The 117,676-nt window shown below is 39.8% G+C and overlaps 6 protein-coding genes and 1 long non-coding RNA gene across 11 annotated transcripts; 2 read left to right on the top strand and 5 right to left on the bottom strand.

Moving 5' to 3' along the window:
• Positions 1 to 2,319: 2,319 nt before the first annotated feature.
• LOC109639873 (rap1 GTPase-GDP dissociation stimulator 1-B) lies at positions 2,320 to 25,561 on the bottom strand. 2 transcript variants are annotated; one of them, XM_020103561.2, is made up of 14 exons: positions 25,402 to 25,561; positions 22,223 to 22,327; positions 18,730 to 18,852; positions 16,549 to 16,674; positions 16,167 to 16,295; positions 15,567 to 15,692; positions 14,946 to 15,089; positions 14,609 to 14,740; positions 12,198 to 12,332; positions 8,204 to 8,329; positions 7,439 to 7,578; positions 7,178 to 7,304; positions 3,987 to 4,115; positions 2,320 to 3,714 (listed from the first exon to the last, which is right to left on the bottom strand). In XM_020103561.2, exons 1-14 carry the CDS (start codon positions 25,412 to 25,414, stop codon positions 3,587 to 3,589), a joined length of 1,683 nt encoding a protein of 560 aa, XP_019959120.2. In that variant the 5' UTR covers positions 25,415 to 25,561; the 3' UTR covers positions 2,320 to 3,586. The 2 variants fall into 2 exon arrangements, with proteins under 2 accessions (XP_019959120.2, XP_069394956.1); XM_069538855.1 differs by lacking the exon at positions 18,730 to 18,852.
• Positions 25,562 to 27,491: 1,930 nt separating this feature from the next.
• ctu2 (cytosolic thiouridylase subunit 2 homolog (S. pombe)) lies at positions 27,492 to 40,921 on the bottom strand. The gene is made up of 16 exons (XM_020103562.2): positions 40,610 to 40,921; positions 39,395 to 39,469; positions 38,342 to 38,420; positions 36,393 to 36,452; positions 35,227 to 35,287; positions 35,011 to 35,120; positions 34,494 to 34,744; positions 33,930 to 34,065; positions 33,670 to 33,801; positions 31,100 to 31,191; positions 30,796 to 30,893; positions 29,831 to 29,923; positions 29,513 to 29,618; positions 29,091 to 29,157; positions 28,051 to 28,109; positions 27,492 to 27,660 (listed from the first exon to the last, which is right to left on the bottom strand). The coding sequence occupies exons 1-16, from the start codon at positions 40,663 to 40,665 to the stop codon at positions 27,600 to 27,602; spliced, it is 1,536 nt and encodes a 511-aa protein (XP_019959121.1). The 5' UTR covers positions 40,666 to 40,921; the 3' UTR covers positions 27,492 to 27,599.
• A 513-nt stretch (positions 40,922 to 41,434) lies between these two features.
• On the bottom strand, positions 41,435 to 43,230 carry LOC138413654 (uncharacterized). The gene is made up of 2 exons (XR_011246064.1): positions 43,089 to 43,230; positions 41,435 to 41,603 (listed from the first exon to the last, which is right to left on the bottom strand). It is a non-coding gene; the product is annotated as an uncharacterized lncRNA (long non-coding RNA).
• On the top strand, positions 42,763 to 65,084 carry LOC109639875 (E3 ubiquitin-protein ligase RNF166). 2 transcript variants are annotated; one of them, XM_020103563.2, is made up of 6 exons: positions 42,763 to 43,357; positions 45,248 to 45,404; positions 46,263 to 46,375; positions 46,655 to 46,769; positions 49,256 to 49,363; positions 53,913 to 55,843. In XM_020103563.2, exons 1-6 carry the CDS (start codon positions 43,167 to 43,169, stop codon positions 53,976 to 53,978), a joined length of 750 nt encoding a protein of 249 aa, XP_019959122.2. In that variant the 5' UTR covers positions 42,763 to 43,166; the 3' UTR covers positions 53,979 to 55,843. The 2 variants fall into 2 exon arrangements, with proteins under 2 accessions (XP_019959122.2, XP_069394961.1); XM_069538860.1 differs by lacking the exon at positions 53,913 to 55,843 and adding an exon at positions 64,945 to 65,084 and having other exon boundaries at positions 42,952 to 43,357.
• On the bottom strand, positions 64,697 to 70,932 carry cyp17a1 (cytochrome P450, family 17, subfamily A, polypeptide 1). Its single transcript, XM_069538856.1, has 8 exons — positions 70,479 to 70,932; positions 70,245 to 70,383; positions 69,138 to 69,373; positions 68,634 to 68,720; positions 67,691 to 67,909; positions 66,755 to 66,924; positions 65,912 to 66,015; positions 64,697 to 65,184 (listed from the first exon to the last, which is right to left on the bottom strand). The coding sequence occupies exons 1-8, from the start codon at positions 70,785 to 70,787 to the stop codon at positions 64,904 to 64,906; spliced, it is 1,545 nt and encodes a 514-aa protein (XP_069394957.1). The 5' UTR covers positions 70,788 to 70,932; the 3' UTR covers positions 64,697 to 64,903.
• Positions 70,933 to 72,390: 1,458 nt separating this feature from the next.
• Positions 72,391 to 73,743, top strand: borcs7 (BLOC-1 related complex subunit 7). 2 transcript variants are annotated; one of them, XM_020103572.2, is made up of 5 exons: positions 72,395 to 72,563; positions 72,986 to 73,048; positions 73,185 to 73,228; positions 73,329 to 73,349; positions 73,478 to 73,743. In XM_020103572.2, exons 1-5 carry the CDS (start codon positions 72,432 to 72,434, stop codon positions 73,527 to 73,529), a joined length of 312 nt encoding a protein of 103 aa, XP_019959131.1. In that variant the 5' UTR covers positions 72,395 to 72,431; the 3' UTR covers positions 73,530 to 73,743. The 2 variants fall into 2 exon arrangements, with proteins under 2 accessions (XP_019959132.1, XP_019959131.1); XM_020103573.2 differs by lacking the exon at positions 73,329 to 73,349 and having other exon boundaries at positions 72,391 to 72,563.
• Positions 73,744 to 76,798: 3,055 nt separating this feature from the next.
• On the bottom strand, positions 76,799 to 101,857 carry nt5c2a (5'-nucleotidase, cytosolic IIa). Of its 2 annotated transcripts, XM_069538859.1 has the most exons (18): positions 101,741 to 101,857; positions 99,906 to 100,020; positions 90,579 to 90,652; positions 86,322 to 86,439; positions 86,105 to 86,200; positions 85,236 to 85,327; positions 84,538 to 84,595; positions 84,266 to 84,359; positions 84,107 to 84,160; positions 83,862 to 83,945; positions 83,629 to 83,670; positions 82,576 to 82,683; positions 82,214 to 82,280; positions 81,318 to 81,488; positions 80,950 to 81,001; positions 79,387 to 79,447; positions 77,994 to 78,170; positions 76,799 to 77,881 (listed from the first exon to the last, which is right to left on the bottom strand). In XM_069538859.1, the coding sequence occupies exons 2-18, from the start codon at positions 100,004 to 100,006 to the stop codon at positions 77,666 to 77,668; spliced, it is 1,665 nt and encodes a 554-aa protein (XP_069394960.1). In that variant the 5' UTR covers positions 100,007 to 100,020; positions 101,741 to 101,857; the 3' UTR covers positions 76,799 to 77,665. The 2 variants fall into 2 exon arrangements, with proteins under 2 accessions (XP_069394960.1, XP_069394958.1); XM_069538857.1 differs by lacking the exons at positions 85,236 to 85,327; positions 86,105 to 86,200; positions 86,322 to 86,439 and having other exon boundaries at positions 101,741 to 101,848.
• Between the last annotated feature and the right edge of the window lie 15,819 nt (positions 101,858 to 117,676).

The raw sequence follows: 117,676 nt of genomic DNA, 5'->3' as shown, positions 1-117,676 counted from the left end.
TGTTTTATACATTTCTACACATGAACAAACTTTCAACAAACTTTACCCCGATTGCTGGAATAAAATTAGGGTAGGAAAATCATTCTGGTAATTTTACTTTATTAAGAAAACAGAGCAGGCCTATGAATCATGATCAGTAAAATTCTCCCATTCAGATTCCTAAACCTTCAAAACTCCCCCTGAAAATACTGAGGACATGAAATCATTGTTCACATAAAATAATGGCAGTGTTTGATTTTCAAAAATGCTTCCGCTGTTTCAAATAAAATGTTCACCAAAAGAATACAATTAGAATATTGAGAAACACCTCTGCATAGCCCCGGAGATTTTTAAAATTCTGTTTAAACTAACAAATTAATTCACATACAATGCTTTAACATCCATAAGTAAGAAATCTGTGTTACTTTGGAGTAATGTTCTCATTGTGTGACTCAATGGTCATCCTCCTTTAAAGGTGACTGTTTTCAAATCAGAGGGAAAGTTATTTAAATATGTAAATATGATTTTAGAATAGAATAAAACACACCATTTTGGGGAAGGCATTGCTTAACTTTATTCCGCTTTCTCAAAAACAAAGCTCTGAAACTGACAAAATGCCCTTCCTGAAAAAAATACAAATTTGTTCTCAAATATATGACATCTACTTATGTATACAGAATACATCTCAATAAACATATTACACAAAACATTACAGTGAACCTCTTACCTTATATGTGAATTGACAGAATTTTCACTTTGTACTTTATAGAACACATGCTTAGCCATTCTTTATGAGTAAACGAACAATACGCACTGAAATTATTGGGGCACTGTTGTACAGATATTGTACTATTATTATTCTATATTCTATATACAATAATATTCGGGTGTGGTTTCTTCACATTGTGCTTCTGTAGGATTCCCTTAACAAATGTAAAACCTTTCTCCATTATATTTGCTGTGGGCCATAACATGTAACACTACTGCAGCTTACCACTGTTTGAGTGTAATCACTTTATCCGTGTTCAGCTTCTCCATTATTGCATCTGTGGCGTTTTTTTCCTGTTGACTGTGCAGCGGACACTTCATACTTGTTGATTTTAACCTTGAGCTGCACTGACATATATGAGTGGAGCCAGTGGCTCAAGGCTATTATTTGTTTTGAGATTGTAGATACAAGATACAGCATCTGTAACCAGAACCAAACATTTATCATAGTCATCATTTTTTCATAGTCAAGTATTTTGACTGTTTATCTGTTCAGTCAAACCAGAAACACTAGATAAACCTTATTGTTGTAGTCTATGGGCTACAAACAGCACTTAAATCATAAAGATTTAAAAACAGACCTGTCCTGGATGAGACGTGAAATATCCATTTTACCTGTCTGCATGGCAGCAAGTTAAATTTTTTTGTTCGGTGTGTAGTTGAGTGGGGAGGTGTAGTTGTGGTATATTTTGAGGAATGACGCATTTACTTTGGATCATTGGTTGGTTCTACTGGGACATCTAGTAGCAGTGAATACCATGTATAGCCTTTAACCAAAGAAATGTATAAATCAAAATAAAACCCATGGAAATAGCGATACCAATTTGAGTGTATCCATTCATTGCAATGCATTCTAACATATTATATTCCTACATTCTGGTGGGATAAAACATTTTAATTGGTATTGTTCTCATTACACAGATACTGCAAAACACTGTTGCAGCATGTAGATATAATTCCCATCATCAACATAATTACATCCAGCATAGTGGATTTTCCTATGTGACTTCTCACTTAATAAATACTCAAGGGCCTGAGAGGGCAGATAACTTTAGACTTCTCATGTCATGATGTTTACAGTAACATGATTCAAGCATTCATATAGAAATGCCCAACTTATGTTCAGTACAAGTGTACTGGATGAGCTCAGGACACTTTGAGAAAACATCCATTTCATTTTACATATTTGGCTGACGTTTGTATCTAAAGAGACTGTAAAGTGGGAGATGACACTAAAACCTTGTAATAGATGAAGAGCTTGAATTGAGTAATAAATCTGTTCAATAAGACAAAGTGTGGAATATACCATAAAGGTTCAAGGACTACAGAAGAACATACCATGTCAATTTATTGCTTGTTAATGAGTTGCGTTTGACTCCACTCCTCAGGATGTCAGAAGTGATTTACCTCCTGGTGCGTGTTGTAGTGCTTCGATGGTAGTTGGCGAGCTGGTAATGTGTATAAGATTCTGGTATTGCAAGTCTTTGGTAATCTTTTTTAGCCTGGCCTGTCAAAATTGCCTCTTGTGAAAGCAAGCCCACAGCACTGTACGAGCACTTTTATACAAACAAGCTTTTTAAGTGACTTTATTGGTAACTGGAGTCAATAAAATTAAAAACTCAAAATATGTCAAGTCAAACAATTTTGTTGGACTTGTTCATTCCAGTATTGAAACCTGAATGTTCCTTCTGTGTTGTAAAAACCAAACACCTGCCTTCACAATATTTCAACTCCATCCATTGCTGTAGGCCTTGAGATGAAGTTCTGAATGAACAGTTAAATACAGAACAATAAAATATGTGGCTTTCTGTTTATTTTTTCACATTTTTAACATAATTTATTTAGTAAATTACTGAATCTTGTAAGAGATATTTTTCTGTGATATAATTCAGCCAAGTGGCATTTTCCCCAGCGCATCTTTGTTTTTTGAATCTATAAGCAACCATATTTAGAGGAACAAGGGGTGGAGCCTGATTGAGAGCAGAAAGACTTCCCCACTGGGTTCACTCTGCAGACCCAGAGTCTTCATCCATTGTTATACGTAGTCTATGAGCTAAACCCTTACTAAAAGAATATATACCACAATTCAATATTTGATAAATGCTTTGAAGTTTTATATCATTGCAAACTTCAATATACGCCAAAGTGTTAGTATTGTATTGTTATTATAAGTATTATTGACCTATACCGACAAAGCCAAAGTAGGTGATCAGTAGGTCAATCCATCCAGTCCCGTTCCTCCACCACATTGGTTCAAATCAAGGTATCATGACAACTGCAGGCCAAATTACCAGAATGATGCAAATACCAGATTTTGTTTGTTTCTTTAACCTTCCTGTTGAGTTCCATCATAATTTTCTTTTGATCATCTTTTAGTTCTATGACACGAAAAACTTTCTACTAATAGCCTGCACAGTGTGAATCTCTGCAGACTACCTGACCCTTTGTCTAATGCCACCACCGATGCAATATTTACTGTACATTTGTACAGAAGAAATGGTGATGATGAGGAATAGGTTACTGTGAAATTCACAGAGTACATTTATGCTCCTGATTGAATTAACAACTTGGGTATTAATTACCTCATTGAGCCATGCTTTTGTGTAGAGTTTAAGAACTATAAATGTATCTGTATGTTGTTTATTCCTCCTATGAACAGGGTAGCCTCAGAGAGCTACTAGTGAGGACACGTGATCTTATTGCCATAAAGCCAAAGCCAAAGCCAAACAAATAGTTAGCAAAACTTCTGCAAAAAGCTAATTTGAATTACAGTATGTCATTGAATAACAGGATAAATCCAGACAACAGATGAAATCCTTTGTTGCTGCAATGTGCTGGTTTAGCTGGTGTCACTGAGAACTGCCACTAGGGAACTGGCTTGTGAGGCAAGTTTACTGCTGCTATGATTTGTCAGTTTAGTTAGGCTTTCCTTCATATTCACAGAGTTCAACTCCTCCTTCATCACACCTAGAGCAGACAGAGATTGAAAGAAGAAGAAAGACAAGCATGAGATAGGTTGACTGAGCAGGGGAAAAATATGCAGATAGGCTCTGTTTAGACCCATAGTACTATCTGAACCATTGTGTTAGTATGGATATGTTGAGTACATGTTCAGATGTGCCAGTTGTTTTAGGATGTGGTCTTATTCCAGTAGCTTTCTCATTTACAATTTTCTAAAACATCTTGATAGTTGCAGTGCAAAATAATTTATGTGAATGTGTGTTGTAAATCAAACATACTGGAGTCAGCCAGGCTGCAGATGAGACCTAAAGCACTGAACTTGACTTCGACCGCCCCTTCAGGATCCTCCAACATCTTCTTTAGCATGGGCAACAGCTTTGCCTCCCATAATGGATCCTTCATAGACTCTGCAAATCCACACACACACACACATATGGGCTAACACACATGCAAATGCATTTCTAAATTTAGAATTATGCATTCCAGATTTGAATGTCATACATCCTAACTAATTTGTCACCTATGAATGGACAGAAAAATCAAGTCAGTTGATTGCTTCAGGCAGCACATGTATGTTATTGTCACTTAGCTGTATTTTTTAGTCTCTAGAGTGGCTCCAATGAGTCGTGTGTGTATTAGCTTTATTTAGGTTAGCTTTTGCATTCCCTTACACTTGTGTTTGTTTGTATGCTTCCTTTGTTCCTTGCAGGGTGGTGTATATATATAAGCAGGTTACTACCTCATGAAGCTGATTGAAAGAATGCCAAGAGTGTACAAAACTGTCATCAAAGCAAAAGGTGGCTACTTTGAAGAATCTAAAATATAAAACATATTCTGGTTTGTTTAACACTTTCTTGTTTACCACATAATTCCATATGTGTTCCTTCATAGTTTTGATGTATTCAATATTAATCTGCAATGTAGACAAAAATAAAAATAAAGAAAAAACCATTGAATTAGAAGGTGTGTCCAAACGTTTGACTGGTACTGTGTATATATATATATCTATATATATGTAAAGATATATATATAAATCTATACATATATAGATATATTTATATAATTTGAAGTCATGAGCTCTTAATAAATTCTGGTTAGACTGAAGCGGACCTGCCCAGTCACTGTGGTGATGGTGACTACTCAAACATAGAGGCAGCTTTTCCCCCCTTGTTGTGGTTTTAATTTGAAAAGAATGTATATTAGCAACAGCAGGTTCTTTTGAACTGTCATGTTTAAACTTTTAGGAATTGATGTATTCTCTATTAGCAATAAGGTTTACGTTTCGTGAAGGTTTACATTTTTAATTTGTGTTGAAACTGTGTTAATGAGTTATTATTCCCTGTTTACTATTTGTTAATTTTTTTGTTGGTTGGTTGCTTTGATTGTCAGCAGGATACACAAACACTGAATGGATTTTCCAAATAATGGAAGGATGGGACATTAATACAAAAAATCTGTAACATTTGGGGTGGATCCAGGAATTTTCCTGACTTTCTTAAACACATTCTTAGCATCTTTACTGATTTCCCAGGATATAATGCATGAATATTGGGAAAAGGCATGTTTAGGGGACTGATATCTTTGAATCTGTCCAATTTGATGGGGCTTGATTGAATTTGGGACTGTTAGGCTTTGGGGGAGATATGCGCCATTTCAGTTTTCGAGGCTGTACTTATAAGCATTAAACAAAAAGGTGGGTCTGTTAGCCTCCCATCATTAACTTGAATTGGTTTGTGAGGGATCTGGAAGGCATTCCCCTCTCTGAGGTGAAAAACACTCACATATACATTGACTGTAAAGTCTGACAACACTAACTTTATATTGTGCTTTTATTTTGTAACCCCTACTAACCACTCTCTCTTTGAGGTTTACTTACGGAGGGTGTTTTCATGGAGCATACATGAGGACACAGCCACCGGAGCCCAGCAGATGCTTATTACCTTGTTAGGTTAGTCAAGGCAGAGAGAGAGGTGGGGGTAGCGGGGACTTTTTTGCTTAGTTTGGTTATTGTTATGTATTTCTTCAGTTAATTATGCATTTTCTTTAATATGTATCAGTCAGGGGTAATTTACAATGTGTATAAACAACATTAAACTGTAAATATATATTTTAAAGTCATTATGGGAGTGTCACTTTGTGGGGGAGGGCCGAGTCCATGGTAGAAAAAGCCAAGGGAGAGGTCAGTGAGGGAGAGAAGGAGACGGTCAGGTTGAATGACTACTCTTCTCTGCTTTGCTCTGCTCTAATGCTAAGTAATTCTGCTGCACGTATGTGACCTCTTTGTTGTCCAGCGGTCTTTTGTCCTTGTGGAGAACATGTGGTTCTTTTTTGCACACTTTTATTCACATTAGTTAAATTCAGAGCTCTGGAATCAAAGATCCTGGCTTGTCTGATGCTCCCCATTTTCACCACCATGCTTTACACCTCAAGGTCATTTGCTTCATCCTGTTGTAGAGTTTAACCACCATCCAAATCCTACATGTTTGAAAAATAATAATAATAATAATTATATTAAAATCAGCCAGCAAAAAGGGAAAGTGTACACCTGAGGATTTTCCCGTCAACGGTACAGCAAAAAGGCTTGGCTAGCAGGATGTATAGAGTATGAGTCAGAAGATATCCAGCAGTATATGGCACCTCCTTTTATTTTGTCTTAACAGTGTTTTTTAATAGCACTGTATATGTTTCAGGAATGTGTACTTAGTAAACACTAGTAATCAGACTCAGTCTGTAGTCTAATGATGCACTAATTACTATCTGAGCACAAGGGCAACAACTATTAATAATCTACATTATTTATCAATCGGCTGATCATTATTATTTTTGTATATATTATTTTGATTTAGTTCACTACGTTTAGTTTTGTAAGTTAGTTTGTGTAGTATGCAGTAAACTGTTAGCTTTCTGTTTTTGTGTAAAAATGACTTACACATTATTGTTGATGATAAAATAATTACCTACTACTTCACAAAGAACTGGTATCCTGCAGTTTGTGTTATATCATAGTGGGATGGTTACTGAAAACTGAGTATGGCATGGCACAGCCCCACCAAGAATATTTTTCACCAACCACCACTGCTGAGGTCTACAACCCTGTCCGTTTATTTCAATCATCTAAAAGGTTCAGTGTGTAGAATTTAGTGACATCTATTGGTGAAGATGCATTTTCCAGCTGAATACCCCTCACCCTCCCCTTCTGGAAAGTGTGTTTGTGCTGGTGTATCAGCTACAAAAAGTGCTGTCCATAGATGCTCTATATAAATGTGTGTGTGAATGGCGAAACAAAACTGTGCTGTAAAGCATTTTGATTGGTCATCAAGACTAGAAAAGCTCTATATAAATACAGATCATTTACCATTTACATATGCTAGACCTTCAAGGCAACTATGAAAGCACAGACATGCTCACGCTCCTCTGTGATTCTGACATGCCAAAGCTTTTGACTGCATAGTCACTAAAATTGCCTTACCAAGGTCAATGGCAGACGCTATTGCCAGAGCAACCAGGGCCTCATTCTGCATGATGACATGCTCACTCGTAGCCATGGAGGTAAGGTGCCGAACCCCATCTGCTTTGGTTACAGCAAGAACAACTTCCTGTCAGAGAGAGGAAATCAGCCCATACAGAAAGTGAGTGTGTGTTGTGTTTGTGTAAATACATATTCTGCCATCATATTTTCAAATCAGTCATGAGTTCAACATTTTGCTAACTTTCCAATAACACAACTTACAGGACTGCGGCTGTGTCTGATGAGGGCAGCCAATAGGCGGCTGGCTTCTCCTCGGACTCCTGCATGATCTTTGGCTTCACACCATTCCATGACCCGGGCCAGCAGTACAGCATCTCTCCCCAGCACCAAAGCTGCCTCATCTGACACATGTAGCACAGCAGAGAAATGGAAAACATTTTGAAAGAGAACCAAAAAAAATTAGGAAATATCACCACACGTTGCCTCTGAGTTGTTCAGGGCAAACAATCACAAAGATTAAGTTCTCAAGTCAAACAAACAGCCCCCTGATGTTCCAATACTATGTACATTACAATGAGAATATGAGAGAGGTGCATGAAATCATTTATCCTTAATAGAACCATATTTTGAGAATGGTGCTCGAGAAGATGATAATAAGTCAGATTGTTCTTCCTGGGAACATGCTCAACAAAAAGGACACCCGGAAGGGACACCAGCTACTTGATAATAATTAATACATCATTTGATTCATAGTCTAATCAAAATTACATAAAATAACACTCTATGTGTTTGATGGCAACTGTGACTGGAACAGATGACGTGCTTTTTAGTTTGGGGGTGCAGATGCTTTGGACATTCCTGGCCTGGCTTCAGGCCTCACTGAGCCAAGATGTGGAAAGCCAGCCTATGACCTGCAGGTTGACCTCCACCTTTATCTCTATACCATAAAACCGCCATTTCGGAAAAGAAACCAAGAACAAGGGTTGCTGTTCATTCAAACAAACTGGTCAATAGAAACAAACTCACCTTGTCCATCCACCATCATGCGTAGTGTACCCAACAGTTTGAACTGAACAGGTGGCATGTCTGAGCGTAGCAGGGTCTTTATCCTCTCAGTCACCCCATCTTCAAGCATTCTCACTTTGTTTGTGGCTGAAAGACACAGACGATATACTGACACACTTGTTTGTGTGCATGGCTTGTATAGTTTATAAGGCCAAAAGGGAAATTTTAGTATCCATGTCATTTTAAATATAATTTCACTGTGAGAATAAATTAACACTCAGACCCAAGCTCAACATGACACGACTAAAATTAATAGTGTTTACCTCTGCAACCACAGAGTTCAAGTGAATAATGTTGGTATTAATCAGTGTTCCTCTGGGTTCTGTGCTCTGCAAAATGTTATTTATGCTCCATTAGGAAACATTATCAGGACATACCTAAATTTTCACTGTTATGCGGACGACATCCAGTTATACTTGCCAATAAAACCAGAACAATTAAATCATTTAACTAGACTTCAAGCATGTTTCAAGGATATAAAAACCTGGATGACCCGTCATTTTCTATCCTATTAAACTCAGATAAAAGGTTGGCCCAAGCATCTTAGAGATACATTATCTAATGATATAGCCATTCTAGATGAAATTGCCCTTGCTTCTAGTGAAACCATCAGGAATTTGGGAATCATCTTTGATCCTCAATTTGTCCTTTGAGTCTCATTTACAACAAATCTCATACATTCTTTCACTTACATCAGGGACGTCCTGTCTCAAACAGATGCATAAAACTTAGTCCACATCTATTACATCCAGTCTTGATTATAGTAATTCCTTATTATCAGGCTCTAGCAGTAAGACTTTAAAGACTCTGCAGCTTGTCCAAAATGCTGCAGCACATGTTCCAACAAGAACCAGGTAAAGAGACATATCTCCTGTCTTAGCTTCACTAGGCTTGCTGTTAAAATTCTCCTCCTCACCTACCAAGCTCTTCATGATATGGCACCATCAGAGCTTAAAGAGCTCATAGTACCATATCAACCTACTAGCGCACTGCACTCCCAGAATTCAGGCTTACTTGTTGTCCCTAAAATATCGAAAAGTAGAGTAGGAGCCACAGCTTGTCAAGTTCCTCTCTAGTGTGATCATCTCCCAGTTTCAGTACGAGAGGAAGACACCCTCTCTACGTTTAAGAGTAGGCTTAAAACCTTCCATGATAAAGCTTATAGTTAGAGCTGGTCCTGGACTGTCTTTGGCCAGCTCTAAGTTATGCTATAGACCTAGATTGTAGGGGGACACATGACAAATGGAGCATAGACCATGATCAGGGCCAATAATCATGATGGTGGATCACGAATTAGAGATTGTGGTGGTGGATTGTGATTGTGGTGGCAGCTGATCATGGACTATGATTACAAGTCTGCTTGATATACAATAAGTGTACTCACAGGGATGTGCATAGACATTTGGTGGGGGGGGGGGGGGGGGGGGCTTCAAATGAGAATAAGGACACTTCTCATAATTATTTATAAAAAAAACTTTTTTAAAACCAAAGTTAAATAATAATATCCTCACACTCACACAATTGTTACATTACCAACAGTAGTACAATGAATAGTTATTAGATGAGGAGCCTACAATCAAAAGTATACAGTTCAAGACAGGACACTACAGGCAAAAACATTGCTAATGGTCAATTTTGAGATTTTGGTCTATTTTTCTTCCATCTCTTCTTTCACTGTAATGTAAATAAAACTTCCAAAAATACACATTTACATGGTGTTTGTTTTACACTCTGTCTGTTTGCTAGCAAGACACAAGTTAACTATATTTGTTCTTGTCTTTAGGCTTATTAGCTGTAAACGGGAGGCACTGGTAGCTTATCACCACTCACCTCCACACAAGCAAAGAAAAACCACCACAACTGGAACAGGAGTTGGGAGGTGCTTCCTGTCTGACATGACTGTGATGACTGTGTGCTCAGTCAATAGAGGTGTGCACCTTCACTCGCCTCATGATTCGATTACGATTCAGCAGTCAACGATTCGAATGCACAACAATGCATCTTGATGCATTTCAATGTATGTATATTACTGACATGGCTGCTTTTTCATCAGTTAACATTAGTTAATAAAATCAGTCGGACAAATATGAACTTCCTTTTTATTTAGAAAGTGCTTTAAAAGGAACTATAGACTGTTACTGTTATTAAGTGTGTTGTAATTTACAAATGAGGTTCAATTCAACAATCCGACTACAACAGAAAGTCTCTGACAGTGGTCAGTGCTCTCCACAGTTTTAACATGTATGCTACACCTAAGGCTTTAAAGGACAAACTCTGATTAGTGTATCAAGGTGGCCCCGCCTGGCCCTCCCTTGGCAGCACCACTGCACTGAGGCGCATTACTCCATCAAGTGACTCTGCTCCTCTGATGTTTTCTTATCATTGCACTTAGAACTGATCTTTATTAAACCTGCTGAATTCATAATTATGTTGCGCTGCGTCTTAACCCTGATGTCCTGACTGTGCATGTCATCGCGTTGTGTAGCAGGTTTAAACATGTGTCTGGAGCGAATCAAACAAACACAAAGTTAATGTCAATACTGTGTGTGTCCTAATAACTTGTGATCAGTAATGGTGTTTATTGTTAAAGTGTAAAGTGAACGCATGTCAGAGGAGGAGTGAGGAGGAAACACAGGTCTCTGACAGAGACTCTGACACAGGAAGACCGGAACTTTAATGAGCGCCTGTCCTGAAGCAGTGCTGGTTATAATTATTCAGCGGCTGGACATGAATTGATTACGTTCTGTCTCTGCATCGATGCAGAGTTGTCCATGTCGCAATGGATGTCCACAGCTCTAGTGCAGGAGACGTGGAGGGAGGGAGGGTAGAGAGTAGTTTAATCTCCTGACCTGATATTTTTATCATTTATTCAATCAATATATTTGTTTGACAGTGCACAAACAGGAAGATATTGTAATGCTTTTTTTTTTTTTTTTTAAAAGCACCCCAGAAAAAGGGCACTTTCTCTCAAGGAAGAAAAAGGGCACGGGCTCAAGCCCCCTTTGATGTCTATGTGTGCACGTGCAAGCCTACTCACATATTCTAACATTACTGGCAATAACTCCACTAAAATTCTCATAGCTTCTCCCTTCATTTCTGTCCAACATTTTTTTATGTATAAATACTGAAAGTAATAGTTCACTGAAAAATTTAAATTCAGGGAAAACAGTGTTGCATCCAAATCAATGCAATTGAAGTAACTGGGGACGATTACCATTATGTTAAAAACTGTTTCTGCTAATCAATGTTGTACATATTGTAATTTTGTTAATGTGCTCAGCTACACGCAGCACCTATTGCACTGGGGATCCCAGAGAGGGATCCCTCCTCACATGAAAGGGATCCCTCCTCACATGTGTCTCTCTCTGAGTTTTCTATGTTTTTTCCCCTGTTAATAGGTTTTTTGGTAGTTTTTCCTTACTCTTGTTGAGGGTTAAGGACAGAGGATGTCACACCTTGCCATCCCCATGAGACAAATTGTGATTTGTGAATGTGGGTTATACAAATAAAATGTGATTGAGTGATTAACTGATCTATAAAAGGGTAAGAGTAATGAGATTTCTGCAGAGGCGAAAGCATCAGCATACACTTTACTGGGTCAAAGTAAATGCCTACACAATTTCACATCGTGCAGTTGTAAGTTATTAGTAATTGTGTTTGGTGTAGTTTTAAAATGTTTCGTATGTGCAACATGACTATGTTGCTTTACTTTAGCATATATTATAAGTAGGAAAGAGGATACTGTGCTGCACCTAGTACCAGGGGGACTCAGGTGTAGCCTCAAACAAGTTGAAGTAATTTTGAAGATGGCAGCATGTGTATCTTGTGTTCATATTAACGCTGTCCTTTAAAAGATAGGTGACAGTGTTTAAGTAAGTAAACTAATACCAGCAGTGGTAGATAGTAATATTTAGTTATTGGAACCATATCTCTACTGTTTTAGTTTGATCCATACCAGGAATAGCCAGATTCCTGAGCGCACTCAGTCCAGCATGTTGAACAGACACGTCTCCCTCGTCAACATGTTGCTCCAACAAGGTCAGGATGTGGGGAACCACCCCAAGGTCCAGCATCTTCACACAGTTACTGTCTGGAAGAAACACAACAGGCAAAAAGACACTCAGTTCTTTGCATTAATTGTCAGTCCAAGGCATGTGTGTTCATGTTAAACAGAAACATTCTCAGAGCATTTCCTGGAGGGAACACCAAAGGGGACCATCAGCATCAACTTTGACACCATCCGGTTACCCCTCTCTACTGTCTACCCCAACCCTCCACCACTCCTGCTCTCACCTCCCACCCTCCCTCCACTCCTACCCCACCTTCTCTCACCTTCCCTCTCACCCTCACCCTCCATAACACCCAATCCCCTCCTCTCCTCGCTGGAGGCCCTCTACAGGAAGGGACAGAGCAGGATGTTCTTTCTGAGAAGGCTCAGGTCTTTCAATGTAAGCACAAGAGTGCCACAAATGTTTTACCAGTCTGTAATGGCCAGTGTCATCTTCTTTACTGTGGTGTGCTTGAAAGGTGACATAGTGAGCTGTGGCACCAACAAACTGAACAAGCTGGAGAGGAAAACCCGCTCTGTGGTGGGGATGGAAATGGACTGTGTGGAGGCAGTGACTGAGTAGAGAATTAGTGGAAAACTAAAAGCCATCATAGACAACCCCTCTTATCCCCTCTCTGCTGACTGAGGCAGCTCAGGAGCACATTCAGCCACAGAATCATCCAGCCACGTGCCTCAAAGCGCTTGGGGGGCTTCTTTGTGCCATCAGCCATTAGACTGCACAACACCACAGCACCTATGGTCAAATACTAAAATCTATATCTCAGGGCAGAATGTTGCCTTGTGTATATATAGCATGATCTTTACTTTTGTATAAATTGTTTCTATTTTTATTCATATTTCTTTCTCTTGCTACTGCTGTGTCATTTGTGAATCTCCCTTATGGAGGATAAATAAAGTTGTCTCTTATCTTATCTTAACTTATTGTCATGACTCTGAGCTCTGTTATCAAGACTTAGGGGATTTTGTTGGATACTTTTTGATACTTTTGAGTTGATATTTGGTTGTTTTTCGCCTGAGTTTTCCACTTCATGTTTTATTTTGAAATTATGTTCCTTGTGTATCTGTAGCTTAATTTCCTGCCTTTGTCCTGTTTCCCACCCTTACGCTCATCTGCACCTGTTCTGAATTGACTCATATGAGTCAATTCGTCATCTTTCACTCATCACTGTCTTTCCCTGTACATCATGTTTCCTTTGTTGATCTTGTCATCCTGTCACCTTGTTCATTCAGTTTCCGATGTTTTTCTGTTTTTTGGACTTGTTTGGGGCTGTTTTTGAACCCTGTTGTGTTTGTTGTAGTACCTTTGCCGTAATTAAAGGACACCTTTTGTTAACCTTGCTTCTACATTTTGGGTCCAGCTGCACACCTCACCCTGACACTTATTGATCTTATCCTTGTGCCAGCAGTGTGTAGGTGATGTATAAAAGAGATGAATTGTATGAATATGTTTGTGAATGGGTGCATGGGAAAAACAAAAATTGTACTGTGAAGCACTTTGAGTGCTCATCAAGACTAGAAAGGCGCACATAAATACAGACCATTTCCAATTGTACCATTTCCATGATAATATCTTTTATAGACACCAAAAATTCAACACACACGTCAGATGACAAACACAGTGCTAGTAAGCCAGAAACAGTGGCTACACCTAACTTTTAGTTTATGTGCTACATACAGTAAAACAATACAAGCCATATGCTACCTAGCTGCAAGCTGCACTTCAGCTGCTGGACTGTCCTGTGCTGTAGTCAGCAAGAGTGAATGCATCCCAACAATCCTATTTAAAACAGACATTTATCAGCTAAAGCTTCTCACTCTATCAAAACATTTTATTTGTATATTGCCCAATTCAATTCAGTTTTATTTGTTTTGCGCATAATCTTAATATACATTATCTCAAGGCACTTTACATAGAAAATACTTAAAAGTTGTAGAGAAACCAACTGGTCCCACAATGAGCAGCACTTTGGCAACTGTGGAGGGGAAAAACTCCCTCAATAACTGTAAGAAACCTCTAGCAGAACCAGGCTCAATGTGGGCGGCCAAATCATAAGGTCGACCCTTAAAATACAAGATCCAGATGCTCCAGCTCTGACAGGAGCACCAACCAGTGGATGCAGACAAGATAGATCCATTTTATAAAACTGCATGGCAGCTAGATGGAGGGGATTTCTTGGCCCTCCTGTACAAAGAATAACTTTACACAGTTTTGCTTCTGACTACATTAAGGGGGCCTTTTTGCTGGGTTTCACCACACATAGACTGTAGAGGCGACACCTTGCTGAGAAATATCTCACCATTTCTGGCAAAGTTGGCGATGGCCAAGGCTCCAGACAGCTGCAGCTGAGTGTTGGAGCTCTGTAGCCAGGACAGAACATCCTGATATACCAGACCTGATCCCTCACCAAAGCACTTCTGCATGGACTCATCTAAACAACAAAAAGAACAAGATTGTAGTCTTAGTCAACTTTCATTTAATGTGCATTCAGACAGATTATATAAATGCAGTGATAAAGGACAAGACAGGATAGCCAGTGTTATTTACAGTAAATTACATGTCCCATAGCTCATTCTGCAGATTAAGTGTCAGGAGCAGAGCAATTTCTTTGGCTGTCTACTGTGTACATCACTTACCTCCCAAAAGCAGAGACACTATGAGGTTGGAGGCAATCTTGATGCTGCAGAGGTCATGGGGGTCAGAACCTCCTTGCAGGCACTGAATCATCTCTGATAGAGCCTCTGGTACTCCTGACTCTGCAAACTGTAGTTTCAGTGTATCTGTTGGTACAACACAACCAGGTATGTTTTACTCCTGTCATTAAATGTTGTCTTCATATATATATATATATATATATATATATGAAAAAAAAAGAAAAAAAAAAGTTTTTACTTCTCTCAGACTGTATTAATTGTTCCCAATTGGGGCAGCACAGTTGTGCCGTGGTTAGCACCTGGTTAGCAAAACAAGGTTCCATTTGCTCCCTGTGTCTGCGTGGGTATTCTCTGGGTACTCTGGCTTCCTCTCACAGTCCAAAAACATGCAGAATGGGGTGAGGTTGATTGGAGCTCTATACTGATCATAGGAGTGACAGTAAATTGTTGTTTTTTTCTTTATGTTGGCCCAGCAATACACTGGTGACCTGTCCTGGGTGTGGCCTGCCTCTTACTCGTTGTCAGCTGGGATTGGCTCCCATAACCCCCACCGCAACCCTTGCAGGATAAGTATATATAATGAATGGATGGATGGGTTCTTACCACTCTCGCCCAGTGCACCCAGTATTTCCAGGATGACATGTCTGCGTTCGGCATCAGGTGCCCGTTTCAACTGAAATGTCAGTACATCTGCCACATCCAGCTCTGCCAGGGCTTCCCTCGCGGAGTCTGCAAGCACAAGGGTCTGTAACTATAGACAGTATTGGAGATGACTAATGATCATGACTGCCATCTGACATCTACTGTTAGTTTAACACATAACTTTTTGACACTTTTGAAAAAACTACAATAAATCATTGTTACAGTGTATGCTGTAAATTGAGCTCATAGACATTCTCCATTACGAATTGAGTTGGGGAAGTATTGAAGAATGGATTTGTCCATTTTGTCTCCCCACTGATTTCTCTTGGCACTGTACATAAAGATAGGCATGGTGGAATTGCTACAATAGTGAGTGTTACAGTATGTTCCAGTACTTGCTGTATCTTTGTACCTGTGAGCGATTTAGAGTCTAAAACTTGTGAGAGTAAATGTAGAACACTTAAACATAACACAGATTACCAAGAGCAGCTGTGAATGTGGCCCAAATTACATTGAATTAATAATCAATGACTATAATAAATACAACTGCTAAATAATCACCCATGTCAGCCAGGTTACAAAGGGCCAGTAGGCAAACGTTAACCAGTGGGTCGTTGTCTGAATACTCCTTCATTATGGACACCAGTCTGGGTATTACGCCACTCTGGACTAGCATGTCCTGTTGGTATGCTGGTTGGGAGGACAGAGAGGGACAATGGAAGTGATCAAAGTGAGAGAAAAATCAACTTTTAATTATTGGTTATTTTAATTATGAATGCTTTTGTTTCATTGCTTTGCTTGTTTACAGTGATTTTGTATTTGAAAAATATAAACCATTAACATTGCACCTATTTACACCTGAAGACTGACTTCTCTGTAAGCTCAATAGAACAGACTCTACCTCAGCAGCACACATCTCATCATCAGCAATTTGCCAACTCACAGTTGTCAAAGCAGATGCGTCCAATGGCTCTGCCAGTGTTCAGCAGCATCTCCTGGTTGTTGCTGTTCAGATGAGGAAGCAGTACCTTCACCAGGCCTGCCTCAATGCACGACTCCCTGACTGCAGCTAAAACACACAAACGGATACGATTTTACTTCTTTCATATCCTCTTCTGTTTCTGTGACAGTAAATTAACTTCTCTTTTCAATTCAATTCAGTTCCATTTTATTTGTATTTTATTACCACATGCAATGTAATGTGCCATGATTCTACAATACTTATCAGTAATTAATTATAATATAAATTGTTACTTTTATCAATAATAATCAATAACTTCTTTACACTGTTATTTTTTTCATTTTAACTAGTCAGAGCTGATACCTGATGGTGCTCCTCCCCCACTATCTCTCTTTCTTCTCTCCCCTCTTTTCCACCCATCTCCCCTCTCCTCCCCATTTTTCTATGCTCACCCCAACCGGTCGAGGCAGATGACCGTCCACATTGAGTCGGGTTCTAGAGGTTCTCCACAGTCGCCAAAGTGCTGCTCATTGTGGGAACTGTTGGGTTTCTCTATATTAATAAGATTTTAAGGTCTGGACCTTCTATGTAAAGTGCCTTGAGATAATGTATATTTTGATTTGGGGCTATATAAATAAAATTGAATTGAATAGAACTTCCCATATCAGTGTGTGGAAATGTACAACCCCAACTCAGAAAAAGTTGGTAGCATGGAAAATACAAACAAAAAAAGACAGCAGTGATTTCTAAATTTAATTTGACTTTATGTTTTGTCTGCTCAACTTCATTTTATCTGTGGATATACATCCATCCCTGCCAGTCAGACCTGCAACACATTTCAAAAAAAGTTGGGACAGGGGCAATTTAGGGCTAGCGATGAAGTTATTTGAATAGGAGATGTCAACAGATGACTGTAATCATGCCTTGGTACAAAAGCAGCATCCAGGAAAGGTCTAGTCCTTTAGGAGCAAAGATGGGCCAAGGATCGCCAGTTTGCCAACAATGTGTGAGAAAATTATTGAAATGTTTAAAAACAGTGTTCCTCAAAGAAAGACAGGAAGGGATTTGGATGTTTCATCCTCTGTGGTGAATAACATTATTAAAAGATTCAAGGAACCTGGAGGAATTTCAGTGCGTAAAGGGCTCAAACCTTTTTCAAGCACTACAATACGTAGTTACAACCACAAATCCCAGTTAAAACTTTACTGTGCCAAAAGGAAACCTTATGTTAACCGTGTCCAGAAGCACTGTCGACTTCTCTGGACTTGGAGGCATCTGGGATGAACCATAACACAGTGGAAACGTGTATTGTGGTCAGACGAGTCAGTATTTCACATTGTTTTTAGAAGAAATGAACACCATGTGCTCCAGATCAAAAATGAATAGGACCATCCAGACTGTTACCAGCAACAAGTCCAAAAGTCAGGGTCTGTCATGGGCCAGGGTTGTGTCAGTGTCTTTGGCAAAGGTAACTTACACTTCTGTGATGGCACCATAAATGCAGAAAAGTACATAGAGATTTTGAAGCAGCATGTGCTGCCTTCAAGACGACATCCAAGCATATTTCAAGAAGACAATGCAAAACCACATTCTGCACACATTACAAAGGTATGGCTGTGGAAGAAGAGGGTGGGAGTGCTGGACTGGCCTGTGTACATTCCCGACTTGGCCACAGAAGCGTAAAATGTGACAACAGAGACCCTGTACTGTTGCACACCTTAAGATTTAAATAACATAGACAAAATGACACCTGAAACCTTTAGCTATCAAAATGATCTGGCAGGATGGATACTAATGCTGGAGAGGCAGTTTTGGCCCTTCTGGCTGCCAGTTGGAGATTATCTGAGAACAGAAAAGAAGACATGTTCAAATTGGTCCACAGACTTCCTGTCAAGATATGATTCCCCTCCCATGACTGCCGGGTGCAGTTTGCCTGGTTTTTCGAGTCCAAATCGCACCAAATTGGACATTGCATTTTCTTGGGCCCTAAAATAATACACATGACAAGTGTGACACCGCTCAGATGAGCAGTTCTCAAGGTACGCATTCCACATACACATAGACAGACAGAGGTTTCTGGAACTAGTAGAGACATTTATGAATAATATGATCTGGGAATAAAATATTAAAACTGATAACAAGTGTGGCAGTATACTACTGTACCTTCACGGGCCATCTCTGCCACCACCAGAGCCACCTGGCAGCTCAGGCTGCTTTTACTTTGTAAAGCCTGAGCCAATGTGGGTAGAATCCCACTATTCACAATCGCAACAGCAGCATCTTTCTCTGCGGACACACAAATACATTTTTTTAGAATAAAATTGCGTCAGGATATTCAACCACAAATGACTACTGCCACCATTGTTTGGCATGTTTGGTATGTGTGAGTGTGTGTGTGATTGATATGGCAGGTTTGGCATGGGCATGGTTTCCCTCTGCAGGTTCCTGGCATGCCTGCAGTTGATTTCCACTAATCACCTGATGCAGTATAAGATCCTTGGTCTTCTTTCCACTGGTTGCTAGATTCCACAGTTAGACTATGCTCTAGTCAATGTCTGAGTCATGCAATTGGGTCCAGTTTCCGCTCCAACCATAACACCCACAAACGTTTTCATTACCACCCAAGTAGTGTTGGGCACAGGTCTTTCTTCAGACCTTGCAAGAAAGCAAAGGATGTCGTACCTTGTTAAGCCCTCTGTGAAAAATTATACAAATCCTAGAGAGTCCCTCTTAATGTGTTACTTTATACCTGTAATATAGAAGCCAGTGTCTGCTAAGCCCTTCTTGTTGTTCCAAGAGTCTGTAAGAGTAGAACAGGGTCCTCTCCTGTGGAACCAGCTCCCACTCTGGGTTCAGGAGGCAGACACCATCACTACATTTAAGGTTAAAGGTCCAGTGTGTAAGATTTAGGTGAAAGGGAACAATTAGCAGAAATTTAATGTCGAATAATCCTCATGATGTTTTCATTTGTTTATTTCATCTAAATTCATCATCTCATATTTCATATGAACTGTAGTTTACTTTACCCGAGAAAAGGCCCTTTATATTTAAATACTTTATATTTACATCAAGGGGGTCCTCTCTACAGAGGCTACCATGTTTTTTACATTAGTCCAGACTGGACAAACTAAACACCTTTGAGTTTTTATGACAATTAAAGACTACCAAAGTTTCTTTTTCATGTTTGGAAGGAGAGGGTGAGGTGAGGGGTGTTCAGCTGCAACATGCAGTTTCAGCACTAGATATCACAAAATTCTACACACTGTACCTTTAAGTACCTTGAGATAATGCAAATTATGATTTGGCACTATACAAATAAAACATTTTGTTGAATAAAGTGTAACATGCATTTCCTTATCTAAGGGTGTATATGAAGCTCTGGTTAGACCTTAATGTGCCCATAGACCTAAATACATGGATGCCTCATTAACATATTTGGTCCATTGCTGTGATACATCAATGTGGCTGCCATATTGAACCAGGCAGGACTAACCTGAAAACACATACTGCTAAACAGTGGAGCTGTGGTTTTTCACAACACTTTATTTCTAATTTCTTGACCAACTGCAATGAGATGTTTTTTCAGGGTTTGTGATCTACATGGTGTGCAAAAACTTTTGTAGGCATTAATTAGTGCAGTAGAACATACAAGGGATATTCTCCATCTTGTCCTATGTTCTAAAATGGGACAGTGTTTAGTTTAAAAGGCATAGAGGTAATGATGTCTGATCTACTGAATGGGCCAAATGGCTTTGATAGTACTGCCATACAAGCAGTCACCAGTCAGATTTACCTTTAGCCTCAGCGTACCCTTAAGTTTGGCTAACCCTTACCCTAACACTTGATGACGTTAAGGTGCACAACTGAAGTTATGTCCCTAACATCCGCTGGTGGCCACTAGCACTTGCTAACATCTACTGGTAGTTGGTAACTTAAATTTTGCAGAAGACCTTTAAAGGTACAAGGGACATATACCATCTTGTCCTATGTTCTGAAACGAAAGAGACATCACCCCTGTATGAGTGTGTGTGAATGTGTGTGAGGGTTTAAAATGTAACCCCAGGATCCACGTCTTTTTTCAAAAATCAAAGTCAACAAGAGGAGTGTTAACCAATAAATTAATTAATTAATTAAAATACACCAATTAATTGAACTAAATCAAGTAATGATATATAATAAAATTCGACAAAAAAATATATACAAAAATACGACAACTATTTAATTCAGAGAAAATTGAGACTTAAAAATGTATGATTTATCATTAGCACTATGTGAAAAAACTTCATAATGAAGAAAAAATTTAATTCAAGCAACAAAATAATTAAAAAAGTGCAGTTTCCACAGACTTATTTCACCTCAAAAGTTGACCACCTCAGATGACATGATGTCAGAGGGCAGTAAGTTACTGCGCTGCCTACTTGTTTACTAATCTGGTAATCATTACATCAACAAATAGGGTTAGCATACAAAATTAGAGGTCTGGTGCTTTGCATGAAAAGGGTGGCCTGGAAAGGAGTCAAATCTCGACCTGAATTATTGTCCCAGTCCACCCCTGGGCATTAGTATGCGTGAAATGCCACTAAATGCTTTATTATGAACTGGTTATGCTAACAATGGCTGGCTGGCCATAAACACTGTTCCTTTGCAACTGGAATGCCATCAACTCTGATTATTCGGGTGTGATGTCATCTCGTACTGTGTGTAATGGAATGGAGCATAAGATCCCTACTAAATGTGTTTATCACACTGTTGTAACCTCCCAAGCTTAGCAGCACCACCGGCGCCTGTGGGCAATGGACAACAAAATGATCAGCAACCTTCTGGTGAAGGGTACCGCTCCTCACCGCAACCAGCTCCACACACATTACCTTATGTCACTGCTGCCGTAAACGATAATGAGTATGTCCTGCCAGTTCTTCCCTCTAGGCCTGGTAGAAGAAGTGATGCAAAGTGCACCATGTCAAGCCCCAATAGCTAAACTACTGCTCGCTGCGATAAGGGCTGAAGTTGGAGCCATAGATACTAAAGCTCTGTCCTCCCCATGTCAGACAAAGCTAGCAAATACATACACACAAAATGTGAATAAATGTGACGCAATATATCATTATATCTTGTGAAAATCTAAGTGAAAAAAAAGAAGCTTGCCTTCATTTATTAAATTTTCACATCTCATAGAGAGATAGCTTTTACCTTGCAAAGTGCTTCATACATGAGACACACGATGAGCACACATAGAGTGCTCCAACAAGGTGTCTGTGCTAACATCCACTAGCTTCCAATGGACTTTTAGGCCTAAAACACAGTCTAAGTGACCTTGTTTTGAGTTGAATATGAATGTCGGGGCTTGCGGACACTTGAATGACACCCTATGAGCAGTATGGAGGCATGTGATGATTTTTGTTGTTGTTTTATTATGTCTGAAGCTTTGGTCACCAGTTATTTGTATTGGATTCTGCTCTACCACTGTTTACCCTTGAAACTCCTAAAGTCTTTGGTGGACTCAAACACTTTACCCACCCCTCCATCGGCATAGTGGTGATTAGATAATGAGTACATTTTCTATTCTTGGTGAACTATCCCTTTGAGTCTATGTTATGTCCCTTAAAGTGACCCATGACAACATAGGTGTGTGCTGTGTGCGTGTGACATTACTTACTCTTTTCCAGCAAAGAAGACAGCACTGTGTCCAAATGAGGCTTGAGCTCATCCTCAATTAGCTCTGTACTCACACTGATAGCTTTTAGTGCTTCACTTAGAGAATCTGAAACAAACACAAACATACAACACCACAAAACATTGACAACAAAGGTTAGCAACAAGTCAGCTTTAAAGGATTTCAACACTAGACATCACAAAATTCTACACACTGTACCTTTAACAATAGATGGATGTACACTGGGTAAAGTAAATGGCCAGAGTTTCTGCAGAGTAATACCTAAAAGCATAAGGTCCTTATTGGCTGTGTGACGCATCTGTGCATGATGGGGCATGGCTAGTCGCACACAGAGCTGTGAATCAGCCAGTGATTGTGATAGAAGAATCAAACAGGTGATGACATTCAGCAACTACCTTGTGCTCTTTATAAACTAATGCTCGGTTTACCTTAAAATGAGTTTCATAGTTTATAGTAGTAAATTACTATGACTATTGATTAAACTGATGATTTTGCGTGACTTTAAATGTAACATTTGTTATTACTTCCTTACTTCTGCTCCCCCTCCCTGCAGTTGGCTGCCTACCAGAGCATCTATAAGCTTATTAATTCACATTATATACACCTCTCTGCACTTTCCTGCCTTGGTTTTGAGTTGACATCACGCCCTGATCAATTATATATATATATATAATAATATAATAATATATATATTATATTATAGGGAAGAAAATGTTGTTATATGTTCCTCCCATAGGACCACAAAGATATAGTTTACTCAAATACTGTCAAAACTCTGGCTGCTGAGGTGGTTCTCAGACCTGGCAGGATTTATTGCCACTTCATCTTCAGACCCTCTTTTCATCCTGAATCTGCTATCACTACACTTAGTCACATTGTCCAATCATCTTACTAAGACCATCAAATGCTAAAGGTCCTCTTGTTGGGGTAGTCACTTTGCTATCGCTCATGAAATAACAGGTTTGGACCCCTCTAATGGAAGCATAGCTCATATAGACGTAGATCTTGCAAGCTACCAAACAACACTGAGACTTAAATTCCCATTGGCCCTGAGCCTCTGTTTCCCACTTCCAGCCTGAACCAAATTACTCAGGTTCCCAGCAGTTAACCCAAACTTCAGCCCCTGGATCACAGAAGCCAGACTAAGGTAAACCTTGAAGGTACCTGGGGTGATCCCCAGGTACCTTCAAGGTAGCCCAAGCCTCAGCTGCCAATCTAGTCAAGGTAATGCTGCCCAGCTATCCAGTGTGTCAGTTTCTCAGGCATACTACGCTTCAGCTGCCCAGCGTGGCGAATGACATCCAGCCAGACCCTGAGTTGGTCATCCCCACCCGCATTACTTCTCATCCTGCATTGGGGGTCCTGAAAGACGACCACTCTGTTCCTACATCAGAGGTCCCAGTTAACATTGCATTTGGGTTCTAAAGCCAATTTCCAATCTGCTCCTGTGTTTGGGGTCTTTGCAGAAGTCACATCACATGTGTCAACCAACACTAAGCCTGCTCTGTGTGTGATGGCTGCACCAGCAGCAGCCACACACTGAACCTCAGCAACATGGTGGGAGCCTTTCTTTAATCTATTTAATTCACTACGTTTCTTTTTGCACACTCTTAAAATGCACACACCCACGTAGCGGTTTAGATAACTGGAATGGACAATCCTCAATCAATGATCTAACCAACATCTGCTCCTAATCTACAAATTTCTAGTCAGTGGTTCAGCTGACTTCAACTGCTGGTCTTCAGTCAGTGATCGCATCTGCTCCTTATCATGTACCATTTAAGTACAGAACCTCTAAAATTAATGAAATATAACCAGAAGAAAATTCCTAAAAGTAATGACTATTGAAATGTAATAGATAAGGCCAAATGTATCAAGGCCATAAGAAGTGTAAAGTATTGTGGGTAGGAGAAAGTGGGAACATTATTTAAGGGGTAAACTGGGGAGAACAGAGGTCTTTACTTTCTCTGCAGCCAAGCTGACTGGCGAAGGCCCTTCACAGTCACAGACAAGAGATAGAGAATCCTTTCTTTGAGAGAAAGCATCCATGGATTATATCTACAGCTTGGATTTAACAATTCTGGGAAGTCATATATCTCAACATCGAGACAAGCTGACAGAGCTGTGGATACTTTTGCCTGCTCTTCCATTTGAGTCTTGGATTTCAAAAGGATTATTGGACTTTGTACTGAGTCAGGAGTATTCAACAGAATTTAGACTTTTGGTAGGAAATGGGAAGTGGCTTTGGCCAAGGTGGCACCGACTCTCTCTCTTCAAATTGAATCAATTTTATTACAGTATGCTAAAGTTTTTATCTTTTATATTTTTACTCTGCTAGAATTAGACTATTTCAGTGGAAGCAGGGTAGACGTCTGGATGAAGGTAGCTAGGAGCTCAGCGTGTCTCCTCGCCACCAGTTTAAATTAGTTTTAGTGAATCTCTAAAATCTTTTTGGGTAAATCTCATGAAAGCCAGAGACTCGGATCCTTCAAACGGAGAGCTGGTCAGGAACTGCTTTAGAGGGGTACAGTGGGATCTAATAATACAAACAAACACACAGTGAGGTGAGACCTGCAGTTTGTAATCACCTCAGCTAATCCACTGTAAGTCGAATGAAAATAGCCTGAGTGTAAAGGGCTATCAGGCTAATACAGCTAATACACAGCCTGTGAGGACAGGATCAAACCCCCATGTCTTGTGTCTGTGTGTTTGTCTTTCTGTAGTTTGGAGGGCCAAATTATGTGTGTCTATGTAAAATGTAGGATATTTCAAGCAGGATGCATTCCTCATATCAGCAGCAGTGGCTTCTGATGAGACTGGGTGTGTCTTCAGCGTGTAATGCATGACGACCACTGGCTGCTGAGTTTCTGTCACTCCACTCTCATGCTACATAGTGCACTCTTACTGGCCACTGTGACTAACAGCTCGGTCTTGCAGGGTTGTTCTGGACAGAGCATGACACTGGAGTATGGTGCAATGCCTTAAACCATACAAGATGAAGCTATTTACATATTTTCCAATGTTATCTATTTATCTCATATCCTCAGTTAAACATCCACATTCCATGGTGCGATGCCTTACATAACTACAGCTCGTATTATATCCCATCATGCTAAAATAAAACACGCAAAGAGAAGGATGTCTCATATGAAGCTACTCACCGGTGTCCGACATGGCTGGTCGACGCTCTCTCTGTCAGCTGGCTCCCTGCCTCTGTCTGCTGGCACTGATTCTGTGTGTGTACAGCGGAGCTCCCTCCCTTCTCAAAGTCAGGTGTACCCTCTTTATACACAGTCTATGGGTGTACCCCAGCTCTGTCTCTCACTCCGGCTCTCTTCTCCTCACTCGTTCCCTCAATCCCATTATCCAGCGTCTTTTTCTTTCCCTGCCCCCATCTCTCTCTCTATCTCTCTCTCTCTCTCACTCTATCACAAACACACTAACAGAGTATCATGAGCAATCCTCATATATCTTCCTCTGCTTGTCACCCATTCTAACAGCACATCAATGATCTGATCAACAAGGTGTCTTTATGTCTTGCCACTGGTGAAATATGCAAGAGTTGAAGTTGGTGCCTCCCTGTCTCTGTCTGGATGAAAGTCCCTAAGCAAAGACACTAGAATGCACTCAACAATCACAAATATTCCTATGTAAACTTTATTAACTGTTATTCACTTAGTGCTAAAGAGAGTACAGTGCCTTATAACTTCCAGGTTGCATGCAGTGTGCATTAATGATTCAATTTAAGACTTAGATGAAGGTAAACACAGTTCTGAGTGCTAGCTTACTGAAAGTTCAAGTCTTTAGTCAGTCAACTTTAAATATTTAATTTCACCCTTTGATAGATGCTAATTTTATTTCCCTCAAGCCGTTTGCAGTTGTTGGGCTTTTGTTCTCTCTCCTCTTTTTGTGATTGCAGGCATACAGTGGGTGTTATATACATTTATTTCATAACTTTATTTGTTTTATGTGAATGTTATGTGGCCAGTTGTGAGCAGCCTGTTTATTATTTACCCTTTATCAGCCACTGTTTATTTACTGTTGACCTGACATTTCTGTCATTTTTGATGGGCTATCATGGAGCCCCATGATGGCCATCGTGAATTCCCTACTTGTTTGGGCATGGCACATTTGATGAATGATATTGTGAACCCCTGTGTGGCAGAATGAAGCCCAGTACCTTGCCACAACAGCCAAGGCATCGGGGCATGAGCACTCAAAGGAATCCTCTCCTGACAGGTTACCCTCCTATCGGGAGGAGAATGTTGTTCAGCCTGATGTTCTCTCTCTCTATGTTCAAAATTCCTTTTATGGATGATGAGCAGTCTGATGGTGCTACTGGGCTAGAGTGACCTAAATACACACAATTTGAGGGGGCGTCCAACCTCACCAACATGGGTGGCAGTGAGCCTTCACCCACGGATGTCATCTCAAAGGTTACAAGTGGGATTTGGGCAGGCATCACTCAGTCCCCCCATCAATCAGTAGCTGTACGTGTGGCTGGTGACTACTTGCACATGCCCAGGAAGGCATGGAACACTCCTAGTGGCGTACCTTGGTTCAATACAGGTTGCAGGAGACTGGCTAAGATCCAGTATGCTCCCGGAACAGAAATGGGGGATATGCCTCCAGTTGATGGCAGCTGTAATGTCTCTGGTTTCAAGTTTCCTATTTAATACATAATGGAGCATTTTCTGTGTCTAATGCCCAGGTCCAGTACGTCAACAAAGGGGGCTATATATAGATTCAAGATGATGATATAACCCACTGTTTTGGATGGTGCATAGCTCTGCCTGCTAAAGGTTTAATCAACATTTCAATTTAATGTCTTGACAGAACATCTTGATTGATAATAGATGTGGCATTGATGCATGTCGTAGTTTTAGATTCTATTTATCTCTACAGATAGTTTTGAATGAGAATAGCTGGGGCATGGCCTGGCCAGTGTTAGCTTCTGTTTTTTCTGTAAGGCTCTACCAAAATGTCTTCAATCCTATATCGCCACACACTTTCTTTCAAAGTAGCAGTTCTGGATTTGCAAGGGAAACTCAACAACCTATGTCAGTTTTGTCAACAAGCTCCTGACTTTCTGTCTTTATTTTTAAAGCCAAAGGCAAAATCATCACAGATCTGCTGCCACACATAATCTGTACATGACACCATAAAGATCAATGAGGCAGATGATATTACAACAACTAGAGCTACCACTGAAGAAGCTGCTTTTTTATGAATGGGCGAATAAGACTTAACATCATGGGAAAAAAGAGGTACTTTAATATGTTCTGCATCTAAAATGTCAAACCAAAAGTTGGAAATTTAAATGTGTATATAGAACATTCAGCATTAGATCCTCCTCCTGCTAATTGCCTCCTTCACCGTCATCCAGCAGGAACTCGCTGATCTCCTCCCTCATCTTAGACCTGCACAACAGCATAACAACTTAGTTGATGACAGAAGGGTTACATTTCCTAGTTTAGTTAAATTATTTAATGACATTGTAAATGTTAACAGTTATATCCAAGAACAATGTATCCAAGGGCAGCTGGATTTGGTTGTAGATAATTATATAACTTTTCTCCTGACCTGGATGATTATGAACCTTCACAGAATTAACACTCAAAATATTTATCATTTAATAAATGTGCAGCATTTTCTCAATGATTACAACAGCAAGCACTAGTGAGACTGTGGGTTTCACACAAATGCTATTTCCTAAAGCAATTTGCTAGTTTCCTTTTTGGCTTCAGTAGACGACAAGTGGAGTCAAGGTTGAAGAGTAATCTTTTAAATATATCAAATATTCTCCTCACCTTCTTTCCCTCCTTTGAGCCTCTAACAGGATGTACTGAGGGAGATGCTCCACTGATGACTGTTAAAGGAAAAGCAATAGCAGGAGTAGTAAGCTGGGAAAGGCCTAAATGTCATATTGTTGAGAAGAGATGTACATGTTGACCCATAGCTGCAGGTTCCGTGAATAGACTCGCACATCTGGGAGGGGAGCAGGTTGGGTGGTCCAAAAGTGACAAAACAGCTTTAACACTATTATAAATTACAGAAACATTGACTGCACCACTGGCTTGAGATTACAGTTCCATCTCCCTTATACACATTCATGTCCTGTTATCCCCAGGCTGCCAATGACCTGCATATAAAATATCATAAACATCAACCATACATCTCTCTATATCTTACCATATTAAGATTCCTCTTTATTGTCCCACACACAGCATGCAACATGCAAACATGGGGAAATTTGACCTCTGTATTTAACCCATCTGTGTGAACACAATACAGTCCACACAGTGAACAGTGGGCAGCCATGAAGGTGCCCGGGGAGCAATTGGGGGGTTCGGTGCCTTGCTCAAGGGCACCTCGGCAGTACCCAGGAGGTGAACTGGCACCTCTCCAACTTCCGGCCACCCTCTGGTTCCCAAGCCAAGTCGCTATGGACTGAGCTACTACCTCCCTGACAGGTCAGGATATAATTATCATGGCCTGTCCTCTCCTATCAGCAGCAATGTGTTTCAGTGTTGATAATAGAGTTCACCTATGAGGTTTTCTTTGCCCCAAGTGTTATCTAGAGCATTTATACTTCACGGCCAAAATTATTTGTATTTTTGTCAGGAAGAAGAGGCTACCACGAATAACATGACAGGCTTCATCAGCAAAAACTTTAAAACAGAAATAAAATAAACTTAAAAATGAATAGCACGTGACAACATGCAGTATGAGACAAAACTAGTTTTTCCAATGAAATATTTTACACTCATGATAAACACACACAAAGAACAATGGTTGCATTACAAGTGGAAATGACACCCATTCATTATGTCCAGAATGTTTAACTCACCATATCTTTGATGGTCAGGTGACAGCTGTAACACAACAGGGTCTTCAGATTGGTTTCCTCTCGTTCCCTGTAATGAAAGAGCAGAACAAAAATACAAGTGATAGTCATAGAGGTAGAGTGTGAAGAAGATGACTTGAAGAGTTTAATGGTCTGTCTTAAAGTAGAAAGAAGGATTTATCTGGTCACTGAACCAAGGGAAGTCCGCTTGCTGTTGCTACAGCACATTTTTTGCAGTTGCACCCCAGAAATGACATAATGTGATGAGAACAAATAAGGAGAATGACCTTCTCATGAGCCTCATCTAAACAAGGGGCTTATTTACAAATGTGTTAGCATTGTTGTTAGTCCTGGTCTCATCAGTTGTGTATTCAATTCCTGACAATCACTGCCCAGCTAAGATACATAAATATCTAAACACTTACTTGGCAGAACAGCAGCCTTCACCACTCTCAGCTCTCCCACAATCCTCTCCTCCTCCAGAGGAACAGCACTGTCCAGAGGGATCACTTGACTCTAGCTCCACTGGAGCTTTAATGGGAACACAGGAAACAGGTTTTTAACAACTGACAACTGTAAGTCAAAACTCAGCTGTGGGCTTTTACTATACTGCCTTTATACACTGCATTTGCCCTCTGAATGACAAAGAAGGCTCAAACACAGAAAACTGCTGCGGTACATCATATAACTTCAGCCAGAGAGGGTTCTGATTCAAATGAAAATGACATAGATGTATACTGTACCTGGGTTTAGTCGATCGCTCCTAGTCCTGGCAGGATATTTAGTCTGGGAGAGCTGCTCTGAGGTCAGTGTAGCCTGATAGGATGACGCATTCTCTGAAAGAAATGATGGAGACAAAGGGAAGCAAAGAAGGGAGAGGACAAACTCATGAATGACTGACTATTCATGTGGGGTGAAGCCAAACAAGACTTCACTGCTGAGGGTGTTCAAAAATAGCTTGTTAAAAAACCTGTGACCTTCCTTTCTCTGCACACTAGTGATCAACATGTCTGTGTACACCCACTGCCTTAGTCTTATACAGGCTCACAGATGTTTCACATACAGTCTGCACATATTGCATCCTGTTAAGTGAACAATAACAAATGGCCTTTTGGGAAGTATTTCTGTGTGGTTGAGTGAATACTCTGCAGACACAAACTCATTAGTGGATAAATGGGAAAATTATTAAGTTATGTTTACTATACATGACACTGAATGTTAATTGATTGCATTTGGCTCAGAGACGATCTACATGAAGAGGGTAAAATGTTGTTCACACAGTAATAACCATCGGAAAGTTTAACTACAGTTGTCAATAGTTAAATGTTCCTGTACAAGACTCCAAGGAAGGGAAGGTGTGAAATCAGTTCAGAATATCTTAGCACCATCATCTCTGCTAACCATAAAAACGGGTCAGCAATGTTTACTAAATTTTATTTAATTTATGACACATTATTTTTATGGAAACAGACTGCCGTTTTGAAGGAAGCTCACTCCAAGCTATAGAGATTCAGGAAAAAGCTCCACAAGATTAAGAGCTAAAAAAGCATTTCATGAACTCACCAAGAGCAGTTATCAACAATGTTTACTGGAAGAGCAATGACATTAACTTAATTCCTTCTTCTAAAGCCATATACATACAGTAGTCACTGCGTGCTTGCTGTAATTGTCCTTATAGCAGATGATGAGATGTTTCACATACACTCACCTAATGAAGTATCCAGAGCACACACACAGAGCAAACACCTGTCAGAGAGGTCAGCTGTGGAGGAGTTCTTACATGTCGTCTGCAGCTTCTCACTGGTCCTACAAGACAAACAGCCATGTTGTAATGACCTCATGCTTCCAAAGCTGTATGTATCTTTAGAAATTTGTACATTAACTGCTGTATACTGTTTCCAAAATATCCAGCATCAAATATCTAGTGACTATGATTATGTTCAACCACTTACACTGTGTAATTTCTGCAGAATACATGCCCTATATAGATGATTTTACAGTTTCCCACTGACCTATAGATGGTGCTGACAGTAGAGGGGAAGTCGACCTGTAGTTTAGTCACAAAGCTCTCCGTCAGTCGCTGTATACTGGCTTTTTCTGTTGTCTATAAGACAGAGACAGATGCACAGTTAACACAACAGTTAGGGATATACATGTGTTCGCAAGTTTAATGTACACAGACTTACAAAATAACAGCTGTATACTTTGTATTCTAGACTTTCATGAAATTGGTAAAATTGCCAGTTTTAACATTTTCAGCTTAAAACTGAAAGCTCTCATTTTAAGTAGTCAAAACCTTTGCCATGCCATTTTGCTTCAAATTGTGGTATGGGGCTTTTTCTCCGCTTTCAATATCCTTGAGTTGTATGTCGAACTTGATTAGAGTCCACATGTAGCAAGAGTGGACAAAGGCTGACATCTTGGGGCAAGAAGAGCCTTGATCAGGGAGGTGACCAAGAATCAGACTGGGCTTCAGCAGTCCTCTGCAGAGGTAGGATAATCTGCTAAAAAGGAAGACCATCTCAATGGTCACCACCAAACAGGCCTTTGTAGTAACAAGTCTAGATGGAAGCCACTTTGAACAGAGGTCATATGACAGCCTGTTGTTTGCCATACAATATTTAAAGCATTCCAGAGCCTGAGGAAAATTATTCTCTGGTCTGAAGAAACAAAAGCTGAATACTTTAGGTAAAAATCCAAACTATGAGTCCACTCCTCATCACCTTACTAATAACAAGATAGAAAAGTCCTTCAAGAAAACCTTGCACCAGAGTACACGTAACCTTAGACTGGCATGATGGTTCATCTTAAACACAACAGTGACCCAAAGCAAAGTCTTTTCAGAACGAGATTTAAACCACATAAAACACCAGTGCAAAGACCTAAAAGTGTCAGTTCACTGATTCCATACCAGAACAAAATTTAAATCACAAGCTGATCCAACTTGTGTAAATTTCATCAAGGCAACTCATGTGACTCAGTAGTGTGTATGGCCTCCCCGTGTCACATGTGCTCAGTCTGAACCTGCTCTCATCTGTGAAGAGAATGGGGCGCCAGTGGCAGACCTGCCTATTCAGGTGGTCTCTGGTGGACCACCAGAGGACATAAGGCAGTACAGGAACGTATGTGCCAAATATGGATTAGAGGTGCCTAAATCCCAATGGGAAATACCAGCTAAAATCCTGTGGGACTTCAGATTCCAGACTACTGGCTAACCAATCGGACACAGTGATGGTGGACAAAGAACAGAAGAGGGCAAGAAGTACCAAAGGATGAAAGAACAGCTAGAACAGACGTGGAAGGTGAAATGCAATTTGATCTCTGTGGTAGTGGGAGCATTAGGGGCTATGACCCCAACTGGGAGAGGGGCACATCTACAGCAGGGGTGTCAAACTCAATCACAGAGAGGGCCAAAATTAAAAACTGGGACTAAGTCGAGGGCCAAACAGGTTCAACATTTATTAAACAGGATGGATAGGATATTGAATAAAAAAGAAAACATATTTAGGCTTATGTTTGGCATCTGTTCTTGGCTGCCAGTTCATTAAATGTTTGGGGTTAGTTTCTGTCCTTTGAAAACCCTAAAGAGGGAGTGAAGGTGTGCATCAGTCAGACGACTACTGTGTTTTTGATCATCTTCATCAAAGACAAAAGCGTGTGGGTGAACTTGAGGGGGCAGGCGCTGGGTTCTCTGGAACACTGGAAAAATAATTTACTAACACCAAATACTCGGCATGTGAGGAGGGGCACTCACTCCGAAAGTCAATTTCTTTGTCAATTGTTCTCTTCTTGCAAAAACACAGGGATTTCAAAAGCATCTGTTTCATCTGCAACAAAAAAACAAAAGCTGCGAAATCAGCCGCTGTTCTCAGTTCACTGAAAAAATGTCCAATTTAACATCTGTGTTTTCTTTACTCCTCCCCTGCATCCGCCGGCAGATCAAGTCAGACACACTCAGACCAAGTCTAACCCAAAATCACCAAAAGAAAAACTAATTCATCACCCCTTAAAAAACACTATTTACATTCAAACTAAAGATTAAATGATTGAACTGATACAAGAATGTATCCCTGGATGGTCAGCATAGGCAGTGAATGTCTTTCATACTCACAAGAATCATTAAAGCTTCAACAGCTAAATAAGTTTAAAAAGCTCTGCCTCTAATAGAATATTGCAAAAACACAGTTCTTGCTGAAAATGTGTTGCTATGTCTGAATAACACTAAACCTCTGTCTTAACGGCAGAAAGCATCACTACCAGAAAGACCACATATGTGAATGGATTATATATCTTGTCAATTTTGTTTAAACTTGAATTTTAGACTACATTATAGACTATAGTCTGTTGAAGTGCATGAATTTTGAATTAGTTAGAAATACCAGTCATCCAAATAAAACAGTTTCCTAAGAACAGATGTAGGCAGTCATATAAAAAGTGGTGTTGGAGAGATGGTATGAATTGTTAGTAGACTTATGGCTCTACAATGCTCACTGACATTTGAGAAAAGACCTTGTCTATGGTCAGTGTACAGAACCTTGACATTACTCTCAGGATAACATCAACTGCCCTAGGCTGAACTTACCTTAGTGTCCAGGCTTGGTATGAAAACAGAGGCCACGTTGAAAAAATGGTTGTAGTAAGCGATTTCTTTGGCTGAGTAGTCCCTCATTGGCCTGACTAATATTATGTCACCATACCTGGAGTCTGAGAAACCCTGTTAAAAACCACACACACAATTATACGCCATCTGATATCATCTTTTTAGCACATCATTTTTGGGACCATGATTAACAGTCAATACAATATTCTTTTTGTCACAGTCTGTCAACTAAACACACACACCGTGTCCTGAGCCAGCTGTGCTCCTCTGCCAAGTGATATACTGGTGAGCAGTTTAATTGCCAGTCTGGTGCAGTTGTCTCCGAGCATTACTTTTCTGTAGCCCTCAGTACGAGCTGTGTGCACCAGCAAATGCTGCCTTTGAAAAGAACAAATGGGGTCAGAGTGGTTTGACAAGGAGCTAATTAAAAAACATTGACTGAGCTTTTTCTGCATGATTGTTTTTACTACATGATCATTTTGACTGGGAAGGATAAATATTAACCATATTTTTTCTGCACATACTACTTCTCATGGCCTTGATTGTGTCTGAGCACTTGATTTTGACTGTGTTTTTATTTCAGTAAAGTGGTTAATGTTTCGATGGGGAAAAAAATAAGCGGATAATAGGTTAAGTACTGTAATGGAAAACTAAAATCACTATACCATATGCTTTATATTAATCACACTATATACTATATTTTGCATACCATGTGTAACTATCAAGATAACCTTAGGTGTCCAGATTTACAGGGTATTACAGCATGTGTTTGTGTCTTATCTCCTGGGATTTACACACACACACACCTTAATGTGTTCAGTAGGTCATGTCTGGCCGTCAGTGTCTTAGCTGAGACAATCAGCTGCTGGAGGAACTGTGTGTGGGCCACTGGAACCACTGGCGGTGATGTTGGCTCCTGGTCTTTTGGATTCAAACAGCTGCCACTGTTACTTTTAAGGAACTGATCCACAGCTACTTTGTAGGCACTGGCTGGCTGTTGTTGTGATGATGATGATGATTGGGCCGTCACAATGACTGAACTGGGAAGGTCTAGAACCTGAGTGGACGAAGGAGGACACATTCAACAGTTAATTTGTATAGCACATTTTTTTTCTTTTTTAAACTACAGTCATCTTTTGTTAATGCTGACAGCATTATTATTATGTTACAGGTTCAACCTCTGATTCTCCTTGTGACTTTAATGCAGGTAGATTACAAATTGCATGTGAGAAGGGGCTTTACATTCATCATGAATTTAATGACTGTCATCCTGAGGGGTGTAACAGACTGTGAGAAGTCAAACTGTCTTGTGCCTTCATGTACCTGTTCCAGGGGCACCACATAAAAGGGGAAACCAGTAGCTCTGAACACAGCTTTCAGCTCAGCCGCTGTCCTCTGTCTCTCATCAACAGACTGGCCTACAACACCACCCTCTAGGAATAACCACACACACACAATCAGTGGAAAATGTTTTGGCCACAATCATTTCAGAAACGACAAAAGTCATAAATAATAATAGATACTCCAAATTTCATTTACCATCAATGTAGACAATGCCAGGTATGAATCTCAACTTTTTGTGAGCATTCTGACTCAGTCCCTAGAAGGAAAAAAAGTTTTCAGTTGAATTAATATTGAAATAAAGACAAAAAAAAGGGGAGACAAACAAATGTATAAATCTAAGATTTAAGAAACACAAATATATAAGGGACAAGTGTTTTACATTTTAAACTTCGGGACCACACAATATTCAAAGTTTGGGTCTAGAAAGCAATCTAAACTGGATCACAGCTCAGCAACGAGCAGTGGAGAGAAAATGGATCAAGTTCTTAAAAACAACTGAATCAAATGGACCAGATGAGGAATTTTTAATGGATCAATTTCCATTTTTAAAAAGTGGAGCAGTGGTTCGCAATGGCGACTCACAGCAAGAGGGTTTCTGATCCAGCAGGGGTCTTTCTGTGCATGTTCTCCTATGTCTGCGAGGGTATTCCGGCGTCCTCTCACAGTCCAAAGACATGCTGGGATTGGCTCTAGCTTCCCTATGCGATCCTCAAGAGGATAATTGGAATAGTCTTTAACAAATTTTGGGATTTTTTTCGAAACGCTAATGTTCCTGGACTTCTATTTTACTAACAGCCTTTTTTGTGAACCTGTTGGTTTACCTGCATATATTAGCCAACTTCAACTTTTGACTTCAAGAATCAGAAACTATGGCAGAAAAAAATATGTCCCAGCCAAGTTCATCACTTTTTAGTGTCCCTCGAAAACATTTATGTTGTGTTGTAAGTATTTTGTTGTTATTAGCATTTTGTTTTGCTGTTAGTATTTACAGAATATTCTAAATGCCATGCATGTGTAAAATAATGAAGATATTTCCATAATTTGCATATGTTTTGTTTATTTCCGCGTGTTGCAGTGTACTGAACTCTCAGGGCCAGTGTAGTCTGTACTCCGGCTCAGGCCCCAGAGCGTCAGTGAGTTCCAACACTTGATGTTGTTGATAAGGTGTGAATGGGTTGAGGTCAGAGATCTCTGCAGGCCAATATCCAGTATTAACAGCAGCAACATCTATAGCCATGTGGATGACTGGAGTTCTTTTCAAAAAGGAAAGTCTACCAAAACTATTAAAAAAAAAATTCGTAGTAACACCTGTGCACTGTCAAGTTCACACAAAAAGTTCGACCGAGAGAAAAAAGTTTTACCTCTTGGACTTGACTGAGCATTGAACAGGACGAAGAACCTCCAGATACAGCCAACAGCACCTACAAGCAGAGGACATTCACAGTTATTGAGCTGTTGCACAGTTGTAGACTTTGTCTATGAAAATAATTTTGTGTAACATATTCAGAAGATTAATTGCAGGGGGGTGAACTTTGTCATGTTTTGTTAGGAGAGAGGAGAGTTGAGAATTAAGTATTGAAGTCTACAAACAAAGCACAAACACTACAATTTAGAAAAGCCAGGAAGAGGGGTCCAGCAACAAAGGAAAACTTTGCTGTATCTGGTAAATTCAAATAATCATACAGACTGATCTAAATGTATCGGCTGAGGGTTCTGCTCAGTATATTAGCTGTAACTGTACTGCACTCTTCTGGACAGACACTTCAGATGCTGTATCAACCACAGAGAGTACACTTATTACCACATGGACTTCATGTTTCCTATTCCATTTGATCTTCCATCCCATGGTACAAGATTGGGCTGGGCAATAATTAAAAGATAATTGTTTTCACATCAGTCTATATCAATATATATCATGATATTAGGGCTGTCAAAATTGTTCCAAAATGTCGTTCGAATATTCACTCTAAAAAAACATATATTCGAACCATTCGAATATATGCGCATGCACAATGCGCATTATGTCAATAACAGGAGGATAAACTAAAACAAGGAGCAGGGAGAAGGATCTGAAGTGCCCGTGTTTCGGCTACAAAACCCCTCTGAACCGATCCGAAACCAGCCCAAATTTGTATTCATTCGCCTGACAACCGTGGTCGCGTCTCACTTTCAGCAGTGAGTGACGCTGTGCAAGTGCAACTCCTGCGGCCTGGCCCGTCATGCAGTGCGCCCACTCGCAAAACAGCCACTGATGTGTTTTTTTCCAAAGTCGAATATTAATTTTCACAATCGAATATTCGTTTTTTAAAAATATTCTAATATATATTCGAATTTAGAATATTCGTTGACAGCTCTACATGATATAAATCACTATTTCAGTAATTTCTGCTTCAGATATAAAACTTTTTTTGTGGGAACATGCTTTCAACACAATTTGCAGTGCACGCTACTCTGCTTCTTGTTGGACTTTAAATAGACAAAATATCGCCCCACTACAGGATTCCTCTGAGCCTTCTTTTCAACAATGTCTTCGTCTTTTGAGTCTTGGGCTGTGTCCATTAGGGTGTCTTCTTCGGTAATGCTGTCACTTGAGTTTTCGTTAACATATTCTGTCATCATTTTCCATTTTGTCACATTAGCACGTGTGCTGCTGTATGTGTCAACCTAACCTAATATACACATGATTGGTTTGGCACCGTGCTATTCGCTTTAACATTGGCTGTTTGTGTTGTCTGTCAAAACATGGATGGAATGAGTTCTGTCGACGTATCTACCATGTTTTATATTCCTATTGAGGAAAAGTTATTTTGAGATAATTATCATTATTGTTTAACACCCAGCCAGGATCGCTACCTCTATCATGACTGCCCTCTTCTGCTCTTTGTCAACCACCACGTCTTCCATGATATTTTCTCTGCCTCCTCATCCTCCATATTCTGCAGCCTGTGGCACTTTCTGAGCAAATCATTCTGGGGGGGGCATCTTCCTGATGTATTCATGGATGCTCCTCGTTTCATCTTGGATCATGGCTCTGACACTCACTAATCCTCACCCCCTCTCTTTTATTTGCTTTTGGAGTCTCAGGGTTTTATGACATCAGTGGCATATGTGTCCTCCTGTGGCCATCCAATGACAACTAGGATGTACATGTTGATGAAGCTATGGCCTTACCATTTAATTTTTAAGTTGCATGGCAACCTTTGTGGCCATTCAAGTATATGGACCACAAAGTCCCTGTCAGCCTTACCATACAAAGCAATGTAAATGTAAATTTCTAAGTGAAGCTCAGTGGAGTTTCTTCTTTGCTTACCTTGTCTCCAGGGAAAATTATCCTATTTTTGCCCAGCATGGCCCTAAACTTGTGAATGAAGTATTCCTTGAAACAGCCCCTAACACAGACAGAGAAATGATTTGAGCAAAGTCAGTTAAACACAGTAACATCTTGAAAAGCCATGTAAATGTTGTAAAATAATCTCTTTCAGCAACCCCCCAGCTCCAACAACACAGCTGGAAAAATTCTAGCAATCCCCGAGTTCAAACCAGTCTTCCCACACACCCTCATGCAACATTGTTCTTGTGTTAACACTGGTATTACTATAGCTGCTTGCAGACCTGCACTGAACTCCAGAGATGCTTCTCATTTTCTCCGGAGGAGATGTGTGTGTGTGCGCTGCACCACCCCTCAGATGAATTCTGAGGATTTGTTGCTGTTGTGAATGCGTCTGAGCAGCGCATTTGCATTGTGTATGTGTAAAAGGCAAACTGTGGAGAAAGTCCGGACCATATTCTGTGGAGATCCTCTGCAGGACGTGTCTGAAAACAACTTACTATGTAAGTTAGGGGCAGATTCAAACTATTGACTAGTCATGACTAAAGAACTGTAAATTCTCAAACAACCTCAACTTTAGTGAAACATGTTGTATTTGATACAGCCTGTTATTCCTAATCTGCCTTCTGTTATAATTTTGAACCCAAATTCAGACCTGGGGGGTATTATATCAAAGTAGCTAAACTAATCCTGAACCGATGATCATTGAGCTCTATGAAGAAATCAAACTCATACACTGAGAGTATAACGCCAAGTCAGTTAACTTCAGGGATATCAATCTGTCCATTTAGGAAGCACAAGTGATTTTGAATCAATTTCATCTGCTTTGATGGAAATGAAAGTGACAACAGGTGCGAGATGCAGAAGTGAGACAACCCCCCAAAAAGGGAATGGTTTTGCATGTGGTGGCCACAGACAATTGCTCTCTCCTTATTAATAATGATAATAATAACTTGAATTTCTATTTTGCCTTTAAAGAGACCGAAGGACGCTTTACATGTGCAGGTGAACAGTGCAGAGTGCTGGATGCCTTACCTGCAGTAGGTATCTCCTGCTCTGATGACAACAGCTGCACTCGCCTCTTTGCATTTAACACATTTCTTGAAAACACTGAATAAATGGAGGAAAAATGAACATCTTAATCTTGCATTCATATGTTATGATATGTATGTGATGACATTTGTAAACAAACATGAAAATGTATTGAGCCTCTATTGTCTCCAGGTTTCTTTTACAAGACTAATCTGAGTCGCAGAGTTAAAGTACCACCACCTGTTCCACATGTTCTGGCAGTCAGTTAACTGTCTCTTTGCTGTCTTGATTCATGGAGCAATCGCCCACTTTGCCTGCCATGACAGTCCATGGATCCACTTGACCTTCCACCATGATAGACAGCTCATGATGTGGACTAGAGTATGTGGGCCACTAACCAAAAGGTTGGTGGTTCGATCCCTGGCTCCTACATTCCACAAGACTCTGAATGACGGGTGGCCCGGTGTTCCAGCTTAACTGGTGATCAGGTTAATTAATAATATTTTTCTGTATCTGTGTTCCAGATGCTTTTAGCAGATTCGTCATTTTCATGAAACGTTTTTATTTTGTCATACAGGTAGACGATGCATACTTAATAGCAAGCTTCAAAGACAGATGATTATATTTGATAGGAGACCCAGGGTGTTATGAGTAATACACACATGGCCAGCTCAAGGGAAATTGCTTTTGTTTACACTTGAGAGTATACATAGTGATCATAACAATGCACAGCACACACCAGTAATATGACTAGTCATGTGAAAACATCACCCCCTTCAACAAGGTAGATGCCGATTCTGTGTTTTTAGGACTAAAGTAAGCGAACATGTTTTTTATTGGATGTATCCTCCACTCATTGCTTTTATTTTATATGAAGGTGGATGTTCTTGATGCGCAGGGCTGAGTCATCTGAGAGTGGAAAAAGTCCAAACGCTCCACAGTTAGTTTGCTTTTGGCTACATTTATATTTAGTAGTTATTGTAATGCAAGTGCGATTTATTTGTAATCAGCAAGTAATTTGTTGTCATTGTACTGGAGCAGCGTCAGTGAGTGAGTGAGCACTGTATGAACGTGAGAATGGTCAAACTGTGCTCCAAAGCGCTTCGAGTGGTTCGAGAAAAGTGCAGTATAAATACAGACCACCCGCTGTTACCCACACGTAAACAGGACACATGGCGGCAGCACAGAGGATCAGTGGTCTCTTGACGTGGTTCCTACCTGGGCACCTCCGCGCGGTCCAGCTCGCAAAGATAGTCTTCATCCACCTGGCACATTGTGAAGCACGTGATCTGCTGCTCGCACACGGAAATAGTCGTTTTAAAAGGTTTTGGTTATTACACTACATTGACTTTTGGTTGACAACAGCGAACGTCATGTGTTTGAGACGCGGCACTTGTTGATGACGTAAGTTAAAACATTTCTTCTTCTACTTTTTAATTCTTCTTCTCCTTCTGTTTGACGGCGGTTGGTAAACAGCTTTTAAGTACATTGCCACCTTCTGGATTGGAGTATACATCAGATATTCCGGCGTTAACTAAAAATCAGAAAATTGCCCTGTACCCTTTATTTACAGTCTATGCCTGTACCCTACAACTTCATGCTCCACTGTTTCTTGTGACTTGAATAACTCCTCTGTCTGTAGCATGTTCAGCATGTTTGTTCATTATTTGTATGTACTATTCAGACCACTGTGGCCAAGTCTCATCCTCCAGATGGACTCCATTTCTGTTACATTCTCTCGTCCTCTGCACACAAACAATATGTTGATAAAAAATATAACTGCGAGTGCTGACCTTGGTGTGTGCGTCCTTGTATGTCTTTGTTCTGTGACCACAGTTTGGTCAAAACGAGTTAGGTCAAGCTGATTGGTTAAGCTTAGCTAACAGTTATATATCTGGTCAAAGAGCACAGGTCATTTAGTTTACACAAAACATATTGTCAAATCAATGTAGTTGGTTAACTGCTTATTAAGGATACATGATTCACCTAATCCGAAACAATTTTAAATCATAGACATCAGTCATAGGCATGAAACAAAAGATGGAAAGATTCACCAGCCCAACCTTTAATGGGCCGTCGTAACCGGGTATGTTTTTACATTTATCGTCTGGAGAGTCTAAAAACAGAAATCAAATCCAAAACCAGGACCTGGATGTTCCACCAGTTGTGCCAGCTGAGCCTCCGCCTCCAGTGCATTCAGCATCACGGTCATCTGTTTAACGACAATGCCACAAACATGTGAGGCAGTGTGCTAACACTCACAGACCGTATTGAACATGGCTTCTTTTACATACTCAGATAAACTACTGCAGTGGCCAACAACTGGGTCAAAATCACTGTGAGATCATTTTAATATTAGTTTTTCTAAATGTATTATCCCTTATCAGTCTAGCCTTTTTAGACAAGACCTCCGGTGGACATTTGGAGAATTGGGTCCAGAGTTTCTCTGGAGTTTGCCTTTCACACATGCACAGTGCAGCAGGATATTCTCTGCTCAGACGCATTCACAACAACACAGAAATCTGTTCTGGTGAGGGTTGGTGCAGCAGACAGAGGCAGAATAAAATGTGCCATACATGTGTTCTACATGAATGGCAAAGTTTTTTCATCTTGCGTTCGAGTAATGGGCTTTAATTTGTTATCAAGACATAATTAAAATGTTGATAATGCGAAACTCCGGAATTCTGCCTGTGTTCTTCTTCTACTTCTATGAGGTTTTACGGCAGCTGGCATCCAAAGTGCTTCGATACCCTTTCAATTTATAATTCTTACTCAGTTTCCATTTATTTTAAAGTCATCTGTCCAGTCCAGTCTCCTTTAAAATCTAAATAACAGTTTCCTCCCTTGCAGACACTCTCCACTCTAATATGCTATTAACAGTGTTCTCTATTGGTCCTGTTTTGCATAGTTGTTGCATCAGTTCTTTCCTAGCTCTTGTAGATTTCCATGATGTAAGGATGGGTTCTATTGTTTCTGGTTCTTGATATTGGTCGCAAATACCCGTCAGATGTTTTCCTATCATATGAGAGGTGTAGTGTTAAGGCTACTATGCCCAATACTCTGTTCTTTCCATCTTGTGCCCCTACACTACACATTCACTCTATTCCGGAGTGAAGGTTAGTCTCTTCCTTTAGTTGCCCTATCCCAGTGTCTTTGCCACTGTTGAATTGCTTTCCTCCACACTCTGCTGTTTATCCCTGATTTTGATAATTTTGTGTTGACCTCCACCGTTCATTTTGTGACTGCTGCTTTTGCCAGTTTATCTGCTTCTTCATATCCCTGTGTGCTGGAACAGCTGAGAAGTGGACTCTGGAATTGTAGTTCAAGGCAGATTGCTCATGCGTATTGGGACTACAATGCCCATAAAGCTCAGCGCATGGGGATTTTGTTGTAGCCTCTCGTGCTATTCGCAAATGTTAACTGGAGTTTTCATAAACGCTAATCTGACAACCAAGTGGATGTGGCCTCACATGCTCTGCACGAGTTTATAAATCGGGGATTTTATCCAGGTCACCGTCGTAGCACCAAGCTGACACTCATCAACAAGCCCGCGCCCAATGTTTACTTCTCCAGCATGTCTTCCGAGGGAGAGTACTCTAACGCTTTGTTGTGGTGAAGATGGTTTAATAGTGACTGCACTGAGTAGCCATCATGTTTGTTCGACAAATAATGAAAATGCGAAGAATGCACTAGCAACCTGCAGTTTGAACAGTTGGAGAGCTTCTTCTCTCGGGAAGAGAGCTGTTATCGACAGCTGCGGATCCTCTCCGGCTCCATGATGGCGATGTTTCGGAGCTTTGTCTCAGCGAGCTCCCAGCTCCGCCAGCAGCAGCAGCAGCAGCAGCAGCCCAACAGCGGCTCCTGCTCACCGGCATCCCCGACTGAGGGCATCGAGAGCCAGTTCTCATGTCCCATTTGCCTGGAGGTCTACCATAAACCCGTCAGCATCGCCAGCTGTGCTCACACGTAAAGTAGCTACTTGTTTGTGTGTGTTACTGTGTGCGCACATGCAGTGGGTTGTCCTTTCATCAGGGTCTATGATGTGCTGTGTGTTGTTTTGCTATAGAACGTGTAGCACTGATACTGTCATACAGCTGTGACTCCTGCTCACTACTTCACTCACCTCTATCCTCTGGTTGGAAACACATAGGAACTTTTCTAAAGCAACAGGAGGCTCCTGTATCCAGATGTTCTGTGACATCTAACATGTAACATTAATGATTCAATCATAATATAATAATTGAATTAAATCAGATTAACAGTACTATAGACTATCTGGTGTCATTTAGAAACGATGTCTAACAGTGTACGAGTAGATTTATACTTCCACATCAATCATTTTGTGTTAATGCGCAGTTATAATCTTAACTTTCAAAATTAATTTATTTTACAGATATGCCCTTAGCTTTTACACATTACCTGGCATGTCTGAAGTCAGATTTACCTGTGGATTTCTTGTACATTATCTTTTAGCTCGAGCTCTCAACAAGTATCATGTACTGCAGCTTTTATGAACTGAATTTTAAAGGGGAAACTCGTGACAGCATTCTGTATAAAAAATGGTGCCAGTGTAAAGGTAAAAAAGTAATGTCAGTCCTTCATAATGTTTGGATTGTTCAGAAAACAATAGTTAATAATAAAATACAAAAACATACATGGTGACTTAATCAATGTAAACTTCATATTTATTTACCTACTGATTCCACAAATGTCTTTCTATTTGTCTGTCTGTATGTGGAATGCATATCTCGCAAACCATGTATATTCTTTAGGGTGTAGGGAAATGCAGTGTCAAATATGGTCTGGTTTGGACAGGCAATACATTCAATATTAATACAAAATAAGATAAATAAACAAACAGGTGACCAACGCTCTGTAGCAATCAGTTGGAGTGGGGCAGCATGCTAATGACAATGAGAGAGTGAACCTGTATTTAGGGAGCAGAGTTAATTGTCATATTTTATTTAATAAGCACAAGAAAACAAATATATACATATATACTGTAATATGGTGAATTATTTAATTATTTCTATTGCTGATCATTCAAAATACTAAAAAATTGTCCAAACTGTTTGTCATGTACTGGGTATGAGACAAACATTTAGTCAGACACAGATTTCATGGAGTGCTGAGGTAAAGATGCCACCCACATCCATGGAGACCTGGGCTCCATCCTTCTCCTGGTGTTTATACCAATAGTGAGAAGGTACTCATGGATCATGACATCATGTATTGAGGAGGTAGTCTGTCTGTGTGGCCCTCCACAGGTCTCCCAGTCAAACCAAGGGCACAATTCTGCAAAAGTGTCCAGAAAACAAGCTGACAGTCAGTACACAGATCAAAACTCTGTGGGTTCCTATGACAGACAACAGGCTACAATACCAAAATAACAAAAACATCTGTTCCAGAGGGTTACAGTTAGGGTTAGAGTTAGAAAGTGGAATATGTTTTTTCTCTGAATTAGGGCTTGCTGTGGAGGAAATGGGCAACTTAAGATCAAGGTCATCCATTTACAATCAAGTCAATGGTGACTTTCTGTAATTGAAGACAGCAAAAAGAAAAAAACACTACTTCTATTTCTTCTCCTCTGCTGCTAATGTGGTGAAACGAAACCATGACTGGGCTACTGGTAACTTTTGATGGAATTTGTGATAACTTATATATTATATATAATATTGTAACATTTACTAAAATTAGTGATTCAAGTAATAAGTTATTCAGGCGTCTGTCGGGTTAAAGCTATTTAGAGCGACCCCCCCCCCTATCAGAAAAGTTTTGGGGAGGGCGTCTCAGATTTCCATCTATCCAACAACAATTTACATTTCTTCCCCTGCTGTCTGTTGTCTGCCCTTCCAGTTTTTGTGGGGAGTGTCTGCAGCCATGTCTTCAGGTGACCTCGCCCCTCTGCCCTCTGTGTCGTGTGCCCTTTGACCCCAAGAAAGTGGAGCGCTCCTCCAGTGTGGAGAAAAAGCTGGCCTCATACAAAGCACCCTGCAGGGGTTGTAACAAGAAGGTAGATGATTAATTACTTACCTATAAGTAAATCATCATTTTGTAACTGACTTTGCTAGAAAATATTAGAAGGTACAAGAAGAAACAACATTTTATTTTTCCATTATATACAGTAAAACAAAATGGTGCTGTCTATAATGTTTAAGAGAATTGGGTCCTCACTTGACCTGGAATATGCCTTTCACACATGCACAACACAGAGGGAGGTTCTCTGCAATCACGTGTTCATGACAGCAACAAATCCTCCATTATTCAGGCGAGAGGTGGAACAGCCGGTGCAGCTGGTGCAGCAGACAGAGGCTCGAGGGATAGTTCACCAAAAATTGAAAATTCCCTCATTATCTACTCACCACTATGCCATTGGAGGGGTCTGTGAAATATCTGCAACGCTGTTTACCCCTGAAACTCAAAAAATGTTTTGTGGACTCAAATACCCCCTCACTTTTATCCAGCCTTTTATCTGCTGCAGCAATCACGTGATATTTACATATTAGTTTTATTCATATTTGCATCTGTTGCATGTTAGAAATGTCATCAACCCCCCCTTGCTCGAGATCCCCTGCTCGTCACATCAACGTCTGACTGCTCCACGTCTCACCTTAAAATTGCCAACACATGCACCTCCTCCAGAGAAAATACGGGGGATCTGTGCAGTTTACTGTATGTCTGAAAGCATGTTTGTTTTGCTGTTTTGTTGTTTATTTTTAGTGAGAGAAAGGAATCTTTTTATACACTTTTTATGAACACTAGTAAAATTCAGAGTGCTGGAAACAAAGATCCTGCTAAAAACTGCTAACTGTTTAATTTTTTAAATAATTTTCAATAATTGTTATTGATAAACAGTCATAACTGTTCTCAGGTGGCTCTGGTAAAGATGAGGTCCCATATTGCTTCCTGTCCCAAAGTACAGGAGCAGATAGCCAATTGTCCCAAGTTTGTCCCCGTGGTACCCACTTCCCAGCCTATACCAAGGTACACTGCAAAAAACAACACAAACTACAGCTTCTTTGAGTCCCAGCCATAAGGGGTGCTGTAACATCCTCCTTTATCTTTTATCTGATCTTGACAGAAAATCTCATGCTATTGTTATAAACCTACAGTACATACCACACGCAGTGCACACAGGCTGTAACTACTCTGTGTAGAGCAATGATATAAACCCATTATAGATGATAAAACATTTCATATTCTCACATATACATGTGTCCAAAGTGTACAGTATGAGTCATAATTCTCTCTTCTCTTATGTAGCAATATTCCAAATCGGTCAACATTTGTGTGTCCATTCTGTGGGGCCAGAAACCTGGATCAGCAGGAACTGGTGAAGCACTGTATGGACAACCACCGTAATGACCCTAATAAAGTGGTAAGAGACTTCTCACTCATATAGTATATCTGGAGTAATTTAGGTGGGTCCTTATCTGAAGTGTCCTTGGCTGAAGCCACTAATTGTCAAGAACCATTTCGCATGGTGTGAATCAATCAATCTGATTTCTTTTAAAGTAAATACGGTGACACTTGTGTAATGCTGCATGATGGATGCACTGGAACCAATAGAGGCCTATCCGAATAGAAGTGAACATGAAGATTTTCTGGACCATAATGATGACTGGCTCATCAGCCAATTTAGGTTCCCCAGAGCTGTGATCTTGGATCCATGAGCTGAACTGGGTCCAGTATTAGACAGATCAACCCAATGGAAACACACCTTACACAAGTGCTCACACACTTGCATACCTAGGGTAAAAGGTGGTGTATTTATGAATGTACACTATGACTGAAAGAAAGACAGATGCTACTTCTACTTTAAAAACCCAGATTTGGATCCTTGAGGAACAGAACCAAACTATAATGACACTCAGTGGAGCATATACCTCTACCCAAGGCCATAGCTCCTCAAATTAAATCAAGCCGCACCACATTTCACACACTCATATATATTATTTCCCTATCTGTGCCCATGTACACTGCTTAAGGGGTTAAGGGAATTAAGGGAACACTTAATCATCACAGTATATGAGCAATCCAGTTAAATTTCAGGGATATCAATCTGTCCATTTAAGAAGCACAAGTAATAATGAAAAAGTTTCACCTACTCTGGTGCAAATTAAAAGTGACAACAAGTGCAATGGAGAAGCAAAAGTTAGGCAACCCTCAATAAGGGAATGGTTTTGCATGTGGCGGCCACTGACAGCTGCTCTCTCCTTATCCTTCCTGACTAAGTCTTCTGTAGTTTTTTGTCATGCCACTGTTCTTGTCACTATTGGTAGCGTGAGGCAGCATCTGTAGCCCGATCAGGTTGCACAGGTAGTCCAGCTCCTCCAGAATGGCACATATGTGCAGTCACATGTCTGCAGTTCAAGAAACATAAAGGATATGAACAAAACACACACAACGGAAAAACATTAAGATACAACATAGGTTTACTTTGACTCCCAGCACAGTCTCAACGGCATGGAGGAGATACCAGGAGACTGGCCGTTACACAAGGAGTACTGGACAGGACTGTAGAAGGACATTAACTCAGCAGCAGGACCAGTATCTGCTCCTTTGTGTGAGGAGGAAAAGGAGGAGCACTGCCAGAGCCTTAAATAATGACCTCCAGCAGGCTACAGGTGTGCATGTTTCTGACCAAACTGTCAGAAACAGACCCCATGAGGGGCCGACCTCTTCTAGTGGGACCTGTGCTCACAGCCCAGCACCATGCAGCTTGACTGACATTTGCCAGAGAACACCAGAAGTGGCAGGTCTCTTGACAGATAAGAGAAGGTTCACACTGAGCACATGTGACAGGTGTGAAAGAGTCTTGAGAAGCTGTGGTGAATGTTACACTGCCTGTAACATCATCCAGCATGACCAGTTTGGTGGTGGGGGACGGTCTGAGGAGGCAGGAGGGTCGCACAGACATCCATGTCATAGCCAACACTACCCTGACTGCTGTTAGGTACCAGGATGAAATCCTCAGAGATTGCCATAGTTTACGCTGGTGCAGTGGGCCCTGGTTTTCTCCTGGTGTAGGACAATGCCCAGCCTTATGTGGCCAGAGTGTGTAGGCAGTTCATAGATGATGGAGGCATTGATGCCATTGACTGGCCCTCTCGTTCTCCTGACCTAAATCCAATTGTGCACCTATGGGACATTATGTATCGGTGCATCCGACGCCTCCAAGTACAGCTCACTGATGCCCTGATCCAGTTCTGGGAGGAGATCCCCCAGGACACCACCCGCCAACTCATCATAAGCATGCTCAGACGTTGTCGGGTGTGCATACAGGCACGTGGGTGCCATACACACTGCTGAAAAACATTATGAGTTGCTGTGATAAAAGTCACGCAAGATGGATCACCCTGTGAGTTCAGTTTTTGCCTTTGATTTTCACTATGATTTTGAATCCAGGTCTCAATGGGTTAACGATTTTGGTTTCCATTGACCATTTGTTCTCAACAAATTATAGAATGTACATCAGTAAAAATGTTCAACCTGAATCATTCGTTTATCAAGATCTGATGTGTGATTTAAATGGTCCCTGCATTTTTTGAGCAGTCATCAAGATCCAAGCAGTATTCCGTGGGAAAATGTTGAAAAAAACCACCCTTTCTGATTATGTAAGCAATCCACCCCCTCAACTGAATCTGCAGCAAAGGTTTTCCTTACCCATACCACATCCTTCCATCAAGTTTACAGGAAATCCATTCATTTGGTTTTGTGTAATCTTGCTTTCAAACAAACAAAAAAAACACCCAACAAACAAATAGATGTGTTATGTTTAGTTCACTGTCTAATACAGTTGCACATGAGGTTTTGACCCAGAATTTTGACATTAATTAAGCTAAGCTCTGTTTGTATCTACAGGTGTGTCCGGTGTGTTCAGCCATGCCGTGGGGAGACCCCAGCTATAAGAGCTCCAACTTCCTCCAGCATCTCCTCCACAGACACAAGTTCTCCTATGACACCTTTGTTGTAAGTCCCATCCTGTCCACAAACATTCATCCGGTGCATCTATATATTCAATTCAATTCAATTCAATTTTATTTATATAGCGCCAATTCATAATTTACATTATCTCAAGGCACTTTACATTTAAAGGTCAAGACCTTAAAACAATATTAACATAGAGAAACCCAACAGTTCCCACAATGAGCAAGCACAGGCGACTGTGGAGAGGAAAAACTCCCTCATTAACAGGGAGAAACCTCTGGCAGAACCAGGCTCAATGTGGGCGGTCATCTGCCTCGACCGGTTGGGGTGAGGAAAGAAAAGTAAGGGGGGAGGAAAGGAGAGATGGGTGGAGAGAGGGGGAGAGAAGAGAGAGATGAGGTGGAGAGGGAGAGACCGGTAACAATTTGGCACCATCAAAATCAAGGCTAACCATAACAATAACAAAGTATAGATCTACAACATGACTAGATATATTAATAAATTGCTAAGTTCTTGTAATAAATGAAGACAATGGGGATGGTGGTCGTTGTGGTCCTGTAGTCCCGGTGCCGGAGTTATCTGAAACGAGATAGAGAGAAGAGCCAGAGGGACTATGGGAGGACAAAGTGACACTTTGACATGATGACATGTTAAAACTAATAAATAAATAAATAAATAAATAAAGAGGTGTGGGGGGGCAGAGAGACAGAGAGACAGAGGGAAGTGAAGAAGTGCTCAGTGCATGATGGGAGTTCCCCCAGCAGTCTAAACCTATAGCAGCACAACTAAGGGATGGTTCAGGACTCACCTGATCCAGCCCTAACTATAGACTTTGTCAAAGAGGAAGGTTTTTAGTTTTACTTTAAATGCTGAGACAGTGTCTGCCTCCCGAACCCAGAGTGGGAGCTGGTTCCATAGGAGAGGAGCCTGATAGCTAAATGTTCTACCTCCTGCTCTACTCTTACAGACTCTTGGAACCACTAGAGAGCCTGTGTTTTGGGAACGAAGTGATCTACTTGGATAATAAGGTGTTATCAGCTCTTTGATATATGAGGGGGCGTGATTGTTGAGGGCTTTAAAAGTGAGGAGCAGGATCTTGAATTCTATTCTAAATTTTACCGGGAGCCATATAGCCTATATAGCCTTGTGCTTCTCTGTCCCTCATTTTTACACTTGTGTCAATTTTGTGTCCATTGTCTTGACACTTCAAAATGTAGACAAAAGGAGCAGAGGATCAAACCCTTCACATTCTGATTTAAATAAAACAACAACTCCATTTTAACTTGAAGGAAGCTCCTACAGAACCAGACTCAGAGTGGGTTGGTGAGTAGGGGAGCCAATTGAGGCAGTCTGTCTTGATTGGTTGGATTGGGCGGAGAGAAATGGGTGAGAAACTCTTCAGCTAACTTTTTAGTAATTATTTATCTGAGTATGCGGACAGCAGCATGTTACAAAATCAATCAATCAAATTTTATTTGTATAGCCCATATTTACAAATCACAATTTGTCTCATAGGGTTTTAACAAGGTGTGACATCCTCTGTCCTTAACCCTCAACAAGAGTAAGAAAAAACCACCAAAAACCCTTTTAACAGGGAAAAAAGAATGTAGAAACCTCAGAGAGAGCCACATGTGAGAGATCCCTTTCCCAGGACGGACAAAAGTACAAGAGATGCCATGTGTAATGGAGAACGTCAGAGAAATAAGAGTACTTACAGCATTGGTTAGAGTAAACAGTTTGTAACACAGTGGAAGGTAAATGAATTGAGGAGTTATTGTCAGTAATGGTAGAGTATCTGAGTAGACATATTGTATGTCAAGCAGTCTTGTTGTAATCATAGTCCACGATCAGTAGCCACCACGATCAGGATATACCATCAGCTGCCACCGCATGATACAGGATCCACCATTATGATCATGATCTCTGATTTGCGATCCATCATCATATTCCCCGATGTGGATCTGCAAACGATAGAGCACAGGGACTCCGGGGAAGAAGTCAAGTCAGTAACATGAATTGATGAGACAATAATTTATTTGATGTGATAAGGAGGTAGAAGAGGAAAGAGAAGCTCCATGTGTTATATGTCCCCTGACATTCTAGACCTATATCAGCATAATTAAGCAGGTCTAAGACAAGCCTGGACCAGCTCTAACTATAAGCTTTATCTTAAAGGAAGGTTTAAGCCTACTCTTAAACGTAGAGAGGGTGTCTGCCTCCTGAACTGAAACTGGGAGATGATCCAACAGGAGAGGAGCTTGACAGCTTACAGCTCTGGCTCCTACTCTACTTTTAGAGACTTTAGGGACAAGTAAGCCTGAATTCTGGGAGAGCAGTGTTCTAGTAGGGCGATATGGTACTATAAGCTCTTTAAAGTATGATGGTGCCATATCATTAAGGGCCTTGTAGGTGAGGAGGAGAATTTTAAATTCTATTCTTGATTTAACTGGAAACCAGTGCAGTGAAGCTAATACAGGAGATATGTGATCTCTTTTCCTGGTTCTTGTCAGGACACATGCTGCAGCATTTTGGACAAGCTGCAGGGTCTTCAACGACTAACTGCTCGAGCCTGATAATAGGGAATTACAATAATCAAGTCTGGATGTGACAAAGGCATGGACTAGTGTTTCTGCATCTTTTTGAGACAGTACATGACTGATTGTTGAGGTATTATGTAAGTAAAAGTTGGTCCTAGAAATTTGTTTAAAGCGAGAATCAAAGGACAAATTGGGATCAGACAGAACGGTTTCGAAGGTCCTTCGTCCCAACAGCCATAAGACTTTTTAACAAACATGTAAAAACAGTGTAATAATAATTCCTCTCATCCAGTATCATTCCTGTGTACTTACACTGTTTGTCAGGGTCACTTTAAAACTGCTCATTTTGTACAAACACGCACAGTAATCTGAATCGACCCCCTATATATATATATATATATATATATATCTCATGTGCAATATTCATATTCAATCTTCAGGTGTGTTGTGCAAAACTTTTTGAATTGTTACATACAATGTATATTTCCACTTCCCATGCGCAATATCACTGTGAATTTCCGGTATCCTTGTGTTTACATTCTTCTTTATATGTATATTTTTATTCTTATTTTCTTATTTGTTATTTAAATTTTATTTAAATTTTTCTCTATCTTAATGCCCTTCTGCTGCTGTAATGTCCAAATTTCCCCAGTGTGGGATGAATAAAGTCTATCTTAACTTATCTTATCTTATCAAAGATGACTCCCAAATTCCTGACTGGTAAGTAACTTTGTAGGAATGGCATATAAGAGTTGTGGGTTTAGATGATAAGATTATTGTGGTCAGCTGATCAAGGGTGATCAGAGAGAAGCTGTCTAAATAGTTGGTAGGATTCTCAGCTGTTTCTGAGGTTTCTGTGCTAGATGGTGTATCAGTGTCAACTGAGGGCAGGAGATTGTAGATTTTATTTCTAATAGTTAGAATTGTATCATTAAAGAAGGTCATAAAGATATTGCTATTCTGGGATGGATGAATACTGGGTTGGATGGAGGTCTGACTCCGTCAGCCTGGCTACAGTGCTGAAGAGAAACCTGGGGTTGTTTTTTATTTTCTTCTATTAATGTGGAGTAGTAAGCAGCTTGTTTTAATTCATGTGCGTTGGAATTATACCAGAGAGCTAATTTACTACAGATAATACAGAGTTAAATGTATTTGGAATTATTTCCTTAAATGTAGCTACAGCACTATCAGGTAGACATGTAGAACATGAGAAGCCAATTGAGACTAATACTGAAATGAATGCAACACTAAGGCTATCATTATTATTGTCTACATGAATATTAAAGTCACCGACAATAATAAGAGAGCTGCTCCATCCCAAGTGGGATGAACGCTGTCTCTCCTTACAAGACCAGGTTTTCTTCAAAAAGTGTGGCAATTGTCTACAAAGCCCACACCGTTTGCAGGACACCACCTCAACAGCCAGAGGTTAAATGACAACATGCGGCTAAACATGTCATCGGCGGTTGTATTAGGAAGAGGTCCAGAGAAAACTAGAGTCATTTTTGCAGAAGCACTCACAGACTCCACATTAACTTAAATGACCTCTGACATACGAAGCCGGGAGTTGGTGCTGCTGACGTGAAGTACGATCTTAATATATTTACATTTGGCTCTAACCAGCATCTTCAGTTTGGACTCGATGTCGGCTGCTCTGGCCCCTGACTATGGCTGCTGGTGTCGCTAACGTCACGTTTCTCAAGACCGAGTTGCCAATGACCAGAGTTTGCTTCTCAACCGGTGTGTCGTTGCGTGGAGAAAATCTGTTTGAAACATGAACTGGTGTGTCCTTAATTGTGGGCTTTGAGGTAGCACAATGCCCCCTCCGGACAGTCACCCAGCAGATAATTATCGCAATCATTTTATTGCCCAGCCCTAGATCTGGGCTTCACTGACTATAATTAATAATCTTAGATTGTTTACATGATTATTCACACAAACTGATGGATTTTGAGCAGCCTCCCTAAATAAGATGGTATATTTGAATGTATTAGATGAAGGTTGCATCATATGGTTTGCATTGACTAGCAGCTTTTGTTTTTGCCTTTCCTTAGGACTACAGCATTGATGAAGAGGCAGCACTGCGGGCAGCTCTAGCACTGTCACTGGCTGAAAACTGACATGTCACACCACCACTATCCCGTCACTGTTATCATAAACTCCACCATAACAGCTCTGTACCTGAACCCACCATCTCACGGCTGCTGTATCATCGAGCCATGTGACCCAGCCAGGTTCACACACTGTCTGCAGGGATCCACATAACAGAGAAGTCCAGCCAGCATGAGAATAGTTTATTTTTACCCAAAGACTGGCTTTATTCTTTGTTCCAATTTGCTTTGTTCCAAAACTAAGGCAGTTTGGCTTTATTTGGATCTGATGATTGAAGAAAAGAATAACTGTTGGGTTTGCAATGGATTCAGTGACTCTGTCGACATACTGTAAGTTATGTTAACTTGTTTGGAACTAAACAAGACACATCATCCACTGGCTATAAGAATAGCAACCTGCTTGGAATCAGTCCATCCACTCTGAGCCTCTGTTCTCTTGTCAACTATCATCTGGATCTCCACCGAATGATAGGCTACTATGACTGCTGCTACTCACTCTGACTGACTTTGTTTATGTTCAGTCTGAGAAATATTCAGCAGAAGCGCAGGCTCCAGTTTCTTTGACTGAGAAGTCTGCTCTGACAAAGTTTGGACATGCAAATTTTCTTTAGGACAGAACAAGAACATTTCAAAATCATACTCTCTGCTCCTCCCATACTCTGGCTTCAAAGTTTCACATGAGTGACCTGGTAGAACAGACAAACAGGGAGTTTCCCTGTTTGTGCTAGCCAGTTTTGCATGTACTGCTGTACCACACTGTTGTGTTACTGCAGGCCTCTGTCTCTGTTGTTTCTCTTGCTTGCTCCCTCTCTCGCTTCAAAATAATATTTCCCTACTGCATAAAAAATAGTAAATCAAGTAAAATTACGTAATATTGCCAGCAGAATCAAGCCCTTCATCTGCTGACAGAAAGTCAAAGAGGGTCTGCATGAACAGTCTGTGCCAATATACATATTCACTCATCTGGCAATTTATTAGGAACACCAGCTAAACCTAGTCCAGTCTAAATCAGAAGAACAGTAATAACTCCTTCTTAATGAAGATTTAAATGTTCAGTTTGTCTGGAAACTTTTTTTTATAGAGTTGTTGATTCAACTGTGGAGAAACAACTCTGTTATACACAATTCAATTTGACAGCACGACAAACTCCATCCTACAACACATTGGGTAACACATTTTAGAGGATTAGATGTTAGTTCTAGCTGGTTGCTCCCAATAAATGTCAAACTGATTGTACAACTGTGTATGCAGACACTAAATGTAGTTCAAAGTAATAACAGAAATGCATCCCCTGTTCACTGTTTTTGACTATATTAGATCTTTTAGTCTTGTAGTACTGAGTTTATTGCTTTAACTGAAAGCTTATGCACATATGAAGACAAAAGTAGCAAAAAATGCCTAATATCAGAGTAGAGAGTTCATTTGTCACAATAAATTCATGTGATTGGTCTGTCTTAATGTCATTTGCTAATGGCAGGTTAGCAGACTTGGAAACAAAGTCAAATCAAATTGTATATGTATAGCCCATATTCACAGATCACAATTTGTCTCATAGGGCTAAACAAGGTGCCATTATCTGCCCTTAAACCTCAACAAGAGTAAGAAAAAACTAATAGGGGAATTTTTTTTTAGAAACCTCACATAGAGTCACACGTGTGTTACAGAGCATGTCAACAAAATAACAGTATTTCCAACATTCATGAGAAAAGACTTCTTACATAAAGTCTTACATAAATAGATTGGTTGTTGTTTAAAGTATTTATATAAAAGAAAAAGAAAAAGAAAAGCTTTTCCAAACGGACCAGCACTGTCAGACTAATCAGGTGTTCTATTATAATTTATTACTGTGATTAAAAACTGAATTCATTACAACATTCATTACAACAAGTCTCTTTGTCAGTGAACTGCAGGAGTTGGCAGCAGTTGGCATCAAGAGCTTAAAGAAATGTAAGGGTCCTTTAACTAGAACCCAGTAAAGTAAAGTAACCCCAAAAGCCAATTATGGAGTGTTGAATTTAGCAGAGCTAGACAGACAGCAGACCAGTGTTCAGCCCTGTTTACTGCTTGTTTTAAAGTTTTTCCATTATAAATTGATATTTATTTCATTCAAAATTCTGACACAGCAAAACCTAAAGTTTCACAGGTCATCTGATACAAATCCTGGAAGCTGAGCCTTATCTTATCCATTACTGCCCATCCCAGCTTCACTGAGGACAATGGGTGAAATGACAGATTTTCATGCGTAGCTTTAACACATTACACCGAACTGATGAAGGAAGGATAACTTGTCATATAACAGCTCAGAATGAAAATCCATCATCATCTCCATAGATACAATAACATATATAAGCAGCCCATTCATGTCAGACATTTTTCTCTACCAGACTGATCTGTAGATATTATCTGGAAAAAATCTGAAAAGGTGGATTGAGGTCTAACCTCCGTTTCGATGTTACCTCCTTCTTCAACTCTTGCTGAAAGGAATATTTTTATGACGCATCTGCCAGGATTGATTAGTGTTGGAAGATTTATTTTGGGAAAATATTTGAGGAATAATGTTAGACGTGCGTCATATATATGTCTATATACTTTGTGGGACTCAGCTGATGATTTACAAATCTTAACTGCTGTTAATGCACGCACGCACGAGTACACACAATTAGATAGAAAAGGACTAGTTGAACAGAGATGTTACTGTAGTTTAACCTACAGATCTCAGTCCAGACCCACAGAGCATGCTGAGCTACACTGAAGCCAACACACGTTGATGTGGCTCTTTTCTATAGAGCCAGGTTGCCGAGAAAATGGAAAGGCGAAATTTGGGTAATGTTTCCACAGAAGGATGCATTTGCCATTTGCACTTTAATTCATTCAGTTTTTTAATAATATTTTTTGTATAATATTGACTCTTGTTAAATGTTTTTACTATACAATTTAACCTAATTGTTTAGTTTTAAAAAAAAGTTGACAATGATCTTGTAAATTTTAAAAAGCATCAGGGGTTAGTTTGGTTGATAGAAAATGTTCCATTATTTTTATGTATGATAACTATTTCAAATATTTCTTGAATTTAAATTGGCAGCATGTGACATTTTCTTCTTCCAATAATGTTTTTGTGATCAAAATAGTTAGGGTTAGAGTTAAATAAAAAATTACTGGGAATGCTCGCTATGCATCAACACTAAAAAACAGGACAAATTCTGAAATGGAGGTGATGTGAAGAATACAATCCCTGTTTTCCCACATTCTATGTTGAAGGTGGGGAGGATTCCAATGTTTGTGACTTGTCAATTCAAGTCAACTGATGAATGAGTTTGTGTGACAACATAGATTCCTGAAACATATCTTAAGTGTCAAGTTGGAAAGATCAAAACTTTGACAATAGTTTTTTTTGTATTGTAATGTAAGTTGTAATGATAACTTCAGTGTTGACATGAATGTCACATCTGAAACCAAACTAATATAACATGATTGCAGCAAGATCTCTATTATTCTTTATAAATGCAAGGATTATGGTAGAACTGACATGAAGCTGATTCTCTTTGTCTTTATGTTTACCTCCAAAAGATGAAAATGTACAGACATACTTCTCAGTTTCTCATCTCTGTAATTGCATGGATAATAAAATGAGAATAATATTATATAAGATAATGTGGGGATAAGCCAAAAGATACAATCTGTTTTTAATTCACATGGATGCATTTTTTTCACTTGAATTTGAGCCTCCCAGAGAAATCTGTGAATTGTCACATCTTTGCTAAATAACAAAACAAAGAAACAAAAACTTCATGTTCAGCCTAAACACACATTTAAATATTGAAGAATTATGGTGAAAAAAGTCACAATTTTGGGATCTGATCTGATTTTATTTATTTATTTACTTGAAATTCAAATTCAAAATTCAAAACAATCATATGGTACTACACATACATTCACTGTTCAATACACAATTCTAGTATTCCTCTTCCATCAACTGCATAACATGTTGAGTAATCGAGGAGTTTTTTCGATTTCCAGGTCTCAAACCAACACAACTATTTCTTTCATGGTTTCTTTTTACATTCATGCTATAGTAGCAATGTTTTCTAAATGCTTAGTTGTTACCTATAATGCTTGTTCACAGCTCTCTTACCTCTAAAGCAGAATTCTTACATTCTTATTTTGTTCTTTTTGTTTTATATATGTTTACCAGTGTCTTCCTCAACTCTGCAGTTAAACAAGTTTCCCCAAGAAATGTCAGCAATCTGTTTTTGTGCACTTGCATTTTTGTGAAACTGGTTCTGCTGACGTTTAGAGGCAGCTGGACTGCTCAGCAATCACATATGCAGAGGAAAACTGAGGGACTCTTGTGTAACAGTAGGTGTTTTGTACATGGATTGCAAAGATTTTCTCAACCATATGTAATACAAACATGGAATGACACGAAAACTGTTGGATGAGTGGTTCCAATTTACTTTCAAAGCAATACTCATATACTAGCAGCAGTAACAATTTGCTACATGGCAGACATGCATTTTAAGGTATATAAAGAGGTTCCAACAGTCTGTGTTAAATTATTCACTTGTTAGTTTATTATCTGGGTTTCATCAGCAAGGAAACAATGCCTGTGGACATATTCTTAAAAGACTTTGGAAGATCAATCAACCAATCAAATGTATTTATATAGCACGGTATCACAACAAACAGTTGTCTCAGGGTGCTGCACAAAAGTCCAAGATCTTAAGAAACACAAAATCCAACTTGTTCCACACTGAGCAAGCATGAGCAACAGCGGGGAGGAAAAACTACCAGGTGGAAGAAACCTCCGGCAGAACCGGGCTCGGTGTGGACGGCCTCTGCCAGGACCGGTTGGGTTGATGGAGAAATAACAAGTATTACAGGGGAACAAAAGGAAATGAAGGGGGGGGTTGAGTCAAGTGTCAGGTCAGGGGCTTGAATGCAGCCCGGGAATCTCCACATGGACTTTTGCATGGTCTTCCAAGGGCACGTTGGTCCCCCCAGGCACTCCTGCCTTCCTGATGGTTCACATGCGCAGTAATAGGACCCATGGCTCCAGATTGTCCTCAGGTGGGAGGTCTGGTGGTTGCGTGACCCTCCATGTCAGCCCTGCGAAAGACCGGTGACCTCACTAGGTCCATCCCTCATCAGGACCCGAGCCAGGACCGGCTCCGGAGAGCCGCACAGTATGGACCAAGGAGGGGAGGAGAAGACCCAAGGAGTTAAGAGATATGTAATAAGGTATAACAAAATAAACCAGGCAGAGACTGAAGAAGAGAGAGGAAGATAGAAGGTGCTGGTGCCTGATGGGTGATCCCCAAGCAGTGTAGGCCTATTGCAGCATAGCTATGGATGACTATGGTTCAGGGTTGAGCTAAAAGCTTTATCAAAAAGGAAGGTTTTAAGTCTAGCCTTAAATGTAGAGACTGTATCTGCCTCCCTCACTGAGAGTGGGAGCTGGTTCCAAAGGAGAGGAGCTTGGTAACTAAAAGTTCTACCACCCATTCTACTCTTAGTAACTCTAGGCACTACAAGGAGTCCAGAGTTTAGGGAGTGAGGTGGTCTGTGGGGGTAGTAAGGGGTTAAGAGCTCTTTAATATATGATGGGGCCTGATTGTTGAGGCATTATAAGTCAGTAGGAGGATTTTGAACTCTATCCTCTGTTTAACAGGGAGCCAGTGAAGTGAAGCTAAGACATGAGTAATGTGATCCCGTCTTCTGTACTCGTCAGTACTCGTGCAGCAGCATTCTGCATCAGCTGAAGGGTTTTTAAGGATCTGCTGGGACACCCTGATAATAGGGAGTTGCAGTAGTCTAGCCTAGATGAAATAAAGACATGAATCAATTTTTCAGAATCCTTTTTTGACAGGATGTGTCTGATTCTCTTTATATTACGCAGATGAAAGAAAGCTATTCTTGAGGTTTGACTAATGTGTTGGGTAAGTGACAGATCTTCATCAATGATAACTCCTAGGTTCTTCAAAGTGGAGTTTGGAACCAGGCGGATATCATCTAGGTTAACCGACTGGTTAGACAGAGTTTCTCGGAGATGCCTAGGACCCAGGATTATGACCTCAGTTTTGTCTGTGTTTAACAATAAGAAATTCTGGGTCATCCAGGCCGTGATGTCTTTAACACAGTTTTGATGTCAAATTAAATGGTTCAGTTTGTCTGGCTTCATAGATAAATATAACTGGGTGTCATCTGCATAGCAGTGAAAAAGAATGTTATGTTTTCTAATAATGCCTAATGGTAACATGTATAAATTAAAGAGTATTGGGCCAAGAACCGAACCTTGTGGGACTCCATGATTAACTTTAGTGTATGATGAGTATTCATCATTAACACTAACAAAGTGGAATCTATTTGATAAATAAGACCTAAAGCAGTTTAAAGCTGTCCCTCCAATCCCAACCTCTTGCTCTAATCTTTGAAAGAGAATGTTATGGTCAAAGGTGTCGAATGCAGCACTGAGATCTAACATGACCAGCATGGAGACAAGACCTTGGTCAGAGGCTAGAGGAATATCATTTGAAACTTTTAAAAGTGCTGACTCTGTACTATGGTGCATTCTAAATCCAGACTGATAGGCCTCCTGCAGGTCATTTCTCTGGAGGTGATCGAGCAGCTGATTTACAACAGCTCTTTCTAAAAGTTTAGAAGTAAATGGGAGGTTTGATATAGGTATGTAATTTGTTAAGATACCTGCATCTAAGCTGGGCTTCTTTAGCAGAGGCTTAATTACTGCTAGTTTAAAAGCCTGTGGTACATAGCCAGTTAATAAAAAGCTATTTATAAGATTCAATACGGTGCTGCCGACTTCTAAAAAAGCCTCTTTAAAGAGCTGAGTAGGGATGGGGTCCAGCAAGCAGGTTGAAGTTTTAGAGGATGAGACTAAAGAAGATAGCTGTGAAAGGGTGATCTGGGAGAACTGATCTAACTGTAAGTCTAGGTTTACACTTTTTTCATCGTTGACAGTTTGTGAGTTTTTCAGGAGTAAAGGTGAATTTTCTCTCTGATAGTTTAAATTTTTATCAGTGAAGAAGTGAATAAAATCATTGCTGCTCAATGACAATGGGATTTTGGTTCAATAGAGCTGTGGATCTTGGTCAGCCTGGCTACAGTGCTGAAGAGAAATGTGGGGTTGTTCTTATTGTCCTCTATTAGGCTAGAGTAATGTGAGGTTCTGGCACGTTGAAGAGCTGTTTTATACACTTCAAGGCAACTCCTCCAGGAAGTAAAATTAACTTCAGAACGGGCGGAGTGCCACTTCCTCTCTAACCTCCGTGTTGCCTGTTTTAGGGTCTGAGTTTCAGAAGTAAACCACGGAGTGAACCTCTGATGAATTAACTTCTTTTTCAGAGGAGCAATACTATCAAGGAGAGTTTGAAGTGATGAGGTTGTATTATCCACTAAGTAATCGAGTTCTGCAGGAGCGAGGTTGAAAAGATTATCACGCATTTCATTTATGCATGGCTGCAGAATAGAGGGAATTATCTCCTTGAATTGATCAATTTTGTTATTGGACAGTAACCGACTATGGGATAATTTTTGACTCGCCTGAGTACAGTTGCTACATCAATGGCATGTGTCAGTATAAGGTCTAAGGTGTGGTTTAAGTTATGAGTTGGTTTATCTACGTGCTGACTGAAACCTAATTAATCTATCAGAGAGTTAAACGTACCTCTGAGGCTATCATTTGCTTCATCAACATGAATGTTAAAGTCACCCATGATGATGATTTTATCTGCACTAAGGACTAATTCTGACAGAAATTCTGCAAATTCATTTAGAAACTCTGTATAAGCAGCGGGTGGGCTATAAAGGATGGTTAAATAAACAGGTTTATGTTGTTTGAGGGTTGGGTGGGAAAGACAAAGGGTGAGGCTTTCAAACGATGTAAAATGTTCTGAAACTCGAGGGGTAATTGGAAGGTAAGAGTTATATATTGTTGCTACCCCTCCACCTCTACCTTCGGGGAATATGTGTATTACTGTTAGCTTAATTTAGGATCACAAATTCGTCCTGTTGGAGCCAGGATTCTGTTAGACAGAATAAATCAAATTTGTGATCACTTATCAGGTCATTGATCAGTAGAGATTTGGACCTGAGTGATCTGACGTTTAGTAAGCAACATTTAATTTTACTATGTTTAGATTCTGTGGCATGGGTTGTCTTGATTTTTACTAGGTTACTGTGGAATGCTCCTCTCCTTCCTATCTGTCTAATGGGGACATTATGAGTTTTGGGGGCAGACAAAGTCTTTATCATAGATGTAGGTAACTGATCCAGAAGCGCAGAGAAGTGTGTAGGACTGCAACTCTGCTGCCTGGTCTCGACTCTGAATTGTCAAGCTAAATAGGTTATAATATTTCTAGCCATAAGAGAGGCTCCATCCAAAGTGGGGTGGATGCCATCTCTCCTCATGAGACCAGGCTTTCCCCAGAATTTTGGCCAATTGTCTATATAGCCCACATTATTGTCCGGGCACCACTTTGACAAGCAGCTGTTAAATTGATGCATGCAACTAAACATGTCATCACTACTCATATTTGGCAGGGGGACAGAGAAGATTACAGTGTTGGACATAGTTTTGACGTATGTACACACCGATTTAACATTCATTTTAGTGACCACCGACTGACGCAGGTGGGTGTCGTTACTGCCCACATGGATAATAATCTTATTAAATTTACTGTTAAGTTTAGCCAGCAGTTTAAGATTTGACTCTATGTCTCCAGCTCTGGCCCCGGAGATACACTTAACTATGGTCGCTGGTGACGTAAACTTCACATGTCGTACTACAGAGTCTCCAATGACCAGAGTCATGTCCTCAGCCGATGCGTTGCTGAGAAGGGAAAATTTATTGGAAACACGAATGTGATGGTGTTGAGCCGGGGGCTTTGATTTAGCGCTATGCTTCTTTCCCTTCATTAGTTGGCTAACTTAAGCTGCCCATGCTTGATATTACTTTTAAGAGGCATGGAAAATGGAAAAAGCTCTATTGGATTTTATCACAATTTCTTAAAGCCCTCCCTACAAAGTGGATACTACATGTCTACTATAGAGAAGAGCCTTAAAGTAATTACAGCGACTACAAACTGTGTGTATATATGACATGTGAGTATATTATTTTGTGATAGAAAAATTCCAAAACTAACCATAAAAAAGTGCTAACTCTACAGTAGGCTCATTAGCACAAACATGCTAGTTACATTATTTAAACCACTGTAAACACCTGTCACTAGTTTATAGAGCGTCTTTGATAAACTGTAGCGCACTTGAAGTCGCCACATAATACATTGTCACAAAATCAAGTCAATTTATAGTAAGATGGTACAGAACTATGAGGCAAGACAAGTCTTTGTTTCTGCAATGACACATAAATACATAATTTTATACATAGTAAAACAGCCCACTAAAATGTCTTTCAGGGCAGTCTGTTCTTTCTGTATGACTGTCAGGTCATTTAAAGATAAATGGACAAACAATAAAGACAAGCCTGAGTTAAGCTGTGGATCTTGCTGAAAACATGCAACTAAAGTAGATGAAGAACAAACACAAATGCTCTTTAGTAAAGAAAGAGCATTGTTGCTGCTGTGGTGCTTTTAGAACCAGACAAAGTAAAAGTGTCCCAAAGAGCTGTAATGATAGTAAAAATACATTTTATTAATGTCACCTTACAAGGCAGAGATAAAAACAAAAAAAGTTTTCACATACACACACTGAAGATGATGATGTCAGTGTTACCAGCTCTTCTGTCTTGGCCCTATTCTGATGGTAATTGAAGTCAATACAGAACTTTAAAAGGTTGTATGGAAACAAATACAGAGTTTGAAGGAAGGATTTGATGTTGGTTGCCACCTTCCAATGAACTACATGAAGAAGAGGGATTTGGTGAGATGAGCATTGAGGACCACTACAGAGCCACTTGAAGCTGTCACTTCAGGACTTGGGGACAACTCTAAAAATCTTTTGGGGTGGATTTTGCACCTGCTAATGGCAGACATGAGTCGAGGGTCGCCTCGGCAAATTTCTATGTAAACCTCAATGTCGAACCAATTACAATGAGTTTGCAAGTGAATAGGGTGAGCTCTGTGTCAGTCAAGACAAGGTGTATGAATGGATAGCGCTATAGAGGCACAGAAACACTGCTAAAGCCAGAGAATCAGGCTCACACAACCCAGACTGACACGTTCTTCACGTGACCCAGAACAAATAGCCTCCATCTTAATTGTCTGGTGAAAACACTTTGTACAGCAGCTGAGACAAAGACACAGCTCAGGACCACAATCAGATTAATGAATGAGAGGGGCTGCCCAAAAACCCAATTTGCATGTCTGTGGAGGAAGCTAGAGTACTCAGAGAAAACCCATGTAAAGGTTTGTGAAACAGTCTGACAAAATGAAATCAAATCCTCATAACCAAGGTTTTCTTTTCAAGCAAACACTGCTATGATATACTATGTTTGTAGTTGGAGCAGCTGTGACTCAGGGGGTAGAGCATGTCATCCTCCAACCAAAGTGTCCATGGGCAAGATACTGAACCCCAAATAGCCCCTGATGGATCTGCCGCTCTCACATAAAGTGCTGCACATATATGCACTGTATGAATATATGTGTTAATAGGTGAATGGCAAAAAAACTGTACGGTAAAGCACTTTTAGTGGTCATCACCAAATCCCCACTCTTTCTGACACTTCATTGATGATGCTTTTTAGTCATTTCAGGTTTCTTACAGCATCAGAGATAACTTTATTTATAAATAATTTGGGGAACAGTTAGTTGACACTGCAAATTGTTAAGAAATAATAATAAAATATCATGCATTACAAAGAGATATTCTGATATGTCAAGTTCACCATTACATGGTTGACGTACTGTGTGATGTTCATTGCACAACTGAGAGCAATTGCTGTCCAGAACGCGAAGCCAGTCTTAACATGCCTGGCACTTTTTTCTCTCCAACCCTTGTCTAGGTGTGGCATTCACCTTGAACTTGGCTGGCTGGAGGACCACGCCAAACTTGCCCTCCAGACTGGGCAGAGAGTGGCCTGATGGGACAGAGAGGGTGAAGTGCTGTAGGATCCAAGACAGGAAGAGGAAGAGCTCCATCTTGGCCAAGGCTTCACCCAGACAGACTCTGACCCCTGCACCAAACGGCAGGTAGCTAGACGACGGAATAATCAGACTTGTGCCATCATTGTTTAAGAACCGACCTGCAGAGGGAGAATTCTGGGGTTAGTGTTGATGTTCTTGGAGTTGAGATCATCATATTTTAGATATGTGTAAGAAATACTTAATTGTCTAAGAATCATGCATCAGTACTATCTTGCAGGGGCAGCTATTAAAGGCATTTAGGTATTCATAGCTGGTTTTATTTGTCCAGGATTTGACATCTGCCTTCACCCAGTCACAGAGATGAATGGAACTAAGACCTCAACTCGTTTTTCCAGAGACAATGGCTTCAGTAAGTGAAGTTTGGATTGTCTTGAGCAATTAGGTTTTTTTGTTTGTAGAGACACATAGCTTTTGCTGTTTCAGCATTGTAAGCAGCACAAATAAAATGTCATTCTGTTAAGTTGTATTGGGAAACACTATCAAAATTAACTCAACTAAACACGTTTTAGAGGTTCATATTCGTCTTTTCACCCAGAATTAAAATCTTTTTAGGATTCATATATGTTTTACTGCATTTAGACCATTAAGGGTGATAAGGATAAAACCATGTCTTTAATATCAATAACAGTGGCAAGATATTGCTTCTTTGTTTGTATAATCATTAATCTGATTCTTTATTGACTTCAGTAAAACATCAAACAGATTTAATTATCTGCCAAAGTCAGAATAGCAATAACTACTGGCTCCAAATATGCCAATTAACTTAAGTTCATCATATTGCAGGGTAAAAAAAATATGGCACAATAAACAGAAGATTCCTCTCACCAGGGTCAAAGAGCTCAGGGTTTTTCCATTCCTTCTCATCATGGTGCAGAGACCACAGGTTGATGATGACTCGAGTTCCTTTCCTCACAGTGAAGTCCCCAATGCTACAGAGCAGCACAGAGATAGAGGACAAGCTAATAGAGTTCTCTCAGACTGAATGTCAACATGTTTGAAAAGAAATCTTCATGGGAACAAGGTCATGGGCAATATCTTCCAGAATCCACCTCATGTCAGCACAACATAACAACATTACATGCTTTATTGATTGGTTTATGGTCAGGGGCCCTTATTTATGACCCCATTTGTATCTACACCACTTTTCACACACAAGCTGGGATCTATAAAAACAAACTTGGTGAGGGAGTGTGTGCACTTGTTTGTTAACTCAAAACATTAAACCAGCAGTGTTATTTTTGCTCCTGCAACATAACTGTTCCAAAAGGAAAAAAGAGATTAATAGTTTTTAATATAAATATTAATAAACCAAACCATACCAGTACAAGCACTGACCACTGGTTGACAGGTATGTGTGTAATATGATTAATACTGTTTGATATTTACCACTCCTGTTAAATCTCATAGATTGGGGATATTGCAGCTGTCTCTGAATTTAATAATGCATGCCATTTTGAATAAGATTAAAAAAATGCATATAGGCATACGAGTTCCCTGACACACCAATGTTACCACTAAGTGCATTTTCTTGTATGAGTGACATTTTTGGTTTTGGTGTGCACATACACTTTTAGCATGAATCCTATGCACTGTTTTACAAATTAAGCCCCAGGTGTATTGTTTCCACCCTATTGGAAGTGATGATTACCATGGCAGTGTTGAATGTACCTGGTGTCACTGAGGGCCACATGGGGGATGAGTAGAGGGGCCACAGGGCGGATCCGTAACACCTCCCTTATGGTGGCCTCCAGGTAGGGGAGACTGCCTCTGTCACTGAGCTGGGGTGACCGCCCCGATCCCACCTTACTGTCCAGCTCCTCCTGGATACGTCTCTGCACCTACGCAGACAGAAACACAGTCAGAAGGATCCATGGCAGTAAGTTTTTCTCTCACTTTTCATGGTTTTGAAAAGCTATGATTCATAGAATTTTACATTTAAAAATCAAACCTATTTTTTTGTGATTTTCAACCTTTAACTGAAGTGGCTATTAAATATGGGGAGACAGAGTGTGTGACGTGTAGTGAAGATTCAGGCAGCCCTGCATGAATTTCACACTTCATATACACAAATGCCATCTTTCCTGCAGCTGTGTCTCTCTAATAACGCACAGATTATTGCAGGTTGATAGCCGTGAGGGTTAATTTGAAGTGATCACTTTCATGAAATATATCAGCATGAACATTTTGTAGTATGTAGCATCTGTGACTTCACCCACAGGTTTCTGAAGTCTAGATGACCATACACTGATTTGGGGATGGCAGCCACAATGGCTAACTGTGATAGGTTGAAGTATCTGTCAGTCAGATAAAAGCTTTATAGTCTCTTAATGGTATTTCTTCTAGTCAAAACTCAGAAGTGACATCAACTATAAAATCTAAATCCTTAATTGTGGAAATGATGCTTCTCCCCTTAACTTCAATAGAGTTAGTGTGCCATCTAGTGGATTACAGAGAGACTGTAACTTAAGTCACGCAATAGTTTTCTCCAATTTCTACATTCTACATACAAAAAAGCCAGCATTAACAATATGCCAAACTCCGACTGACTGATTTACATCCATATAATCATTAGTGGATGGCACCTTGCTTCTGATTAAACCTTACTTGTGGATGATGAATGAGGAAGGTGACAGCCCATTTGAGTACAGTGGTTGTGGTTTCCACTCCGGCTCCAAAGATGTCTCCCACTGTCATGAGGAGGTGGTCTTCACTGAGGCCAACAGATTGTGCACTGACCTCTGCTGTGTTGTTGTTCTCAGCGCTGCGTTTGGCTCTCAGCAGAGCGTCCAGTAGGTCTCTCTGCACATGGTCACTATAATCTGCCTGAAGGGGTAACCATGAATAGTCTCAATTGTATTTCATTTAACAGATACATTGACTTGGTACTGCTATGGTGAGTTATATCATTATCCACAGTTTGTTTCACAATAGCAATCTTTTAGAGCAAAAACGTGGAATAGACGCTAGAGTATCTTGAGATAGATTGGTTGGATGGGTTATTGATGGCCAATGCTGTCTTTGTATTTAGTATTACAAAGTTCCTATCCAGTATTTCTCTCCCTTAATTAAGAACCAGGTAATGACACATTATAACAATTACACAGCTGTTGATTTATACAGAAACATCCTGATAAAACTGCTATAACCTAAAAATCACAAATTACAAAGACCCGTTTAGACCCAAGTATAAAATGTACTTATCCTTCATATCTGTTGAATTGTACAGTCGACTGGCCTGTGATTGACTCCATACACAAAGACAAGTATTTAAGTTGTTTTTAAAAAGAAGGTTTAATATGTTCACTAAGCTGTGGTGCACTGAATCTCAGATAGAAGAGTAAACAGTAAACAAGTCAACAGAATTAATTGAATGCTGCTTCCCCTTTCTCTTCAGACACTGACAAATGACCTTCCAGTTGTAATTTCTTGAGCATATTATATGCATTCATTGCCCTTTGCCTACTGTAGCATATCATCCATAAACCATCTCTACGTCGTTAGTGATAACACAGAGTATAGGGTATAATTTTAAAATGGGATACTTTACTTTATGTTCATCATATTTCTTCTGTAGAAGTTTGTCTCGGATTGAAACACACTGCTTTAGAAGGCACAGGTCTGCATTGGGAAACATCTGTGACAGACAGACAGACCGACATGGACTAGGTTTTATAAACAATATGATATAGTATATGGTTAGATAATTGTAGATATTTTAATGTAAATATTACTAAACTCTCAAGAAACAGTGTATTCTTCCATCCTTCATCTTTGAAATTAGTGTTGCTCCAGTCTTGAAGCACATTTTATTCAATATAAACAAATAACTACATTCATTCAAATCAGTATAACTGCGGACACAACTGTGTACCCATGATTCCACATTAAGAGAAGTTTTTACTTGCATACTGATGATGAAACACACTGATGTTAGAAAGCCCCTTTAATCATGTTTCTGTTTATCTCCTGTATGTTCTTATGTATACTCTGATTTATTTTCCTATATTAATATTGTGTGCCAAAGTTATTCCTTAGTGTTATTGTTGACTACCTGTAACCACGGGAAGATGTCAACTAGGCTGTCCTTTGCCACAGTGTCAACAATGCCCTGGCTGTAGTCCAGCATGGCCTCAAACTCTGGGTCTCCGCGGTGGTAGGAGGAGTTGAAGCAGAGCGAACAGATGACGTTGGTGACAGCACGAGTCAACTCAGGAGACAGATCCAGGGCTATTCCAGCAGCTGCTGCCTCATACAGGACAGAGCACAAAGACTGGGCCTCTGCACAGACTGAGGCAGGATACAGTGGGTGAAGGGGACAGAGCATTTTTACTTACTGACATGTTCACAATGCTTAGTTTCTAAAAATCTTATCGAAATGTTCACTTATTCCTGCAACACATTTATCCCTATGTAATGTTGCTGGATATATAGAGCACCATTGTTGAACAAAAACTATTAACTGAGCATGCGTGTGTGATTGTGAGGTGTTTGAAAGTTTATGAACTAGTGAATTTATAAATAATAAAAAACCTGTAGCAAATGTCTTACTATTTTAAGCTGCAACACACCCATTAGAGATTGATTGTTACTCAGTAAGAGTTGCATTTCAATTCTGTAATTTTTTATACAGCCACCTTCCAATGTATTATTTTTATTATATTATTATTATATTAATTTTATTTTATACATATTAATAAAGCATTTCTGATTCTGATTCTGAAATAAGTACTCAGATCATTTACTTTAGAAAAAAATAAAAATAACAAGGTAATTCAAACCCTTTACAAAAAGTACAAAGGTACTTGCAGCAAAATGTACTTTAAATGTCAAAGTAAAAGTACACATTATATAGAATGACTCTACACTCTCAGGGTGACATGAGTAGATAATGAGAGAGAGAAATTACTGTGCATGCAGTATTTGATGTTGTGGGTGGTGTAACTACTTTGTATAATGTTGGATAGTTTATAGTAAAAACAATGCATCATATTTCTGATAATATGTCTGAACTGACAGTTTTCTGTGAAGAAAAAACAATGTGAAACTAGTCTTCAAATGAATGCAGGGCAGTAAAATAATATTTCATACATATTAATTTAAATTAACTTGATGTTGAGTGAAAGGAATTTGAAAGGAGTGTAGAGGGAAGTGTACTCACTGATCTTCTCAATGGATGCAGAGCCCTCTCCAAACATGCAGAGAGCTCCATGGACTATTTTCCTGTGGAACCTCCAAGTAGCACTGTAGTCTCCAAATGCAATATCTTTCCCATCTCTGGTCAGAACATCAGTGGTCACCTTCATCACACAGGGCAGAGATAGAGAAGGAAAAAACATAAATGACACCTACTGACTAGCACAAGAAGAAGATGTTAAAGAGGAGGTATACCCACAGTTCTGGGTCTCCCTGCAAATGTCTTTCCTTTCTTCAACAGGACTTCTCTAGCGTGTCTGTGCTGGTTGACAACAATGACACTCTGGGAGCCCATCTTTAAGGAGTATGTCTGTCCATATTTCCCTTGAAGTCCTTTGAAAAGCACATGAGGAGGTTGTAGGCTTCGCAGGCTCATCAAACTGCCGATCAAGGGTAGTGTGGGAAGGTGTGGAGGCTCCTGGGGACCATGCATGGACAACCTGAGTTTTAAGTGCACTGCTAACAAAACCAGAGCCAAAAATGCACACAGACACAGAAACCAAGCCATATGCTTGACAGAGGGGTCTGGTTCAGCAGAGACCAAGCATCACAGAGAAGAGCTGTGCAGGACGGCTGAGCCACATTTTTATGCAGCTACTTCAATGCCAAATCCTTGACTCTGAATATGTGACACTCTGCCAATTCAAACAAGATAAGACAACGCTTGATTTATTCCATCCTTGCAGAAAACAATGCCAGAACAAATCCACATAATAATGTAAAAGTGTGCTCAATAGTGATGGAAAGTAACCACACTGCTGTTATTGGAGTCCAATTTTTGGTACTTTTAACAAACAGCTGTAATTAGTTTGCGAACAATTTGCACACAAAACATACAATATCAGTTATATAGATTCAGCTAAACTACATGTAAAAAAGAGGAATTAAATGAACTCCTTAAATCTTGACACAAGAATATGTCACACTATGACCTGGGCAGTTTTCTACTTTTGAGTGTCCACAGCAAGAGGGCTGTTGGGGTTTGCATGTTCTCCCTGTGTTGTTCCATGATTTGCATGTTCCTCACAGCACAGTCCGTTTGAGGTGAGCTTTATGTCAGCCATTTGATAGATTGGTTATACGCCCTCTACCTTCAAAGGATAAGTTGTATTGCCAATGGATGAAACAAATAATGATAATACTTCTCTGCTTGTCCTACATTTCAATGACAAGTAAAATGTATGGTGAAGTATTCGTTACACTGTGTTTTCACTTTTACTGAGGTAAAGGATCTAAATATACAGCTAACCTAATCTGAGCTCAGGAGGCAGACACCATCTCTAAGGTTACCTTTCAAATGTTTCTTTTTGATAAAGCTCTTATTTTATCACATGTCACTAACTTTGTGTTTTTTCAGTCCTATACTTTTCTCTCTCTTGCTCATATTCTGCAGGTGTCACTCACTGCTGCTGAATCTACAAGAGAAACTACTAAATAACAAAAACAATAATAATAATATTCAGAATTATTATTAACTGGTGCTGCTATCATCCATAACATCTTGTAAATATCAGTCATTATTTTCAGACAACCAGTCTGACAGAGGTCAAATATGTCACTTCATATACACTTCATGCAAATGTTTAATTACTCTGTAAAAGTTTAATTTTGCTTCAATTGTTTAATTTTTATTTAATTTCCTTAATTCCTCTGTACACATTTAAATGTACATTCATCTCAGGCCAATTTCTGCGTATGGTTACTGTGTTATAAGTTAACTCTAATGCATAAGTCAAGTCTAATGTATGTTCAATGTATGTTACTGCCACTGGATGCTTGAATTTCCTTTGGGATCAATAAAGTATCTATCTCTCTATCTCTCTATCTATCTATCTGTCTATCTATATGTCTTCTCTCCTCTCTTTTCTTCCTCATTGTTCTCCACTCACTCAAACTGACTGGGGCAGATAGCTGCCCTCATTGAGTCTGGTTTTGTCAGAGGTTTTCTCTGGCCAATATTTGCTATTTTATTTTTGAAAGATCTCAACCTTACATACATTTTTTTAAAATTTATTTCTATTATTTTACATTCGAACAGGAAATGTTACTGAATCTACACGAGACTGTACTGTAACTGCTTTGTATTTTCATATTCTTCTTGAACTCCAGTATTTTGACCCTGCCCGCGCACCGTCGCTGAAAACAACTTAAAATGGCGTCAGTGGAGTCACAGCCGCGGTTCGGACAGTCTGTTAAAGGTTTATTATCCGACAAGGTGGGCTCCTGTAGCGGGGATGTGATTGCGCTGACCCGCCAGGTGCTGAAAGGATCCCGAAGTCAGGAGGTAAAGTGACACGAAGGATTGTATCACAAGCAATCAGGACGCAGCTAAATGGAGCGAGCAGCCGGAAACACCACCAGAGCTGCGAGTGTGTACAAAATAAAAGCACCGCAACTACACCAGTACCGAGCCCAACGGCGGCAATTCTATTTTGAAGGTTTTGTTTTCGTACGCTTGTTAAAGTGATTGGAGGCGACTATGATTGATGCTAATAAACACCATTGATAAAAACACATAATTAGTTGTGCTGTTAAAATGGAGCTGAACGTCAGCGTTAGCATTCAATACAAAGTCAAAGCCCATGATGAAGTTGGAGTGGCTTTCTCTATCTCATGTCTTGGACCTAAACAAAAATACCGTAATAACTTTTAACTTGTCAACTTGCAGCCCTAAACACACCTGATTGTTGCTGGTGTGTCTTTCAGCTTCTTGGTCAAGCAGCAAGAAATATGGTGATTCAGGAGGACGCTATCCTTCACGCTGAGGATGTGAGTATCAAACATGCATACACTCAACTGAACAGAGATGAAAGCATACAAGAGTTTCTCAGTGTCAGTCATCATCGAGTGCACTGATAACTCAGTGAAGTAACCAGAGGTAAAGTGATTTATTCTTGTCTTCCAGAGTCTGAGAAAAATGTCCATCATTACCACACATTTACAGTACCAGTGAGTATCAGTCACAAACTTGAAGCTCACTGATTTTTGTTCAACTGAATATTGAATGTGTGTGTGTGTGTGTGTGATTGTCTGTCTGTCGGTCATTAAGGCAAGAGGCCATCCAGAAGAAGTAAGTCTTAACACCACCCTGTTTATGCTTTAGTGGAACACTCTGACATCACTGTCTCCTTGGTGAGCCATAACACAAATTGATGACATGCCCTGCCTCTTCTGTGCACGCTTATTTCTGTCCTCCAGTGTGGAGCACTCTAAAAACCTGCAGGACCAGCTGAGACACCTGCTGAAGTGAGGGTGACACAGGCCAACCTCAGGAGGATGTCTGAGCAGGACTGAAACATTCACAAGATTTATTACCATATTTACACCTTAAAACTGTGGGCTGACTGGTTCAGCAGGGAGTGGGACTCACCAATAAATATGGCTGTGTATCAGCTATAGTACTGTGTTGTAAGAATGGCTCTGTAAAATATTTTCAGTTGTAATAAAGTATTGTATTGACTACCTATTCTGTATTGTCTTTGCTTGTCCAAATGACACACACTGCATCAACCTCTATAAAATGGGCAAGGATCCAATACACGCCTGTAAAAAAAAACCCCAGCTATATATCTTTAATAAGACTTGTCTTTCCTTTAATTGTATAAGAGTTAATTTGTCTTCTTGCTGCATCTAAAGTGTATGAAATTCATAGTACAATTGTGATCATTAAACAGCACGTCACATTTTTTTCGATACACTACAGTTTGATTCTCACGTTGGACAACTGTTTATTTTTAGTTTCTAAGAAAATCCAATTGAACAAGGGGAAAATTCTTTTTTTTTATCGAGATAAAAAATGATTATTGTTCAAATTTTCCATAGGGATAAAGTCAAATGTTCTTGTTGTTCAAAGATAGCAGATCCTGGTGATGTGCACTGCTGGAGGGCATCACTATCAAACTGCAAATGTATTCAACAAACTGCTTCAGAACTGTGTGGCGACACAGTTCTGACCCTTATGGGGTCTCCCCATGTCAACACACCCGCTGTTCATAGATGCTTTGATCCAAAGTAGTTTCATTTTAATTTAAATGAGGCATTAAAAGATTGTTGTTTTAACATTTACAGTTTACATTATGTAACTAGTTGAAAAGGGAGACAGTCTGGCATGGCCTTTCAATGAAGAGTCCTCTTTGTGCAGCCAGTATTTGGATGCATCACCACCTCAGACTCATGATAAGGAGCAAAGGGACAAACTTATCTGCAGCCTGAAGGCTGAACAGCTGCTAGACCCTGACAATATCCCTGATTCTGTGCTGTTGACTCTTGTAACCTAATCCTGCACGTGTTCCACACCACGACATAGAGAGTTTGCAGCTGATGAGCTGGCTGAGAGCTCCAGGGCTGACATACAGAGGACATTTAGGCGAACCAGCAAACTCCATGTTTCTAGACACTAAATATCCCAGAGCTTCAGAGAAAATGCAATGTTCCTTCCCAGGAAAACAGGATTCAACAGCAGCAGTGGAAAACGTCTGATAAGAGAAGTTTTTAAAATAGCCTCATAAAGGACCCATTGTAAGCTTAAATGTTCATGGAGTAATACTTAGATAATAAATATGTCAGGCACCTATTACAAAGTTACATTTATGTCAGGTGTATGTATGAACGATATATAGTACATTCACTACCTAGGAGTCCTAGGTATTAGCTACTCTACTAATTATTGAGTCCAAGAATCCACAAACAAGAGACATGGCAGTTTCTTTTTACCAAATTTGTTCCAAGACAACACATCTGATCTGGTATGTATCATCCGTAAATCAGCTGAATTGAGACAACAGTGGCTCCGAAGGTACATAAAAAACATTGCACTAAATGGGGAATGGATTGTGACTGTGAGTGTGGACTTACAGTCTAGCCTAAAATGTTTTGCCTAAATAGGGTTCTTTCTCTGCAACAGTGCCTCATCAAGGATAATCTCAAAAGTGTGCTCACCTTGATACAGATTCCCCAACTCTGTAGAATTGGGTCCACACTTTCTCCAGAGTTTGCCTTTTGAGACATTATCAACTCAGGGGGAGATTCTCTGCTCAGAAAACATTCATAACAGCAATTAACCCTGTAAACTCAGGCAAGGTGTGAAGCAGCATGCAGAGGCAGGGGGTAATGTATAAATTCAGCTGGGGAGATAATTTGTTTTAGTTTACAACACAGACACCAGCGTCATCCCTTAACAAAAACTCTCTTGAAATGAATGACTGCAGTGTGTGGCAATTCTTTTTTAAATCCAGAGATATTTGTGATCTAAGATGGAAGTTAGGATACCACTAATGTGTGAAGTAGTCAGTCCGACTGCTGTAAACAAGAATACTGCAGTGACACTCATGCATAAGTGATAATAGCCTATGCGAGGATTAGGTGGAAATGAGTGTTCAGGAAACACAAACATTTTCTGGCCCATTATAATGATAGCTGATTCAGATTCTCTCTTTGTGCTGAACTGAGTCCAGTATTACACACTGACTTGACAGAACCGAACAATCCAAGAACAAACCCAAGCACTGACCACTGTGGGTTAATAAGCCAGGTATGTGTTTGATACGAATAAACCTGTATACTGTTTACATTTATGTTTAAAGTCTCATTTTCTTTTCACCCTCATTTTATAGGTCAGGGATATTGTAGCGATCCCTGAGTTTAAAAATGCCCTACATTCATACAGTGCATTTATGCACAGCATAGTTCAATAGATCCATCATTCAATACTGTCTAAGCTGTCAGTGACAGTTTGGGGTTCAGCACCTTTCCCAACAGGAGATACACATTGGAGAACCTCTGGTTAATAGATAACCCGCTCTACCTCTTGAGTCACAGCGTCGGCCCTTTGTGTGGTACTCATTCCACTGTATTAAGAAGGGGTAGCAGTCAGACATTACCACTGTGTAGTGTCTCACCTCAACCTCACTGCTAAGCTTCACAATGTCGATGTCAGAAAAGTTGTGATTCTTCTCGCTTTTTGATGCAATACATCTTAGAGACTTGTTGATCAGCAGTTATTTAACATTCATGATCTATTTATGGTTGTGGGTATGTAGAGGAAGGGATGTGAGGCAACGCAGACAAATTTCCATGTGAACTGTGATTTATAAAGGGAACATTGCGTTCAGGTGTGCTTGCGCAGTATTACAAATCGGATAATATTTTTGGCATACACCACTCTCAGTTTTTATGGCTGAGGGGTAGAGAAGGTCCAACGAGAAGATCGGCGGTTTCGATCCCAGACTTCCCTATCTGTCTTCCCCAAGTGTCCTTGGCAAGATACTGAACCCTGAATGGCCCCTAGGGGATTGTGTCAATTGCTTAACAGACCTCTGAAATAGCAGACTCTAAACTAATTGTACTGTAAAGCGCTTTGAGTGGTCATCAAGACTAGAAGAATGCTATATAGATACAGAACATTTATTTATAGTATGAAACCTACGCACTGTTTTATCAGTGAGGCCCCTGATCAGCAATAGGTACAGGTTTCTATGGAAGATCATATATAGTCACAAAGTCGTAGTGATGAGACATATCTAAATTTGAGTTTTTTATTCAAACTTATCAGAAAGTGTGCAACATTTATAACAGACCATAAGAAAAACTAAATGATAAGAATTAGTTCTTTAACAGACCTTCTCATTCACACTTCTGGAAACACCCATTTGTCCGAATACATGCCAGAATTTAATGGTGTCTTCCTTGGCCCATGTCTCAACCTTCCACCACCATTTTTGCATAATCCTGCTAACAAACAAACCAACAAACAGCTGGTAATGGACGGGTGAAAACATAACCTCCTTGAAAGAAGTTATAACTTATTATTCTTTCTGTTGAACTCTACTTGTGCTAAAATATCTTATCATGGCGTCAAATCCCTACATTGGATGAGTAGTCTTTGGAAGAAGAAAATCATTTTTGTCCCAAATATGTTAAGTGTACCACCAATCTGGCTCATTCATTCAAATGAGGTTAGGGTTAGGATCTTAACCTTAGGCACATTTTTAAGTTACACATATGATGCAGGAGTAAGACACAGGGCAATGAACTATTTACACTGAAAATGCTAATTAACAAATGAAGAGTGGATTCTCTTTTCTAATAAACTGAATGAAGCAGAAAATTTAACAAACCCAGCAGAACCAGGAGGATCCAGTTACTGACAGCTGCTCTACCCAAACAAGGTAGATATTCTCTTTCACTCTATCAGTTTCAGTCTCACTATCTTGATTTTATACTTCTCTGTACACTTTATGATTGTGATTTACAGCAAGTCCATGTTGTCTACCTGACAGGCAGACTCAGCCCTATAGATATATAAAAAAGGATGAATTTCAAACAATCAAAGCAGATAAATTAAAGTGAGAAAAAGATTAATCTGCAGACTCCCTTGCACTTCTTAATTTACTCCTCATCGTCATCCTCGTCATGGCAGTGTGTGATCTCCTGTGGAGCCTGAGGGAAGAAATAGGGAGGCTGGATCTCACTAATTGATCTGGTCAACTGGTGCCGTTTGCACTTTATCTCCATGAAGTCCATGTCATGGCGATTTCGTGTGGCAAGTGGAGATTCTGTCTCAATGTTGGTGTGGGTGTGCTCCACCGTTGACTCATGAGGCATCTGGAAGGGAAAAACTTACATTTAATGCTGTGAATCAAAAATATAAATAAGTAAAGAAGATTGACAGACACATTGGAGACCCTCAGTGTAATAGTGTGATAGTGATTCTCACCAGTACATGTGAAGCTCTGAACAGATAGCTGAAAGGATAGTAGAGCAGGTTGATGAAAGACGCAGCATACAGGTCAGCATAGCGCATCACTTGGGAGGCAAACAGTGTTTGACGGGAGCCACTGCGAAACAGACTTCCCATCATGCCATAGCACATGTCCATGTCATGAGTCACTTTCTGGGGGGACAAAGAATAATGCATGAAATAATTTCAATTACTGATATTTGGACTGGCAGCTGTAAGGGAAATGTTACATGTTGATCATGCAGAATGTACTCATGTTCATTTCCTCTGTGATTGATCATGATTGAATCTTTACAATGTAACCTTGATCATGCTGAATCCTGTGCAACTGATTGAATCTTCACCTGATTGCCTCAACTAAGGCATTGTTGCCCTGATGTCATCAGAAGATCCTGAGCTTTTGCTTAGAAACAACCTCAACCAGAAGGGGAGGAAACGAGCCAAATGTATAAAGAGCAAGAACAGCTTCCCATCGGCGTGCATATTACAAACTAACCTTTGTCTTGTGTACCATGCTCTGAGCATTAAAGTGTGACAATACTGTAAGAGATTTTTGTCTCGTTCCTCGTTGTCAGAGTGGGATTGAAGAATTGACACGACACAGCCTTGATTAATCTTTTCTATGGAAGTATAAAATATTTTTCTTCGAATAGAGGCGATTAAAAAAATTTACATTGTGGTCACAGTTTGATTATAGATTGAAAATATATCTATATTTTGTGAAAGCAACGTGCACATTTAATAGTGCTCTGCAGTCCTGTACCTCCTTCAGCTTCTACACCATAGGACTATTAGTCTTATTTTACTAATGTTCTCCGTTAAACATGGCATTTATTACACTTCTGTCCGTCCTGGGAGAGGGATCCCACACATTTTTAGTAGTTTTCTTTTTGAGGGTAAAGGGCAGACATGACTTCTTGGTAAAATCGAGAGAATTGGCCACAGAGTTTACCCAAAGTCTGCCTTTCACACGCACAACACAGCAGGAGGTTTTCTGCAACAGCAACACATCCTCCCTTATTCAGGAAACAGGTGGAGCAGCCAGTTGCAGTAGACAGAGGAAGGAAGTGACGTAGTAAGTCATTTTACAGCACCCTGACACTGTCATCGGCTCTTATCACCACAAACTCTCCTGACATCTTTGTCTTGTCTTTTCTTTGTGTGAAACATTTTTTTCACTGGGAGATATTTCTTATTTTTTCATTTTTGCATCTGGCGAGTGTTAGAACCACCCCACTCCCTCTCAGTGAATCCAGCAGGGATCCCCAGCTGTGTTCACACATTGACTTCTCTGGAAAAAATATGAAGGAACTGCAAAGTCCAGTGCATGTCTGGAAGCAGCTAAGTGAAACACAGGAGGAGGTTGTACCTTGATCTGTCCCTGCAGGGAGCTGATGTCTGGCCTTTCGTTGCTGCTGCTGTCCAGATGTCTGAGGACAAAACAAAGTGTACTGTGATCTGGGAAGACAACTCTGTTAAAATGTAGCGTCCACATCAGCTGGATGCTTCACAAGCTCTGGAGAGCAATATCAAAAAAACATGCTGCCAGCTTCTACACACACAAATAAGTGTGTGTCCCATTTACCGGCGGGCAAGTTAAAATAGACATATGATGTTTTATCGCGGGCCAGATATAATTGTACCAAGGGCTGGAAGTGGCCCGCGGGCCTTGAGTTTGACATGTCTGCACTAGATAGTCAAAGTCTAGCTGTCTGACAAGGTCTGACTCAATTGACATAAATGACAATGAGCTGAGACGTGTTTGGCCCATGCTAAAGAGACCGACATACTGACAAACTGAGAGGATTGTAGCTCAAATCGAGGGAGAAATTTTTTACTAAAGGGAGACCAAATTGTGTTTTGACATTCATTCTTTAATGAGTTGGATGTGCTTTAAGAGCACAAACTGCCGGTGAGCTAAATTACAAGCATTCCACTGTTAGCTTGCTGTTGGTAAAATAATTATATCATAATAAATACAGCTTCAGAAGTCAGCAGTTATAATGTGACCTGGCATGGTCAGCCTCATGTTACAACCCTGCGTTAGCCAGCAAAAGAATGATTATATAGAGTGCCCCAGGAAGTAGGTCATGGGTTCCCTCTGCTCAGTGTTTGGTTGGTTTTTGAATGGGGTTTTGGTTACAAATATAAATCAATTTAAAAAATAAGGCATTTCATTACTTTATTACCTTTAAAATTGCCTTTGATTAACCTTACCTTGTATTTGTCTTATGCTCTATCAAGAGAATATAAAAAAATCTGTCCACATATATAGTCAGATTACTTAAAAATATGACAATTCTACAAACAGTATAAACAACAATATTAAGTGATAACCAGTGTGCTAGTCTGTAACAATACCACAATGTGCATTTAGCACACACGCTAGCTAATAACGTCTCAATGAGCTTCTTATTTCCAAATAAGCGCTGCAGGGCCTGGGGGCCCTAGTGGTCAGCTGAGGCTTTAAGCATGGAGGGGCCCTAGTGGTCAGCTGAGGCTTTAAGCATGGAGGGGCCCTAGTGGTCAGCTTACATTTTAAACACCAAGGTGTCAGGGGGCCCTTACATTGTAAGTGCTGAGGGGTCTTGGGGGCCTTAGAGGTTTGCTCATGTTATAAGCACCGAGGGGCCTAGTGGCCAACTTGCACTGTGGGCACTGAGAGTCCTGGTGTTGAACGTTCTCCGTGTGCGGCCTGAGGCTTGGTGGCCCCCTGGCAGTTTGAGGCTCCAGGGCACTGGCCGCCCTGTCAGGTCCATAATCCAGCCTTGCGCACCAGTAAATCTTAATAAACTCTGCAGCTTTTCCAAAATGCTGTAGCAAGACCCAGGAAATATTTCATATTTCTACTGTATTAACTCGACTTAACTAACTTCTAAAATAAAATATAAATAAAACACAACAAATGCTGCTTTAACAAAGAGGAGCTCACTTGTAAAGCTCTGCCAGGAAGCAGTCCAGAGACTGAAGCTCCTCAAATATAGCTGAAAAACAAACATTGGCAATGACATTAGTACATTACATTGTATTCCTGATGGTTTTACTTACCACATTATGTCTTGGTCACATGGCTACATTTGGTGTGTGAAATAAAGAAGCAGACTCACATTTCTACCATGCATGATATACAGGAGGATTTTATTCTATCTGCCAAATAAATCTTGAGTTTAAAATTAAAAGATATATCATAGTAGCTTTTAATTTAATTTAGTGTAGATTACTAGATTTCATAAACAGTGGAATTATAAAGCTATATGTGTATATACACATACATATTAGTGTGTATGTGTTCAGTCTCACAGCTTTTGTCAGTCCAAACTCGCAGCTCCTGGGCCAGCTCAGGTATCACCAGGAAAGTCCTCCAGCCCTGACGCTTCTTGGATTTGAGAATATCACCAAAAATGTGGTCTCCAATGTAGATGATGTCCTTTCCTTTGGCACCCAGCAAGTCACACACAATGTCTGAAGATCCTGTGAGTAAACATAAGATATTTTGCTCGTGCTTGAGGTAATCCTCAAGATTATTTAGCAACAAGTTTCCAGTAGCAGCAACAGGGAAGTGTTTGGGGCAAAGACCTAGATACTAAGCATGAGAACACCATGACAAAAGAGGTGAAGGAGGAGAGCTCAGCACAGGCAGACTCTGGTTTGGAGATGTGAGTGACTACTGCAGAGATTTAACCATGGTTTTCTCCAGGTACAGGCTGCAGTATTTCCTTTGGTTGCAAAACCACATATACCGTAAATGTGCATGGCACTAGATTACAGGCTAGTGGCACTAACCTGTCCACATTTCAATTTCTATCAATGGAATGTTCACGTTTCAGTCATAAAACATTTCCTATCATTGTAACATGCCATATGTAATATAGGGATATATTCACATATCAGAAGAACTACAAATGTATAGCCCAATTTTATATTCCAGTTGTAAAAACAGGTTCAACTCTCGTCTAGCTTTTTTCTTTGAACAACCATTTGTTTTGTGCATAAAACCCCATAATGTAATGTAGTAAATCAGATATTAGGTATACATCCAATCTGCTACATCTCTCTGAAAGAAGAAGTGACCAGATTCACGTGAAATAAGAAAATATCACTTCCAGACATATATGGACAAACTTTGAGGGTTGTTTCTATGACCATTTCATTTTAAAGCAAATTGAATTCGAAGAAAATAATCAACAAGCTTTTACCTCCGGAGTAAACAATACCACGCTGGAGTGTTCCAGTGTATGTGCCGAGCTTCAGCTGACCCGTGGTCTGAAAAAAAAACAAGGTTCAAACACACACTCATACACAGAATGTATCTTACAGAGTTTTTCTCCCATCTTTATTCAGGACTGTGTTCTTAAAGCAAATTTGCACACAAACAGGGACTCTTTAAGAGAGAGAGAGGGCATGGTTTTGAGCTAAAGCTATAAAAATAAAATTACACTATAGTATCTTTACAATAATGTGAAATGAAACAATAGTATCTTTACACAGCAGAGCATGTTGATTCAGAAATGAAATACCATTGAATAAAAGCAGAGTATGATATTTTGTACACACTCACAGTGTCGACCTGCCGCAGCACTGTTCCTTCTCCAAAGAACACAGGCTTCCGGGCATCCACCAGGATCAGGTCAAAGTAGGACTGCCAGGGCTGGTGAGGTGTGCCTGGCTGCGATAAACAGACACAAACAATCACGCACACATTATGTATTTGTGTGTGGATTCGTATGCAAATCATCAAAACCACACTCATTTGTAAAGGTATGGTTGGCAGTGTTTTCTTTGTTTCATTGTTTTTTAATTAAACCCTAAATGTACAGTTGAATGGCAGGTGAGAAATGTAGGGCCCAGTACTGTGACTGCAGCATCTAAAGTTTTAAATGATGTTGCTAGTGCCTGATTAAACAAAATGGATGCTATTCTCTAAAAAAATGATAGACAGTCATTCAGAACAGAAGATTTCTACTCTGAATGGACTCTTATTGAACAAGTAGATTCTTATAAATACCTTGGTTTTTGGATTGATGAAAAGCTGTGCTTTAAAAAACATGTCAATTAACTAACTAAAGCGGGAAAAAAGTAGTACAGTCACCTTTTATCTGTTATGGACAACGGCAATATGATATATATATCTCTGGCCTCCACCCTTCACTCATTCTATCACTCTGGTCTCATGTTCATAACAGGCGATGGCTTTATAATGCATCACTGTGTACTAAACAGTTCTTGCACAGTCACTGGCAGAAAGAAGGGAACAGAACTGCATTTTATGTATTTACAAAGCACTTATTGGTGAACTTCCTGATTATCTTTCGTGTCTTTTTAACTACAGATCAGTATCACACTGCAATAGGTCTTAAGACTATTTGTTCCTTAAAAAATGTGTGATTGGGAAATTGGCTTTCAAATACTTCACCACACACACATGGCACAACTTGCAGAAGCTTATAAAACTAGACAAGCTGGTCCCCTTTTGTCAATTTAATCCATTTAAGCAGTATGAATGAATTTGTTGCCCATACATTCTTGTTGCTCTCCCTATGTTGATGTCCTTAGTCTGCTCTAAATGGTCTTTCCCCTTTCTTTTTGAATTTGATTTTATCATCAGTATTACCTTTGGGCCATGGGAAAAGTCAAACAGGTAGGTCATAATTTTCTGTAAGACAACAGGAGAGGTTTTTTGTTAACACTGGTCCAGATCATTAACATGACCTTGCATTATTGGCACAGTCAAAATGTATAGGTACATAATGAACTTTCTTTGATAATACAAATAATAAAAACAAGACAGTAGGTTCTGGTTAGCTTTAATCGCTCTTAACATATAAGACTGAACTTTCACCTCACCTCTGTGTACTTGTAATCACTGTTGGTGGCCAAAAACACTTTGGCTACTTCATTCATGCGACTGAGAAGGAGAAGAAGCTTTGGCTTGAAGGAGGGATAAATCATCATCAAATTGTACATAAAGAATGCAGACAAATTAAAATGAAAGAAAATAAGACTGAGCTAGAATGTTTTGTTACAACTCTGGACAACAGAGTGCAGCATTTGTTGACCAAAAGTAGTACATGGTTGCTGTATGTACTCACATCCTTTACCACATACTTCTCCAAGTTTTCAACAGTTTTTTCTTTTAAGGACCCCTGTGAAAATAAAAAAACCCCAATAAGGCTGAGGATGGACTGAGCAGTGAGATGGCCTACACTTGCCTAGACACAGGTTTCATGTGGAAAGTGATAAGTATCTACCTTGAAATGAACCCAATCCACAGCATCTCGGACATCCTGGAACATGCTCTTGTAAGACATGAAAAGGTCACCATCTTTGAAGCCAGTCTCACAACTACAGAGACAGTTAAAATCATGTGAACATTACACTCTGCATTACAAGGATTTAGGGTTTCCCCTTGCAGAGCTTCTAAGATAGCATTCTGATTAAGATACTGACATTTTACTGAAACTGAAAAAGTTCACATTAGATTCCAGACAGTATTCTGTATGTAACAGTGACTGTGTAGTACCTTGAGTATCTGGGGCAGTTAGTAAAGAAATCAACTAGGCAAGCGAACAGGTAGGTTTCTGAGGAAGCAGACAGTTAGGCAGATTTATTCATCCAATATGACTAATCAATCATTACCTTTATTATCATTACCATTATTTTTGACACACAGGATCACTACCTTCTTTGGTCATAAAAATATCAAACTGAAGTTAAAAATCATTCATGTCTAAGCTTTGAATGAAAAAGTGAGAGTTGTTACTGTAAGTAACAGTTTGTTCTCCCCCTTTTCAAGACACCTACAAAGATGGGGTAAATGAAGTCTCCATGTTAATTGGGGAGAATGGTACAGATGAGAATGATTCTTGTGTTACAGACCTATCCTTGAGACTGAATTCATAGCTGCCAGAGTGGTTGCCAACACTTTTAACACAGGATAGACTCAAAACTTCTGTCAGTAGCAACAATTCACACCCACTGAAGAAGTGACAGAAACACAAGAGGCACTTTGGGACTTCATTGTGTGGGTAATTATTTATAGAATAAATGATTTATTCAAATTATCACAAGTTCAATCAAGTCTGCTGATAAAAATGCCCACCATTATTGTGCTCTAATGATACATGTTGAATATCCTAAAGTCTTACAGTATAATAATAATCAATGTAACATTTCTAATTCTAGGATAACAAAAGTTTTTGTAATGGTGTCTTTTCTTACCAGGCAGGTTGAATAGTGTATTGAGGATGTAAAACCGGTCTGTGTCTCCACGTTGAATAAATTTGTTGGGGTACAGCTCTCTTATGTCAGGTCTGTGCAGAATTAGTACATATACATCCATACAGGAGGTCAAACAGGCAACCACATAGTTAATATTGTCCATTGAATTGCATGCCTGTGCCTCTCATAGTCCCTCTCTCTCTTTCTCTCTCTCATTGCAGGTATCTCTGAACCCGGAACTGCAGGAGAACAACTATTATTATTAGTGTTATTATTATTATTATTAACAACAATACTTATTAGTAATTAATTATTATATGAATTGTTGCTGCTATCAATAATAATCAATAACTTCTTTACACTGTTATTGTTTACATTTTAACTAGTCAGATCTGATACCTGATGGTGCACAAGTGTTCCCGGTCTCTCTCGCTCCTCTCTCTCTCTCCTCTCTCTCTCTCCTCTCTCTCTCCTCCTCCTTCCCCTCCTCACTATCTCTCTCTCTTCTCTCCCCTCTTTTCCATCCATCTCTCCTCTCCCTTTTTCCTTGCTCATCCCAACTGGTCGAGGCAGATGACCGCCCACATTGAGTCTGGTTCTAGAGGTTTCTCCCTGTTAATGAGGTTTTTCTCTCAACAGTCACCAAAGTGCTGCTCATTGTGGGAACTGTTAGGTTTCTCTATGTTAAATAAGATTTTAAGTTCTTGACCTTCTATGTAAAGTGCCTTGAGATAATATATATTATGATTTGGCGCTATACAAATGAATTGATGAATTGAGTTGTTAGAGAGCTGGATAAAGGAAACTGCCTGGTTCTTTAATGGTATGGTTGACATTTATGTCAGCTCAGTGGGAGTAATGGACCTCACCCTCTTAAGAAGATGAATCCATGCACACACACTAGGATGTTCCCATAGGCATCCACTTTGAGCAGATTGCCATACACTGTGTCAAACACCAATCCTCTAAGAAGAACAGAGACAGGTCAGTAAGAACAAAAAGCACATGAGTGATCATTTCTTGCAATGCCATCCAAATATCAAGTTTCAACACTATTTTCAAAAAGGCAGGGCTCTGTGAACAAACCTGGTGGGGAAGGAAGGGTCATAGACAAAGTTGAGCAGCTCTTGTGGATATCCAATGGACACCAGGCGCTCCACTGTCAAGTCAAATCCCAGGGACTCATACTCAGGAGATTTATACACTACACAGACAGGGGAACAGGCTAACGATCACAATACACAAATCATCCTGATGAGGGCTGTGCATAAATTATAAAATGAATAAAAGCAAAGTGAAACAATTCAAGATAGGAAGCATCAAAGACATGCACCCACGTGTCTTGGACTTTGAGTGTGGCACAAACAGGAAACTTTGATGATGTGGGAGGGGGTCTGTTATTCACACATATTCATACAGTGCATCTATGGGCAGCACTCTTTTATGTTTTAAGTGTCCTTGAGCAAGAAACTGAGTTATCTTTGGGTCTTTAATAGAGCTCTGCAGAGGGTTTCACACTCAGAGTGGAACACCTCCAATAGGGCAAGGAGAAGGTTTTATATAGTCGGGTAATCAGGAAACATAAGAGACAACCATCTCTGAATAATAGCATGAAAAACTGAAGCCTCCTGTAGTCTAGTTGAAACAGGAAGCTGCTAGCTACACAGATCAAGGTCAACAAGAGGATCATCATCAAGTAAGGACATGAGCTCTGAGGTAACATCTGCCAAGTGCATAGCAACACTCAGGGCATTTGTTAGTTAAAGGTAAAAATGAAAAAAAGGTGTCTGTCTAGTTTTGATGCGAGCACAACTGTTTCTATATGAATTATTGTTTAACACAGCACACGAGCATTGATCAGACATAGGAAAGAGTTCAAGCTAAGGCCATATGCAAATTTTCCATTACACCCCTTAATTCAAATAAATCGAACAAATAGGTGAGTAGCTGCGGTGGCACGGCTTCAGGGTTCTGCAGGCTGAGTCCCACAGCCAGTTTTTACTTGCAGCAACTCAATTACTCCAGGTTTCTTTTAGGTTCAGAAAGAAAGATGCAATAAGTCTTCCTACAGGCCAAGCAAACAGCCAAACAGGCATGTTTAGAACAGGCAAAGCAATAGTTTATGTAAAATCGGAAATTACACTGAACAAAAATATAAACGCCCCATGTCAAATATAAGAGTTTTATTAACATTTGGGTTACGCAATATATAAAGAAATTCAAAATTTATTTTCAGTAATTACTAATCTTCATATCAGCGTTGATAACATCATGGTATGGCCATTTGTAACAGATTGACAGTCCTTTGAACATGATAGGGGTCAGGTTGAGGAATTTGATTGTTCAATATCTTGTGTGTCCGCCAGCTGTGTCTCTCAGAGCAACACATCTTCTTCGCATGGAGTTGATCAAATTTAGTCGAGTCGGTTCCTACGCTGGACAGCAGTGAGATCCAGACCACGGTGAGGGCGCCGAGCATGCAAGTTGGCTTCTCGTAGGTGGATACGGACAGTGATGCGTCTGTTGTGCAGACGAATAGTCTCATCAGCTGTGCATGTCGCTGGTCTTAGCCGATCCCGCAGATGTCGGAAACGAACTCTCAAATGGCCTATGGTCCGATAATGGACAATGAGCCGCGCAGCTTCTGCTCTGGTGGTCATCCCTGCATCCAACATGCCAATGCCACGTTCCCGCGACATCTGAGGCATTATGACTTGTGACAAAATTTGACATTTTGGGGTGGCCTTTTATTGTCCCCAGTCAAAGGATTGTCCGGCTGTTGCTCATTTTGTCTGATCACCCACTGGACACACCCCACCCATGCACTCAGTAAAAAAACAACTCACTGAGTAATGCCCACTGACAGCGAATTGGATTAAAAAATTATACACAAATCAAGAGAAATATCACTTTTGTACAATAAAATGTCAGCAAATGTTCATTTACAGTTGTTAACTCCACATGGCAACAATATTTTACATGGGGCGTTTATATTTTTGTTCAGTATATATGAAGTGGAATCCCTGCTATTTTCTTAACTGGTTATTTTATTACTAAAAACTACCTAAAAAAGACAAATTAATTAACAGGCAACATGTAATTTAAGATTTATACAAAATAAGGGAGCTTATGATTAAGTTTGAAACCTCTGCTTTCAGCTGCTTTTACCTTAGTATTTACTACAGGATTATTGTTATGCTGGTTGGCAGTATTGTTTTTGTTTTTTTATTGTAGGGTTTTGAATATCAGAATCAGAATCAGAAAAGCTTTTATTGCCAAGTAAGTTTGCACATACATGGAATTTGTTTTGATGTTGTTGGTGCATGTCAGACATCTCTAAATATAACAAGATAAAAAAAATCAAGTATTAAAATGTAACAATGTAAATATAAAAATATATACACAGTATGTTTTTTGAAGGTAAAAAATGAGAAATAAGAAGAGCAGTACAGCTGAGTAAGTATAGTGTTCACAGTATGCAGATAATTTCCAATATAAGTATATAGCTGAGCGTTAATGTAACGCATAGAGTAGAGAATGCAGTGTCAATGTGACATATGGAGGCAGAGGTGGAGTGTGAAAGAGTGTCAGGTTGGGTTCCGGGCGTTGTTGATAAGGCTAGTAGCGGATGTTCATTGTTTTTGGCAGGTTGAATTTCTTCAACTGCCGCAGGAAGTACATCCTCTGCTGAGCTTTCTTAATGAGAGAGGTGATGTTCAGCTCCCACTTGAGGTCCTGGGAGATGATAGTTCCCAGGAAGCGGAAAGACTCCACAGTGTCAATTGTGGAGTCACATAGGTGATGGGGGCAGGTGAGGCTGAGTTCCTCCTATAGTCTACAACCATCTCCACTGTCTTTAGAGCATTGAGCTCTAAGGTTGTTTTGGCTGCACCAGTTCACCAGATGGTCTACCTCCCACCTGTAGGTGGACTCGTCACCATCAGAGATGAGACCAATGAGAGTGGTGTCATCCACGAACTTCAGAAGCTTGACAGACTGGTGGCTGGAGGTGCAGCTGTTTGTGTACAGGGAGAAGAGCAGAGGAGAAGAACACAGCCCTGGGGGGATCCGGTGCTGATGGTCCGGGAGTCTGAGACATGTTTCCCCAGCTTCACAAGCTGCTTCCTGTCAGACAGGAAGTCAGTTATCCACCTGCAGGTGGAGTCAGGCTTTTAGGTGGGCATTGGTGGAGGAGCCCAGGCCCCTGCTGAGGTGGGGGAGGTGGAGGTGATGAACTGTAGCTGGAGCTGTTGGGAGGTGTCGTGGGGGATGGTTGCAGGACTGTCCCTTTGTCTTTCAAAGCGACAGTAGAACTCCATCAGGTCGTTGGCTAGGCGTTGGTCGTTGATGGAGTGGGGGGCTTTAGGCTTGTAGTTGGTGATCTGCCTGAGCCCTTTCCAGACAGACGAAGAGTCGTTGGCTGAGAACTGGTGTTGGAGCTTCTCAGAGTACAGTCGTTTAGCCTCCTTTACAGCCTTGCTAAACTTGTACTTCGCCTCTTTGAATCTGTCTTTGTCCCCACTCCCGAAGGCCTCTTCCTTATCCAACCTTAACCTTCTGAGTTTGGCTGTGAACCAAGGTTTGTCATCGTTGTAACTCACCCTGGTGCATGATGGAACACAGCATTCCTCACAGAAGCTGATGTATGACATCACAGCCTCTGTGTACTCATCCAGACTGTTGGTAGCAGTCCTGAACACATCCCAGTCAGTAGAGTCCAAACACGCCTGGAGATCCTCCACAGCCTCACTGGTCCACTTCCTTGATGTCCTCACTACAGGTTTGCAGAGCTTTAGTTTCTGCCTGTAAGCAGGAATCAGGTGGACCATGACGTGGTCAGAGTGTCCCAGTGCAGCACGGGGGACAACGTGATAAGCATCCCTGACTGTGGTGTAGCAGTGATCCAGAATGTTCTCCTCTCTGGTCGGACATTTAATAAACTGTCTGTATTTAGGGAGTTCGTGAGTGAGGTTTCCTTTGTTAAAGTCACCGACAACAATAACTAAAGAGTCCGGGTTGGTCCGCTCCACACACAGTATCTGGTCGTTATTAATATGTTATATAAATATAGAAAATATTACCATGAATTCCAGTATGGACTGGGCAAATAAAAAACTTGAGCAAACAGGTAGGGAGAATGTGAGGATTTTAAGTGTGTATCTAAAAGATCAAATAGGATCGGAAAGTTCGGAGTGAATCATCTTCAACTCACTGTCACTTTTTTCATTAGATCCATCAGAAAGATCAATGGCAGAGTCATGCAGATGGTGTAAGATCTAGCCACAGCAGCTAAACCTATACATGTCATCAAGGCTGAGACCACAAGGCTCAAACTGCACTTACCTGCCAGAGTGTAATCCATATCAAAACCAAAACACTTCATCTTCTCCATGGCTAAGCTTCGGTTGACAAACACTCTGGTGGACAAGAAGGGTACATAGTCAATGAATGCTGACAGTTGGCAGTTCAAGCTGAATGCTGCACTGCTTACATGTCCTAAAACACACCACACCACTAGTTCACAGTTAAATAATCAGCAGTGATATCATGAAGGAAAGAATATGCAATGGTAATGTGTTGCTGCTGCAGTTAATGCAGTAGGTGAGAGTGAGAATGAGAGGGGACAGTGCCTGAAATAAAAAGAAGTTGTCAGATTTAAAGGTGGAGGCAAAAAAGAATTGTTTTTCATCATCAGAATGTGAGGGGACTTGTATCGCCTGTGTGTATTTTAATCATCCAAAACTGCAGGTATTATTAAATTCAGAGACTGCATTGATATCCCCAATCTATAAAATATAACTGAATTATATTATTCCCAACAGGGACTTTAAGCAGAAAGGTAAATATTATACAATGCTAATCAATGATACAAGTGTAACCCTAGTGAGTACTTTTGTTTGTACTGGGATGGTACAGTTCATCACAAAGATCCAAGATCACAGATCTGTAGAATCTATATCCGCTGATGAATGAGTCAGTCATCATCATTTGCCAGAAAACCCTCATAGTTATTAATCTATGAGGGTAGTTGCTAGTTGCTAATCCTTCCATTCGCATACTCCTATCAGTGATAGTATATCCATCACACAGCATTATGCACGAGTGTCACATAAGTGGTATCCTACCTTCTATTCTAGAACATTGTTTGGAAATTAAAGTTTAATTGTTTTTTGTAAGAGGTTTCAAGTGAGCTTTGTAGGCCTGACAGCAAAGTCATGTTCCCTGCAGCGATTTTACACACACACACAATATATGAAGGTGAAGTTTTAGCCTAAAAGATATGCAGCTATTGAAAACTATTAATCACTTGGTTCTGTAACTTTTATTTGATGCCTTCTCGCCTTAATTTGTATTAATTCTATTTACAAATTTTTCAATTGAAGGACCTTAGTCTTGTGAGCACAAATAACACTGTTGGATTTAAAGTGGATTGATAATCTGGTTTCAATTCACCACCTCATGTCTGCACGGCCACTTTCCTGTCTCCAAAATGTATATATGGGTCAGAGTTTGTGTGCAAGTATACACATTCTCCTGTCATATTAAAAACATTAATATTAAATAACTTTAATTGACATTAAAGCTACCTCAGGGCACCACCCTTCAAAGGAAGGGAAATGACAGCCAATTTAGTGATTCAGTCTCATGAAATTACTGACTACAAATTTGGAAATTTAATCAATAATTCAATTGATAACTTTAACCAAAATGACCATGTCAATAGCTAGCAAAGTTGAAGGATATAGAGTTCTTGACAAGGTAGAGGTTGGAAAAATTCACACTTATGACATTAATGAAGACAACATGTGTGTTTATGAAAAACATTTATTATGAAACTAACAAAAGTATTAACACACAAACTAACTAAAGGTGTACTTACTGTGTACAGATGTGAATGTGAGTATGTGTGTGAGTGAGTGAATGAGTGTGCTTTCAAAATGGCAGAAGGCCACAATTAAACCAAAGTGCATATGAAATGGCTACACCATGTGCTTGATGTCACACGTACACATGTGGACAAAATTGTTGGTACCCTTCTGTTAAAGAAAGAAAACTCACAATGGTCACTGAAATAACTTTTAAACTGTCAAAATAATAATAATAAATACAAATTGACTGAAAACTAACTAATTAAATCAGACATTGTCATTTAAAAAAACAAACTAATGAAAATGGCCTGGACAAAAATGATGGTACCTAGGAAAGATTGAAAATAATTTGACCAGAGGGACTAAACTAAACTAAGGTGTGTCTTCTTGGACAGATGAGACAAAACTGGAGCTTTTTGGCAAGTCACATCAGCTCTATGTTCACAGAGGCAAAAATGAAGCACTGAAAGAAAAGAACACTGTAACTACTGTGAAACATGGAGGAGGCTGTTATGTTCTGGGGCTGATTTGCTGCATCTGGCTAAGGGTGTCTTGCAGGGTACAATGAAATCTCAAGACTATCAAGACATTCTGGAGCGAAATGTGCTGCCCAGTGTCATCATTTCTGTCCAGGCCATTTTCATTAGTTTGTTTTTTAAAATGATTCTCTTTAACCACAATTCAAAAGCAATGTCTGATTTTCCTTAGTTAACATTACGTCAATTTTTATATAATATTATATTCAGTGACCATTGTGCGTTTTTCTTTCTTTAACGGAAGAGTACCAACAATTTTGTCCACATGGTGCCAAGTTAGAGAAAGTAGTTAATGCATGCAAAGTCGGTGAAGAGCATAACATAACTAACATTAGCTTTCAAATAACTTAGCTAAAATATCACAGCAACACAAATCAAACTTTAAAACATAACACAAAATTGAATATAACAGTCCTTTGCTTGGCCTAGTGTAATTTTTTTGATGTGCTGTTTGAAGTCCAGTGAAGTGGTCTTGTTGATTGTGGCTCCTGTTATCTTACATCTGCTGGTCAGACATTGTGTCATGGCCAATTGCTCATGCTGAAGTTCTTAGGCAGGCTCTCGCCTCGCTGCCTTTTGGAAGGTTTTAGCAGTCTGCTCTAGGCAGTCCTGCTTGGAGATGGGAGAGGGATTGGTTAGGGAAATGTCTCCCTTGCTGGGTGAGCAGAGATACTCACCTTTCCTCCAGGAGAAGTGAGTAGAAAATAGAAGAAAGGGGGTAGCTTGGCTTTTATTGTTCTGATGACCTCATGGGTCATGGGGCACACAGTGACCAATAGTGGTGGAAAGTTGTATTCAGGGTAAGGTTTAGATGAAGCACCCTGGGAGACTGAGTTCTGGAAGCTCTACTTTGTCTCCAAAACAAAGAAGACATGTGGTCAGGCTTTTGGCTACACATGTAGGCCCATCTGTTGTTCACAAATAGTAGGTCCCAACATCAGCTTTCTGTAAAAGTTAAATTGTAAACACAGTGAAAACAATAATTTAACAACTGAAGAGTCCTTTTAGATTAATATACAGTATATAACAGCAGAAATCAAGTCAATGGCAGAAGGGTAAGAAATAATACATACACTTTAGCTGATATGGAGGGTCTGTGATATCATCATTTTAACCATAGACTGTATGTATGGGTACAAATGTGAAAGGTGAGACCCATCATCCATCTTTATATACAGTCTTTGATCTCTCCATTAGAGAACTAAGGATGCTGTTAAGTAGTCTCTCCACAACCAGATTCACCCTCTCCCCTTTGTTGAACTGGTCATTAGTATCATTAAAATCTTCACTATCCATTTTTGGCAGTGAGAAAGAAATGGTGTTGATTTCTGTAAAATTAGAGCCTCAGATTTTTGAGGGCTGATATTAGGAGTAAAAAATGTTGGCTAATGAAATAAAATATTTAACATATGTTCTAGGAGTGGCAATGTTGCTTAAAGGTTCAGTGTGTAGAATTTAGTGACATCTAGAGGTGAAGTTGCATCTTGCAGCTGAATATTCCTCATCGCTACCTCCCCTTCCAAAAATGACAGAGAACACGTGGTGAACTTCAGTTCTCATGAAAACTCCAAAGGTTTTAGCCCCCCCATGTAAATATTACGTTTTTAGATATAAAGGGCCTATTCTATAGTAAAGAAAATTACAATACATACAACTCCAGTGAAAACATCTCTAGAATTATTTTATATTCAATTTCTGCCAGAAATTCCTTTCACCTAAATCTTACACACTGAACATTTAAGATGTCTTTATTGAACCCTGATAACAAAGAAATTTAAAGTAAAAATCTTTTTTTTAATAAATAACTAAATAAAAAGAAAAGAAAATCATGAGATACATGACAGATACAATAATAAGAAAATAAAATATTTTGTAACATGTAACCATAAATACACATATTTTCACATGAATGTCAATACTGATGTCTGTGAAAGACTCATATCACACAAAATGATTGGTCAACTGATATATTAGTTTGGCTCTGCTTAAAGTGATCAAGGACATAATTAAGCATGACTGATGATTTTGTTAAAATAGATACATTATTATACTATTATTACATGTTACCCCATGTTAGATTTTGTATTTGACTCACTTTCAGTTTCACCAAGTATTGGTACATTTACAGAAAAGACATGATTCAATAACGGGTCCAGTTCTTTTTGTCCTGCATTTTACAATAATGTGTGTATTATCTGTTTGCACCGACAGGGCACCATATCTGCAAATTTAGAACTGTTTGTTTATTAAGGGACAATGCACATAATCAACCATACAATCACATTTTTATTTGCAGTCTCTGGATGGTTGGTGGATTTTTTAAAAATTTTAAGAAAACAGAAAACTTCATAAAAGACAAATAGAATTTTTTTTTTATAAAATAACTGTGCAGAAATATTTCGTGACAAGCATCAGTTACTGCACATTAAAGCAGTAACATAGACCAACGCACCCAGCAATTCAACTTTCATAACATAGAAGAATTATGCATTATAGCAACACACTAAGCATTGCATAATCATGTATTAAAACTATTTAAAGCCCTACATGAAGCGACCAGAAAAGTATTGAGACTAGGCCTGGGCCGATAATCAATAAATCAATTAATAAATTAAAATGAACTCGATAATTTGTCCGGCCTCGATATATCGCCATGCGCATGCGTGTTTGTTTTCCTCGTCTCTCGCCTCCAAGCAGGCTGGATGACAAGAGGGTTCACTCTGTGCTCGGTCTCAGCACCTGGGGGCGTATGTTGCGGAATAAACGGAGTGAACCCTCTTGTCAGTCATCCAGCCTCTTTGTCTCTGTGGGGGGAGGCGGGGCGGCTAGTAGTGGCTCCACACACAGAGTGCAGAAAGTGAGCGTCGTGCGGAGCAACGTGAGGAAGAAAGATGATGACTGCTAAGCCAAATGCCACAGCCCCAGTGTGGGAGTATTTTGGCTTCAAAGCGAACGAGCAAGGTGAGCCTATAAACACGGACGAGCCGGTGTGCCGACTGTGTTCCAAAGTGGTGGCAACAAAAAAATGGGAATACAACAAACTTACATGCCCACCTAAGGCATAACCACCCGACCCAGTTTTCCCAGCTGGAGAAAAAAAGTGCCCCTCAGGATGCAGATGCTTCGTCTCGACAGTCTACACTCACTGAGGCGTTTGGTCGACAAAGCAAATACAAACGGAACAGCGCAAAATGGTGCAAGCTCACAGATAGTGTAGTTCGCTACGTCGCTAAAGACATGCTTCCATTTAACACAGTTGAAAAGCCAGCATTTAGAGAAATGCTGCAAACATTTGACAGACAGTAAGAATTGCCTGGTAGAAAATACATGTCACAAACGGCAATTCCAGAACTTTACAACAGAGTGAAAGATGACACATTGAAGGAAATCAAAGACATCGCATTTTACTCTGCCACTACAGATATGTGGTCAAGCTCAAACATGACCCCCTACATGAGCTTGACCATACACTATATAACTGCTGACTGGACCCTGCACTCCAAGTGTTTAGAGACCAGATATGTCCCTGATAACCATACTGCTGACACCCTTGCAGAAAACCTTAAGGCAGCTTTAGCAGACTGGGGACTGGATGAGAACAAACTAGCCCGCATCACTACAGACAATAGTGCGAAAATTGTAGCTGCAATAAGGAATCTTGGCTGGCCATGGCTTAATTGCTTTGGCCACAACCTCCATCTTTCTGTGTCCCATGGTCTGGACAGCGACAACGATCGGACAGCCTGTGCCATAGGACTCTGTAGAAGTTTGGTCAGCATATTTCACATGAGCTGGATAAAGAAGAGAGACCTGAGGAAGGCACAGGCTGAGGCCAATTTCCCCAAACAGAATCTAGTGCTGGTGAGTGATGTTTAATTCATTGATATATATAATATATAAACAAAATAATTATTGTACTAATTATTAATGATAAATAATGGAAATGTAAAAAGTAATATTTCTTTAAGACTGCTGATGTAGACCAACCAATGAAAAATAAAAAATAGGCCTATTATTTTTCCCACAGGATACTGCCACACGATGGGGCACTAAGCAGAATATGGTAGAGAGGGTGCTGGAGCTGCTCCCAGCCATAAGACGTGTCCTGGTTGAGGACAGAAAACATGGCCACCTCAACCCAACCTGGCAGGATGTTTTTGTGTTGGAGTCCATCAACGCAGCAATGAAGCCACTGGCTGACTTCACATATGTCCTCTCAGGGGAAAAATACATCACAGTGTCCTCAGTTAAGCCTGTACTGGAACTGATTAAAGGTGAATTTCTCTCTCCAGGACCCAATGACACTGCACTGACATCCAATGTTAAACAAAACATGTGCAGGGTAATGACTGAAAACTACAGCTCACCTGCAATCCAAGTCCTCCTGAGAAAGGCCACCATCTTGGATCCAAGATATCGTGGCACCATGGAGGAGGCAGAGGCATTGGATGATGTCAAACATCAGTTTGTGCAAGAGCTGCTGGACTTAAAAGAGCCAGAAGGAAGTGGAGAAGGTACCAGTGGTGAGAGCTACAGCACAGCTGCTGCTAGAGGAAATGAGGATGAACCTCCTGCACCCACAAAGAAGAGGCTGAGTGACCTTCTTCAAAACAGAAGAGCTCACCTCACAGGTCATTCCCAGGCTGCAGTTCCAAAAAGAGTGCAGGCTGCTGTAGAGCTGACCAAGTTCCTCCAGGAAGATACACTTGATGCATCTTCTGATCCCTTAATGTGGTGGCGTGACAATCAAAGAAGATACCCTTTGATGGCTAAGTTGGCACAAAAATACATGTGCATATGTGCAACAAGCACCAGCTTGGAGAGAATGTTTAGCACAGCTGGCAATATTGCTACTCCAGAGAGATCCTGTCTTAAGCCACACAAAGTCAACATGTTGGTTTTCCTTGCTCGGAATCTGCCAAACTAAAGTAGCTACAGATTTGCATATGCAAGTGTTTGTGTTGTTACTCTGCACTTTTTGTTTACAAAGGTCCTAACTGGATTGACAGTGTTACCTGTTATGGAATGTACAACTCTATACCTCTGTGCCTAAATGTTCAATATTTATTTAAGTGCAATTTTATTTGTGGAGACTTTATAAGCCATTTTATTTACTTTTTTGGTTGTGGTTTTATATTTGAGTGCTGTTTTTCTTAACAAAGACGGGGTCTTTTTTATTGTTTTTGGTTGTGATTTTTATTCAATGCAATTCTTGCTAACAGAGAGTGAGAGTCCATTTTATTTTTTGTTTGTTTTATTTATTTAGGATATTTAAATGTTAAATTACAATTACAATGGTAAAAAACACTCAGAAATAAAAGTTTATTGTATTTGAAAAGGGTGTGCATTATTATTATATCATGTTGACAATAATATCGTTACTGCAATAATTTGTGGGACAATATATCGTCCAGCAAAATTTGTTATCGTCCCAGGCCTAATTGAGACAGAAGTTACATTTAACACTTAATATGACGACAACATAACTCACCATAAGGTATAATTATGGTGAGTTTGATAGCATATCTAATTATCCAGTTATCCAAATATCTGGATCAATAAGACAGGGCTCATCCACAAAAAGCTGTCTACCAGCTCTCTGTTAGGGCTGCTTGTTGTGAACAAAGGATCTGTTCACAAAATATAGTTAACAACCATACATATCTACACTAGACAGCTACATAACTGGGCTAAAACACCAAATTAACGATTTGATAAATAAAGAAATGATCTGTATTTATATAGTGCTTTTTTAGTCATGATGAGTGCATCTGTGGGCAGCTCTTATTCTATGAGGAGCATTTTGGGGTTCAGTATCATGGACAAGAATAAGCTCTACCCCCTCAAACACAGCCAATTTCAGTATGTGAGACAGTAAAACAGCTTTTAATTCAAGAGATGAGGAATCACCTGATACCTAACATAAGGTATTCACCTGCAGACAACATAGACAGTCAACATTTTAAACAGATTTAAGTCAGTTAAATGAATCCGTGCATAATAACATCTGTATATCATTTGTTATTTTATATCCAATTAGAAAACCAAAATCGGTAAATTAGAAAACAAGTTATTATTTCGTTATTCATTTATGGTCATTTATCTGTTACCAAAAACCAAATAACGTTTTTTTCTCGTATATAGTTTGGATTTTTTGCTTAGATCAAAAATAGGAAATGAAGAAAGGGTCAAGGGCTGAACTTGATTTTGACATTTAATATTTTGATATTTTCAAATATATATTATATATTTTCTCATACTGTATATGGACCCAATCACAGCCCGCTACAGTTCTGTATACATTAGGTTGGGCGGTGACATGAATAACAAAGTAATGACTAATTTTTTAATTTTCCAATTTTTATTTTCTAATTGAATATGAAAAGAACAAATGATTTGAGTGTGACCCATAATTTTCATATTCCTATTTTTGATTTGATTTGAAAAAATCCAAACTACAAAAACAAACCATTATTTTTTTTTGGGTATCAGATTCATAAATGAATAACAAAATAATGACTTTTTTAAATTTTCCGAATGATACACGGCAGTGCATTATACTTAACTAACACATATGCCAGAAACACAATTGAAACGGTGTTAAATGCTTTACTAATTACATTTTTACTACTTTTAAGTACTTTTACATTCAAATTTTAAATGGACCTTTTTTCACATGACTATATGGCTGACTATATGACATTTGCACATGCCTTAAAGGGATAGTTCACAGAAAAAAGAAAATTCACTCATTATCTACTCAACACTATGCGGATGGTGGGTGAGATGTTTGAGTCTTAGTCATCGAGTAACGCGAGGGCTAGCAAGCTAGCAAGCAAAATAAACATTTACTTACCAGAAAAGCTGGATATCAAAAATTTAAAGGTCTTTTAACACAACTTACAACCAAAAAAATTTAGGGGGTGCTGATTTATTTACACACTGATATTGTTTACATCATATTAACACAAGGCAGAGGCCCAACAGTGCCCTTATGAAACTACATTGAAATTAAGTAGATTCTGATTTGAACCCCCCATGTAAGAGTATCTTCAAGCTGCTGCATTGCTTAAAAACTAAAATAAATATGAACTTGTTTTTTTTTATCACAGTTCATCTATCAGTAGCATTTCTAATGCTGAGAAGTTGAGAAAATAACAGAAACTGGAGAATGGACTATGACATTGGTGTGACTACGTTTTGTGTTTTGTGCCAGACAACTGGTCCATGTACATTTTTTTTGTTGCAGTCTGACTAAGAAGTACCTGTGATGAGCTTCACGTCGATACTTCTTCATGGCTATACCGTCCATGTTGGCAGGTAGGTCGGCATAATTCTGCAGATGGTCGCTCCATGAGGTAGTCATCGTGCTCAGTAAACCTGTATCCACAAACACTTTTAAGGCTTTAGTTAGGGCTGTGCAAAAGTAGTGTTCTCTAGAATCTTAGTAATATGATTTACATGTCAGTCCACGTTAATAATGTAAAAACAATGAGGACAATTAAAGTTCAGTTTACGCACTGTTATTGAAATTGATTCTTTACATAAGGGATTTAGAAACCCTTCCTAAACCACTGAAGCACTTAGATTGTCTGTGTATGATGTTATGTTAGATTGTGTTTATGATGCTGTTGTGTTAAGCATTTAGTTTTAGCTACGACAACAATGGAAGGTTCGCCTGTAAATCAGGATCAAATATAAAATCATTCTATCAAGTGAGCTGTATTAATACTTCTCATAATAAAAGTTTTCACAGTCACAGTAAAGCTGTTTTCAGAAATGCACTGAATTTTCTCTCTTATAGGGCATGTAAATATGATTAAAATGGTGTAGCTTGTTTCAAAATATTTCAGTCAACCTTCTGTTATCTTAAAAAAAAAAAACTTGACTCAATAATAATGCTGTTTGTCTTGGGGATTGTTTATGATTTTGTTTGTACTGTGAGTTTACAATATCAAAAGCAGTGACACACACAGACGACGCAGACGAAGATGTCAAGAGAGATGGGGTAATAAGAGCTCATGCCGTTGTCTGTGTAAATCACATGATCCCTGCAGCGCAGTTAATAGGTTATGCGGTTGTAAACGCATCCATGCAGAGAACCTCCCGCTGCCTTGTGCATGTGTGAAAGGCAAACTAAATATCTCATACTGAACCAAATTCATGCTATTTGTCCAATTTTGATATGGGATTAAAAGCATTTCTACCATAAGTCGTTTTAGATCCTTGTGCCTGTTCACTTTTTACTAATGAACTGTATTTTTTTATTTGGTGGAAGTGTGTTACTCCAAAAATATACAGTAAGTAGTTTAAGATTGCAAAAACGTAAGGCTCATAAACTGCATATGGGGAAAAAATAGTAGTATCAGCTATCAGAGTATAATATCAGACTTTAAATCATATTGGTTATAGGTTACAGGTGTGGTACTTCTGAGTTGAAATTTCTCTAAATTGATGAACTTCTTAAGTTTAGAGGGTGTTTTATTTATTTGACAAACTGGTTTAAGAAAAATTCATTAGAATATAGTCCAATCTTATTTCCTTTTTATGTTTTTTGATAACCGTCACTAGTCGCTTTCTTATTCTCACGCTATAACAGATTCATAATAATTGAAATTGTTAGCTGGTTAAGATGTCCTCGCCTCTTTTCAGATAACTTTCATACTGCAGCGCTTCTTTAGAGACCGATAAAGTCGCTAAACACGTACCCTAAAGGTCAGAATACAGGCGCGTTCCATAATTAGGGGCCCCTTACTTAACCTCAGAGCCCAAAGTAGAAAACAACTGACTGAGTTCCTGTCAACTGAGGGAACTAACTCTAAGGTTTCACCGTTACTGCTGCGAGGCATTGAGACTAGCTTTACTTAGCTCGGTGTCCTGTAACGGCAATGGCAGCTAACATTAGCAACTCAGTGTAGGGACGTTGTGTAACTGTTTTCAGTATGAAATAATGGCATTCCCAGAATACTTCAATCCTATAAGAACAGGTCCACATGTCAGCTTAAGTCCCCTCAACTCGCCGTTCGCTAATTATGTAACAGTGCTGTGACTAAATGCTAACTGACCCAGACGTTTCGCAAACAACAACATAAACACGCACCGTGTCTTCTTCTTCTTTTTCTACTCCTCCTCCTTCGTCTTCTTCTTCTCCCTCTTCTTCTTTTTCTTCTTCTTCTACTCCTCCTCCTCCTTCTTCGTCTTCTTCTTCCCGGCAGAAAAGGCACTATTTAGTGCTTTGCTGCCTCCCACAGGTAAGGAACCATCACTGCAGTTTATGTCCTCAGTTTATATCTTGCGATGTAAATTTGTATAACCAGGCCTTCACCATGTCAGTTTTCATTTAATCAATTCAAGGTACATGTTTAACTGACGCTTGGATGTTGTTTCTTCCTCTGATGTCTCCACCCCACTCCACGCCATGTCTTATTCAGCTTTTCACTGATGATGCTACGACACTCCATCCTTCCAAGTGGCACTTGTACATCTACTGTATTTCTGCCAAACTTGCATTTGCTGCCCTATCTGCCACCTCATTGTCCTCTACCCCAACATGTGCTAGCACCCATTAAAAACCAAAGCTACTTCCCTGCCTCTCCAATTTAGAGACCGTCATTAAGATCTCCCCAGCTACATCTGGCCTAGCTCTGTTTCCCTCTCCCCCGACCAATGCCACTAGGGCAGATAATGAATCTGTGCACAGTACAACTTTATCCCATCCTCCATCTTCCACCCACCACAGCCCCCACCATAAAGCAATTAACTCAGCAGTGAATATTGAAATCCTATCATCTACTTAAATTAGCTTTCTGGATCCCTTCAACCATCAGTGAAATTATTCATATAATTGTTCCATCTGTTACTCCAGATGTCTGTCTGCATGTGCTGCCAGATCTTCTATTTTACCTTTCTGCAATATTTTTTAATTGGCAGATCCACTTCAGCTTCTGCCCACAGCCATGGAGGGACATATGGCCAGAATACAGAGGGCCCTACTCTAATTCCATTTAATCCAAAATCCTTTATATATTTCCTTATAGAGCTGATATAATTACCCCTATTAATTCGACTACTACCTTCTATAAATTCCCAGCATTCAGTGAGCAGATTGATGGAAGAGCAGTTCCAAATCCCAGATTTGCTCTGATCATAGCCCTATAGATCATCAGCATTAAATTTCTATCTGCCCCCCAGAAACACCCAGTCAAGCACCTCATAATATTTATAACTTTTTCACACTTTGTAATAATTTTCCCAACATTTTTAGGCTCTGTCTAGCTACATTCTTTTTCTGTCAAAAGTTATATATTTTGTCTTTGAAACAGATATCCTGAAACCCCACTTATCAGCCCGAGCCTGAACCTTATCCATAGCACCCTGCATCTGTTCAAAATATTCATCATCAAATATTTAACATTGCGGCCTCTCTTCCATATGGCTCTGTGATCTGCAAACAGGGATTTACCAAATCCATCTCCCACTTCATCAAACATGCCATTCTTCATTATATTAAACAGGATAGGGCTGATAACACTATCTTGTTGGGTTCCATTATTTACATTTACCGTGTCAGACAGGCTGTCCCCCACTCTTAGCTGTATAGAACGGGATCTCAATGGATCTCTTAATGTCTCTATCTAAAACCAGGATTGAATCCATTGTTGCCATACCTGGTCTAAATCCATTTTGATAGGCAGAAAAGTATCCCCTCTGCTCTAATCTATACACAATCCGATCTGATACCATTCTTTCCATTATTTTACAGATTACTGCTGTGAGGGCAATTGGCCTTTATCATTGTCAGGATTGTCACCTCCTTTGCCAGGTTTCAAGATTGGCACAACCACTGCATGTTTCCACTCTCCTGGGATTGACCCTTGTTCCCACACTGTGTTTATCAGAGACAACATCTCTTATAATAATAAAACGTCCATGCTTTTGAACACTTCATATCCTAGCCCATCTCTCCCAGGGGTGGTATTGTGCCCTCACCTTATTGCACATTGAAGCTCTTGTATTGAACAGAATACATTTATCCCATCACTATTATCATTGTTTGTTTGTAGTTTATGTCCCTCATTTTCAAGCATTGTTCCTCTCCTCAAAAGTCCCTCTCTCCCCCAGTTCACTTTGAGACAGTTAAAACCCTAAAGAAAATTTCCTTTACCATCTTCAAAACCCTACCAAAACTTCTTAAAATGGGAAACTGATCACTCCCCATTGTGTACCCTTACATAATGTCCCAATTCCCACATCTAGCTAATTCAGCTGAGGCAAAAGTTAAATCTGTGCAAGATACACTACCATTTGCAACATGAAACCTCGTCGACCTTCCATCATTCATCATGACAAGTAAATGCTTATCTAAAAAATCTTCTAAAAGTGCGCCATTCAAGTCTTTACATTTTGCTGCCCTCTCCTGGTAACCGCACTTGATCCATTATTTCATCTAATTTTTCCATCTCCAACAAGGGTTGTAATAGTTTATACTTATAATCTAGCTGTTGAGCTCCATATTTCTATCACAACACACTCAAGCTCCGATAGCACAGTGACCCACCTGTATTGAATTCCCTCTCTTACAAATACTGCACATCCTCCCCCTGAAGTATTACAATCTTTGCACAGACAAACATATCATGGTAATACAAAATTAAGATTAGCTTTTGGCCATGTCTCTTGTACACATATTACTCCTAGTTTTTCTTTAAAGGCATCTACACATTTTTTAAACTCTTGCCCATTCCTGGGATTCCACCGGAGAATAAAAACCATAATCAGTTTAAGTATCAACACCATCCTCTCCTGGGTCTCCACTAGTTTTAACCTTCTTTCTCTTGAAAACACATGTCTGTAGAGTGTAGATGGTTCAACTCCTTCAATTCCAGCAGTTTTCACCACATTTCTAACCACATCTGAATTATTTTTTATCTGCTTCATGTCACACAATATCTCAACAAAAAAGGCCAGAAAATTAAACTTGTTTACCACCATTGTATCTTCTGTTATACGTGTTACTTGAGGGGAGCCTTCCCCTTCATTCTTCCTCATTTCCTCTGCTTCACCACATTTAGTAACTTTTTTAACAGCCTCAGCATATGTAGTCCTTTTATTCATCTCTCTGTACTGCTGCACCCTCATTGCATGCTTATACTGCTCGCACTCACGATTCCCAGCAATACCGCAACTGCCACATTTTGGCACCCTTTCCTTACAATCAAAAATCTCATGTTCACCCCCACATTTACCAAATTTTCTAGTTCCTTGACATGCAGCTGCAACATGACCGTACCTCTGGCATTTAAAATACTGCAGGGGCGGCCTCCTATATGGATAAACTTTAAAGGACAAACATCCCAGAAACACTCGCTCTGGGAGAGCTTTTTCATGAAAAGTTGACACCACTACTGTTGAGTCACGCTCTATCACGAAAAACTGTTATCCGAGTTGTTTCAGAGATCTCTGCGTCATCTATGCCCCTGACCAGTTCATTCATGGAGATTTCAAGTGAAACCCCATAAATCACACCTTCCACACCATCCTTACCACCTGGAACAAATCCTTCCACTCGCCTCTTCCCTATCGCTTCCAGTGAAACAGCCTTGGCCAACTGAGTAGCAGACTTGCAAAGCTCAAGTAGTTTCCCATCTGCAAGAATCCTTGCATTAATCTCACCCAGCTCTTCCCGTAATGCCCCGGGAGGCCAAATAGGGTTAAGTGAACAAAATCCTGCCTCTCCTTCCCTTAATCTAAAGATCACTTTAAATTCTTCTGACTGGCTGCTATTATCCATTCTCATTGCTTTTGCCGTTCCCTGCTGATCTTTCTCTCCTTCTGACTCCTGTGAAGAATTCACTTTATTCCTTCTTTTTCTATTTTTCCTACTACTTTTTCCTCAACTCCCTCCACTTTCATCCTTAGATTGCATTACAAGCGATTGCAAGGCAGTTGCTCTCTAACTAGCTTGCCGCCACCTTCTTCTTTTTCAAAAAACAGCCTTGTTACTCATGTCTGTTTTTTAAGGGTAGCCACATTGTTTTTGTAGGAGACTTTCTGAAAAAGAATTTGGATGATACACTGCTTGTCTGACAACAAACCATGCTATGTAGTCAGAGAGTGAGGCACTGCCAGAGCTCATGGCACATTTCTGTGATGATGGACTTCAAGATGTTGACATCGGGATATGATAATTGAGGAGTTATAAGCGATTGTCTCTCAGAATTCTGGAGTGAATTCTACGACCAATGCGCAACAGGAAATGCTGTTAAAGTCCCTTTCTAAGGCATGATTTTGGACAATGGCAGTGGGAGAGTTAATTAATGTCCACCAGTAAATTTAGTTAGGCAAACAACATAAATTTTTAAGCACAACAGCTTGTGACCGCTAAAAGCTGTTTTCAGTGTCACTTTCACAGGTACAGTATGTGCAAGAAGCAGCTATAACGCTATAGGACATGGGGCAACAAAAACATCAGCCCATAACTTAAATCTAATTTTCATGTGCCTGTATTTCAGTCGGTATGTACAATTAACAATTCAGGAAATATTTGTGTGCAATGGTAGGCCTAGCTGACACTGTTCTCACATACTTCATTTACCCAATGCCTGTATTTTCATACACATCATGTCAATGTCAATGTCAACTTTATTTATATAGCACTTTTAAAACAACTTGGTTGACCAAGGTGCTTCACAATTCAAGGTACAACAAGAGGACAGTAAGACACAATACATCAGAATAAAAATAGAATGAGAGAGAAAGTAGAATGATATATTTTTTTTAAATAAAGTAAAATATAAGATACATAATAAAATTAAATTAAGTCAGCTGGGATAAAAACTTAGTCTGCTCTTCTGGCCACTCCACATACCGACTGTGAAAAGTTTTTATCTTTCTTCATGGAAAAAAATTCAAGACATTAGAACAAACATTGCACCACCCATATCCATCATCCACAATATTGCAGAGTACTTTCACCAAGTTTCACTTCCTGATTTAACTGATACTGTGTTGCACATGCGCTCATCTTCAAGCCCTCTCGACATCATTTCCGCATCACTCCTAAAAGAAGTAATCAATACTATTGGCCCTAGCATTCTTAGAATTATTAATTGCTCCCTTTCTTCTGGCCAAGTCCCAGACTACTTCAAGAAAGCCACTTTTCAGCCTTTATTGAAAAAGCCAAATCTTGACCAAGTACTCCCACAAAATATCCATATATCCCAAATCCTTGAAAAGGTGGTTCTGACCCAACTGCTAGATGTGTGTGAGAATAATAATATTTTCGACCAATTCCAGGCAGGATTTTGCAAACAACATAGTACAGAAACCGTTCTCCTCAAAATCACAGACGACTTATTAATGTCTGTCGATGCTGGTGAATGCGGCGTTTTCCTGCTCCTCGACCTCAGTGCTGCATTTGACACCATTGAACATACACAGATAGAAAAATCTCCATTTCCATAACACCTCATCCCAACGTCATCAGCCACTTTAATGGGATATAATATTATTCCTATGCTGATGACACCCAAATATACTATTCAGGCCAGACAACATTAGTTGTGTAAGTGTCTTAACAGAGTTCCTATCCGCCATTAATGAATGGATATCACTTAACTTTCTACAGTTAAACTCAAATAAAACTGAAATAATTATCTTTGGTCCCACCGACCAGCTAGCAGGTAGACCCATATATTTCTCGGTCCCCTGGCAGCCAATATTAAAGCAACAGTTAAAACTCTAGGCGTCACATTCGATCCCCATCTAAACTTTAAAACACGGTAATCAAATCATTAAATCTTTCTACTTCCATCTACGAAACATTTCTAAAATCAAATCGGTTCTATCCCTCTCTGATTTAGAAAAGGTAATACATGCCTTTGTTTTCTCCCACTTGGATTATTGCAACACCCTGTATACATGCCTCAACCAAACCCTGGTAACTAGTTTGCAGCTTGTTCAAAACACTGCTGCTCATATTTTAACAAATACAAACCAGAGGGCTCATATCACGCAGATTCTTGCATCCCTTCATCGGTTACCAGTTAAATTCAGGATTGATTTTAAGATTCTTTTAATAACTTCTAAAGCCCAACATGGACTGGCCCCAACCTCCATTTTGCAGCTCTTGACTCCTTATAATCCCGGTCATAACCTGAGATCAGCCAGCCTGTCCCTGTTGGCCGTCCCTAGGTCAAAGCTGGCCACTCAAGGTGACCGGGCGTTTTCTGGAACTCCCAGTGTTGTGGTGAAAACTAAGTTCCACTTGTAGTCAAAAAGTCCAAAAATTCAGTTGAATAAAAAACAAGAGAAGTCAACTTAAAAGCAGCAGAGTTTTATTGTCGACAAGAAAACCCGAGAGCATTCAGTAGCGAGCCGGAGCCACACCAGAGAAAAAATCTGACTATCAGTGGTGTTGCTCCGCTTTATCTATCCTTAAGGGCCACACCCGTTACTAATCTGACTGGTCTATCATTACATCTATCATTTATGGTCTGACGTCGTGATCTAATCTTATTGGTTATTAGGGAGGGTCTGACATTACGACCCTCCCCCTGGAAAGTCTCCAAGCCCTGGGGTTACTTTGGTACGATGGACTTCAGTTTACCCCTTAAAAGCCTTCAAACACCTGAGTGGCTTTGGTGGCCTTGGAGCTGGGACTTTCCCTCTGAAGAGCCCCTATGATGCCTTGATAGGTCTCTTTTTCCTTCAAACAGTTTTTCTTACCCTTTACACCAATATATTCTGTTCAGATCGTTTACAGATTTTTTAAAAAAGATATTTGTCTCTGATTTGACACCGTTATGTTTTCTTGTTTTCTGTCTCGTTTTTAAAAAAGATTATTATTTCTTTATACCAGTTACACATACACATCACACTGCTTGTAACACACTGAGTATATTATTTGCTTCGTCATTGCTGCGTTAAACTTGTTGCAATCATCAGTAACTTATGTCTCTTTTTTTTTACTTTGGCAAACATGCAGATCGTGCAGATTAAAGGTATATAGTGACATTAATATTGTGACATAGCATAATGACCAAAAATTACACTACACCAGCTAGATGAGATTAGGCTCGCAAACTCAATACTAATCTTTAATTCACTGCTCAAAACTTATTTTTTACAGGAAAGCATATCTAACATGCGACCTGTAATTACTTTTACTACTGTTGTGGAAAATCTGCTGATCAATGGTCAACTCATCAATGAAGAAAGCTTTAAGGAGCCCTTTGATGTCTTATGCTGACATATTTATTGAAGCTTGGCCAAGGAGAAAATCTGAATTCATCCATACAACATCTGTGAATGATGCCCTCTCATATTCTGAAGTCTGCTTTCCTGCAGTCACACTTTAAACCCCAACAGATCATTTAATCTATGGGTGTGCTTGTTCCTGAACAATCAATGTATTTTCTAGTTATGGAGAGAGTAGTGCCTGCTTACGCAGTCTCATATCTGTGATGTCTAGGGAGTGAAGGCTTTGACCTTCACTCCCTACAAGCTCTCGCACTTCCCAAACACAACAGCCTGTTGCACTATGCCCCAGAGAGGACAAGAGACAGTGTCTATTAAAATTCCATAACAACTATGAGACCAGTTCACGTATGATGTTCTTGAGCTCCCTCTCCCCTCCCCTGAGCCCACCACCCCATCTCTCTCTCTATTCTACTCCCTCATTGCCACCCACCTCCTCTTTCCCCATTTTTCTCTGCTCACCCCAATCGGTTGAGGCAGATGGCCGCCCACACTGAGTCTGGTTCTGCCTGAGGTTTCTCCCAGTTAAAGAGGGAGTTTTTCCTCTCCACAGTCACCAAAGGGCTTGCTCATTGTGGGAACTGTTGGGTTTAATATGACAGCTTCTGAGTCTGCTATCTATGAGAGTAGGTGATGGGAAAAGACCTGCTGATCTCAGAGACAGTCTGAAGAAAGGACAGCTACTATTTGAGCTGCAGGAGAGCAGTCCTCACTGTTCTCCCCAAAAAAAGGGAGATCTTCAGGAGATGAAGAACTGGTTCATTGGGCTGTGAAATTAGTCTTATTTATAAAGATAAATAAAAGGCTTTTGACCGGGTTGAACACAGATACTTGTGGCAAACGCTGCAGGTGGTTGGGTTCAGCCCTGGTCTCATAGCCAAGATCCAGACATTGTACAGTGACATTGAGAGTGTTTTAAAGATGAATGGTGGTTTGAGATCAACTTTTAGAGTTCAGAGAGGAATCAGGGTTGCTCCCTCTCTGGCATGCTGTACTCTCTGTGCCGCTCCTGCACAAACTGAGGGTACAGCTGTCGGGTGTAAATCTCCCAGGTTGTCAACAAGCTTTTAAATTTTCTGCTTATGCTGACGATGTCATTGTCCTTCTTAAAAAACAAAATTACATTGACATCCTTGTTGAAACAGCTAATCAATTTATCATAGCAAAATATCATCTGCAAAAATTAACTGGAAAAAAATTAAGCCGTAGCAGCTGGAGCTGAGCTAAGCAGGGAGCTTGTGTTACCTTGGGGGTTAACCTCGAACAGAGAAGGTCAGATATCTGGGTATTTATCTTGGAGATTAAACCATTATAAGGATGGATTTAAATGGATAGGTTTCAGTTAGACATAATAAATTGATTTGATGATTAGTAATCAGATCATTAATAAGTAAACATTTTGGACTGAGTGACCTGATATTTATTAAACCGCATTTTATACTTCTGTTTTTTATTACAGATATATTGGTTGTGTTCAAAGTATTACTCCTCTCGTGTTTACTTTTGATTGAATGAATTTAGGTGGTTCAGGATGCAGGCACAGTTTCTTTAGGATATTGTGAGGGTGACTGTTCATTAAACGTTCATCCTTGGGTAAAGTACAACAGTAAGAATAAAATAAAATGTCAACTTTTGAATTTTGTTTTGGATGGCAATCTATCTTTTCAGGAGAAACAAGCTCGAAGACTCATTGGACGTTGACGTAACTTGCATTTTTAGATGAATGTTAAAGACATGACTGAAAACTGATTTCACTTTCTTTCTTTTGACAAGTAATGTGGAAGATTTTAAGATGTGGTGCTTCAAACAAGCTTTATGTTCTGTGGAAAAAGATGAGTAGCTTTTGGTCATATTTTGAATTGATATGGTTTAATTTTAATTTTTGAGTTTTATATGTTTTGTATTTGTTTTGGAAAATTGCTGAGCAAATAAAAGTGATTTGAAAAATCTTTCTCTCTCTCTCTTGTGTGTGTGAGCTGAGAGCAGTGTTTCAGCGGATGTTTCGATCTTTTTCTCTCTTTGTTATTGTTAATTGTTAATTGTTAATGTTTTATATAATATATAATAGTGTTTAGTAGTTTATATGTGTTGGGGAGTAGACACAGAGGTTGTCATTATTTTAGACAGCATGGAGAAGGCGAATGCGGTGGTGGCAAGTGGGATTGAAGTGAAAGATACGTTTGTATCTGTTCTGCCTCTCGCCACACTGGTGGTTAAAGTCACTCTGTCTAACTTCCCCCTGTTTATTAGAGATGAGACACTGATCAGAGAACTGTCGAGACATGGGAAAATAGTGTCTCAGATTAGAAAAGTGTCCTCAGGGTGTAAATCTCCTCTGTTGAAACGTGATGTAGCACAGAAGACAGCTCCACATGATTCTGAACAACAGGAGTTGAGCTGAATCTAGTGTTCAAGCTCAGAATCTTAAATGTGTGACCCAGGAAATCATCAGATCATCCACTGGACCCAAACCTACTGTGCACACACACACAATGTGACAATGTATCACTGATTACAGATATTTTGGAATTCTCTGGTTCATTGGGCTTTGTTGGAGCTATTTGTTTATTGTTAGTATTTAGTGTTGTTTAGTTTAGTATTTAGTTTAGTAAGTATTTAGATTTGATTATTCTGAATCAATTTATTTGATTTCATTGTGATTAGATTTCTGTTAGTATTTTGTTCTATTATTTGTTTAGGTTAGGTGTTTTTTTTGGTGTTTACTAATTGTGTTTTGTTTCATTTGGGCATGTTAGGGGGCACGTAACATTATATTTAGAATCACGGTAATGGACCAGGATGCACCGGGACGGGTGGGCATATGGTTTTTACCGGAGTGGGAGAGGCACGGAGAATTTGTCTTTGTTAATGTTTGCTCGCTTTTCTGGTCAAATAAACCACGGTTTTCTACTGAAATTGGATACTTGTTTGGACAATTGTTTTTTCCCGTCCGCGTACACCACAACCCATAGTGCAACAGTGGCCCTTTGATTTTTTGTAATTTAAAGGTTTGATTTGAAACTTTTATTTTTGACAAACGGCTACTACAGGCTTCGATGCTGGTCTGGTTTCTTTGGACAAGGAAAAGGCATTTCACCAGGTCGAGCACCGTTACCTTTGGAAAGTATTACAAAGGTTCTGCCTCCGCACTTATCACCAAGATTAAAGTGACGTATGAAGAAATTGAGAGTGTACTAAAAATGAATGGTGGTTTGTGTAAACCTTTTAAAGTGACTTGAGGAATAAGACAAGGCTGCACAAATTGAAATTGAACATTAAATAATGGACCCTACATTTTTTCAAAGAAATGTCACCAAGTTCACTAGAATTTTCCAAGTCTTGACTTGGGAGCCTGACTTATCTTTTTACCAAATCTCATAAATCTAGGTAAAACTGCCATCAAATCTAATTTAGTACACATTTAGATTTTAATTGCGATGACAACATGAAGAAGGCTGTAACAAGCATCAGTAATTCAATTCAATTCAATTCAATTTTATTTGTATAGCGCCAAATCATAATATACATTATGTCAAGGCGCTTTACATAGAAGGTCAGGACCTTAAAATCAAAATATAAAGAAAACCAACAGTTCCCACAATGAGCAAGCACTTTGGCGACTGTGGAGAGGTAAAACTCCCTCATTAACAGGGAGAAACCTCTAGAACCAGGCTCAATGTGGGCGATCCTCTGCCTCGACCGGTTGGGGTGAGCGAAGAAAACGGGGGAAGGTGATGAGAGAGGGGTTGGAAAAGAAGGGAGAGAAGAGAGAGGGATAGTGGGGAGGGGGAAGTAGGTGAGAGAAAGACCGGGGACACTTGGGCGCCATCAGGTATCAGATGTGACTAGTTAAAAATGGAACAACAGTGTAAAGACTATTAATTACTGTGGATAACAGACACATTTTATATCATAATTAATTACTGCGATATTGTAATTAGTAATAGGAGAAGTTGTAGTCCTGACGTTCCGGGGTCGGAGATATCTGAAATGAGAGAGAAAAAAGAGAGAGAGAGACTATGGGAGTACAAAGTGAAATAGTCATTGACATGTATTAAAATAAATAAATGAGTGAATGTGGAGGGACAGAGAGAAGTGGAGAGATGCTTAGTGGATGATGGGAGTTCCCCCAGCAGTCTAGACCTATAGCAGCATAACTAAGGGATGGTTCAGGACTCACCTGATCCAGAACTAACTATAGGCTTTATCAAAAAGGACTCAGTAATCTGCTGGACAGTATTATGCTTTGGACAGAAGTAGAAAAAGGACTTAAAATAATTGTCTGTCATGACCTGAAGTGATTTGAAATCAGTCTGCCTATTATCAAGTTAAATTTCCTCCACCCCTCCTTTCCCTCTCTCTTGTCTTTCTCCCATCAGTGCCAGCCCTTTGAACCTTTCAGACCAGTTGGACAGAACAAAAGCAAACAAATTATATCGTCCTTTGAGGAATTTTGGTTTGTACTTTGCCTTTTATGACTTCTTCCTTAGGCACCTCTCAGCTTTTCCTTATTCAGGGTTCCAAAGAAAGTTAATGCTTCCTTATATCCCAGTATGACAAATCAGGAGGATACACACTAATCCCCTTAATCTGTCTTTTCTGTGCGACACCGCCACAGGGAGAGGGAGACCACAGAGTAATCCTGTCTGAGAAACAATAGGATTAAGGGCCAAACCCTGTAAGTGTCAATCGGGTAGGCTATCCACTAACTGATCTGCAAAGCAGTAACCTCTGCCACTCTTTCTTGAATATGACTTATTTTTGTTAGGCTGGCCAGAGCGGGAAGGGGTTGAGGTAAGAATTTGTGGGTCGTGATGGGAGGGACGATATTTCTTTGTGGGGCTGATGGAGGTCTGGCAGGCCTTTGGTCCACTGAGCACCATGAATTAATTCATTAATGACAGGTAAGGGGTATAGCTGGAAAGGTTTGTTATGGAGGGCTGGGGAATTTGTATCCAGGGGTGTGGGGAGGGGGATGCAGAGTCAAAAAGAGAGTTCCGTTCACCCTAACTGTTCGAGGCAGATGGCCTTTCACATTCAGTCTGGTTCTGCCAGAGGTGTCTTCTGGTAAATTAGGGGTTTTCCCCTCCACAGTTGGCAATACTCATTGTGGGAGATGTTGGGTTTGTACTTACTATGTTAAGTCACTTAATTAAATTACATACAATTTTATTTGTATAGCGCCAAATCATAACATACATTATCTCAACAGAATTTATGAACAATCCTGCAACTAACGTCCGGGACACTCTGGCTGCAATTATGCAGTGGAATGTCTGGTTCTGTTGTGTGTTGTGATTCTCTGTTCACACTAGCTGTGGTTCAGCCAGCAATTTGCCTTGAAAATGGCCATAAATCAGCGAGAGCAAGAGAGACAGAAAGAGACAGAAAGCCTTCTCCCCATCACCTGAAGTTTTTTATAGTACATCTGGGGGCAGCACTTTTTCTGAGGGGCAATTCGGGGTTCAGTATCTGAGGTAATAAAAATGTCTCCACCTTATGAACACCAGATGGCCCCATTGGTACAAATATGTCCTCAGCAGGACATAAGAGAGGCCTTTATGGCCAAATTTCAGGGCGGAAAATGGTGCCTTTGATACTCACTTGTCTGTCTCTTCCACTGGTACAGCCAGAAGCTAGCCCCAGGCCTCAGAGCTTCAGAAATGAGCTTCATATTCAGTCAAAAGAGAAGCTGTCTACTTCATTCAGGTCCAGTGAATGTGGTTAAAGAAAACAGCAGTTGATTTTCTACATCTCATGTTACCATAATGGTCTTGTTAAGTGCTGGGGGTAAATTACAGGTTATCCATTGTGTGGAACAGAATGAGTGCCTTACTCTGTTTGCTCAGGCTAGAAGGAGCAGCACTTTGAACTGACTCTGTGGAAAAACCCAATTGAAAGCTTAACCATAGAAGTGAGGACTGACCAAATTGTGACCAAAGCAGGGTTGAGAGAGTTTCCTGAATGTTCAGAACATGCAAGGAATGTTCTCTACTGAGTTACCTAGTAAATTGATCTGCTCAGTAAGATTGAGATTTGAAAATAATCAATCTCATACGTATATGCGTGTGTTGTGCAGAGAGTTGGTTAGCCTAGTTTAGCATAAATACCGGAAGCAGCGGGTCACAGTTAGCCTGGCCCTGTCAAAAATCAACACATCTAAAGCTCATTGATGAACATGTAAATATAAAAAGGAAATTTAAACTTTTTTTCAGCATTTTACAGAGACTGCTAGATTGTTTTTCACTGTGCCTGTACAGAGAAGAAAACCAAAGTCTTTGCTTACTGTCTGTGAATGGTCTTTATTTATATAACACTTTTCTAGTATTGATGACCACTCAAAGCCCTTTACAGTTCAGTTTGCAGCAGCACTAATATTTTTATGATTATTTTTTGCCTTTTATTCATTTATTTATTCAATTTGATAATTTGAGTTATCCGATTTGATTAGACTGTGCTGATTGTGTTAACAAAAATAAATATATAAGTTAAATATATCCTACTGTGTTTTTTCTTAATTTTATGAATCATTTTGGTGATGGGTGCCCTTTTTTTTGGCTTGAGCACCTGCCCCCAAAAATGTCTGTGCACGTGCCTGGTGGTGACACTCAAGGAGGTTACTATTTTGTTCATTCTGAGATTATGGCAGAAAAAAAGAAATCCCAGGAGAATGGAGGCAAGTGGTGGAGGTAGACAAAAGGTAGAAACCTCCTAGATTTTGGACGCCTCACTGCTGACCGTGCGACGTGACTTGGCACTGAGGTGTGGAACAGCCTCAGGAACTATTTTCAGACAGACACAGGAAGGGAGGCCTTTCAGGATAATGTCCTCCAGTGTATCACACTGCATTAGTATGGTAGTTAGTGCAGTTCTGTATATTTTTGCTTTTTGGGGTGTATATGTTTTTTTTGTGTCTCTGTGTTTGTAATTACTTTGTACACATTGGAGCCAGGATCTCTTCTGGACACTTTAGTTAAAATGAAAAAAGCCAGATGCTTTTGTTCAGCCATCACTGCATGTCGGGCTATGCGGCTGGTCAGGGTGCGCACCACGGCGAGCTACAGTATCCGTGCACAAAGTGTGGGTTGTCCACAAAACACGACAGCAGTCCACACACTGACAGTGAAGAGGAGAAAAGAGTAGGTTTACACACGTTCATTACAAGATGATGTGTTTAGAGTGGACTGCTTATTTTCTCTATGCACAGGTACAACATAGATGAGAGAAACTAAAACTATTCCTTTTTATCGAACCCATTGGCACCAGAACCAATTCTCACATGGAGTACAGAGTACGCAGTATTGATATTTTGGGCACCCTTAGGTGCAAGTTCCACTTACTCTGAGAGCTTCAGAGCTTCTGAGAGCTAGATGATCTTGTTATTTATATGTAAGACTGCATTCTGTCGAATGGGGCGAGCTTCTTTGACACTCAACCTGGCCAAGTGTAAATGCAGCAAGGCTATCGTCACCTACCTTGGTAAGGAAATGGGACGAGGCCAGGTAGGTATTGATGCTAAGGTATCTGCTATTGTGCCTTATTGTCACGTTAAGATGAATTTGTGCTTTGTAGAAGGGGGCACCAGCTCCTATTTGAGCAAATTTATACAATTTAAATAATCAGTCTCAAATCATAAAGTCATGAATACTGTATTCAATGGATCTCCGTTCTCTACTTCAAAAGAACACACAATACAACAATAGATACAAAAATATATGAGATTTATTGACTACTTACTACAAGGAAGGGAATACGGATGATGAATATGCAAAATGGAATAAATGAAAAATCTGAATTTATAGAAAGTACGTAAATGTAAATTTAGATTGTAATTCTGGTAACGACATCAACCCAGTCATTAATAGCAGAATGGAATAATTGGTCAGAGTCTGGTACCTGGATCTCTCTCAGATGACTCTGATGGGGCAGGTGTGCAGTCTGCATATTTCTGACTGGTTTGTGTCCGAACCACTGTGGTCAAATTAAGTTCTAAACTTGAAATTGTTATAAAGGTTCTTTTATAAAGGTTCGCCAAAATTGCTGTTGGTCTTACGACACAAAATCTTGAAAAACAAAGTCTTGATGAGGTTATTTAAAAAGATTAACAAATTTAGTGCAATAATCATCTGATCAGCTTACTGTTGATTTGGCCTAAAGAAAAATAAAATATTGCATGAGGAAAGATAATTAAACACGCAAAATAGAAATATTTCTATAGATACATTTGAAAGGTGAGACACTTAAGAAAATATGCTATATTAAGTGTCAAAAGAAGTGAAGTATGACCCACACTGTGATCCTCTCTTTTGGAGAAGTAGTGATTTTGCATTGTTTAATTGTGTAGCCAAATGTCTAAAGGGCAAGGTTGCATATTCTATCTCCACTATGACCCAATAAACATTCACTTTATGGAAAAGGTAATGTAAGGCAGAAAGTGCAGATTATTTATAGGTAATCAATCAGAAGTTATTTTGATTACAATATAATAACTATTATACCATAAAGATTACTAACATTCACACATGCATATTATTATATGGCAAGGGAAATGAAACATAACATTACTAGTGGCAGTGTGTAACATTCCCTTAGAGAATGTATTTTCACTTGTGTACTGTGCTGCTCCTTCAGGCCTCAGCTCAGGATTCCTCCCTACCTCCTCCATGCAGTGAGTGCTGCTTTCAATCAGCAATCAACTCTGCCCGCCTAGCTCACCTGGGCCCTGTACTAAGAAGCCAGATTTGCACTTATAACGCTTTGTAACTTCAGGTTAAATTCA

This window comes from Paralichthys olivaceus, chromosome 14 (assembly GCF_024713975.1).
Source record: "Paralichthys olivaceus isolate ysfri-2021 chromosome 14, ASM2471397v2, whole genome shotgun sequence".
NCBI lineage: Eukaryota > Metazoa > Chordata > Actinopteri > Pleuronectiformes > Paralichthyidae > Paralichthys > Paralichthys olivaceus.
Note: the sequence above shows the minus strand (reverse complement) of the source record. Positions and strands in the feature narration are given on the sequence as shown.

Coding starts and splice junctions, on each gene's coding strand:
- LOC109639873 (XM_020103561.2), bottom strand. Junction 15,693..16,166: donor TTGTAACCTGGCTGACATGG/GTGATTATTTAG, acceptor TTGTGCTTGCAG/ACTCCGCGAGGGAAGCCCTG. Junction 4,116..7,177: donor AGCGTCTGCCATTGACCTTG/GTAAGGCAATTT, acceptor GTGGATTTGCAG/AGTCTATGAAGGATCCATTA.
- ctu2 (XM_020103562.2), bottom strand. CDS start 40,665: ATGTGCCAGGTGGATGAAGACTATCTTTGCGAGCTGGACCGCGCGGAG. Junction 30,894..31,099: donor ACTGTCAGCACCATCTATAG/GTCAGTGGGAAA, acceptor TTTGTCTTGTAG/GACCAGTGAGAAGCTGCAGA. Junction 29,158..29,512: donor GAAGGCTGCTGTTCTGCCAA/GTAAGTGTTTAG, acceptor CTTTCATTACAG/GGAACGAGAGGAAACCAATC.
- LOC109639875 (XM_020103563.2), top strand. CDS start 43,167: ATGATGGCGATGTTTCGGAGCTTTGTCTCAGCGAGCTCCCAGCTCCGC. Junction 46,770..49,255: donor GTAATGACCCTAATAAAGTG/GTAAGAGACTTC, acceptor TTGTATCTACAG/GTGTGTCCGGTGTGTTCAGC. Junction 49,364..53,912: donor TCTCCTATGACACCTTTGTT/GTAAGTCCCATC, acceptor GCCTTTCCTTAG/GACTACAGCATTGATGAAGA.
- cyp17a1 (XM_069538856.1), bottom strand. CDS start 70,787: ATGGCTTGGTTTCTGTGTCTGTGTGCATTTTTGGCTCTGGTTTTGTTA. Junction 69,374..70,244: donor TGCATCCATTGAGAAGATCA/GTGAGTACACTT, acceptor ATCCTGCCTCAG/TCTGTGCAGAGGCCCAGTCT. Junction 68,721..69,137: donor ACATCTTCCCGTGGTTACAG/GTAGTCAACAAT, acceptor TGTCTGTCACAG/ATGTTTCCCAATGCAGACCT.
- borcs7 (XM_020103572.2), top strand. CDS start 72,432: ATGGCGTCAGTGGAGTCACAGCCGCGGTTCGGACAGTCTGTTAAAGGT. Junction 73,049..73,184: donor CTATCCTTCACGCTGAGGAT/GTGAGTATCAAA, acceptor CTTGTCTTCCAG/AGTCTGAGAAAAATGTCCAT. Junction 73,350..73,477: donor CAAGAGGCCATCCAGAAGAA/GTAAGTCTTAAC, acceptor TCTGTCCTCCAG/TGTGGAGCACTCTAAAAACC.
- nt5c2a (XM_069538859.1), bottom strand. CDS start 100,006: ATGACTACCTCATGGAGCGACCATCTGCAGAATTATGCCGACCTACCT. Junction 86,201..86,321: donor GACCCTTCCTTCCCCACCAG/GTTTGTTCACAG, acceptor TGTTCTTCTTAG/AGGATTGGTGTTTGACACAG. Junction 82,281..82,575: donor TGCTGCGGCAGGTCGACACT/GTGAGTGTGTAC, acceptor TTTTTTTTTCAG/ACCACGGGTCAGCTGAAGCT.